Consider the following 140,397-nt stretch of genomic DNA (forward strand, 5'->3'; position numbering starts at 1 on the left):
GTTAGGAACGATTTTTCGCTAGTATTACAAATTCATTCTAGCATGTTGACGCTTCTATTAAAAAAAACAGGTATAAGCTGTGTTCAACACTGAATGACGTGACTCAAAATTCCACAAAGACTCAAAAAGCGTAGCGATCTTCTAATATTGTGGTTTTTCTAGTATCACACATTCGTTTTGCATCTGACGGCAGTGTGATAATGGGAACTGCGTCGCTGAAATATCGATAAGTTCTAGCAGACCACGTGAAATGAAATAAAGCCGTAATGGACATGATTGTTCCACTCTTCAAAATCATTCCTTATTCAGAGATGACATGATTTGTGTGAACTGCTGTTTCAGGTTGGCTGTTTTGGTCCAACGAGTCAGGAGCCGGCGAGATGCGTACTTCTCTGTAAAGTGCGACTTCATCTGTTTCTGAAATAGATGATACGTGAAATACGATTCCCAGAGTTAGAGCAGTAGTCTTTTGACACGAAGAAGATTTGCGTTGGCATCTCACTCATGTGGAGGTGTATTGAATAAGTTGTCGCTTTTGAAGAGGTCGTGTAGTGAACTCTCGGTGCGAACAACGAAGATTCACAGAAAGTGGTGTTTTGCATAGTTCATATTATTCGCTGCATGCTGCAATTCTGCAAAAATGTTGAAATGAAGCACATTTTTGAGAAGAAATGAGAGCTATACGCTAGTACTTCTCCTTCTTCAGGTAGTTGTCATTTGAGGAATTGAAAAGAACTGAATGCGAGCGACAAAAAGAGAGTGACCTTTGCGGCCATACCACAGTCCTTCCAAGATTTTTTTTAGAAAGTATCGTAGCTAATGTAGGTAATAAGTCACATATTCAAAGTCGTTCGTGGTTTGGTTAAACTAATAATGAGAACCAAGGATTTCCCAATGAAAAATCCTGCTATGTTGTTGTTTGCTCCTCGCACACCGTTTGTACTCGCCATCGACACATACGGAAAAACAGATCTACGTTGCGAACACATTTAATTCTTCACGTCACAGCGTGCCCGCAGAAGCATTTCTTCATCAGAAAAAATCACAATATCCACACTTGTTTTTTTCAATTCTTCGTTCAAACATTGCGCTCTATGCACACTCAGTAGACTTATCTGTTAATCAGCGGAAAATCACTCTTTATCTGGTGCAGCTGAAGTCCTTCATACAGCTCGTAATTTGCGTTGATCTCTTCGAACGCGAACGCAGTATTCACTTTGCTTGGAGGCAGCGTACCACGAAATTGGCGTGCTATGGAAATCTGGTGGAAAGCATAGAACTCTAGCATAAATCACGAATATGAGCGTTACCCCGCTTAGTTTGCCCTAATCATCCCAAAAAAATGGCGCGAGTACGACGTTCGTTCCTATGAGGTAAACTGGAACGTGCCACAATTGCACATGAACCGCATCCACGAGCAGCGGTCGAGTATCGGTGAGGTTTAATCAGCAGCCTATTCATGTAAAACAATGAATATGCTGCTAAGGGAACCGGAGCATGTGCAATGGTTCCAACGTACCTCATAGAAACCAGGGCGGTTTCCGCGCGTCTTTTAGAAAGACTAGGGGAAATTAACGGGTCACGTTTATATTCGTAACTTACCAAAGTCTATCTTCTTTACCGGGATTCATACTACCTCAACTTCGTGATACGGTGCCTTCATCAGCAATAACTTCGATGTGATGCACCTGCGCCATACGCTTCTGGGCTTATCATATTGTCATACTAGACGTATGTGAAAACAACATTTTAAAGTTCATTTTGAAACAAATCGTTGTGTAGAACGCCATTCTCCTCATCTATGGTAAGTACATATTATCACCTATTTCGCTGTTCTGGTTACACTGTTGCCTTCGCATGTAAGCCGCAATATCACCCGTTGCTGTATTAATACAAAAAAAAAACTGAAATACCCTCGATAGAGAACCTTTGTTTTCCAGAAGATAAAAAGGTAGCCGTAGATGAACACTGTGTCCCGACAGTACTCCTGCAGTTCTGCATCACCCTTTTTTCCTTTCTCCGAATCGTTGATTGTTATTGCCAATCTGTTGCTCACATATTATCTTCGATGAATCTGTCCTCAATCTGTCAATCTGTCCACCGATTTGTAATATTGCAGTATGAACACTCAGCACAACAACATCGTGTATAAAGATTTTGGCTAAATCGCATGATTAATCAGCAAAAAAAGAGAGCAGAAAGATTTAAACCTACTTTTCAGACCGCTTGCAACGAAAACGACCAGATTCGGACGAGTTGTCGGTACGAGAGCTACAACGGCAGAGAAAAGGTCAGGTACAGATTTGGAACTCCAACAATTCTTTTCAGTCCCCACAAAACAGGAATCTTCAGTAACAATTCTAGACAATTGTAAATTGCTGCCGTAGCAGTTACCTAAATACTCCAGCAAAACTCAAGGGCAACAACGTAGCAGGAGACCAACCATGAATGTTTTCCACTTTGTTCGATGATTTCTTTAAAGAGGAGGAGAACTTCAAGGAGTCGTTCATGACTAATATTTTAATAATGTTGCTCCAACAATGCATTACCCTTCGTAAGTGTTTAGCAATTCTTTTTTTTTTTTTGCGAGTTTTCACTCATGAGGGTAGAATCTATTGCGTTAACAAAGAACTTGTTCCCCCATTTGCGCTCACACATTTCAGATTTGATAGTTTTAACCCACAGCGACTAATCCTGCTTGTACGTGGAACAATTGTGAACAATTACTATCTTTTCTAGCATGACTCCATTTTCTCAGCGATGTATACGACTTGATGACAGCGATGATGAAATCGAACAGTTGCCCCAAATCACAATTGAAGAACACCATTTTGTATGTTTATACCAGCTATGGATGTACTCACAGTAGCTCCGAATTATTCAGCATTCATCATTGTTTGGTCATCAATTTGCAGTGGACACATTGCAAAATTCCAACTTTCATCAATTGTTGAAAAATGTCGACAAACTAGAAATGTGAGTGAAATTTATGTTGGTGTTCTCTGAGATGTTGCGAAATAGTTTGTCGTACACATCTATGCACGCAGGGTAATACTCATGCGGAAACATCCGAGTTTCTCTATTCAGTTACTGTGACGCACCGCATGAAAGCTTTTATGAGTCAACATCGGAATGTTCGATAGATGTGTCGATGGAGGAAGCTTTCCACTTTCCCCAAAAAATCAGCTCTAGACTGCCGGTTCGTTACAGATCGTTTTCATCACATGTGAAATACGCGGGTTAGGAAATATTGCGATACTGCTAAAAACTCTTCTTTTTCATCTTACTAATCCATAATATCATGAAGAATGGCACATTAATGACTACTTCTGAAACCTATGACAATACTTTAAGTAGAAATTCAGAAAAAATGCTTTTCTAACCTAGCAGCTAAAATCGTTCCAGCTTTTGAATAAGACTCTATTTATCATTATTACCATTATTGTCGTTATGATTATTATTATCCATTAATCTTACTGTAACCTAGGAACAAGAAGATCATTAGACAACGAACAGTTCAGATTCTCTCAGTCGAACGAGCTAAAAAGTTTCGTTACTCGCTCGCTCGCGATCGCTGGTCGTCTGATGATTCATACTTGTGAGTGAAGGTTATCAGACGATCATCAATCCTCTTATCCTCAGTGATAAGCCAAATCAAAATGGTCAGTTCGAAACAAAGCAACCACCTGGTGCGTCACGGGCGCTTTCCACTTTCCGTAGCGGTAGAATGGATTGGGACCTCATCACAGAAATGTAGAACGATAACTTGTTTTTAACGCTATAGGCGGGAATGCGGCTCGGTTTATTTCCGGTGCTCGTTTTTTTTTAGCCGCACCCTCATACCTGTAATAAGCACATGTACACATGTGCATATGCACATAATGCAGGGATAAAACAAACAAATCCATTCACGCCATCATAGTTCTTTATGTGTTATTACTTTGTGTAATGCTACTGTTGTAGACAGAAACGACCATAAATCAACAAATTTCTTCGGAAAATATAAAGAGCATGTGGTGTCGCATGGTTTCTCACTACCTGGAATGGGTAGCTGGAATACCGGAGCTGAGACTTATGGGTGTTCGGGAAAAAGTAGGACAAACAGTTTTCTATTCGCTTTCGCAATTTCTAACCATCTGAGATAATTTAGGTGAAGTTGATTACTCGTCAATTATGTAATATTATTTGTCTGACAGCATCATACTGGACGTACAAGCGTGATCATGATGGTATCATGTTTGCGAGTGGAATATGGTTCAATCCAAGAGAAAATTGCGACAATATGTAAGTTATGGCGTAAACGAAAGGAAATTGATTGTTGATAACAAGATCGGATCACTTTCTTTGCAAGTTGGATTTAATTTAAAGAGGTTATATCATTTGTGAAATAAAGGGCGGATATTTCCAAATGAATTTTTGTCCGTACGTTGATCATTTTTGAAGCGTGGTATAGTAGTGTCAAAACGACATGAAGCACGTACGCAGTTGCGTGCGCGGCTTTTCTCGAAGCGCTTCGGTGGATCGTAGCGGCGAAGGAGCATGGTAAAACCCTTGCTGGCACCACCCATCGCTGCAGAATGCTTCGGTCCACCTCGGTTCCAACTACTGCCTCCGCTGCGCCGTTTCGAGCGCGTACGCAAGTGCACCGTACTTCATGTCGTTTTGACCCGACTATAGCAACATCAATTAATTACAGTACTAATTGACGTTTCCAAGTTTCGTCCCACGGATAGCATTCTTTCCAGATCTTTTTTAGAGGAGAAGTTCGTGCAACTAGAGTTCTTTTGACTATGACATACTCGTCTTCAGAAAGAATAGAATCTCAAGTTTTTGGGTCCTTTTTACATAATGATGACTGCTATTTAGTATAAGAAACTACGTCACGTCTCTCGCTAACGTCATTCACACTCACGTCATCTCGACATTTCGAAGGTTAAAAGTGGCGAGAGAGGAGTATCTCCTTCTGAAATTGATCGTCCTCTTTGAACGTAAGGTTTATACTGTTCTTGTAGCGAAAATTATAGATTTCTCAGTCTCTGGCTCTCAGTGGATGTAGCTTTGAAATGTTTACTAAAAACACTTTATTATTCCACTGGCGAACTAAGTTGGCAAAGGTGCTTTATTTTAGCTCTTCACGTTCAGTTTCCCGCAGCCGATAGTTTAATAGTGGAAACTGCCTTGGCCAAGTATCGATCGGCACTAGTATCTTTGGTAAAATACAGCCATCCGGAGCTCGATCATGAAGCTGTAATGGACCGAATTCTGGCACTTTTTGGAGTTCTTCCATATATAGAGGTGAATAACGTGAGAAATCCGGTCATCCACTCATAACAATCACTTTCGCATCAGATGGTCACATGCGAAAATTTCAATTTCAGCTGGTCAGCGAGATGGACAACATGCAATTAGCACATATGATACTTTGCAATAATGGTAACATGCAAGGTCGGCTTACCAATGCGATTCATGTGCATTCGTCAAGGATTGATTGAAATATTGTCATTGTCATGTCATCTCGTATTCTCTCTTCTCACTTCAGTGACTCAACTGCACTGTCTTTTCTGACTTTGCTAGAAGTAATTACTTTGCAATAGCCTGTCGGTATTTGTACCCTCGAGTTGAGCTGAGCACTAAGTGTTTGTAATCTTTTATTCTTGGGCGACATCTTGGCGAATTCGCCTTCTTCGGAGCCTGAAATGAAATCAAAATAGGCTGAAGATCTTATTAACAAATAGAATTCCAAGTCGACTTTTGTATCACGTAGCTACAAGTGGAAGCGTAGATGGTACATTAGGATCGAAGGCTCTTGACATAGTAAGCGTAGCGCAGTAGAAGCAGCTCTCAACCTATACAAGGAGAAGCCTTGCCTCTAACAGATGACCTGGTCTTCGCCCCATCGGGAGCATCCTCAAGAGGCTCAGGCTAATGAAGCGGTTATTGGTGTCGTCGTCCCATGAGTCTCTGATTGGTACTCGGTCTGCAGGTATCCAGTGGATGGGGTGCTCCTCGTGTGCTCCAGACGTGGGCTCTGCTCCCCCTCTCGTGCTAGATAGCTCCACCCCTACAGGGAATATTATAGTATCGACCAACTTGCCACAGAGCGCATTATCCACATCACTTACACCTCCCCCCTACATTAAGGCCGTCCCGGACTTCCATATATTTACAAATAACCCGCTACAAATAGTGACCCGATAGACAGAAATATATACTTATATTTGCCTGTAATATACTTACATACTTACATAATTACATAAATAACACGCCGGCCGCGGCAGCAATTACTTGTTTTCGAAATAGCGAGGGAGGTCTGCTGCAGGCACAATGGCATTAAGGGAGCTGGCCCAACTGATCACACGGCCCCAGAAAGGGACGCTGCGAAGGGGGATGATTCTGGGTCGACGATGGACTAGACTTGATATCTGTCGGATCCCGACTATGAGAAAAAACAGAATGACCGTCGCCGGGCTCACGGCCATGAGGTACACTAGACTTGGAATCTGCCGGATCCCGGCTAAGATATACACTAGACTCAGAATCGGCCGGTTCCCGGCTGACAAGACAGGAAGAAGAAAAAAGTGACAAAGGACTGATCTTTGGCCGTATCCCCCGGCTAGGCGAAGTTGTCCTTAGTTCGGCCGGATCCCGGCGAGGCGAAGTTGTCTTGGTTCGGCCGGATCCCGGCTACAAGACGATGTCCGGGATCCGGCCGAACCAAGGACAACGGTGCGCCAGACTCTCTTGATGGGCGGCGATTAAAGAGAAATTCGCTATGAATTTGCGGAAAAATTTCGCCATGCCAATAAAGGCTTTAACCTCTTTGATCGTGGAAGGCTTGGGAAATAGCCTGGTTGCGGTCGACGGAGCTATAGGAATTGCCCGATATCTCATGATCTGCTCGGGAAGTCTTTTTCAAAGATGACAATGCCGTCTAGATAGGCCAGGCAGTTGGCTTCCAAGCCCGCGAGTATGCGAGACATAACTCGACAGAAGTAAGCGCCGGCATTTTTAAGGCCAAAGGGAAGGTAAACGAACTGATACACTCCACGGTGGGTTGCCCACCCACATTTCTCTTGAGTCTCAGGTAATAACAAAAACTGCATATAACCTGACGCTAAATTCAACGTCGTATAGTATTTATGACCCGCTATCTTAGCGAGTATATCCTCGATTCGGGGCAACGGATTAGATGGCGATCTTGCTAAAAGGACGGAAATCGAGACAGACTCGAAGGGAACCGTCCCTCTTCTTTACTAACACTGTACTATGGCTCCAAGGAGTATCACTCTCTACTATGCGACCTGCTCGAAGCAATTTGTTAATGTGCTCATCGAGCTCTTTCTGAAATTTTGCCGGAATCCGCGGCGGTCTAAAGCGCGAAGGAGGAGTTTCACTGGTTGTCTTAATAACTATCTCGGTCTCTTCGTATGACCCTAAGTCATACGCATCACGTGAAATACGATCACTGAATTCATCGAAAAGCGCAAGCAGCTGCTGACGCTCCTGCTCCAAGGCCTTCGCCTCGGACAAATCCAGCTTAAACGGCCAAGAACTATACTGAGTATCGGGCATACTGCCACATTACAGACGTTACCTGCTGCCGAATTTGTGCTAGGGAGGAAAAGGAGGGCTTTCGCAATAGCTACTTTTCCTCCCTAGCACAAATTCGGCAGCAGTGGCACACAGTGGCCTCTCGGTCAATCCGCACGGTGGAGGAAACCTGCTGGCCCTTATATAGGATCTCGGCCTCGTTCGAGGGGTTAGAGACCAGCAATCGCGTCGCACCTGCGCTAAAAATCACCGGAGAGACCATTAGCGAACGATCACTCAGGTGGCTCGACTGAGCGGCGATAACAAGCGGGGAATGGTCTGCAATTTCGGAGTAGCAGGGGACAAAAGTTTCCGCGCTAGGCGTCAAGACTGTAGTCTCGGCGACGCGCACGGGGATTTCTTCAGCGCCGTTTATAAGGTTGGCGGAGTCTGGTGCCGGAGTGTTGCATAAGATGCTGACTTGGTGATCGGCCATATAAAATGTACGGTTTCTATAGTTTATACTCCACGGTGGCAAGAGACTAAGAAAGTCGTTGTCCAAGATGATATTGTAGGCTTCTGCCTCACTAGGAACGCACACAGATTGCGTTAAAAAGACAGACTAGTACAGGGTGAGCGTACCAACCTCAAATCGGAGATCAGCGCGACCACTAAGCTTAACAGGCACACCTGTCATGCCTATTGCGCACGGTATGTCGCTGACCCCCATCGCAAACACCCCCAGTAAAGGCGCCGTATCCCTAGAAGTTATAGTAACAGCGGCGCCAGTATCTATTAATGCTAGGATGAGGACCCCATTGACTATAACTGGAATTTGTGCCACAAAGAACTGGTCTCTACTGGCAATAGCCAAGACTTCTACCGGGACAGAGGTGCGTTGTCGCAGCCATGCCGCGATTACCCTCAAGAAAATGCGGCTTACAATTACTACTAACCCATTGACCACAGGAATGGCTCCTAAAAGGACGATGGCAAGCGAAACACCCAGGCGAAATCCAGCGGGGACACGATCGTAGCACATAGTAACAAGATTAATGACGTTGAAAGTGCCAGGAACCGAAAAAGGCGAATTAACACAAACAGCATCGGTAGAAGTACACAAGGAAAGAACCAACGAACAAGCAAGTAATAAACGAACGTCTGGTAAATTATGAGGAGATCGTAGAGAAGACTGAGAAGGTTGACTAAAAGCAGAGCTTGCTAGCTCTTCATTCCGTTTCATGAGTGCTGAGATTCGCACCTCAGATTGCTCACAAGCGGATTGCGAATTCCGCAAAGATATAGAAAGCGCGTTAATTTGTTCGCGGGCCTGCGAAAGTTCTTGAGAAAGAGAGTCAGAATCGGGATATACAGCATTAACAAAGGAAGAAAAAAGTCGCTGGCAATCATAAAACGCCAAGGAACCACGAAGGCTAGACTGACGCCTACCTGAAGCTGGCAACTGAACTGATAGCGATGGACACTGTCGAGCGTGATGACCAAGTCCTCCACAGTTGAAACAGTTCGAGCGACTAGGGATAGGTCGACGGTCGGGAATACCATGCTGGCGGAAAACATCCTGATTCCTTGCTGGTGCTGACTGCTGAAAGAATCGTGGTCGGTTCGTGCGAGACAAACTTCTGCGCACATACCTACGTTCTCCAAAGTTCGTCCACGGCGGTTCAGCTGCCACCGCCTTTACCTCTATGGTGCGTGCGGCGCCAACTGGGTTGATCAAGCGGTCAGCTGTGGCCTCGGCTAACAGTTGCTCGACCATTTGGGTCTTCGCTACTGCTTGCTCGAACGTCAAAGGGTTGTCTAACTTGATGTAGTAGCGAATGTCAGGACCCAACTTAGACACAAATTCCTCAAGGACCCGTTCCTTCTGACTACTTTGGGTCCTGGTCGGTCGTAGCGGCTCGAACCAGGTTCAGCAGACGATTAGCAAACGTCGCTGATGACTCCCCAGTCTGATGTTGGCAAGCAGACAGCGCCTGCCTCGAAATGTAGCGATGTTGCGGGTCTTCAAATGCCTGCTTTAGATGCGCTACAATTGCGTTGTAGTAGCAGCGTTTCTGCTGACTCAACTCCTCTACCTTCTCACGCGCTACCCCATCCAAATAGCAGATAAGGAAATCTGTCTTTTGTTGGGACGTCGCAACCGCAGCCGCATCACGTCTTCCAGACGGCGAAGCCACAGCGAAAACTGTGTCGTCGCCTGAACCTGTAAACGGAGTCTGGGTGTCGGCTCATCTAGGCTATAAGTTGCAACAATAGGAATAGTATCAATCCTGCTCCCGACTGCCGAAACCGACCATCTATATCATGAAGCAAGGTAGGAGTACCTTCGTCCACTTTCCTTGTTAACGAAGTGATTGCTGACCTGGCGTCGTTCCATACTTCCGTAGTTGTCAAGGCAGCAGCATCCCGCTGTGTTTTCGCATCTCTCCCACGTGCGTTGTCGCCATCGTTTATTTCCTGCATGGTACGAACGAGCCGCCCAGTGGCGCTCGTCATAGAAATTGATCTGTGTATCGGGGCAAGAGCCCTAGACTCTAAACTTGAAATCGGGGCAACAGCCCTAGAATCTGAACTCGACATCGGGGCAACAGCCCTAGAATCAGAAGACAGAGTGCGCGAACGAGTTACAGGCGGACCTATCACTACCTAGAAAAGGATATAAAAGATACGCACCAGAAGGACAACGAATTTCAACGTTAACGCGACTCATCCTCACATAACAGGCTCCGCAAAACCAACACGAGGAATTCAACAAGAAGTAAAATGGCAGAAATAATTACGAATGAAGGACATTGCGGAGAGAATTCAAATGGAATAAGGGGAAATGTAGCGAAAAGATCTGGAAAAGGAAACCAATTGAAAAAGAGTGCCTATTATATGAGGAAGTCGCGAACTGTACCTACTACAATAACGCGAAAGATTAGGAAAAAAGGACAAGGAAGGAATACCGCGACAGACAATGAAAACAAAGGTACCACTGAAAGAACAAGCATAATGAAACGAATGCATGAATACGAATGCAAAAGAAATACGATCAGGGTTATATGTCATAGTCACAAATAAAAAAAAACTAAGTCGGATTGTGTAGGCTCCTTATATTGAAAGACCGTATGGGGACGGGGTTACGCGGGCTTGGCTCGAGGGTTTCGCAATACCCACGCACCAAATCCCGCAAAAGCGGGTCGAAACTCAAAGGGCCAATTCGAACTGGCCAAGGTTTCGCAACAACTTGGCCCAAGTCCAAATCGATCACGTGAGATTTCGCAACCCTACAATTCAAACCCAAACGCGAAGGAATTTCGAAATTCGAAAGTGCGCCAAAACCCAATATGAGAGAGGAGAAAAAACAAACAGCCCAACGCAAAACGAACAGAAGAGGAACCCCAGCCAAAGGGGAAGGGAAAAGAGTAGCGAGAAGGACGGAGCCTAGCAGAGTGGAAATGCAAACACTATCACGATTATTTCCAAAATGTGCAATACCGACAAGTAATATGAACAAAACAACTCACCACATCATATCCGCAACATTAGTCTGGATAATGGGCCATACCGGCCAATGTAACACTGATCTAATTATCGGGTCATCCATCCTACTACTAATATACATGACACCCGAGGCACGACCCCCTCGCGCGCCTCGGTCATGACCTCGTACCCAGGCTAAAACAACGGGTCCGGACCATTACGCACGCTCATCAACCGCTAACCTCAACCTCGGTGCATTGCAACTACAACTCAGGCGCCACTTACCTCGGTGCATCACAAGTCATTATCAGCTAACTACCGCATAACTGGATAAAACGCGCTAAACAGCCTAGTTGCCCTACCGCACTACTGGGGCCCCCTAAACCATATCATCAGCACAATACCACAATATTTCAACACGAACACTGCACCGGAACGGACTCAACATCAATATCAACATCAACATCAACATCAATATCAGCATCAATATCAACTGCACCGGAACATCACTTACCTCGCGCAGCAACTAAAACGCATTTTATACCCTAGCCTGGTTCTTTTTCCTTTTTCTTTTTTTTGACCTTTTTTAAACTTTTTTTTAGTACGTTTTCGCTTTTTCCTTTTTTTATTTTCTCATTTTTGCAAACAAATAGCATAATAACGGATACAAAACATACCACCATCACTCTCGTGCTCCGTTGACCGTCTGCATGTTGTGCTCTCCATGCGAACGACTGAACAAAAAAACGAAATAAACAAAACTACATAACCACACGGAGCACGAGGAAGACCAGCGGGGAGTACCGTTAGCCACTGCTCGACACCTGCGACTTCACCGTAGCGAAGGGTGAACCATTCACTGCTACCAGTAAGCGTCGCGCAGTGGAAGCAACTCTCAACCCATACAAGGAGAAGCCTTACCTCTAACAGATTACCTGGGCTTCGTCCCCATCCTCGAGGAAGCATCCTCGAGAGGCCCAGACTAGCGAAGCGGTCCTTGGTGTCGTCGTCCCATGAGTCCCTGATCGCTCTTCGGTCTGTAGGTGTCCAGTGGCTAGGGTGCTCCTCGTGTGCTCCAGGCGTGGGCTCTTATGAGCCCAGCCGCGAGACTGCTCCGCCTCTCGTGCTAGATAGCTCCGCCCCTAAAGGGAATATTACAGCATCGACTAACTTGCGACAGAGCGCATTATCCACATCACTTATAACATGGGTCGTCTCTATAGCCTTGCGAGCAGCAAGATAAGGTTTACAGATTGACTTTGTGATGTTAAGATCAATATCGTAATCGGCAAAGCGGTTACACTCCCTCAACATGAATGTCTCTCAAGCACAAAGCCTAGGAGAAAATGGTACCGCAAACTCACTAACAAGAATGTTATGATTCGCTGCTTTTCTGCTCATCCCGCACCTGTGAAGGTGTCGGTAAATTCGTACAACCTCCTTCGTTGGGAAAGGAAGAAACAAAGGACAAAAATTAACTGAGCAGCTCTTTTGAAGTTTTGTTTTTGTGTACCGTTGATTTCCTATAGGATTGGCGCTACCACTTGGCGGCGTTGGATCAAAGCTACTGTTCAAAAATCTGTAGCTAATGTAGAGCTCACCCTAGCAATTTTAGACAAACACCATATGCGATTGTTTATATGCCCGCATTTGCACTATACCTGCGTGTGATGTAGGTCCAGATTACAAACAAGAGTATGGATCCACGCCAACGGAAAGGAGATGAATCGCAAAGAGAAATGTCTTTTGACTACCCCCGCCCTATTTGAGCCTGTCATTTAATAGCGCTATCTACCTCAAGTAAATCAGGAAGGTGCTTTCATCTTAAAGCACACTCCACGCTTCTACCTCTAGCTATAGGATAAACATAATAAATCACTCCTGACTTCGCCCCTCATGCTCTGAAGAAAAATTCGCCGAGAAGGCAGCCTAGATAAAGGGTTATAACAACTTCGTGTCCAACTCAACTCGAGAGAACAACTACTGAATCTTCATCACGTTGAGGTCTGTTGAAAGTCAACATGGAATCTGTAAATTAATAGTAAGTAGTCTGCGTTTTTTTTATTGATTTCCTTGAGATGTGGCCAAAATTGGTATTGATATTTGTCAACAGCTAACGTTTCGGCGTTTTCGCCTTCGTCAGAGCCTGAAATAATCAAAGCCATTAGTGATTTATTCTTTAAAGCGCCTTATCTCCTACAGAAAACATCCAAACGGTAGGCAAACTCAAACAACAACACATTGGCTAGTGCTTACCTCATTAGCTAGACTGGGTACCGCAACAAATCACCATGTACCACAGACCCTTGTTGGGGAGACGACGCAACAATAATCTATGTAACGGCAATATAGCAGTGATTTGCGGTCTACTTTAGGTTTTTCGATCTTGGACATGAAAGCAATGGCAAGGGTGGGCGCCAGCCTTTGCGCCAGAAACTTCAAACTTTTAATTGTTGATATTGACGCACACTGGCAGATTCGACTGGCAATCCGTGATTACGGTAGAGTGGTTGAATGCAGGCTTTTTTAAGCTTTTCTCTCTATTTATTAGCCACTTTTTGCGCTGCCATTGAACACTCTCCATACTGGTTGTTAAAAAGATCGCAGGTTGGCAGCATTTCTAATGGTATGTTAAGCTATCAGTTTTTGTAAAAAAAGGAGCCCTAACTTTCACTACAGATTTACGACACCTCGTCTCCACGACATATAATATTATGCACTTTGTGGTTCAATAGAAAAAGGATTGTCGCAACGATGATGAAAGTATCTTCACACTATAGTCCCCCAAAGATTAGAGTATTGAAGAGAAATGCGGGTAAAAATCAAGCGAAATCTCGTAGGTTTCATGCGTTTAAGTGGAATATCAGGAAAAAAAGAATGCACTTGATCAATATCTGAGTATCACCGGAGGATAGTAACTACCCTCCTCCGGTGATAAACGTGCTGCGTCATCATTGAGTTTTTTATACTCTTCAGCCGTGTCCTGCGATAAACCGTAGTGAAGGATGAAATCTGACGTGATTTATCCGATCAAACACATTATTCGCCCACAAAAGTGCTAAGTTACCTGTTGGGGCCAATAGCTAAAGTAGAAGAGAACATCGTATCTTAGCATCAGCTGACTATACCTGTTGTGAAGTGACTAGCACAATCAAATATCAGCCTTAAATACGACACGAGTTCCCGCGTAATGCAGGGGCATTCCTCTTTGCGACTCATCTTTGAACCCTTAGAGTGAATCCAAAAAGCCTCCACAGCTTTGCGCCGCAATACTAGGTTCGCGCGCCGAAATCGTGATCTTATCTTCAAAATTTTCTCCGTTATGACGCCGCACCCTATGACTACCTAGTGCACCTGATTTCCTTTTGCGGTCGAGGTGTTATTTGATTCAAATACATAGTGGCTCTATAGATATGTCGATCGAAGAAGCTCTACAATTCCCTAAAAACATCTGCACAAGAATACCGGTTAGCAGGGCTATTTCGGATTGTTTTTTCTATGAGATTTCCTGCATGGCAGTATTTTTACTTCTAAAAGGAGCGGAACCAAAAATAGAATCGCAAGTCATTTTTTCTTACAATTAAACGTAAAGGTGGATTTCATGATGGGTTTAAATCTGCTGGGATCCCTTGAGGAAATCGTGTGCAATAGAAATGGTCTCGGATTGAACAACATGGTGTTATCTGCGCCTATAACACACTATGCAGTGTCTACACCAGAATCAACGCTTACAAAACATCGCCAAAATTTAGGACATTCTTACGTTATTTATTGCCAAATTGCAAGCACAGTAGAACACGAGCAAAATCAGACAGCGCTATTCACCTTAACTTATCAGAATATCCGCATTGGGACCCAGCAACTCGTTTATATTCTGTGCTTGTTGCCTTTTGTCTTTCCTCATGCGAAGCAGCATTGCGGTTATTCAATGCCCATAATATGCAAACAGCAAAAAAACTAAGACGCAAGCACTCACTTTCTATTCATATTTCCATGAAGAATGAAACTTTAAGTAACAGAAGACGCATAACATGAACAAAAATTAACTTCGTAGGCTCTGACAAACAACGATCGACAATTAGCGCTCACGAACATGAAAAGGATGTGGTGCCGTCTTCTTCCTCATTACTTCGAATGGATAGCTGGAGTACCTGACCTGAGATTCATGGATATTCAGGAGAAGGCGAGTTGGAGAAGAGGAAGTGAAAACATGATCATCGTTTTACTTCTTCTGCTTGAATTCTTTCAGGTCAAACTAGTTGCTCGACAGCTCTCTACCGTTGTTGCATTGATGGTTTCGTTTTGGACATTCAAGAGCGGTTACGACGGCATTGTGCCTGGTAGCGAAATTTGCTTCAGTCGACGAGAAAATAAGGACGAAATGTCGGTTGTTTTTTGTACAATGTGTTGATCTTGTCTGTTGTACAGCTCTTGAATGCTTCCAATCCTTCACTATAAAACATTACAAACCTGCGCTGAGATTGGGCGAACGTCATAGTAAACTCTCAGAGCACTCAAAAAAATTGGTCAGCGCCAAACACATCTTCCTTGCGTAGAAACACAAACTTATTTTTAATTTATCGAGAAGATGTCATACCGCAAAGAATATGTTCCAGCATGTTGGTCAGAATGGTTGCTTAGAATTAAACGGGATCCAGTGTCGTTGCCAACATCCTCAACTCGCATGTAATCTCAACGTTTCGAAAATTAGGTATGACCAGAGAGCAGTACCTACTTCTGAAACTGGTTATTCTGTTTGAACGTTAGTTGTGCACTCTTTTCACAAAGTGTATGAATGAGGTAACACAGAGTCTGTGTAGTATGAAGCGGTGTCATCACTGATTGCCGTATCTAAAAACTTCGGAAAGACATAAAAACGCCCAGTTTTCATCTAATGTCCTCTTTCTTTCAGCATTAGGCACTCGTTTTGGGCCTGTCGAAAGTGTGATAATGGAAACTGCTTGGCTGAAATATCGATCGGTTCTAGTTAATCTCGTGAAACGTAATAATCCGAAACTTGACTATGAAGGCGTAGTAGACAGAATTGTGGCACTCTCCGAAATCGTCCCGTACCTAGAGGTAATTAACATGAATTGTTTCAACTGTTATTTCATGAACGTTAATGTTTACACAGTTGCTCCCAAACGTGATCAGCCGCGCTGACGCGATGCGTCCTCAGCAAACATCGGCACTGGCGCTTCAGTGAGCCAAGAGCCGGCGCGTCGCGTCGCTTCAACATCGCTGTTAACTGTGATCGGCAAGTGTATCTATGTTTGATTCAGGTGATACGTGAGGTCAACTCTAGAGGTATAGAGGACGTAATCCCTCGGAACAAAGAAGAGTTGTACGGGCGTCTCATAACAGATATTCATATGACCTCTATGTGTAATGAATAAGCACTTGTTTTCAAAAACATAAAATCTGATCATGTAGTTATCTCTCATAGCGAACAATGGGATTTTACGGAGACTTCTGTTTTATGTAGTTAATTTTATTGATAGTACAGTCCGATCCTGCCCAAAATGTTAAAACAAGAAGTTTCATATTGCATCCATGGAACATCCTCGGCTTGTTTTCTATGTCTTACATTTACTTTGAACACAAGAGTAGTCTGAGAATACAATTGGAGCCGAGTGGACATGTTCCTTGCTGTTAAATATCATTTTTTCGAAAATAAATTTAGAATTTCGTTGTGGTACTCCTACTTTTCGTATATAGACGAGCGCTTTCCGACAGTACTTCTCTTTTCGTGTAGTCATCATATGAGAAGTTCGAGAAGAAAATCGAATTGTGAGTGACAGTGACATCTGCATGAATGTCTTATGGTAGTTTTTACAGAGTATTGCAGGCACCACAAGCAACGTAGTTACGTATTCACTCATAAAGTGGTTTGAATGAGCTCCTAATAGGAACCCAAGATTTTCTGACGAAAAATGTTATCACTGGCCTACTTCCACTGTTGTTCGTTTGTGCTCCGTACCGTGTGCGTCGTGCTTTGTGCTGTGCTACACATGCGCAAGAACTATATTTTTATCTCTTCTTAAGCAAATTTTTTTGTGGGAACTGCACTCTCTTTGTCTTCAATGAATACACAGGATTGTCACAAGTTTCCGAAGAGTTTGCTCCTGTTGTATAGTTGCCTTCTTTGCATGTTAGTTTCAATATCCCCTGCCGTTGAAATCAGCAAAAATCTCTTCTTCAACTCAAATGTTCCTAATAGAGAATCATTGTTTTTCACAAAGTATACAAGTACCCTCTGATGCCACGGATAGTACAGTCCATCCCTGCCCAATATGTCAAAACAAGAAGTTTCATATTGCATCCATGGAACATCCTTTTTTTGTTTTCTAGTTTTTGGCTTGTTTTCTATGTCTTACATTTACTTTGAAGACCCTCTGATGGTGTGCCAGCGAGGTTTTTAGAAGGAACCTTTTATTTCCTTGACGATTCGGCTTCTTCGCCGTCTTCAGAGGCCTAAATAGAGGATGACTGGAGCAATGCTATGTTTATCCCGTCAAGTGCCACACTACTCTGGGTCAGTGTTTCGATAATCGTTCAAAGTGGTGCAAACAGAAACCCATCTACATTGAAAATAGTCTTACTTGTTGTTCCACCGGATGTGGTGCGGCTGGTAGCACACACTTGTCACTCAGTGTAACAGCGAATGAGTATTGCTGCGTGTAGATCACCAGCGGTATAGATGATTTTATCTACACACAGAATATCAAGCAGTCATAGATCACAGAGCGGTACAAGTGGCAAAGACTCATTCGTTATCGACAAGCATTCATTCCTATTATTCATTGAAGGGTTTCTTTTAAGAATCCAAAACGCCTCCAACGTCTTCCTTGCCGATATTTCTGTTTCGTGAGCCAGTAAAACGCATTTCACATCATAATCGTTTCCTTTGTGAGCCTCTTGTCTATGCCTTCCTAGTGCTGTTATCAAACTTTTTCGTCGTTTTCCTGCTATATGTTCATTAATCCTCACTCCAACACTCTTACCGGTCTCCCCAATATAAGTTGCATTGCACATCAAGCACTCAATCTCATATGTTACCCCCATTTTTGCGCAGTTGCCTGTTTTTCCGTAAAGACAAATAACACATCCTTCACAGATGCAGTATCTATCATATAACGTGTTTCTAACAAGCTGGCTTTTGATGTTTGCATTTGGGATATTTACCAAGATCACGTCATCTTGTAATTGTGCTTGGATAGTGCTGCGTTGAACAGCTGCACTGACACTGTCAGAGATAAAAGGAACACAAAGAGAAATTTTGTTTTCATTGCTATATACAGTGCGGGTTCTTCGGCAATGCGGACGTACCGTATGGCCATTAGCGCATGCGACTTTCAAGGCTAGTCTTCTTAATTCGTGTCGTTGTTGGTTGCCAGTGCATACGTCACTACCGGTTTTGGACATATTACGAATCACTGCGCATTTCACTGCAGTCGGATGTGCAGATTTGGCATGCAATAATATGTTCTTGCAACTTTCTTTGCGACCATTTTACTCTAATAATGCCATTTAAAGCACTTATTTGGGCGTTGAGGTAAGGAAGCCATCCTTCTTTTCGGGTTTTTCGTGTGAGTCTTGAGTATTGTGATTATTGGTTGAGTATTCGGAAACATTCGTCCATTTCGGATTGTGTTGATGTTATGATGCAACGGTCGTCAATATATCTGCAATACATTATTGGTCTATGCGAAAGCACTGGTTCTTCGATTCTGCTCATGAAGAAGATCGCCAGTACTGGTGCTAATCGCTGACCCATTGCTAGTCCTCTCAGTTGTGCGATATAATTTCCTGACCACCTGAAGATATTACAATTCAGGTATTCCTTGATAAGTGTCATTATGCGAGTTTTACTAAGGCCATATAAATGTCAAAGTCAAACATCAAAGGATTCTATTACGCAGTTGCCCTCAACTCTCGCATTGCGTAATCGCTCAAGGAAATGGTGCGTGTTCGGCAAATGAGATGGTATTTTAGGCAAAATTTGACTCACAATTTTATTAAGGAACCACGAAATTCGATCCGTTGGCCCTCCCACACAACTTATTATTGGTCGAATTTTGAATGTTGCCGTTGATGTTGAGTTCATCTCAACGGATTTTAACTTATGCGTTTTGATGAGGCTATAGAACACAGGACAGGTCGGTTTGTGAAGCTTGAGGTGGCTTACAAATCGTTCGTCAAGACCAGCAAATTTACCTATAGACATCCACACATGATTCACGCGTTTGCACTGCACAAGGAATTCTTCCTCTGTTACGCGGCGATAGATCGTTTCATCTTGCAAGTGAAGATTTGTTATTTCCCGATCAAGAGCCTGTGACATGACTACGAATTCCCTACCTTTATCTGAAAGGCTTTTTCCCTCTACTAGCCATTTCGCGGATTTCTGTTAAACCCGTCCATTGCTCGCGCGTGAGATTGTTCAGGGTGAATCGTCTATGATGGTTATAAGCGAACAACACCCCAGACAGTAGAATCCTAAACATTGTGTTTGTTTCGCGAACTGGTCCGGGTTCTTTATAGAAGCTGTGCGAAAATGGTGTTGAAGGTAACGCTCTTCTGCTCATAAGTGCAGCTTGTTGATGGTTACTTTCATTATTCGTCCTTAAGCAAAAACAGGCGACTGCGCACAAGTGGAAGTAATATATGAGATTGAGTTCTTGATGTGCAATGCAACTTATATTGAGGAGACCGGTAGGAGTGTTGGAGTGAGGATTAATGAATATATGGCAGGAAAACGACGAAAAAGTTTGATAAGGCATAGACATGAAACCCACAACGGAAACGATTATGATGTGAAATGCGTTATACTGGCTAACGAAACAGAAATATTGGCAAGGAAGACGTTGGAGGCATTTTGGATTCTTAAAAGAAATCTTCAATGGATAATAGGAATGAATTCTTGTCGATAACGAATGAGTCTTTGCCACTTGTACCGCTCTGTGACCTATGACTGCCTGATATTCTGTGTGTAGATAAAATCATCTATATCGCTGGTGATCTACACGCAGCAATACTCATTCGCTGCTACACTGAGTGAAAAGTGTGTGCTACCAACCGCACCACATCCGGTGGAACAACACGTAAGACTATTTTCAATGTAGATGGGTTTCTTTTTTAACTACTTTGAACGATTATCGAAACACTGACCCAGAGTAGTGTGGCACTTGACGGGATAAACATAGCATTGCTCCAGTCATCCTCTATTTAGGCCTCTGAAGACGGCGAAGAAGCCGAATCGTCAGGGGAATGAAAGGTTCCTTCTAAAAACCTCGCTAAATTTTCTGAAAAACAATGATTCTCTATTGGGGACACTTAAGTTGCAGGATAGATTTTACTGATTTCAACGGCAGGAGATATTGGAACTTACATGCAAAGAAGGCAATTATACAACAGGAAGAAACTCTGCGGAAACTTGTGACAATTATGTATTTATTGAAGACGAGGAGAATGGAGTTTTCACAGAAAACTTGTTTAAAAAGAGATAAAATTATAGCGGTACGTCACAGTATCTAAATAGAGAAACTGGGATACTTGCAAATTGCATTATCCTGCATGTAACCCATTCTCCAGTATGTATAAAACAAATTTGTGGCCAGAGGAAACCAAAATAAAATCCACTCAAATTTCCAGTTTGTCAAAAATGTCGAAGCAAGTTCTTCGTTAACGCAATAGTAGATTCTACTCTTATGAGTGAAAACCCGCAAGAAAAAAAAAAGAAAACAAGAATTGCTAAACACCTATAGTTCATAATGCAGCGAATATTAGTGAATAACACGTTCAATTTTTCAAATCATAGAGTGGAGTAGCGGATTCAGAAAATTCTAAGATATTTTGAAACATTGAACATTTTATTATGTGTAAAAATTCTTACCACCAAATCTAATTATCCACAGTGCAATTACATGAAAAGTATTCTAATTGCATTCTCTACGATAATAGTCTGAAATAACGTTTCAAAAAAAGCCATGCGAAAAATCTTATCCATTCTATTACTTTTCAGATCATGTACTCGCACGAAAAAGATCAACGCGATATTACGGCACATACGTTCATGCTCACAACTCTACGACTTCCTTCCCCGGTGAAAACATATGAGAAGATCGTATCAGCGTATCGAAAACTGAGTGTTATCACTAGGTAAGTGGCATAATAATAGCAGATAATGTATTGTACAGGAGCGGTCGGTTAGAGGTTCTGCTGCCTGTACAATAGATTAGAGCTTCGAATCCGCCTCAGTGCTCACCAAGCCTTTAATCTCTCCTTTCATCTTTCTGGGGTCGATAAATTGGTACGAGACTTGTCTGGGAGGATAAAAGCACTGAGCTGACTCATCGGCTAGCCTCCGCAAGCCATTGTTTAAGCCATTCCGTAAACCCCAAACGATTCTGAATTGAAGCGAATGTGGTGGCGCATCCCAAGCAGATTGATTAAAGTCTGACACTTTATCCTTTATCATTTAATATATTGTACGGCTGTGCTAAGTCTCTATGCCTGTCAAGGCAAGAGGTGAAAAGAGCGCACAGTTTAGCCAGAGATTCTAGAGATTTCCCAGAAGGAAACGTCTGTTGAGTCCGTTTTGCTTCGCGCCAAGCTATGCACATTGTTCGCTGTTCCACCGCTTCTCTTCGCAACGGATGCAACCTTGAAGAAATGCTTGCAATCACTGATGTCAAGATTGCATTGATACGAGCACAACCTACCTCTTCTGATGCGCACAAAACGAAACATCCGAGCAGGGAACGCAGAATGGCCGTTGGTACGACAATAGGGCAAGGGGAGAGGGCAATCGGATGCAGATGAGAGAAATTCAAAACAATCCAAGATAGAGACCAGCCGCCTTTACTCGAGGACGATGATAACAGAAATGTTGAGAACGAAATTAAGATCACTCAAGACGATACAGACGTCGTGTACACACTAGACCTAGAGAAAACCTGTGAGCCAAGTAATTTTGACAAAGGAGTGAGCAAAAAAGGTGAAGAGGGCTCAGTGGTAACGTTTATGGCGTTGTCGTCTCGGTGACCAGTATTTCCATTTTTGTGTGGCCTTCCAAACTCTACTGATCTACATCGTATGCTGAGGAAAGAGAATCGCTGCGAAAAATGCATGGATTTGAACTAGATCCGACATGAATGCCGCATAACTTACTCACCTTGTTACCGCTGCAAGAACCGAAGCCTCTCACTCATTTATTTGAAGCAATTATTGTCAGCTATTACTAACTATATAAGCGGCTCGAAAGGAGCGACGAAGTTCGTAGCAGGATTCATGGCGTCTCGGAGGCAACGAAACTAGTGAAGGAGAGGGTTCGTAATCTGCAACAAGAGCGGTAGCAGCTTCAGTAATCGTAGAACTCTTGCCTTGGTCTCGTAGATTTCTGGGTGTCTTCGCTTCTTAGGCTACAATACTACAGCGACTTGCTCGCGATGACTGACTAGATGACAACCAGCGGGTGATGAGAAAGAACTCAACTTAGCGCTTTATCTGGTACTGCGCGTGACGGTAAAACAACTCGCATATCATTGGTTATCATTGGCAGATTTTTGGGAAAACCGCATTTCTGAACTTACAGTTTTCTACTTCCTTAAGCATTGTCGTAGCATGCTTTGTCTATTTGTTCAAATATTTAATCACGTTATATTATTTTACTGAAATGATTGCAATTCTCAACTCCTAAAGGTTTAATTAGTCAAACTTGAAGTAAAACTTAAATCGTTGTTCTGAACTGGAGGACCAGTGAAGCTGACCAACGAGCTATCTCAATGGCCAAGTAACAAGATAACGCTCGACTTTTACGCATTTGCAGTTTCCCCACGCAAACACAAAGCAGCTTGCAGTTTAAAGTTCAATTCAGATCATTACAAAATCAGAGCATATTGAGAGTTCGGGTTCAGTAATACGCCGCTGCTGATTTAGTGCAGCAAAATCGCCAATTCTCCGACAGAAGACTAAATAACGCGTCTCCGCGTTTTTTTTAACCTCATGTCAATTTGATCTCTGCTGTACAGTCTGGGCAATCGATTGCGTATAATTGGAACTCTTAAAACATACCACTGAAGCACTTTTTGAAGAAATAACCTGCGGCCACACATTAGCAAGGCTGAGTCTCAAGTAACTGCGCCCCAAGGATGCATGATTTTTGACGTGAATGTGTTGTTTGACAAGTAAAATAATAATTGCATATTCGTACTGTACATGCCACTGATGCCTTTATATCTCCCGCGGCTGTATTTTTAAGACTTTGAAGTTGAAAATTTGATTAAAAAAAACAACATGTTTCAGCTACAAGAACGACGGACAATAGTAGCTTCAAAAATTTTCCTTCTAAAATCTGCAAGAAAACTATTTGATATGGATGCTCATGTTTGTTGATTCTCTACCTCAACAAAATTTTTTTTGCAGCTAAAACTACAGCGTCAATGTTTTATATTGCTGCATTATATTATTGTGATTTTTAAAAGTTGGCGGATCGTTAGCAAGAGAGGTGTGTCTCTGGATACAGGTCACTTTAGAGAACGGCTTCGAGGAGTCGGAGAACGGCTTCCAGGAGTTGCTTCGGTTTCTTCCGTAAGATATCCAGCTGCGGTCAGTTTTGATTCTTGATTCTGCAATGATGAAATCTCCATGCAATTCTACAATGAGCTCTTTTTTTGCAGTCTACTGGAAATGTCTTCAAATATCAAGCAGATATGTTTTTCACTAAGGGAAGACCTATTGAATAGTGTTCACCTCAAAAAAAATCCAGTATTCTCCAAATTTTCATAGCAAATTCTGTCAACTTCTATGGAAAGCCATTATTATCTTCACACGCCGTCCATGCCGGACAATTCAGGTCACAAACCGAGCTATTGCTGTATTACCGCATTGATTACTGCGTTTGAAAAAATACAACACCTACAGACAAGAATGTTATACTTACAAAGCAGTATTCCTCAATATAGTCCTTTTCTTTTTGGGAAGCCTTGGAAAATCTTGAAGGTTTCTGAAATTGAAGATTATGATAAAGAAACTAGTAGTGCATGTATGCTATCAAACGTAGTATTTACGAAATTATTGATTGAGTGATTTGGCAATGGTCCTAGCTTTACAGACCCGTTTTAAATTTCTGTAAATTCTTCAAATATTTTCTTCTCAGTTTTTCAAACCCTTGAAAGAAAAAAACACCGCTGCCATTCCTTAACTACTGGGATTCACAAAAAAAAAAAATAACCGTATATGAATGTCTACTGAGCAACTTTCTCCTGATTTTCTCTTATCAATATCCTGAACAACTCTGCCAGAGCAGTTAGCCCTTTACGGATCACCAACGTGGCTTTCTAGGGTTGACGGTAGGTCTTGTAAATTCTAACTGTATTGTGTATTCATGCCCCTGGCCATTCTTAACAAGCATTCCTTCGCTTTCTTCCTTAGCATTAATGAGCTACTGAAAACATGTGCATTGATTTCTGGTAGGCAATCAGATTAATCCACCACTATCACTTCTTGTCAAAAAGATATATGTTAGTCAGTTCCAGAAAAGTTTCCACATATGACGGCTGACTGCTGAGAGATCTGCTGTGGCTGACAACAAAGGTGGACAGCTCGTCCAACACCATCAGCATCAGGTTTTCGTCAACAACGATCCCACCCTTTTTTGCCCCTTCGTCCCCGTCCGATCCGTCCGATCTCGCTCATCGTCGCCTTATGTCCCATTCTCTCATACGCCTTTCTATCATACGTATGTTGATGAAGTGATTAGGAAAGTTATCACTCAGGTTTGATAAAAAAAAAGAAGAGAAAACCTACATGGTTGTCTATGCTCGGACCGAGCTATCTTGCTTTCGTTTAGCTCGTCTTATGTCTATACATTTTACTACCAAATATTTTCCATATACTCTTTCGTGTATCTTCATCTATCCGCCCTTTCCTCTGACCACTTGTCTCTATCTCTGTTTATTTGTCTGTGAACTGTTCCGTTCACTTGCTAATCTGACCATCCTTTTCAAATCAAACACTTCTACCCCCATCTCCTCTGATTCGTCCTCTGCCGAGCTGTATCTTCTTTTTTCCGTGTCACACCCTAACCACTCTTCTACCAAGAATCATTCATAATTTACAGAAACCTCCTGTCATTTGCCTGTCAATCAGTTTCTTTCTTTTAATATTTACTTGTACGATTATTCCATCGTATTGATGAGGATGACTTACTTGACTTAATCGGCGGGCTGATGTCATCGCCTGACGCGCTTACCCGCATCTTCGCCGAGGTGTGCCGTCCTTGAACACAGCTCTGCCCAACCTTCTCGATCATCTGCGAAAGCTTGCACAGAATCAATCTATTCGTCGCTATTACATAATCCGCGAAACCTTACGTCTCCCCTGAACTGCCTATCCACACCGAGTGTCATCAGCTCCTCTTTCACCACCTTAATCCAGATTTTCCATTTTCGGCCAGGTGGCTTTTTCCAGCTCGAACTCGACAAACTCCTGGATAATGCGCTCCAGTACCTTGTACATAACACGCAGCAAAGAGATTCCTCGATAATTCCTTGGGTCCGTGACGGATATGACGGATCCCCTTAATTCGGAGCCACGAAGACCGGCTATGTGTTGTGTGAGCCGGTTAAACTTCAGAAGGCATCTCTCAAGGGCTCTCTGGGTAGTAAGTAGCTTCCTAGACGTGGCAGCGGTGTCTGCCCACGTCTCCGCTGCGTAACAGAGCGCTGGAAGGACTGTCGAGTCGAACAGATGGGCACGAAGATCTTGGTCCGTCAGTTGGTCCATTTCCTGACGGCTGCGAATTCTGCCCATAGTGCTCTCATTTTTCTATTCAGTTGTTCCTTCAAATCGTTTTCCGTGTTCATAGAACGTCCGAGGTATACGTATGACGAAGTTTCTATGATTTGGGAGCCTTCAAGTTGTACTCCTCCGTCCTCGCAGTAGGCATTCTTCATAAACTGTGTCTTCTTTCTGTTTATTCGTAGTCCTATTCTCTTTCCTGTTTCGTTCAATTCGTTGAGCATCGTTTCTGCTTCACTGGTACTGCTTGAGAAGAGAACGACGTCGTCCGCGAAACGAAGGTTTGAAAGAAATCTTCCATCAACACGTATGCATCTTTTTTCCCAGGATAGTGATTCCATTATCCATTGCAATGCAGCCGTGAACAGCTTCGGCGATATAGTATCGCCTTGTCGTACCCCCTTTCCAATAGGTATGATGAGAGGGCGGTGGAAAAGCTGTATCCTAGTCGTGCATCCATCGTAGCGGTTGGCTGATGTCCTCACATACGACGCGTCCACACCTTGATCGACCAGCGCTGACAGTACTGCATTCGTTTCTACGCTGTCAAAGGCTTTCTCATAGGTTAGAACAGGGTTAGAACAAATGGCAGGCGGTATTCCCGGCAAACCTCTATGACCCTCGAAACGGTCTGGATGTGATCCAAGCAGCTGAACCCCTGACGGAATCCAGCTTGTTCTTGAGGCTGGGCTTCATCCAGCATCCTATATATGCGCGTGAGGATGATCTTGGTGAACACTTTGTATAACACGCTCAGCAAGCATATCGGACGGTAGTTCCGAAGGTCCTCTCGGTCACCTTTCTTATGGATAAGAACGGTTCGCGAGGTCTTCCACTGGTCTGGGATCCTTTCTTTCTCAAGGTAGGATGTCATGTGCGCTGCTAAGATTAAATGGAGCTAGTGGCCACTAGCCCGAAGAAAGTCTGCTGATATAAAATCAGGTCCGGGGGCTGTGCCAGGTTTCATGCTCTTGATAGCGACTCGTACTTCCGAAGGGAGAATCCGTGGTGGAGCTTCGCCAGTGGGGATGATTGGGCTTGACACAGGGGTTGATGAACGGAAAAGGTTCGAGTAGAACCTCTCCGTAATGATTTCCATCTCACGACGAGAAGACGTGCGAGTCCCATATTCGCTCAGCAAGGCTGCTAGCGGAATGTTATATTCGCGGAGATCCCTGCGGCACTTCTTTAGACTCGTTCTTCTTCGTGCTGCTTCCAGAATCTTCTTCTTCCTGTACTTCAAAAGATCCTTCTGCAACGCTTTTCTGCAGCTAGTGTTTGCTACTAACCGTGCAATGTGCGATGCATTCGGATCAAGCCTCAAAGCCCTTCTTCTTTCCAACAATTTCTTGGTGGTCTTCGAAATTCGATCCAAGTTTGTCGTGCGCGGCTTCGAGACACGTTCAGCACAGGCTCGTAATCCTCTGAGTAGCATCTCGTAGTCCACGTTTGGGTCCTCCTCCATGTGCCAGTCACCTTGGGACAAGCAGTCCTCGAGTAGGCAATCGCCGTAGACGACTTCTTTTCTCCTTTGTCGCCGATAGCAGATGTTCTTTTCCATCGTGTGGCTAAGTCGTATTTTCGCACGAAAGAGACGGTGATCAGAACCGCTACAAAAGGATGGTACTACTGAGACATCAAGTAGACACCACCTCCGGTTGGTGAGTATGTGGTCGATCTCCGCACGAGTCGCGCCATTGGGCGATTCCCATGTCCACCGACGATGATCTTTTTTCATGAAAAGAGAGTTCCCATGAAAGAGGCGAGCGGGGGACAACAGACCGGCGAGACGATTGCCATTTTCATTCCGGCCCCATAGTCCAAATCTTCCAATCATGTTTTCCTCTTCTGTGGCCTTTCCTAGTTTTGCGTTGAAGTCTCCGACAACGAATTTGTAGAAGAACTTCTCGTTGCGAACTACTTTCCTCCAGCTCCTCGTAAAACGCGTCCAATTCGGATTCATCAGCTGCTGATTTTGGTGAGTAGCAGTTGATGATACTGATGGATTTTTGGCGCAGAGGGCGGAGGCGAAGAATGGCCAGACGAGGTGACAGGATCTCGTGAGAATCGACAAGATGGACGACAGATGGGTGCACAACAAAACCAACACCGCCTACATTTCGTGACGGAACCTCCTCTCCACGAATGACGAGTGTAACGTCATTCATCTGTCGTACGTCGCTCCTTCTGCACTTGGTCTCCTGCAGAGCAATCACGTGAAATTTGATACGCTCTGCAGCTCCGAGAAGGGCATGCAGGTCAGCGTCTGTGGAAACTGATCTCGCGTTGTAAGCACACAGTCTGAGACAGTCTCCATGGCGAGTCGTGCGTGTGTCGCCTTGGTCCAGAATCAATGACGTCCTGAGCAACCTGAGATTTGATCGCCTCTCACCGATCGCCGTACCTCCGACGTCTGAGACGGCAGGGCCCAGTGTGCAGGGCACTGAGGCAGTGAATATGCTGGAGTGGCAAAGAGACTTTTCCCCAAACTAAGCAGCCATGCCACGGCGAGCTTAGCTTTCACCACAGGTCGTCGCCCAACCTATATGGATCAGGGAACCACCTTGCGACATTTTGCCAAGACGGTGGTGAATCTTAGCAGTGGTTTACTCTTAGCTAGGCTTCCGATTCCGAGAAGTCGGAATGTCGGATGTGTCGAACTCCTTCTCAGCTTGGGAGACCCTGCCGGAAGACGAACCTCCGCTGTGCATCGCAGTTCGATGCCCAGTGTCACCTCCACGCCACTATGAGGCGGTAAACCGTTGTGGAGGAGGTTTATTATAGCTATTTACTATTATTTTTACAGAAGAAATAGCAGAAGTTAAGAGTTATTCCTTCAAGAATTTATTTCAACTAGATTTTCGTTGAATATTCCTCTATACTATGATTTTATTTCCTTCGTTTTATGTCTGCTGCTTTTATTTATTGATTTTTTGGGGGACCATATCACTTTCCACTGCTCTGAGCCATCCACTTCATGTTGTCCTCTCGTTTTATCTTCATTATTCTCTTATTCTATTTCTCCAAATCCATTTCTTAAATTTTACCAGCTACCCATCTAGATGGTTTGGCCACGTCATTAACGTTCAAAAATGCATGTAATTCTGTTTTCCATCTCATTAGCGATTCTGGAAAAATTTCATTTGTGGCATGCTAGCACTTCTCGATGATGATGTTGCTAGAATGAAATTCTGCTGCTTCGGTTGGCGTGACAACAAATTCCAACGAAATAGTCACCTTACTTTTTTTTTAATTCGATGAATAAGCTTATTTTCATTGCCATTCCGTGCACAATCAGCTGTTTTGGCGTTTATATTCCTTCTACCGCTATATTGTGATATGTTGACACAGTACACCTTAGCCTGCTTTGTTTGTGGCACGGTAACCCGATATGGAGATTAGTAACGCATCACTCGAACTATTCTGTATAAACATACCTCACTGACATAGACACCAAGCCATAATCTAGCCGTAGCTGGTAGCTGCGAGTCTCATGAGGGAATTCCTGAAGATATGAATAGTCTTGCTCTAATGAACAAATTAAAATAATTTTACAACAATAAGCAGAATAATGGTAGTATCCTTGCACCTTGGTCGGCGGAGCTCAATTCATCGAGCAGAAAAATCTTGAGCTCTGGAATCTCAAAAAAATCTCTCATTCACCAATCGTTCAAAAATGGACTTAAACTGGAATGTCTCGTATTTGTCACAAGGCAACAACTTTTTTCGCTTATACAGTTGATTCTCATCTATGTGTTGAATTATTTCTAGCTTTTTTCTTGCTACCGGACGATAGAATTTCTCACATTGCTGCTATATCCAGAAAATAGCGGAGAAAATATCCCTAACACCCATCTTCTGAATATTTAGCGAAATTTTCCTCAGTTTTTTTCTGAGTCCATCGATAGTGGCATGTATCAGCAGTTGCATAACTGTAGGCAGCAGTTTCGAGAAGGAAGTTTAAGACCAACTAACTCTAACAAGACCTTAGGATGATAAGAAAGAGAATCTTTATTGGTTCAGAAGAATCTATAACGAACCAAGTAAATTTTAGTGAGTAAATGAATAATGGGGTAGACTCGCTATAATTTCTAACCATATTTTTTTGGTGTGGCTTTTTGTAGGGACCTTTGAAAACCTGCTTCTCATGAACTTTCCACCTATCTATCCATATAACGTTCAGGTGCCAGCGCATAGAATTTTCCCTTCGACCAAATCAAGTGCGTGAAATTTACCCAGCGAACACCACTGCATTTACACCCTCATTTCTTTTATGCTTGGTCTGCACTAATCAGCCATTTTCGAACAGTAATACGAAAAAAATATAGTTATCAGATCACCGCAGCTTTATAGTATCCTCAAATCTGACGTGTGTAGTTCTCGAAGAACAATCATGACCAGACAGTCCGATGCTAACTGCAGCGACGTTGACCTCAACGAGCCGTGATGTTCCTTGATGGCTTCGCGCCGTACCGTAGAACTTGTCCGATTCATGGTGTGTGACTTTTCGAGTGCTCGATCAGCTCCTCTTTTCGCTCCTTTCGTAGCATACCGTTTTCTTGTTTTCACTGCGGAGATCAGGTTGCGAATGCTAGCAGAACCAGGCGCAGTCAGGGTGCGACCGATTATGTAAGGTCTACACTTGCAAATTCTGTTGAGGACACTACAGAGGAGCAAGAACAAATGGATCACAATTTCGCCACAATTAGTGAATTGCACCTGCCATAAAATTGCAATTCTTATGCGTGATTGTATATCGTGGTGAAATTTTAACTAACCTCCAATATGGACTCTCAATGTAGAGAACCTAGGACCTTGGAAAGACGCCAGGAGTCCTTGCTGGAGAACAGCTAACCTTAATAGTGAACGACTTCTTCCCACAGAAGTAGTGGAGCAATCACGAATCAAGCAAGACCATCGGCTAGGATCAGTCACTCGAGAGGTTGTGGGAGTTAGAGAGTTGGAGAAAACATGCTTCCATTTCAAGAGAATTGATGATAAATTGCCTTTCCCAGAGGGCTGCACGCTTGTCCACGCGTTTTAAACTTCGAGTGTTAAGTCAGTGTTCCCGCGCTTCCCGGTATCAACTCTTGTATCAATTTATGAACCCGGGAGAGATGCAGAGTTTGGCGTGTCCTACGGCGGGTTCGAACATTCGGCTGTGCAGGGCTTGTGAGTCCTCTTTTACTGCGCTACACTCTCCTTTTCAAAAAAAAAAATTAAAGTGAACGCTTTGAAAACAAACCAAAAATAACAGCACTAAGGACATATGCTGAGTGCATCGATGTGTTCACCTGATCTCTGTTTATATTAAGAAAATCAGAAATAATCTTTTCACAACGTTTCACGTACTAATCTGTTAGTTTGTTTTTTTTTCATGCCTAGTACGATTTTTGAAATCTTTGAAACTCAGCAATTGTAAAGTGCACTGGTTAGGTTGTTTTGGATCGGTCAGCCACGTAATCCAATGCCACCGTCAGCTATTATTTTGTAGCAACGTGAGAAGAAATCTCTAAACTTGAAATTCTTCAACTTCCTGTATTATTACTCTGTAATTCATTGCCTACTCTTCTGATTGTTTTGGAAAATTTTGCTTCGCTTGTTGGTCGATAAAAAACTACACTTTTTCCTTTCTTTTTTCTCTTTGTTGGTTGTTTTCTTCTCTTTTCAAGTTGCACACCAGCTCTTCCATGAGATTTGGTGGGTTGGGTAGCATAAAGGCTGTTAAGAACATCTTCCTGAAAAACAAGATAGAGAACAAGATGAAGCAATGAACAAATAATTGAAAGGAGTTGATAAAACAAAGGCGCATGTTAAGCGCACTAAACTATTTTACGTCGAAATTTTGAGAAAATTTTTTCGAAATCACATCCTGGTCTAGCGCTGAAAATTTCGACTTCCACACTAGACTTCTATAACCAAGTCAATCAATCCATTGTACAACACGATCGGAAATTCATTACGCTATTTGAAAATAGAATAAGCCTTTTGTTCATCAGGATTTCATGCCTCTACTACAATCAATGAATATTAGCAACAGTATACACTTCCGAGGATTTTTCAAAGTTACTTTTGCAGATGAAGTCTCTCAGATATAATTGCCTTATTCATATTCTATTCTTGACAGTGGCAGAGTTTTCACAGAAGGTGTTTTCCATCTTCCATCATTTTGTGGGGTATTCCTTCAATTTCTTCACAAACAGTGACTTTCAATTGCTGGCTGTTTCGAAGTTTCTTACGGCGTATCGTAGATTTCAAAGTATTCATAAAGTAGTAGTATAAAGTATTTCTTTTATGCATTGCCACAATGAAACGTTTGGAGAAGTTACCGATTGGGTGAACGTGTTGCGTTTGCGTAATTGTCGTTAATATGGTTGAAGAAATAAGATGAAATATGAAATATAAACTAAGGAAATTAAGCAATGTAATAAAAAATGCAGCAATGACGTGTAAAATAATTATATATACGATTTATGAATGAACATTAATTTTGCTCACTGCTCTATCTCGAACCTCACCGCAACTTTATCCCAAAGAATACATAGAAATAGTGTGGAAAAACGAGAAATTGATACCGAAAAATTACTACACTTTGAAATCACGTTTTAGCCATCTTATGCTGTACATGGAAGCCGTTGTGGCCGCGATCATGAGGATTTTCGGATGCTCACCTACCTCAACCGGAAATCAAAGTGGATAGGACTGGTTCGTACGTTAAAAGTAACTAGTTACGACTTCTATGACCAAAACAAACCTCTTTATAGAGAGTAGTCGCTTAGAATAACCATGTAACGCAACGAACGTGCTTTCTCTCTCAGTAGCCCTCTTCTACTATTCCGTTTACAAAAGTTTTAAAAGTCCGTGCGTTTAGTCTCCGAATAGGAACACTGCTTAAGGGAAATAATGTCGAAGATTTGTCGTACGCCGTTTTTCAGCTTTGTCTCTGCATAGAATCAATTTTTAATTAGTTTTCTCACATGTATTCAGTGTGGAGTGGAAGTGCTTCATTTTTTCTGATGCTGAGTTCTCTGCGCTTCCGCCTGCAACTATGCTATCTCGCTGGGTAAATTTATGCTGGAAATCCATTTAATGAACGCAGTAGCTGCGAAATTTCGCACCTTCTTCCGTATTTTTATTCCGCGCACAGGACGCCCAACATTTCGTACGTCAGCACCGAAGTTTCTTCTACTTATCATGTGCCTTGATTCTAAGTTTTGTTAGTTTGGTAACTAAGTTCCTGGCGTTTTTTAATTTTATTATTCCGCTTGTCATTAAATAATTGTGACATAATGTTTTATGCCGTTCGAAAGAGTATTTTCTATTCTATCGGGATCTATGTTTCAGTTTTTGCTCAAGCTAATTTATACTAATTTTCAGATCATTAAAATGGAAGGTCAGGTGGAGAAAAATGAGCGTTTTCGACGTCTCCTTCTTTTTGCTTTTAATCAAGGTTCTAACGCCACAAGAGCTGCTCGCGACATTTGTGCTGTGTATGGAGATGGTGCCACAGCTGACAGAATCGCTCGTGACTGGTGTGCCAAGTTCAAAAATGGAACATTTGACCTCAGGGACGCACCTTCTGGCCGTCCAGCTGAGTTGGATGAAGAACGACTAAAACAACTTTTACACGAAAATTCGCGTCAGACGACGACGGAACTGACTGAGAAAATGCTCTCACACTGCCATGGAGAAACATCTTCACTCGCTGGGAAAGGTTCAAAGGTATGGAGCATGGGTTCTGCATGCTTCAGTGTCGACAACAAAAATCAACGAGCCACAATCTTCGCTGGTTTGCTTGCTCGTCACCGCGCAACTCATGGATACAAGCAACGAATTCTTTATCGAATAGTTACTGGTGAGCAGCTCTTGTGACGTTAGAACCTCGATTAAAAGCAAATAGAAGGAGGTGTCGAAAATGCTCATTTTTCTCAACTTGATATTCCATTTTAATGATCTGTAAATTAATATAAATTAGCTTGGGCAAAAACCAAAACATAGATTCCGATAGAACAAAACATCTTCTTTCGAATGGCATAAAACATTATGCCACAAATATTTATGGGCATGCATACGGAATATTAAAATATTAAAATTTAGAAAACAGCGGGAACTTAGTTGCCAACACACACAAAATTCCTTCGATGCGGCTATGAATTTTCAGTAGCGTGCCATTCGTACTGAGAGGCAGTGCGGAGTATATTTCTTTTCAGGAGTCCTAAAACGTCTAGATAGCATAAGTTTACAACTTACAGTTTACGCTTCGCTCAATTTTCGCTGTGCTTTGTATTTCTCTGCAAACAGTATTATAGTTTTTTTCTACACCATATGATTTTTACTTCCTCAACTTTTTTTTCACTTTGCAATTTTCCGTGTGAATGGTTTTTCAATTGAAGACGGATAAAAATGAGTGGATGTCGATATAATCGACAGTGGAATTTAATCAGGAATTTTTTTGGGAAAACATTTTTGGTGTTATTCCGCTGTTTAATTTAAAGGAAGCGATGCAGTATACCATTCACATTCGTCTTAGGGCCCACTTGAAACTCTGTTCTTGTTTTTCTGCAACGATCATGGGCCAGTGTAGCGTAGCGGTTAGAGGTTCCGCTTCCTTCGATCGGAGGTTCGAATCCGCCCTAGTGCTCACCAAGCCCTTCATCCCTCCGCGGTCGATAAATTGGTACCAGACTTGTCTGGGAGGAGAAAAACACTGACTTCACCCATCGACTAGCCACTGCAAGTCATTGTATAGGCCAGTTACAGTTCGTAAACCTCAAACGATTCTGAATTTAAGTGAACGTGGGGGCGCATCCCAAGCGGACTGAGTGACGCTAGGAAACTTTATCCTTTATCCTTTCTACCCTTCCAGAGAAGACGACAAATCCTTTGTAGAAAATTTAGGTCCAGCATTATCTTCCCGGGCTTTGTTCTAATTCTATTTTTCTGTTCCCTAGGCATTCATCTTATTGATGGTACTTTTTTCAAAAGAAAAAAAGAAAGGCAAAAAGGTATTGTCAAATCTAAAGATTATTCTTACTTCTTGAAAGACCAATTGTTAAGGCAGCTCCATGCATTAAAAAGCGCCCGACTACTTTCGACATGCAAATCACTTTTGAAACTCACCCTTTTTGCCGCTTGAAATTTCTGAGAAAAAAAATGACAGGTGTGGCTCCGTCCTTGGAAGATCCTGGCACTTTTCTGTTGCATTCCTCTTTACATTCAAACAGTATGTCGTGCAGACATTTTATTTGTGGGCCGGACTGGGTTTCATTCTATTCTGCTTTTTCTGCTAATCTAAGCTGCTCTTGAGTAAATGAGAGCGAAACATGAGAAGTTATCAGCGAATGTGGAAAAACTTGCCGGAGAGATGTTCAAGTTTGTAGGCGGAGCTAAATGGATACAGAGTTCTACATGTAGAGTACTTTTAAGCATCTTTCTTTCTAGCTTCTTGTAAAATTCTCAAATCCTCCTTCTTTTGCAAATCGGACACCGAGAAGTAAAAAAAAAAACAAAACTCGTACTCATTTTTCAAGTGCCACTTTGATTACCACTAGAGAATGAAGCTACGAGACGATGAGAGCTAGAATTCAGCGTCGCACGGGTAAAGAAGGGACGTGGCATAGACCTCATCGCCGGATGTACTTCGCTCTTCTTTCGTGTTTCGTTTCGTCCATCCTCTTTTTTTGCCAAATTTTCTAACTAGAATAAAAATTCCCCTGACGTATCCTTAAGTAAATTAACACCAATTTTGATATTTCTCTAAACGACTTGCGTGAATCGGGCCAGCACCAATTTTTCAGCTTAGACGCAACATATTGCGACTTACAGTAGGCAGGCCATCTGCACTCGGTAAATTTCGATCTTAATCTGATGAAAATGTGTGATGAACAAGCACGTTTTATGGTTGCGAATCGATTGGATTAAGTTATTCCGGAATTTTATCCCACTATGAAAAGTTCAGTATGGTAACGAATCTAATGTATGCATAAATTTGCTTGTGTCGGGTGTTGTGTGCGCCTAGAAGCGATACTGTGTCCTACAGTAGATGAGATAATTAGATGTCATGGCAAATTTAACACTGCTTGCTAACGATCTCCGGCCTGGCCACGTAACGTGGCCTTGGATGCCGACGCGAGTTTCCGCCGCTGTTTGTTCGACACATCTCTCAGTTCATGGCTAACATACATATTTATACGACCATATCTGCAAAATATGGGATTTTAAGACAGCTACGGTATTCCTCTTTCTTATATAACAGCGATTCGTTCCGGTTACGATCGAAGTGCGGCTTTATCTTTGGTCCAGCCTTTCAGCAGGAAAAGCCAGTTCATGTACAACACTTTGTGTGCTGAATCATCTCATATAAGAGCTGGAAAGGTCAGGATGGGTTCAGTTTCCGGTCCTCAGCGGAAAAAGTGGAACGTTCGTGTGTTTTCCGAACACTTACTCACAGCACTAGTGCAGTATACATAAAACTTTGTGGATGAATTCCGTGCGCAAGGTGTCTTCTTTGGTCGCTTTGTTCTTTCTCCATAGGTTGCTACCGTGATCTGTGGATTGCTTCATGGAATATGATCTTTAGGTGTTGACAATTCTCTTGTTGGGCACAGAGAGTAGAGTTTTCTCCTCCGAAGGAGAAGAAAACTAGGAACTGATTGTGAATTGTGACAGTTGTACGTTGTTCAAACTATTTCTACATTTGTCCCAAGCGAACTATGGCATCCATAAGATTTCAAAATCTGAAAAATTTCTAATCTGAAGATATTCTTTGTTTCAGATGTCGTTTTGCCAAATTTCGTCCAGGAAGCTGCATTGAATTAGAAATCTTACAGCACTCTAGGAGGATTCTCTGCGAAAACTTCTCACATTTCTACACGAAGCAATTCTGCAACAATTAGCAAAACAACACGCCACGCACTTCAATTTCTTATCAGATGTCAGTGGATTTTACATGATTTTTTCCTGGCGGCGATCCCGCCTCGACGGTGAGTCAGCTGCTGGCCGTCGCGGCGGTGGCGGCGATCGCCCAGTCGGGGTCATTAACGTCCATCTCTTTCTTTCTGACGTTTAGCCACGTTTTCTGCCGGTGAAAATTATGGAAGGATTGCCGTTCTAGTTTTCGGTAGTTCCTTGCCGCTTACTTTTTCTATCCATATAGGTTTTATTTCAATCCAAGTTAAAACAATTTCGTTGGAATTTTCAACCGATTTTCCTCAATACAAATCCTGTCAAGCTATTTTTCCGACATAAATCCAACCTAATTCTGTGACATGTTCCGAGTCGCTGCTATTTTTCACTTGCCTTTTTTAGACATTTTTTCTGTGTGTACGATGGATTTTTCATCCGTTTGTTTCACTCTCTCCGTTCCTTAGACCGGAAATCTTTTGGTGCCTGGCAAAAACCTCCAGATCAATCATAAGTTAGTACTGGGTAATTTCTTGCTTTTAAAATAGCTGACTAGATTGCTTGATTAACTGAGAACGAGAAGACGTAGACGAACATCCTTTCTTTCCTTTTCCAGTCTCTACTTCGTTCTTTTAATGGGATGTTTTTAACTTTTAGTTTTTCTACAGTTAACGCTTGAACTTTTGTTAAAAGGTGGCTGTTGATAGACAAGATTTGCATTAGAGCACATGAGTTTTCTGGGATTTGTATCCAAAGAGCCTAGGAAATTCAATCTCAGGAAAATTGTACGTAGCCAAGCGAAGAATTGAACACTACCTGATCCCCTGTATTAGGTAAACTTTTCGCAACATTCTTTTTTGTTTTTGTTTTTCGACCCCAAGAAGAAATTTTACTTTTTGTCAATGTCAGTAGTCATAAAATTGCTTATTTGTATGCGAGGGCAACAACTCCCAGATAATGGAATTAGCAGACTTTGAAATCCTGAGAAGGATATTTTTATTTGCCTGCGTTTGTAGCTTAACCGATCCCTTAGCGTTCCATCTGCGGCCGATTTTTTTGAATTTTCCACAGACTCGACTTCTCTGATACGTTTTTTTGGAGACAGCGTTTTTTGAAGCTGAAGTTTCAGTCCTCAAGGTCCTGAAGTGCATGGTTCTAACTACTACAAACTTCTCAACTCTGAATAACTAAAAATCCTCCACTATCACCAGCACTTTTCTATTAGTTTGTACAATTTTCTCTCACTTCTCTTTCTGTTCGACGAAACGCTAATAGCGCGAACTATCACTCACTGAAAATTAGGTGATTTAACCGACACAGTATCGAAAACGTTCCTTCGTCTACAGATTACAACGAACTATCATTACAACAACGCAGAACTCGACGGACAACAAGCGTGTAACCCGAAACTCGTCTCGGGCGAGATTTTGCTGCGCTCACGCTCGCAAAACAGCCTTCGTACAAGAGCATGGTACCATTGCGACGTCCTCTAAAAAAAGTGACTAAAAAGACCGAAAAGTGAACTCTACTAGACGATCCATGGAATAGTTGCCAAGTGAACCTATGAGAACTGGTTCTATTACGGACAGTTTCTACCTATACGCAATTTTCCCATCGATGTTCCACAGCTGGTAGAAATTATTCCTCATCGTCCAAATGTCCTTATTGTTGGGCGACATTATAAGAAAAAAGGCATGCGAGCGGAAGCAAATTGAATCTTCCTCCCGACTGAGAGAAGCTTATGAAAACAACGATCGCTGCTTTTGTTATGCCAATAAAATCCGCTTCGTTCGGATATTCTTCAGTTTTCCAGAAACCTCAGCCACTTGTTCTATTTTTTTTGTTCAGACCCACTAAGTTGTTTTCACCAAATTTGAAGATGATATTTATCCACAATTACTTGTGGAATATTTTCTTTTTATTAGGAAAACCTTGTAAAGAACTCAAACGAGAAATAAGATGGAACAGGAAAAAAGTTTTGGTAATTGGAAAATTTCATTTACTCAAACTTCATCTCTTCTGTGAGTGTCGCTTGCTGTTGCTCGAAGCAGCCGCTGGCTCAAAATTAACTTCTAGGGTGTGTTATACTCAAAGGATAAAGTCTTGAAGGATAATGGGTGAGTGTAGAGCAGTCGATTAGAGGTTTCGCTGCGACTGCACGATAGATCGGAGGTTCGAAACCGCTCTAGTGCCAACCAAGCCTTTTATGCCCTCTGGGTCGATAAATTGACACCATATTTGTCTGGGAGGATAAAAAAAAACACTGACTTGACACATCGGCTAGCCTCCGCAAGTTATCGTACACACCAGTTCGACGTTCGTAAACCTCAAACGATTCTGAATTGAAGTGAAAGTGGTGGCACATCCCAAGCGGATCGATTAATGCCAGACAATTTATCCACATTTTATTATGCTTATCCGTCTTATATTTGACCAATGTTTTTCTTATTGTTGACGTTTAACGGTGAAATCTTTTTTTTTTTGTTGCGAAATTTCGTTAATCTTAACAAAGATCCTCAAAAAAAAATTGTACGTTTCTGCGTTTTTCAGCATGCAAGGAACTATTTGGTGTTATTTCTTTTTGGAACTGTGAAAGGGTTTTTGGCCGTTGTTTTTTTTTGTTTTCAGCCGTTGTTTTTTGCTCTTTTTTCCTTGCAATCACATATTCGTATGGTCATTTAGCCATCCAGACGATTCTCAAAGTAATATCATGTTGTCCATTGTCTCCACTTCTTTTCTGCTTGCCTCTCTGGAATTTCCCCAAGATCCCTAGAAAATTTCAAGAGAGGAGGTTCAAAGAAAAGTTAATTATTTCCAAGAACGTTTTGGTTCAAATGATCCTAGCGTATTCTTTTGTCCGTGAATCTCCTCTGGGAAGGTGCTGTAGTCCCAGAATGTTCCTCGGGTATCCATTGAACCTTTTTGCATCATGCGTGGCCTTTAATGAGGTAATGCGCTACATAGTAGAGTAACCTGGTTTCGTCACGCTTTATGATCACCGATAGGTTCCATGCACTCGACTGATCAGCACTATCGAACCTGCTCACATTTATCGATCGACCAGCAACAACAGAGTCATGAGATGACAGTTCCGTTAACGGAAAAAACTTTAAAAACTCGCCTTTAACCTGTGCTTCGCCTTCTGTGCTCTTTCTCCGAACCACAGCAGTCATTTTGATGTGCTGGGTGTAAAAAATGGATTCAATTCATCATACAAGTGTGTGCCACAGTTTGCTTGTAACCCTGTAGTTTCGAACGAATCATCAACGTTTTGATTAGAAATTTTTATATACACAGTTTTTATCCTTATTTCATTTATTTATTATACTTATATATATTTATTGCTATTTATTATAATATTTTATTGCATTCTTATATACACAATCTCTCATTCTACACCTAATCCAAACGCAATTCTCATTGAAAGAGCAGGCGACTTCTAAGTTCTATTTCTTTTTGAACTTCGATTTTCGTCGTCAGTCAAAGTTCAGTCTCACTGCACATCCCTAGTAACAGTTTGTTTTTCTTGCCAATCTCTATCTATTTCTCATTTTCACTTTTCACTTTTCTTTGAATTATTTGTGTGGTTAGATAGACGTTTTCTACGTTTTCTGTTTTTTTACTCTATCAACTACTATTTATTTACTTTTCTCGTCTCGTCACCACTGCAAATGACAGCTACGGTGACTGTATTGGATTGCTTTATTTCTTTAAAACCCCTTCAATACGTAATTTCGTCCACGCGAATGAACAGGTCCTTTTAGTCCTTGCGATTTTTCGATGTCATCGTTTGATTTCTCCTGGTACTGAATTTCTCTACACGAGTAGTTGAAATTCATTTGCCAACGTGGAATAGATGTAAGAGATTTCAAATATGAAGTTACGCTTATTTTTGCGTTTCTGTGATTTTCGCGTTGAGGTTTCATGGAACTTTGGGACGTTTACTGAATATTCTCTGCGTATAGTTTATTTATACAACTATTTATTCGTTTTTTTTTAAAGTTTTCAAGTTAAAGTTTTTAAGTTCGGGTTTTGAAATTTTTTACTATTGAAGAATTTCTGTAGATAATGGTATCTGATCTCATAAGTGCAGTTGTCAGTCCTACTGAAGCAGACTGACTCGTCAATTTTCCAGAATTCCAGTTAAAACACTGGAGATATCGTTTCGTTATTGTAACTGGGAAGAAACGCAAGTTTTTGCCGCGACGGGTTTTTAGGCGGCGCCTTTCATTAGGCGCGACGCGAGCGACGCCCATCTGCGGTGGATTGAGCCTGAAGGCTTCACAGCACGTATCCGAACACACACTCACAAACACAACAGTGTCGTTAAGCGCTCAATGAACGTTCAATTGCGCTTTTAATGCATGTGGTTGCAGATGCTAAGCTCTAGGAGAGAACATGGCATTTTGCCAAATCGCAGATGAACCACCGGATTCGATCTCTTCATGATCCTTAGTGGCTCTCCATGGTTTTCGCGAACTGTGCAGCTGTTCTCTCTCCTGCAACACTCGGGATGATCTATTGTTCTCTCTCGCATCGTTATTCCTTGAGCATGCAGCGAATCTACGAGTTTCCACTTTTCGCTATCTAGACTACCCTAAAACATTTTCGGAGTTCGTCTTCAAAATCGTTTAACAGTTTGATAGGATTTTATGGGTTTCTCCTCTCGCTCCTCCCTCTGATCTCTTTAAAAAACTAAATTGGGAATTTTCGAATCAGCGCACTTTATGCATTCATCACTTATGAATACGTCAAACGTTTTTTTAAAGCTATGTATACTTCGAGTCTCCATTCATAACTTTTCGAAGAAATTAGAATTGAACTTTTTCTGTCATGCTTCGAATTATTTTCATCGAAAACGAAATGGTAGAGTTATAAATTGCCGATTTGTATCCTTTTTTCCTATTCCTAATACATATTCTTGAAATATCAAAATGTGAAGGACGCCGTATTATGCGCTTCCATGCCGCAAGTTCGTTTTAACAAGCTCACTATGAGATTAACGTCTGCAGAAATACCGATCTTACCCCGCAGCTCTATGTAGCTCCTTCCTGTTTAGTGTTCTGCATAGAAGTAGTTTTCGGTCAGTCTTGTTCTGAACAACTAGGCGAAGCTATCTTTTCGGTCAGTTTTTTTTTGCGCTCTTCGCCATTATTATCGGGTTTTTTTTATGAACACACCATTTTTTTGTGTTGCCGGCAAACTCACAATTTGTTTCGGTGACGGAAAATCAAGTTGCAAATTAGGACCTGCACGACGCTTCATGCACCGTATCCGTCTTTTCAGACATCACCTTCACAATTATTCTACAGTCAAAGTTCCAAACATCAGAAAGAACAAATTATTCTTTTTCTTGATGTGCTCATTTGGGCACGTCTGAGAAGAACAATTATAACATTTTTCTTCTTATTTCCATCGAGAATTCTTGTCAGTTCTCAAGATGCTGACCGACACATCTGTTCGCGAGAGGGACAGCAACGTGTCCGCAGTGGATTAATCCTCTCTCTGTGATTAACACCCTTTCTTAGCTTCTTGACACGACCGTTGCTGCCGAGTGGATCGTACTAGTAAAGAGAGACATGTTAACCAAACCTACACTTCTCATACACTTCTCTGCGAAGATGACCATCAATTGACGCAAAGGTACAGAAAACTGATGGAAAGCTCTCTTAACATGAACTGAAATGAAACTTGTGTGTCGTGTCTACCGGTGCATCTTCGAAATCACCAGTATTTTTTGCAAAATTCATCTCGCAATGTAAATTAAGAATGCAGTCGATATCAACTCATTCTTATTACCGTTTTGTCAAGTGCTTCTATCAAATACTGAAACTCCGCAAGTACGTCTATACATAATTGAGACTTCCACGTTGATCACTTTGTTTGTCTCCTTCCTGTTGGGTTTGGAACTCATGCTAATTATCTTTTTCAACGGTTTTTTCTACACGTTGGTATCTCCTATATGTTTTCGAGGTTGTTGGTTGTGTGGTCGCATAACCACTTTAAATACATAAATCACACGACTCAGTTGAAAAATAAAACTTCGATCTTCCTTGAACTTTGGCAGCTTGTCGATAAGGTGTATCAAGCAGAACATACCTCATCGATAAGCTAATGATGCGCTTACAACAGAGCGAGTCGGATACCAAGGTATGCAGGACTTGTGCTCTATTGGTCCTTGGTTTTGAACGTGATCCCTTACGAAAACTTTCCCTGCAGAAGGAATGTCAGAGGATACCTTAAAAATGTTTTGGTTTTCCAGACTCTGCGAAGGCGACGATACCGAAATGTTAGCCGTAGCAAAGAATGTCAAACGCTTAGCTCCCCCCCCCAAAAAAAAAAAAAAAAAAAAATCCGGCCTGCTCTAGCGCACTGGGTAAGTGAGTCGCTGTTGCTACAGCATCGATGGGAGGTTAAGTGCCCACTGAGCCTTTCATTTCTGCGTGGTCGATAAATTAATACCTGATTTGTTTCGGAGGATAAAACTAAGACTTGACATGGGCCCTCCTAGTCCTTTTGCAGGCCAGTTACACGTTTGTAAGCCTCAAACGATTCTGAATTGAAGTGAAGGTGGCGCACCCCAAGCGGATTGATTAACGCCAGACGCTTTATCCTCATTCTCATGAAATTCGTCATGAAATTCACTAATGAGTAGATTTTTTTGGTTTTTGGTCATCTATTGTACCTGCATAGAACTGAAAAAATTGCAGCTTCATGCTCTTCAGAAAAACTCACTAAGGACTCCACGGACACTTAAGAGCTTAATTCAAGAACACTGAGTGTCTCTATGCATTTATTTTGAAGCGCCGAAATCTCCTTCTCAAAATTCAAGTTCAATCAGGAACGAAGAATTCCGCACGAAACCTGCTCCATTCAACATATGTATAGCCTTGAGTGTTTTAGATGCTCTGAATTCATGTCATCTCGTCCGGATCCCAAAGCTGTTTTTGCTCCTTGACTCTTCCATAATTTATCTTAGTGATCTTTATTTTAATAGTGGTCAATTCTTAATAATTTTCCATTTGTCATATAGTCTTATTTGTCCAGAAAACCTGTCCGAGAGCATGTTTTGTTTGGTTACATATTTTGAAATTTTGCAAAGAAAAAAAACAAAATAAACTATGACTCCAAGTGCTATAGAATGAAAAACATATAAGTAGCTATGAACAATATTTGATCGACTACATCGAGAAAACTCGTCCGAGTAGTCTTCTTTGCAAAAACTCGTCTGCGACTAATTTCCTTAGTAATCTCCAGTGAATTTAAGCTCGGATAATGTACACGCGAAGCACTCTCATGGCACCTCGCAAACTTTCCTTTGGATCACATTCCACCACAAAGTGTTCTTAGTAGGTGATGTTCCTTGAGAATAAGTTGTCCTATTTTTGTTCTTTTGTACTGCATTGGAATACGCTCCGACAGAACACACTTCTTTGCCCGTGATGGTGAACGAGTTTTCTCCTCATTTAAGACTAAATGCTTTATTTCACTCCTCCAAACTGACTTATTTTATCCGTTTTGAAAACATGTTACACCAACAACTGTGAGCGTTTATTAGTTAAAAATCTGTTACCTATTTGTTCACTGCTACATCTTGATGAAAGAAAGAAGGAAAAATTAAGAAGAAATTACAGTAATCTATACCTATATTTTCTTATATTTATGTCTAATTTGTGCTTGGTCTCATCTATACAATTTAGTAAAAGCTGTAATTAATTATCCCAGAGTTTTTCTGCATGTTTCAAGATGTTCGCAGCATACGGTGCCAGATGACGATACTTCGAATCCATATTTGGTCTAAATATATGTTAAAGTGTCCAGTAACTCTGAAACAGACTGTGCAGCGGATACTGTAGTTCGCACTGATCACACTCATCAAAAAGGAAGCCTATTGTTGATGAAATGTGCGAACGTGTGTCACATCCGCTGTGACACACACTCGCACTTTATTACGCTTCTTCACACTCTCTCTAATCTCTCTAAATATGACACTATTTTAGGACCACGCAATTTTCTAGTTTTTCATTGCTCAAGATTATTCGATGAACCATTAATATTCGCTAAAATATGCCAAGTTCATAATGCGGCTAAGAGATGATTTACGTAATTACACACTTTTTTCTCCGGAACGATTAGACCCATGTGGTGCGAATGGTGGCAGCGAATGGCACACGAGGAACATATGTGACTCCGTCACTTATCGATTTATTGATTGATCTACGGTGAATCGCTCTCTGTACTGCTTCCTCCTCTCTCTTCCACGTTTCTGTCGTTCTTGCCGTAGCTTTCTCATCATTTGAGCTTTTTTCCTGGAAATGTGTTTTGATCTTGGCGTCGTTCATTTCTCTCAATCGAAATTTTAGAGGATGGAAGACGAATTGTTATCGTTTTCTGGCGAGGTGCCAGAAGAGTTCAACGTCACAGATCTCGAGCTTTCCGATGCAGTGTTCAGTCAGGGCAGCGTATTAAACGTGACAGTGGTTGACGATTTGGTTACGACATTTGGTGAGTACAATAACGTTATGAAGGTAATTGTTGATTTTACAGATCAATAATTGATTATCTCCATTGCGTTGTTTTTGGTTTTTAGTCGAACTACCGATTCAGTTTACTCTCATTATCACAATTTTGCATTCACTGCGGGTCATTTCTACTTTAAGTCCGCTAATTGGTTTTTTGATTTTTGTTGATTGATTTTTTTTTGAATTTATTGATTTTTGTTCGTTTATTGATCGGTTTCAGTTGTTTGGTATATTGTTATGTGAACCCTTTTGCCAAAGTTCGTCTTCAATTTTTTAATGAAGGTCAAGCGATAGCAAAGGTTACTATTTTCGAAAAATCCTCACAATAATCTCTGAATTTCCAGAAGATTTTCAAAAATCTTTGTTTTCTAAATCCTCTGTTTGTATAGATTTCCTACGCATACTTACTTACTTTCCTACGCATATTAATTTTATTTACATAACTTTTGTGCAAAAATGGTTTATTTTTGGCCACATTTCTATCGTTGTCAGCGCTACCGTAAGATCTTTTTATATTTCCAGCAACACTTATTCCATACTCTCCGAATTACTATCGCATAGCTGCACTCTCCGCGAAATGTGCACTATCTCTTCTGGTTCTCGTACTGTCAGCGACTATCAAAAGAGATTTCTTGAAAGTATTCACACTATTCCTACTATTGCCGATGGTTCTAGAATGTGGATTTGATGTATATTCGGAGATAAAAACCAGTGTTACTTATTACGGATCCAGGTGATTTCATGCTTTCATGCTTCGAGGGAATAGCGCTTTTTTCTCTTCCTTCATTTGTTTATCTTTCCCCTAGAGCGAAATTACTTTTATGATGAATACGTATGCAGTTTGATATTTTTCGTTCCTGGTTTTTTCGTTCCCCTGTGGCTCTGTTCTGGTACCGGAAAAGGGGCATATATGAAAAGCGGAAAGAAAAGAAAACCCCTGTTTTAAATTCCCACCACAATTCTTGATTATTCAGGGAACTTCTACTGAAATACCATCGTGGTAATTATTACGATGTACCGACAAGTTCGCTGCAACAGTAAGTTTTAGTGATTTTCATTACTTCGTTGATGTTCTTCTTCATCGTTTAATTTTAGTGAATCTCTGAGAATTTACCAGGAGATCTTATCCAGATACACGACATACAATATCTACAGGTAGGTTCAAGCTCCAGCGAACACAATTTTTCGAGGATACTTCCCACGAGGACTTTTTATTTTCGCAGCGTTAGGAGACTCTGTTGATGGAGGTCTAAAAATTAGTGGAACATCGTTGCAATATGTGATTTCGCGCCGACACTAACAAAGACACTTCTAGCGCAAAATTCGGTTCTGAGGATAACTTTTTTTCCTGATTCGAGAAGACTCTGTGTAGAACGGACGCCAATCAATATATTGATTTTTCCAGCGCAACGATTTTTTTGGCACTTGTCTGCTACATTCTTTCGGATATTCTATTCTGGTCTACTTTATTCTCTTCCGTCGTAGCTTTTTACTATGCCCATAAGGCTATCGTGCGACCTGAAGAAATCAACTACATTCCTTATGTGTAAGTCTCTTACATTTTATTGGAAAATGGGGGGAGGGAACGTAAATAGCTTGCGCAAATTTATATTTCAAAAAAATCTTGTGAAATACAGCTGCATTTTACAGCGGCTTTCTGTTTTGTGGTTCTAATTAAGACTATGGTTTTGGGGCCCTTAGCATTTTTCCACCCTTACTTTGTGAAAAAAATGGAATGAAGGTTCCAAGCATTAAAAATACACCTAAAAAATCCAGCTTCCGTAGAAATGCACTGAAAATTATCTTTTTGTTCATTTATTCAATCATTTGAATCACGTTATATTTTCGCGTGTTCAGTAAAATTCTAGTTTAATTTGACTTTTAGATGGTCATTCTTGAAAGTACAACTTTTTCCAATACTCTTCACGTTGATCGACACACTTCTCGCCTTATTCGAGGTAATTTGATTTCTTTCGTCCTTTTTTGCCTCATTCAAGAACTCAGCAGCCCTTGAAATACATAAAAAAGAGAAGAAACGAGAACTCTTTCTACTTTTGTAAACTTTTATTGTTATTTATTTCTCCAAAATCATATATATTGTACAGGTGCCGATATATGTCCAACTAGGAGCCACAGCTATTATTCGACTAGCTGCCTGTCTTGCATTTATCACTCTGAGCATTCAGATTTTTGCGGTAAGTCATCTTTTCTGTATAGAGCGTACTATTCTTTCCTGTTACCATTCATTTGGCCATTTTCATTGCAGTCCTTCATTGTGTTCTGTAGAAGAAGAGATGATTATACCAAGTCTTCACCATATGATCAAGTAGGTTTTCGATTTTTGTCTTTTGCCATTTTTTTTTCCTTGCATTCATATATTCGTTGGTCATTTTGCATTGCGGAGAGAAAATTCTGCCATGGGGTAGCACAGAGATTTTATTCACGCTTTTCATTTATCTATCTCTAGTTACTTCTTTATTCATTCACTTTTCGCTCTTTCATCTACTTATTCGTTCATTTACACATTCACGCGATTGCTCAATAGTTTATTTGATTGCAGTATTACTTAGATACTTAGATGGCCTGTCTTCGCTGGATGTGCGGGCCCCAGCATCTCTTCCACTCGTTTCGTTTACTCGTCATTGTCATCCAAGATGTCCTCAAGTTTCGTGAGTGACGTTGACGAGGTCCTTGAGCCGTATCCAGCTAAACTCTCAGCTGACCCATCCGTGTAGCGAACACGTCTCGTTGGCGGTCTCTCTCGAGGGTGTTTAGCATCTCTTGGGATCCACTCTAGCGTTGTTTTAGTCCATCTATCGTCGATTCTTCTCATGATGTGACCGGCCCATCTATGTTTTGCTTTCGATACATATTCTGCTGGGTCGCGAAGACGGGACATTCCTATTAATTCGGATCTGCGAAGACCGGCTAGGTGTTGTGTGCGCCGGTTAAACTTCAGAAGGCATCTCTCAAGGGCTCTGTGGGTAGTAAGTAGCTTTCTAGACGTGGCAGCGGTGTCTGCTCACGTTTCCGCTGCGTAACAAAGCGTTGGAAGAACTGTCCAATCGAAAAGATGGGCGCGAAGGTCTTGGTCCGTCAGTCGGTCCATAGCTACCCTGACGGCTGCGAATGCTGCCCATGCTGCTCTCATTCTTCTATTCAGATCTTCGCTCAAGTCGTTTTCCATATTCATAGAACGTCCGAGGTATTCGTATGACGAAGTTTCTACGATTTGGGAGCCTTCAAGTTGTACTCCTCCGTCCTCGCAGTAGGTGTTCTTCATGAACTGTGTTTTCTTTCTGTTTATTCGCAGTCCTATTCTCTTCCCTGTTTCGTTTAATTCGTTGAGCATCGTTTCTGCTTCACTGGTACTGCTTGAGAAGAGAACGACGTCGTCCGCGAAACGAAGGTTTGAAAGAAATCTTCCATCAACACGTATGCCCCTTTCATCCCAGGATAGTGATTTCCATTGCAATGCGGCCGTAAACAGCTTCGGCGATATAATATCGCCTTGTCGTACCCCCTTTCCAATGGGTATGGTGAAGGAGCGGTTGAAAAGCTGTATCTTCGTGGTGCATAGATGGTAGCAATTGGCTAATGTCCTCAAAGACGAAGCGTCCACACTTTGATCGACATCAACAGAATTGCATTCGTTTCTACACTGTCGAAGGCTTTCTCATAGTCGACGAAGGTTAGAACAAGGGGCAGGCGGTATTCCCGGCAAACCTCTATGACCCTCGACACGGTCTGGATGTGGTCCAAGCAGCTGAACCTTTGGCGGAATCCAGCTTGTTCTTGAGGCTGGGCTTCATCCAGCGTCCTATATATGCGCGTGAGGATGATCTTGGTGAACACTTTGTATAACACGCTCAGCAAGCATATCGGACGGTAGTTCCGAAGGTCCTCTCGGTCACCTTTCTTATGGATAAGAACGGTTCGCGAGGTCCTCCATTGGTCTGGGATCCTTTCTTTCTCAAGGTAGGATGTCATGTGCGCTGCTAAGATTAAATGGAGCTAGTGGCCACTAGCCCGAAGAAAGTCTGCTGATATAAAATCAGGTCCGGGGGCTGTGCCAGGTTTCATGCTCTTGATAGCGACTCGTACTTCCGAAGGGAGAATCCGTGGTTGAGCTTCGCCAGTGGGGATGATTGGGCTTGACACAGGGGTTGATGAACGGAAAAGGTTCGAGTAGAACCTCTCCGTAATGATTTCCATCTCACGACGAGAAGACGTGCGAGTCCCATATTCGCTCAGCAAGGCTGCTAGCGGAATGTTATATTCGCGAAGATCCCTGCGGCACTTCTTTAGACTCGTTCTTCTTCGTGCTGCTTCCAAAATCTTCTTCTTCCTGTACTTCAAAAGATCCTTCTGCAACGCTTTTCTGCAGCTAGTGTTTGCTACTAACCGTGCAATGTGCGATGCATTCGGATCAAGCCTCAAAGCCCTTCTTCTTTCCAACAATTTCTTGGTGGTCTTCGAAATTCGATCCAAGTTTGTCGTGCGCGGCTTCGAGGCACGTTCAGCACAGGCTCGTAATCCTCTGAGCAGCATCTCGTACTCCACGTTTGGGTCCTCCTCCATGTGCCAGTCACCTTGGGACAAGCAGTCCTGGAGTAGGCAATCGCCGTAGACGACTTCTTTTCTCCTTTGTCGCCGATAGCAGATGTTCTTTTCCATCGTGTGGCTAAGTCGTATTTTCGCAGGAAGGAGACGGTGATCAGAACCACTACAAAAGGATGGTACTATTGAGACATCAAGTAGACACCACCTCCGGTTGGTGAGTATGTGGTCGATCTCCGCACGAGTCGCGCCATTGGGCGTTTCCGATGTCCACCGACGATGATCTTTTTTCATGAAAAGAGAGTTGCTATGAAAGAGGCGAGCGACGGACAACAGCCCGGCGAGACGATTGCCATTTGCATTCCGGTCCCCTTGTCCAAATCTTCCAATCCTGTATTCCTCTTCTGTGGCCTTTCCTAGTTTTGTGTTGATTCCAGTATTCTAGCCAACAAATAAACCTTGTGAAATACCAATCAAATCAAATTAGTGTCATCAAAACACCAATAAATCTCCCCCTCCACTGGTTAACTTAAATTTTCTCTTTTCCTTCCGTTGTTTCTCTAACAAAGTTCACCGGTCAGGGACAATTTTATCCCCGATCACGTAGCCATCGCTTTCAGCAACATAGCAGCATTTGCTGCAAAGCCAACTTCTATTTTTGCAGAGCGTATTAAGAGAACAGCGAATTATGTGTGGTTCTATTCCAGAGGATTGCATCCGTGGCATAGGCGCAGTGCTCATCAGCACTGTAAAAGCAACAAAACCTTATTCATTATTTCACTCGAAAAATATCCAATAGTATTGGACATTTTCCTGAGCCCACTCTTTTTCCTTTGTTTTCTGTAGTTCCAACTCGTCTAATTCTCGCTGTAAAGACGTTGAAGTAGTATGTGTGAAAATAAGTGCTATTGAATGTACTTAATAAGGCCTCCACTTTTTGTGATAATATAAACATGAACTAAACATTGAAAAGAATGAAAATGAATGAAAAGAAATGGCAATTTAAACAATGGACAAAAAATTGCTTTCATTTTTTACATAAGCGTTTTAATTAAGAATGCACGCGATGTGCTGCTAAGCTGCACATCAGTACTGTAAATAAACAAAATAAATAACTAAATAAGCTCATCCATCCACTATTTTAAGGTTCGCGACGGTAAATGGAGGCTCTTCTCACTTATCCTCTTTCAACTCGTCCTCCATGTGATTACATCAATGCCCTATCTAAGTAAGTCTATGTTAGTTAGCAGATGTTAAAAAAAATTAGCAGGCAGTGAATAACTGGAAGGAAGATGTTGGTCTTATTTTATATGTTCCAGTTTGGGCCGTGATCTCCTTCGGTCAGGATATCTTGATCGCATTTGACTTTCCCCCCGAATCCGTACGAGAACTACCGCTTCATTTAGCGGCGGACGCATTCGTCGCACATCTTTCAGCATTCCTCATTCGACCAATTCTACTTCTACTTGCTGTCTTGGCACTAATAGCGCCATATCGCAAGAGGTTCCTTCGTTTCTTCTGTCCTTGCTGTCGCCGGGACTAAGCTGACAACGTTTCTCACCCAAACAAGTTCCACACTGCTTCTGCTCCTATCTAGGTCGGGATCAGAAACGGAAAAATACTTCAATTCAAATGAATTCAATTGGATAGTTAGGAAACCGTTATTTGATTTCGTTATACTGCGGTAGTGCCAACGTAATGCCTCTGCATGGCTCGAAAACTATTCGTTTCCCGATCATATAGCCATTATATAGCTATGGAAGACACTTCAACGTCCCCAAAGTCGAAAATTTCATGATTTTGTAATATGTATTCAAGATTTCGAGCTCACTCCGTTTTCCCGCGTATTTCGCTGTCTTCACTTGCACGTTTTCATCACTTTTTGAGTGCATTTTAGATGAACTTTGCAGTTTTGAAGGGATTTTTTTTCGTAATTTCGTATTTTGTGATATGAATATGGTGCCAAACACGCTCATAATAGTCCCTGTGGAATTGATGTATGTATTAACTTTTCTCCCAATTATTTTTAAGATCTATCCCTATTTCATCTATTTTTACTTCTGTTTGACCACTTGTGAGAGATTTTTTCCAGATTTTCTAAGACGACAGAGTTTAATAACTCAAGTATTTTTGAAAACCTTGTTTATTATTGCTTGGAAGTTCCATGGAAAGCAAGACTTCGGCCCTTTGCCAAAAGACCCAGTCATTTCGTATGTGAGCAAAGTCCCATTTACGCTTTTCTTTTCTTTCTTTTTGTTTGTTGCTGTTGTTGATAGAATAAAAATTTGTGTTCTATTCATCACCCATCGCATTGTCAACTGTGATAATCTGACTTATGTTGTTGCACTAATTAGCGTCTTGTTCAGCGTCATATACACCTAGCTTAAAACGAAACTGATAGATGCGACTTTAACTGCACTTTTTATGCTTAGGTCTAATTCGAAGTGGAATTCCAGAGTTGAATCCAATGCGCTACCTCAGCGTCATCGCTAAGATTGTGAGACAGTGTGGCGAAAACCGGCAAATAGGAAGTACGACAATTGTTCCTCAACATAATATTGAGTAAGTAGTGAACAGATGAGTTGAAGAGGCGTAAAAACTGCTGAGACGATGTCGGATGAATGAACGATGATGAAAAAAGTGCTGATCTCGATAATTATTACTGTGGACATGTTCTCGTGCGTCATGGAGCGAAACGTTCGCTCAGTTGTATTAGCTCCTGTCTGCAACATTTGAGCTCACACCTATATTATCTTTACGTGTTCGTCGCAGCCGATGGTTTTTGTGAAAGCAAAACCGTTTTTGCAGGCTCATAAATCTCGGGTGCTTCTGGATTTAAGTCGAATGCGTTTTGTTGATTTGATAAGCCCTCTATCATTTATTCTTACCCTTTATAAAGTTGCTCTTCTTTTTCCTCTTTTTTCCTTCTTATTCGTCTCTTATCACAAATACCTTTCACAAATTTCTTATCTCAAAGCTATAGAACTCTTTATATAGATATTTTTGCACGTTTCCCTCGCTCTCGCATAGAAGAAGACTGATCCTGGCAACTCCACGCATCCCACAAAACCAGCTATTCGTACGAACTCGTTAAGTCTCAATGAGCTCTGTTTCCTATGAATCTATGCCATTAACAATGACCATTAGTTTTCTCATACACAGTTATATTGAAGCAGTAGTGATTTAAGAGTAATTGGATTTCTAATAAAAAAAAATTCTAGGAAACAAATGCTTTGTTATTAACGTACTTCAGATGTTTTCCTGCGAATTTAGCTAAATAATGTGATTTGCCTCGTTCTCCCTGCGTGTTGCTGAAATGTTTTGTCGAGTGTTTCAAAGAAACCTGACAACTTGTCGTTGAGAAACAAACTCATTGAGTGGTTATCGTTCCCGAGAAAACGATTCATAGACATTTAGCCCCGTCCGTACTTGGAAAACTTCATGTTGCAGTTCTTTTTTCCTTTTCTGAGACTTGAGGGCTTTAAATTAGATTCTTCTTCCAGAATTGTGGGAGAAAACCTTTTGTTTTCCTAACAATTTCCCCTTCATTGGAAAAGTCCCTATAAATCACTTCATCTACTAAAAGTTTCTTTCAGGTTAGTATGAAATCTGCCCTCGCCTTCAAGATTCGCGATTCTACTGGGAATTTGTCCCCATTATTTCGAGGCCAGAATTATAAAAAATACGGGTATGGAGCCGATGAATTCAAAGATTGAAACTCGCAACAGCCTGGACATTGGAAGCGAAAAAAAAACTTTTGATTCTGAAGGTAATTCAAACCCCTTCTTTCCTCCTATCAAATTAATACTAGTAAGTCCCATTAATGCGAATCTAGCGAAGATCTATCCTATACTGGTTTATTACCCGCTCTTTCGCATTCCTTAGTCCCTGTAGCAAATCTAATCTCGCGATTTCTCGAGTGAGTTTCCGAATTCTCGAATAAGCCTGCATTTGCGATTGAGAGGTCTTTTTTTATTGACAAATACAGCGCTTAAGCGAATTTATGACATAGTTGTGGCACTGTGTGTTATCGCCGTAATTACATTATTACTAAACTGGAGTTCTCGTCGAACGGCCGGTATCACAGAAATTTGTTCTTATCGCTTGTTGGTTGCATTTGGTTTTTGAATCGAGGCACCAATTCGTAGATCAACCGCTGAACTGATTGGTGGTGCTGGTGATTCAAAATCCTTGGACCTTGGTGTTTGTGTGTGTGTTTTGTTTCCTTATAGCAAAGAAAGAAGAGAGAACTACACAACATTACAGTATATCTGATTGTGTTCAGTCGAAAGTTACAACACAACATTATTCAACAAACACCTCTTCGATATGATAGCTGGATAATGCCAGAATTCATTTCAATTGAAGTAGAAATAAAACGACATGCATAATTAAAGTGATAATAGTAATAAAATGAAATCAAGAAATCCTCGACTTTTTTCTAAGGAGTAGTTTCTATCCCTTTCACTTCCAATACCCAAGGATAATGCTGATTTTCTTGGTATTATATTTCATGACTCTAGCACGACGTTGCAGTTTCTTCTTATAAATATCTCCTATTTCCTCGTCAGCTCACTACGTACTCGGCTGTGTTGCTGACACCTGAGGTAGCAGCATGAGGAAGTCGTCCATGGAAACGGGTAGATTTCAGAACGTTGCAATTCTACGAGCTCGGACTCAATTTGAACTCCGCGAGCCCATTGATCGTGCACTAGGGCTGCTTCCACTTACTTCTGTTTTTTTTATTGAGAATTTCCAAGTTCTGCTCACATTTAAAATAGGTCCGCGATCTCCTTTGGCACAGATTAAGTGCTGCAACCCGTGTTATGTTAATATTCATACTAGTAAGTACCTCTCCAGTTCACATTTTTGTCATATCTGATGTGTTGGAATAAAATAATCTCAGGCTAACCGATTTTAGATCAGCATCGTCACATCCCAATATTCTGAACTAGCACGGTCATGAACCTTCGAAGAAAATAGCGGTGTACAGAAACTTCCTGCTTTAAAGGCAGCACACCACGAATCTGGGGTGGTACGGATTTCAGGTGGAGTATCCGTATATGGGGTCGTAGATTATGGAGACCGGAGTGGTTCCGCTCATTTCTCACTGCATTACTGCAAACAGCCGCCTCCAGAATGCTGCTTTTTACGACGCCTTCTATTGCAGCGCGCCACCATAATGCACGCGCAGCCCCCCTTACTGCCTATCAGGACAGGCCGAATTGAATTTTTGACGAATCACAGGGCGGAGGCGGCGCAAGGGGTGGAGCGTTGCAATAGATGGCGTCGTTCAAAACAGCATTCTGGAGACGGCTGTTTGCAGTGGTGCAGGGAGAAATGAGCGGAACCACCCCGGTCTCCATAATTTACGACCCCGTATACGGATACTCCACCTGAAATCCGCACCATCTCAGATTCGTGGTATGCTGTCTTTAAATTCGTCGGTACAATTTAGATGTTGCACGAGAGGAATTGCATTTCTAGTTTCCGTCCCCTTTCGCCAAAATTTGGAAATGTTGTCTGGGAATCCGTAGGAATTTTTCCGTTTCCAACTGCTTCACATCTTTATTTCAGCTACTATATTACTATTTCTCTCAACCTTTCTCAGATGTTAGAATGATACACTCTCGCCAGTGCACAGTCTCTCGTTTCCCTTCTACGGTCTTCGTTCTCTGCCATGCTAGCACTCTCCCGCCAGTTTCAGGTGAAATAAGAACGTTTCCATACCTGTGGGCAGTATTTACAAATTTTCGAGTTGTTCCCCGGTTATTCTCAACAATTTTTTTTCCACCACAGCACATTTAATTACGTCCTCCTAAGGGGTCATCCACTTCATACGCTTGCACTTCTTCGCTGAGTCAGTGCTACTTTCATCAAATCCATGCGTACAAACATCCTGAGGGGAGTGATATCACGGGTAGGCGTGGCCTGCCAACTCTATCTGAAGTTGATTAAAAAACGACTGCAGGTGGCGTTCAGCCTTGACTATTGACTCTTTTTTCTTGCAGCTTTTCTTCTTCTTAACGTATGCAGGACTGGTTTACTGGCCAGAATTGGTCGGACTCTAGTCTGATTGATCGTGTATTATTCGGTTTGCGATGCGTGCATTACTCTCGCTCTAGTCCGCAATTGCGTACTTGCAGAGCTTGATGGTTGCTTTGTCTACATTTGTAACTAGACATGATGATTAGAGATTCAAATACGGTCATTTTATTATTTATTTGTTCTTTCATGTCTTTATACGAACAGTACACTAGTTATTACTGCATTATTAAAATATTTATGTTTATAATTTTGCTATTTATATTTCTTTCTTTTTCATACCAATGCAACGATAAAATACCCTATAAAACTTAGTGAAATTACTCTTCCTATCCCTAGGAGAATTTGTCCAAAACCACGAGGTTGGTTTTTGATTGTTATTAGTCTGACAGAGACTGAGACTAATGAGTTCTCTCGGACAGAATTTAGCAGGAGAACGGAGTGCTGTATTCATTTCATCCGCCGAAGGCTTTAAAAGTACATATACAGTAGTCCGCCTCTGTTGTTGACATTTACTACAATTTAAACTACTGACTACTTTCTAAAAAGATGTTACTAATGGAGCTGCGGTTTCGTACCTAAATGTCTCTATTTCGTAGTTCAGAAAAAAATATTGAAATTCCAGATATTATATATATATATATATATATATATATATATATATACTATATATAATGTTCACGTGCACACGTACATAAATCCTGAATAATCGACGTTTGCAGTGATGAATAGCTGGTACTTTTTTAGACACTTCAAAGTGCAGCCGGTTCTTTTGTGAAATAAATAATGGATTTTGTTTTTGGTTTCCTATCCTCCAAAGACCGAAAGGACCACCTTTCGCGCTGTTCACCATGTTTTTTCACAATGTTCACACATATACGAGCAGTTATTTAGATTAGAAATGTGTTTTTTCCGAATATATGTTGATTTTATTACATCACCGCAATAATCACCTAGCAATCATTTATGTAATCGTGATCGTCATTTTATGAATGATTTAATCAATGAGGTGTATCTAATCGTTGAAGTACGTTGAATTATTGGTTTTTGTCTCCCTAATGTCTGTAGACATTATTTTTGTATCAACAAAAAAAGTAGATGAGAAACGTCCATACGCTTCTTAATCCACGTATGTTTTATCGCTCGGGTTTCCAAGTCCCTCAAATTAAGATGAGGCGCAGGAAAATCCATGGTTTTTTCTTGTCTCAAGACTGCTCTCCAACCTTCAATCAAGGCCTATTCCGCTGAGGATCCCGCTGTGTAGATGACATCAACTTTAGCTCTTAATAACTACGAGTTCTCTATTACGCCCACTGATGTTGATTAAGTTCTCCGATATCATGGCTTTTGATCCCTCATAAGGAGTCCGTTCAACTCCCGATTGGACTGGTTACTTATTGCCCATTTGAACGTCACTTTGGGGCAGAAGTCAACGCCTTATTGTTTCAGGTCAATATTAAATAAGAGAAATCCTGAAAGCAGCGTTCTTGCTGGAAGGCTAATCCTGAAACTGTAATTGGCGAACCAGAGATTCAATAATAAATCTCTAGAACTAAAAAAACCTGTAAGATGGCGAATAATGCAGGTGTAATCAACCAGTAAACTAATTTCTTTGGCAATTTTTTCCAGAAGATCTCATCCTCCACTCTAGGAGCCGCTAGCTTGGTTACTCGCACCTTTATATTTTATGTTTTGAGAGGTTCCCATAAGGTTCATTATTCTCGAGGGCGACACATATTTTTCTGAACGAACACAACTGTATTTAAAAGCGTATCAGATCCACTGCAGGGTATTATTGGGTGAGCTTCGACTCACGAGGCATTGATTTTTTGACCCAAGATCAACAGCGATTTGAGAGAATAAGATCGCGTTTTTCCATGGATCTGAGGTGAACTACTCAACAATAGATCCTTCTTTGCAATGCGGTTTTACCGCCGGGGGAACGACTTCATATGAAAAATGATGCAGGACCTGATTGAACTGTGGCAATCTTTGAATAACTGCAATTTTAAAGAGTGAAATTCAGACTAAAAAGTCATCATGAACGTTTTTGAAATCACATAAATCCAACACATAAAACTTTTCCATAATTTTTCCTTAAAGTTACCGTAAGCATAAAGCATACCGTAGCATAGCATTATTTCCATGTAATTTTATTATAATAACACTTGGCGCAGGAGTAATTGGCATTTTTTCCTCGTAGAACTCCATTGAGCTCCGCGATATGTGAAATAAAGTGTAAGAACAAGCCTAAATCTTTCTTCTTCTTCATTGTCACTGTGGATTACAAATCGTTCGGCCGTGTATCTCGTACTGGTAAATATCATTTCAGATGTCCGATGCGGAGCAAATTACGGCTGTGGCCGAGTTCCCCATGTGCACTGAGTTGTTCTGTGGTAGGTGTACTCGTGTATAACCAGCGTAGCACTCGTGTATTCTTAGTAACTCTGAGAACTGATCATGTGGTTTAGTTAGAGCTCTCATTTCCTTTAAGGAAACAACCAAAAACAATCTCTACGTCATTAATTCTCTGAGAAAATGAGGGTAACGAAATAGTCGAACAATGCGTAGTTCTTATAAAAAATCTTGTTGTTTGGCTCGTTAGTCGACGGACAATGCGCATCACCGAAGAAACTATTGATATGGTTTCTTTCTTGGAATACGTTGGAGGAAAGTTAATACCCTACCCCAAACAGATTTGGAATTAGAGATGATGAGATAAGGGAGTAATGTGGTTTCTCCTATAAGTTGGAAAAAATTAAATTTTTCAACATATATTTATTTTCAGTTAAGAGCGGGTTAACATCTGTTCTAGTTAATGATGATTGGCGAAAGGTGCGATTGAAGGCAAATCAAAGGTAGCGATAGCTCAGTGGTTAACTGCTTTGACACTCTCGTTCTTCTTGCTTCAGTTCCTCTGTACTGTCGCTTCCTTGCATTTCAGCGCGAAATGGGAAGGATCACCTAATAGATTCTCAGTGCACAGCCGCATCTGTGGAGACTTCTGATTGAAGCACATCTTCACGATGTACCGAGACGTTGTATACCGTCCCGGTTCCAATGTCAGCGACATTAGTTCAACACATAATCCACCGGAATACCACCGCTGCAGCGTTGATTTTAAATTAGGGCTCCATTAACCACACTATGTTGTCAGCATTACTTTCAGCCCCATAGTCGCGCCTCACCTGGGTAGCTAACTCCAGTGCCTTCCAGCTATACTTTAACATGACTATTTTCCCATCTCTGGACCAGATACTGAAGACTGACAGCGTTCTCTGCTCAGCAAGTGTTGTAAACCTCATTATCAATGAACTCCTGCCTCTCAGATGGGCAAATTCTCGGTGTCAAATCTATAGAATGAAAATAGTTCTCAGGAAAAAACTAAGACTGCCAGAAAAAGAGATTTCGTTGCGGTAACACTTACATCTACAGTAATCAAGACATGCAAACAAATGTTCAGCCAATGCCAGATGAGCTGACTAAGCGGAGCTGGTAATCATTCAGTCATTTATCACTTTATAATGCTACACGAGGTGACAAACAAATCATTGCTAAAGCACTCGACGATTGTATTAGCATCGTTGAGGAGTTGTATCGGAGACTATAGTCGGACACATTGTTACTAAAAGCTCGGAAGAAACGTTAATAGGGTGTGGTCGCGCTTAGGTGTGGAAGTTGTGTAGGTTACTGTCCATAGCTAGTTACTGTACAGCAGTTACTGTACGTAGCTCCTTGGTATCCTCATGTGCAGCGGAAGATACCGAAGAGCTATGTACAGTAACTGCTGAAGTGTCTTTCAACAGAGGTCTTTTTTGACCAGAAATGAAAAGATAGACAGTTAGTATTTCTAATCCGTTATAAATTATGAACCCTACTCCAGATACGAGTTTAACGGAACGGTTAATTAAAGTGCGATCGGAAGATCGCGGTGATTCTATAGTGTTAAAATAAACCGTGTATGCGCAAAAACTCTGAAAAAAAAAGAAAAATCGTTCGACTTGGAAGTTAGAAGTATACGTTTCAGTAGAATTTGTGAATTGAATTAACAGATGCTAAAATTTTTAAATAATTCTCTTCTTCAGCCGATTATTTCACTCCGCTTCAAATTTTGCTCTTGATTCTGATGTTTGGACGGTTCATTTTGGCTGTGATCATACTTCTTCTCGGGCTTAGGGTAAATCTTCTTTTTTTAATTTTTAAACAACATACATAATATGTTATAAGACGTATTAGCCTTTTTCCTTTTCAAAGTTATTTTATGGGTCCTTTTTTCTTCTGACTAACACCAACATGTATGTAGGACAATTATTTTTGCGATTTCAGATGGAAAAGGATTTCATGAGGTCAATTACGGTCGCAATCTTCATACCAATGATGTTTTGCGAATTTTTCAATATCTATTGTGAAGTAGTCGCCTATATAAATCTATTTTCGTTGAGTGAAGAGCAATACAATTTCATTTACATGTAAGTTTACGTATGTAATAGACAATGGAAGTTATAGAAGTTTTTTCTTTTCAAATCTCATCAAGGAGGGGAAAATCCCCCCAAATTGACACGTACATAGTACGAGGTGAAAGTTCGCAACAAAGCGAGTGATTTACACTGGAGCTGGACGCGAATGTTATGTCCCTCCAAAGTTAAGGGCCTCCAAAGGTAACTCGACGACTTTTGCAACACGTTGCTGAGCGCTGCCGTGCTGAAAGATCACTTCGCCATATCTTTTGGCATGTTGGTTGCATTTTACCTTCAATGCTAGACACAGTTGCGTCAATAGTTGTTGGTAACGTTCCCCAGTGATGGATTCGTTAGGCTGGAGTAGTCCAGAGTAGATCACTCCGAACTGATCCCACCAGACGCACGCGACAGCTTCTTGCCATCAATATTCGGTTTGGGCGTTGAAGTTGATGGATGGGCTTACCCAGCGATTTTCTGCACTGCGGGTTGACGTAGTAGGTCTATTTTACGTCCCTCGTCATGATTCAATGCAAAAAAAAACCTACCGATTTTGTCTTGGAGCAGTTGTTCACACGTGAAAAAACGGAGTTTGACATCTCTTGGCTTGAGTTCACCCAGCAACCAAGTTTCCTTGTTTTTGCAAACTATCTATAGCCTTGAAACGAATTGAAACTTCTTTCCGAGTCACTTCCGAGGCTTCAACAAGCTTCTCTTGAGTTTTGCATGAATCTTGGACGAATAACTCCAGTGCCGAATCAAAGTCAGCAAAGTTTGAAGACGTCCACTCAGCGTCTTCACACTTTACGGACCTTCCTTCGCGTTCTTTTTTTTCGGCTGCCAAAATCGCCACTTTTAAAACGTCGGAACCAGTACTCAAGGATTTCTATTCAAAAAAGAAGCGCTTTCCGCGAATATGTGTTTCGCTGGCACAAAGGTTGATATGAATGGAGCACAAAAAAGTATGCTTTTTACACTTCAGCGAAATGGCATTTAGTGATTTTTAGATAGAAATGATGATACCTTAACATGAATATAGTTGCAAGATGGTCCGGAAGGATTTAATGCTAGTTACACCATCCTCTGTAAATCCCACAAAACTTATCTGTACCCATAATGTTAGTAATAAAGTACACGGTATTATTCAATCCGCTTGAGTTTCACTCGACCTGAATTCAGGAGCTTTGAAGGTTCGCGAAGGTTTCGCCACCCATGCAATGAATTTCGGAATCAGTCGATCTGTGAAGTCAGAGTCTTCGCCCTCCCAGCCGATTTAGCATCGATTTATCGACATCGGAGGGATGAAATTCTTGTCTTGCTACAGCGTGGTTTCGGGCCATCGACTGAGCGTTCGCAGCTGAACCTCTTTCCAGCCGCGCCGCACGCAACTCTCGGTTTGTATGACCAGAGCAAAATTTGATAAATCCACTAATAGTAGGAACTCATTGTTTCGCAGCGATATCTATTTTCTTTCTCAAATGCATTTCTTGTCTTAAAGGAATCACTCCACGAATCTGAGGTGGTACGGATTTTAGGTGGAGTGTTCGTATACGGGATAGTAGATTATAGAGAGGGGGTGATTCCGTCCATTTCTTGCTAATTGCGGTAAAAAACGACTCGAAAGATACGGCTTCGCGCGTTCTGGCGCACTATTTTGTACAGGGAGTTCGACTGGAGCGCGCCAGCCTTGTGCGGCGCTGCATTTTCCGGGCCCTTTTTTACTGCAATTAGAAAGAAATGAACGGAATCACCCCTCTCCAAAATATACTATCCCGTATACGAATACTCCACCTGCAATCCGTGCCACCTCAGATTCGTGGGGTGATGCCTTTAACGGAAAACAGCCAAATGAACAGTAATCAGTTAAAGTTAGTTACAGCTATTTTTTGGAATGGACTCACAGTTTCCTCTATGTTATTTATGATTATGTGCATTATAATATTGTAATCCAGTTGATTCTGTTGTTGTATTGCTGTCGACTGGCATATCTGAAAGAAGAGCGGATCAACGCGTTTCCTTTAAAGTGAGCTCATCGTATCCGACTTAATTTTTTGTATAGAAGAAGTAATACAGCAAAAATTTTCATAAGATAAGTTCCCGAAAAGTAGAGAATTGACCAGCTAACTAATGTTTTTGCAGCACCATTTGTTTCGCCGTGCAAATTATTCCATTCTTCTTGAGCGTACTTTACTACGTTTCCGATGGTACCACCGATACCACTCTACGTATCTTATCGATCGCTTCACGGATTGTGATGATAACCTGCTTTATTGTGATCTCTGTGCAAATCTTTACCGTAAGTGATGCATTTCTGTTCGATCGAAATACACCCCAGATCCAAGCACTGTCTGATCATTCCATATTCGCATAATTTTGGCTCAGTCGGGGACATAGGACCCGCAGGACATGCTCCAAGCAGTCAAAGTCATTTCTTTGTGTCACTTTATATTTTTAATATCTATATACCCCTGGAGTGGAATGTGGCGAGCGATTTTATGCAAAAAAACCGTTCAAACCGCGGATCTGAGCCTTTTGTACCTTTTTGCGTCCATTACAAATTCACCTCTTCCCGCCGAGCCATTGAAATCTTTCACCCGTGAACAGCAACTAATGTTGCATTTCATTCAGCATGTGTGTTACTTGTACGTTGATTCACAGCTAGCATTTAATATATCTCCAATTCGTACAAACTTTCTCACATTTTCAAATAAATCCTAGAAATAGTTAGGTAGAGGACCGCTCTCCCTACATCACATTTTTCTGCTTTTTTTTCTAAGGAAAAAGAAGACTTTAACGCACCTTATCTCCGAGTTTTCCAAGCTATTTGTTTCAGTCATTCTTGTTGCTTTGCCGAGTTCTACCGTACACCCATTCAAATTCAACGGATATGCAATTACGTGATGCTCGGAGTCGTCTAGCTTGGACACTTGTCTACCTTATTCTTCCTTACATCGCACTAATTCCTTTCCTTGGTGAGCGCACCAAACGATCGGTCAATGTTTATTTAATCGAGAAAATAAAATCTACGTCTGTTGTTTCTTCCGGAAATCAGTGTTCTGACGAGTTGCAAATGTTCTAGTTGATGCTTTCGCCTGGCTTGTTGCGTTTTCTGGACAGCCTGGTATTCGAACGATGCAAGTGCAAGCCGTATGTGAAATGATCGAGTTTATTTTTCATTTCCATCGCCCATTGTGGATGACGGTAATCACTGTCGCTTTTTTACCACCATACAGGTATGACTATGAGCTTCTACCTAAGTGTTCTTGAATAATTGTTCGAAATACAAATATAGGCATGGTGATTATGTTTGCTCGCGTCACTGCGACGCGTTTGCCGCAACGCACGCAGCCTCTCCGTTACGCATACGTTTCCGCCGCCCTATACCCTGCTACAGTCAAACGCGCATCGCGGCTATCCGCGCAAATATAGCTACTATATTCAAACAATGCCAGCAGAAAAGTGCTCGTCTAACGAGATTTTTAAAATGAACGTTGAATTGTTTGCATCTGTGGAACCCTCTCGATTTATTTAAGTGAATTTTTGTATGTTTACTTATTCTACTTTTTCATTAGTCTTCTTCTCTTTCAGACGAGCCATGTTACTAACCGTGATCTGTTGCGGCTGCTGCCCGAAGATCCACGTCGATCCGTTACCAAGAAAATCAACTGACATGAGCCTCATGTACAGATACGCCGATATTTGAGGTATACGCGGTCCGAAACTTTCTTCGCATAACCCAACCGGTGTATTCTTATCGACATACACATTCATGTGTTCACAATTAAAGGTAGCACAAAATGTAGGTGTTGATATTTTTATTTTAGCACTAATCTTTGGCTACCCATTCCTGAGAACTTGGAAGTTTCTCTATGCAGAATTTTGTGTGTTGGTCCAGCAGAAAACAGGTTCATCATAGCAGCAGAAAACAAGATCATATGTTTAGTTGCGTTGTTTAACGTCCTTTGAACTAGGCACATTTCTAACAACATCGATAAACAAGACAAATGATGTTGGTTATATATATATATATATATATATATATATATATATATATGTATATATATATATATATATACTCATTCATATGTATTTATATTCATATTTATATTGAACGGATTGAACAAGAATAAATCTATAGAAGGTCGAAAAAACGGGTTCGGATTAAAAAATTGTCTATATTTAGCTCTTCTGATGATAATACGAGCCGAAACATAGAACCAATAAAAATGTAGTTTAGAAAGGTAAAAAATTATTACTGTACATTTACATGTACTTTTTACAATGAATGTGTGTGAATGCTTGATCTCAGCCGTTCTGTGACTTACTTCAATTTTTTCGCAAAGCCACTTCGACTCCATTTGACCACTCACTCGTGCTTCCATATTAAATATAAACGAAATTTTCTTCTCCAACATCTGATTGAAGCTAACTAATCTCGTTAGTAGTAGTTTTGGAAAAAAAGACGTTTCGATATTCGGGGAACTTTAATGACGTGCTCGACAAAGGTTCCCTGAAACGCATAGCTAGTCAACCAGTAGTATTCGAGTAAATAAAACAACTTACTAAGCGATCACGTTGTTCCTGAATAAAACTCAAAGCCATCTTCTTCCTATCCACCTGCTCCGATAAATGCTTTTGGCAGTTTTCCAAACTCAGGTAGAATAGCCTACAATTTCCAGAAATCGATAGTCATATTGTCACATCCGTGTCTTTAAAGAAGAATCAGCAGTAAGGCAGAAGAAAAATAATTGGTTTGGGACAAAAGTGATACGATGCAGTATTTTATACGGTGAGACATCCAGCATTAGTCTGAGAGATTCCTTATCTTATTATTTTGATATCTAAGGCAAAGCTGTGTAATCCAATTCGAGTTTGGAGGAAGAATTCTGCAAACTGGCTCATTTTAGTGATTCGCAGAAAGAGGATACATTCTATTTTTCTTCCTTTTTGAGGGTGAAAGTGTTAGCGTTCAGTTGAACCATTTGCTTCATTTTCAAAAGAGGTTACATAAGCGACATCTCGAAGAAGACGGCGAAATTCAACCTAATCTCACTGGATAATCACCAAATGTCCTTGTGCTGCTACATACATATGATGTCAAATTTGAAGAGATCCCAAAATTTGCAACTACTTCCATGTAAGGCGCAAATGACTCCAAATACCTTTGGCCTACCTTATGGATGCAACCGTGCTACAATCCAGTGATCTCCGACACCACATAAGATCAAATAAACAGGACCTTTTATTGCATTGTAGAAAACAGAGACAGGCGATGGGACCCATATTCTCTGTTCATATTTAAAATTCCGTGGAAATAGTTCGAATGTTCTTTTGTCTTGAAAGCTCGACATATTCTGTCTGTGTTTTGTTATAGTGTGCGTGCGAGGTTTTTAGATGGAACCTTTATTTGCCTGACGTTTAGGCTTTTTCGCCGTCTTCAGAGACCGGCCTAAATAGAGGATGACTACGCAGGGTAGTGTGGCACTTGACGGGATAAACGTAGCATTGCTCCAGTCATCCTCTATTTAGGCCTCTGAAGACGGCGAAAAAGCCGAAACGTCAGGCAAATAAAGGTTCCATATAAAAACCTCTGTGGAAATATGTTGTGTATAGCATTTCAGCAGCTAAACCTGCGGAAAAGAAAGAGAAAAGCGTTAAACGCAAAAAAAGAACTTAACTTCAAAGAAAGCGTATAAGAAAAAATTCGACGGCTCAAAGGTGAGGAGAGGTAAAAAAGTGGAATTAAAAGTAAGCCGAATACGAATTTTCAGCGTCTAAGTTTATTTTCAGAGTACTCAATCCATGTGGATTTACGTTCTCAATAAATTTCTTAAAATTATTCTCTTTCTATTTTTTATTGACCATGAGGTGTCACTGGCAAAAAAAAAACAAATAAATAATACACTTTGTAACAAATGTATTGAAATATAATACAGAACACACAGTAAATAAATTAAATAAATGATTAGTAAGCAACAAATAACAACTCATTTAACCAATCGGTCATAAAGTTTATATTTCCAGTAGATATGAGAATAGCGACTGACTTCCTCGTACTCCTTTCTGTAAACGCAACAACAAACTTCTTTCGTATTGACACTTTCACCATAAATATATTTCTCAAGCATTCACGTCGAAACAGCTGTCACCAGATTCACTGACATTATGCTGGAAACAAGCATGTATGTAGGTGAATAATGCTATGGGAACCATAGTCGTCTGAAAATGGTTAACTCATACACAAAAAAACCAAATGTACCATGAGTACATGACGTATTTATTGCTGAACTAACTTTAAAGCAACACTGAACGGATGTTTCAGTGACGTCGTCCCAGTTAAAGTTCTCTTGTACACTGTCTGATACATTACCTTAATGAAGCAATACAACAATCAAGGGGAGGTAATATCTCTTTTCAGTTATTATTCAGGAGAAACTTCGTAGGTTAAATCAGGCCCAAAAAGAACTTTTGTACCTTTCTTTTCTCCTTTTTAGAGGATTTTTCAGGCAGTCATTAAAGGCAGCATTCCACGTATTTGGCGTGGTGAGCGAATCCACAGGAAAACCTAGAGATCGGTTTTAGATTGCGGGATCCAGAGTGGTTCCGCTTATCTCTCCCCAATTCTCGTAAAAAATGGCATGAGAATCGCTTTATTTCCTGCGAAGTACGTGAGAACGCGCCTCCGGTCTTCTCAGCAAATTATTCAATAGTTTCACTTGCATAGGCAGTCGAGGAGAACTCATTGGCTTTCGCACCTCGATACGGCGCGTAACAGTTCGTATTTTAAAAAATACGGCGTGGAAGACGCCATTTTTACGACGATTAGAGAGGGATGAGCGGAACCACCCTGGGTTCCGCAATCTACAGCAACCTCTATATCTTTTAAGCGGATTGCCTTATTACGTTAGATTCGTGGTATACTGCATTTAAGTTTTCTTCACGCATCGATCAGAGTCTAAATGCCAAAAATTGAGCAAGTTCTCGTAATCGGTTCTCGTAATCTGCTGGCAGATCTTTATTTACTAACGTTTTTTATTCTCGATCGCTTTATAAAATAATTACGCGTATCCCCTACTTCGCTTTCTAAAGTGTTATTGTATCCTATTTTTTCCTTTCCGGGATGTGTTTGTTACTCTGTTTTCTTTAATTTGTTTAATAGTTGATTGAGCAAATGAGTTTACTTTACAAGTTCTGTAAAAACAGTGCCCAGTGAAAATCGAGTAATATTTAAACGCGTTTGAAACCAACGTATTGTAAAAAAAACTTAGATATGTTCAAATATTAAATACGATCACGTGGACATTGCCGCCAAGGCCTCCGTCTTACCAGCGCTGACCTCGTCATCAGCTTCCCGGAAAATTTTGGAATGTTGCATTGATAAATAACAGCCACGGCAAAATAATATCCGTTACATTCGATGTTTCCTTATAATGTCCTGAAAACCAAAGCAGTGAATAAAAGATTGAACAGAATTATTCTAAAAACCATAGCAGCCGGACTTATGTGAACCACCGCATCGGTGAACCAAAAACAAGGAAAGCTAGTAGAAACTTGACAACAATGGCTATCTAAGTAAATTTTCTTCGATGAGATAGACAACCAAAGCTTATTAGCTGTATTCAACTGTGTAGTACGCCGACGATGTTGTTATATTCGCGGAAAGCAGTACGAAACTTCAACATGTTGTCAACGTTGTATCGAAGCTGGCTGCAGCCTGTGAACTACGTCTACGCTCTGATAAATGCAAGCAGATGTGGATCTCCTCGAGACCTCGAACGGGAATCAAGGTGAACGGACAGCCGATAGAACTCGTCAATGAGTTTTGCTACCTGGGCTGTACGCTGAGGAAAAACAGCAGCTACGAGAGAGATGTTCAGCAAAGATGCGCTAAGGTCACTTCTGCATTTAACTCCTTAACGAAATGCCTGTGGTCGGTCCCCGTCACCAACGAAGTCAAGCTGCGAGTCTACCTATCCGCAACACCCATCATGATGTACGGATCATGATGGGTGTTGCGGATAGGTAGACTCGCAGCTTGACTGCTTATCGCCCCATCATGATGTACGGATGGGAGACTTGGGCAGCACCATCAACGGTTATAGAGAGGCTTGATTGCACGGAACGAAAGCTGCTTAGATGGCTACTTGGCTACTTTTGGCGTAGGGTATGCCACAATGAAGATCTCTACGCAGAAGTTGATGTGGTATACCGGCGGATGACACGTGGAAGTCATCAACATCTTCCACTGCCATCGAAAGCTAAGGCTAAAGCAAATCGTCTTTGTTTCTTTGGTCATATATTAAGGAGACCGGCTGATCGCCTTGTTCAACGAGTTCTGAGGAGTTTGTCGAGTTCGAGCTGGAAGAAGCCACATGGCCGAAACGGAAGTTCTGGACTGACGTTGTGAAAGAGGACCTGAGGACACTCGGCGTGTATAGGCAGTTCAGGCGACACGCAAGGTTTCGCAGAATATGGAATAGCGACGAATCGATTGATTCTGTGCAAGCTTTCGCAGAAGATCGAAAAGGTTGGGCAGAGCTGCGGCACACCTCAGCGAAGATACGGGTAATCGCTTCAGGCGATGACATCAGCCCGCCGATTAAGTCAAGTAAATCAAGTAATAGGAATTAAGGTATGGTGGCCAAATTTAGAAACGGAGAAATTAAATATGTCTGCTTTATTCTACTGTTTAATGGTCTCCTGCAGAGCAATCACGTGAAATTTGATATGCTCTGCAGCTCCGAGAAGGGCATGCAGGTCAGCGTCTGTGGACACTGTTCTCGCGTTGTAGGTACACACTCTGAGAATCATGGCGAGTCGTGCGTGTGGCGCCTTAGTCCAGAATCAATGACGTCCTGAGCAACATGAGATCACCGGTACCGTCATAGCGTCACACCGTCCAACGTCTGAGAGAGCAGGGCCAAGTGTGCAGGGTACTGAGGCACTGTATATGCTGGAGTGGCAAAAAGACTTTTCTCCAAACTAAGCAGCCATGCCACGGCGAGCTTAGCTTTCACCACAGGTCGTTATGGATCAGGGAGCCACCTTGCTCACCCATTTTGCAAAGACGGTGATGAATCTTAGCAGTGGTTTACTCTTAGCTAGGCTTCCGATTCCGAGAAGTCGGAATGTCGGATGTGTCGAACTAATTCTCAGCTTGGGAAACCCTGCCGGAGGACGAACCTCCGATGTGCATCGCAGTTCGACGCCCAGTGTCACCTCCACGCCGCTATGAGGCGGTAAACCGTTGTGGAGGAGGACACGTAGAATTCGAAAAAAAACAATAAAAACAAAAAATGCAAAAAAATAGTTAGATAGTTTAAAGTTAAAGTTTGAAGTTTCTGGCGTTAATCAATCCGCTTGGGATGCGCCCCCACGTTCACTTCAATGCAGAATCGTTTGAGGTTTACGAACGTGTGTCTGGCCTATACAATGACTGGCGGTGGCTAGCCGATGTGTCAAGTCAGTACTTTTATCCTCCCAGACAAGTCTGGTACCAATTTATTGACCCCGGAGGGATCAAAGGCTTACTGAGCACTAGGGCGGATTCGAACCTCCGATCGATCGCGCAGGAAGCGGAACCTCTAACCGCTACACCACACCCGCCCATATGGGATGGTATTTGTATAAAAATCTAAAGTGTTTTTAAAAAACCTACTATAGTTATATGTCTCAGTGAACATAGGTTTGGGATACTAATAATTTAATCTGATGGGAAAGACTTCTTTACCTTTTCTGTTCAACTTTTCTGTCGATGATATAATATGAAGAACAGTCGACGAAGTAGTAATATTCGCTTTTAGCAGCACGAACATATAACACGTTGTTAACCATTTGTCAAAATTAGCTGCAGCGCACGGACTGCGACTCCGTCCTGATGGATGCAAGAGGATGTGGGTCTCCTCGAGATCCTCAGCGGGAACCAGGGTGCACGGACACTATTCAACTCGTTGTTCAATGCTGTAATGAGAGGAGACTTGGGCAGCGCCGTCAACAGTGATGGAAAAGCTTGAGAAAAGTTGAGAGAAAGTTGTTCACACGACTGTTAAGCATTTGGCCTGTGGTGTGCCATACTTTTCCTGCTTTCTGGAGTAGTCACAAAATCCGTCTTTGCTTCTTTGGTCACGTTATGAGGGGACCGTCTGACCAACTTGTCCAAATTGTCCTGAAGATGTTTCGCATCTTAATTGGAAAAGGCCTCTGGTCGTAGAAGAAAGTTCTGGAGGTGGTGAAGAAGGATTTCAGAACACTTAGCGGTCACAAGTAGTTCAGTCGAGACGTGAAATTCCGCTGCTTATTGAATAGGGACGGATGGGTAGATTCTGTGCGAACTCTAGCTAAAGATCGAACAAGATTGACTCGGATTTGTTCACGGACGACACATACCGGGGAAGATGTGGATAGCTGCGTTTGGCCGTTCACCCTACCGTCGATTAAGTCAAGTCATTACGAATAATGTGAGTAATCAAAAATGAGTGTGAAAAAAATCCGTGCGATTCAGTGGTCCTAACGATGCGATAAAATCTACTTCTACTCCGTAGTCTCCTCACATACTTGGTCCAACTAATGTAACACAAAGCACCAAACATCCGCATAATCGCAGGCACGGATTGACATCGTACTATTCCCACCAATAAGCTGTATCGTTGGGGGACGAGATTGCGCAGAGCCGTTTTACAAACCGCCTGCTGAAATACGGGGAGGAACGAAGCGTGAGCAGAACCACAACTCCTACCCCAATCTGTCCGGTGAGAGATCCCAACATCGTCATTTTCGGAATACGCTGCTTTAAATTTGTTCGAACGAGTTCCAAGACTTGGAATAAAGCAATATAAAAACTTTGTTTCAGTCACTTGGAAAGCTTGTCATGATCGCTTTATCGCATGTAGCAGGAGAATGGAGATTAGGAATCTTCCTGCATGCTGCTTCATGCATCCTGATCCTGGCTATACTTTCTTTCCTCCCTGAAAATATACTATGGTTGAAGAAGGCTGTAAGTTATATGCTTACAATTATTACGTTATATTGGTTGTTAAACTCAGGCATTTACTAGATTGAACTGCGTTCTAAGATGTAGCTTCACAGACACATTCGGCACCGAAAGGCCGCGTGCCTGTGAACTCATTGGGTCTTCTGCAACCCATTACCGTTCTGAGAAGCATAATCACATTTTGTTCGGGAAGCATACAGGGTTAGTCCCCATAAACAGGTCCTGCGTTCTACTTTTAAATTCACTGCTGTTTGGCCTGCTTCATATTCTCCACCCACAGTATTTGATCAAGACTCGGAGCCCAAAAAAAGATTGATAGAATCAATGGCGTAGAAACTGGTGAACAGAGTATTTTACTTCAATATGAGTCTGATATTTGCAGGCGATACAATCTTATATTAACACTACAAAGATAGAGGAGTCTCTCAGCATTCACGTCGTCCAATTAGCCTACTCCGCGGATTGCGCGACCACAGCGTCACCTGTGTTCATCGCACAAGCACTGCCACTTCTTCGTGGACGTGCAGTTTAGTGACTAACGTCTTCAAAAGACTGTAAATTGCAAAGCACCGGCATGTACTATTTTCTAAGACACGGTTAATGCATTTCGGTGTGCACTCTCCTTTGAAGGCATCACTCCACGAATCTGAGGTGGTACGGATTTCAGCTGGGGTATTCTTATAAGGGATAGTAGATTATGGAGAGGAGGGTGATTCCGTCCATTCCTTCCTAATTGCCGTAAAAAACGGCCCGGAAGATACGGCTTCAGGCGTGCTGGCGCACTATTTTCTACAGGGAGTTCGACTAGAGCGCGCCAGCCTTGTGCGGCGCCGCACCTTCCGGCCGTCTTTTACGGCAATTAGAAAGAAATGAACGGAATCATCCTCCTCTTCATAATCTACTATCTCTTATAAGAATACTCCACCTGAGATATGCATCACCTCAGATTCGTGGGGTGTTGCCTTTAAGTGATATCCACTCGTAGCTTGCATACACAGAGCTATGTTCGCCTGCCTGTGGTGTGACACTCACAACTGCGACTAAGCTACCCTTTGACTACACTATACCTTGCTTAAAAGCAGCGTATAGGTTAGAGAGACTTCTATTGTTTACTGTTTTGAAGCCAGCGTATCACGAAATTCACGTTGTGTAGAAACCTGATGGAAAACATATAGTTCGAAATGTAGATAACGAATATGAGCCTGTACTCTCCCAATTTCCCCTAGTCGCTTCGAAAAAAAACGTGGGAAAGGCGTTTGTTCCCACGATGTACGTTAGGACACGAAACACGCATAGTAACTGTTCTCTCGGCAGCCTATTCATTGCTTACATGAATAGCCCGCTGAAGAGACCTCACTGATTCTCAGTGCTCGCTCGGTTGTGAATGCGGCGTGGCGCGCCCCAGCTTATCTCCTAGGAAATGACGTTCGTTCCTAGGATCATTAGATGCGATCATCATGCCCTTCAATCCATACGCGGTGAAGAAAGCTAACCAGCCATGGTCACTACAAGCTTTGCAGACGGAAATGTCACTGAGCACATGGGCTGAGTTTGACCGATGAAGTATCTGTTCCACTTCGTCTTCGGGATGCTGCGGTACGGCTCCCACGGACGTTTCGTCCTTCTCCTCTTCAAAACAAGTTATTACTGAATTCGAACACCATGCAGTTGTTTTTCACCATTCCAATCCTTATGAGAATTGGCATGCATAATTTGTGAAGCTATGTTTCAGAAGTAACTTCCACTGGAATTAACGCAAACCAGAATCAGAGAGCTGTTTGAACAAACACATTCCTCTGACAAATATAATACGTTGCGAACAAAACTTCTTTGATGCCTTCTATCCTTCCTTTTCCACACCCCTTTTCCTTCATCCTTATGTTTTACCTTTCTGAATTAACTGCCTAGCTATCCCTCTCCTCTTCGACCTGCCACGCCTAGTTTGCTTACTCATCTTCGTTCTTAAGAAAGGATACTAATATCCTGCAGTTGTTTTATTTTTCTTTTCAACATTTTTCCACTCTTCTATCTACGTCCTTAAACATTCCTTTCTTTGACTTCTGCAGCTGGTTGCTACCGACTGCGGCCTGACCACATCAAGGATGTTAGTCTTTTAAGGATCACAGAAGCTGATGAACCCTCTTGCATAATTCCTCGCAACAGATTCTCTCGGAGTCCCTAACGAGCTTTTCTCGCTTTACTTTAGATTACGTTCATCGTTCAAACTCCGGAAGATTGACTGATACGGAGCGCTCTGGGTCTGGAGGCACAGATTTCGCGAAAATTATCCGTCACCTTTTATTAGTTGAGGACAAGCTGTTTCTTCATCACGAGAAAAACTGCGTCAATTGGCATTGCAAAGGAATTCAATGCGAAAATTTTGTCCTGACCCGATAATATGGTTCCCTTTCTTTATATTCCACAGTCGGTGTATGTGAACAAATAAATACAGACATGAGAAGTGGAAATAAACGTTAGTCGAACTGTAGTCTGTAAAATTATAGAAGTGGAAATCATCCAGACTGTTGCGAAACAGAAAGCAGTCACTTTGAATCTTTTAATGGACAGAAAACTGCGAATTAATTTCATCGCTTTATGCAGCATGTATGTTCCCCAGAACTCAGGTCGAAACCAAGTAGAGGTAAAATTCGACGTCTTCTTTGGAATGTTTTTTCTCTTGCTTAGGTGGTTCTTCGGCAACCTTTTTGAGTATGCTATTGATTTAAATGGTGAAGGTATGTCGAAGAATGTCTTTGTTGGACAATATTTATCAGCACACTTGCATCTGGTATTCGAGTGGTACGTAGAAAATACCGAAAAATTTCGGTCCCAACTGTGCACTACTCAATCGCACATATATCTATAATAGCACAAATATGACAATCCTCTGAAGAAGTTTAAAGTGTTTTGCAATCGCCGATAGCAATATTCAACGGCTTGGACGGCGTATGATCTTCATAATAGCAGTTACTACATGCATTTTTGTTACATCAGTTGCTTATTCTACTGCATCTTATTCTACTGCTCTATCTGGGGCAAAAGGTTAATTAGTGCTTTAAAGGGCCCAGTAAGAATCATAGCTTGTAAAAATCAGATTTTCAAGGTTAAAACGGTCTACTTGATATTTTATCTCATTGCATACAACGCTATCACACTAACTTCGGAACCAAATTTCTTGTGCGCCTCCGAACTAATGCCAACCGAAGTTCGCGGCAGATCTACCGCTGTTCTTGGAATCGTGTCTCGACTCGGAGCTATTATTGCTTCATTGATGGTTAGTTTCCACTCTCTTATTCACTAAATTCTACACTCTTCTCAGGGAAAAAGAAGCACTTGTTAACATGTCCGGCCTAAACATTTAGCTCGTTTTCAAAACAATTCACGAGCCTGCACTTGTATGGGTGGCTCATTATTGTTTCAAAATTACTAGAGGTAATTTTTCCTTGTAATTCAGCGGCAGTGTATCATGATTGACGTGGTCCGAACACTACAGCGAAAGCTTAAGAGTTCGGGTTAGATTATGGAAAAAAGCGTGGCGCTGCTCAATTCCCCTTAAGATAAAGGATCTGGCTTTAATCAATTGGCCTGGGATGCGCCACCACGTTCACTTCAGTTCAGAATCGTTTGATGTTTAAGAACGTGTAAATGGCCTGTACAGTAACTTGGGAGGGCTAGCCGATGTATCAAGTCGCCTAGTTGTGGGTGGAGCGGGTGTAGTGCAGTCAGTTAGAGGTTCCGTTGCCTGCACGATCGACAGGAGGTTCGAATCCGCCCCAGTGCTCATCAAGCCTTTCATCCCTCCGGGGTCGATAAATTGGTACCAGACTTATCTGGGAGGATAAAAACCGACTTGATACATCGGCTAGCCCTCGCAAGTCACTGTATAGGCCAGTTACACGTTCGTAAACCTCAAACGATTCTGAATTGACGCGAACGTGGCAGCGCATCCCAAGCGGATTGATTAACCCCAGATACTTTATCGTAATTCCCCTTACTCCCGTTATAATCAGCGGCACTGCTTTATTGTCGATAGTCAAATTGAAGCAAGAGCCAAGATTGCTAACAAACTTTATTACGGCCAACGTTTCGGCATGCCTTCGTCAAAGCCTAAAAGATATTAGCTGACCTCCGCACTGCTTTAGTTCCTATGAGATGCACCTTTGTACACACAGCGTCGGCGTCGCCGCGGCGCGTGCACAAAGGTGGTGCGTTGCAACCGCAATCTTAGGAAGAATATACTTCACGCCGTTCTTTTACGAGGATTAGGGAAGAATGGGATGAGCCACACTGATTTTCGCAATCTACAATCCAAACTCCAGCCTTTCGCTGTGGTTTCTGCACTAGGTCAAAATCATGATGTGCTCTCTTTGAAGCCGGACAGTGAAGCGCGTTGAAAAGCGAAGCCGCGGTGTGTATAACCTACCCGTTTGGATAAAACAGCTCTCTGAAAAGTTGAAATCTAGTCGTTTTTAATGAACAAGGGATTTTATACTTATGACAATTAGACCGCAGAAATGAACGCAATTTTCCTCCAGTAAAAGATATCTAACGAAATTACAGGAAACAAAAAATATCGACCTGGAGCATAGGGCTGTGCAGTATGTGAGTTTAATCGCATTCATTTTACAATATGTGAGCTAACGTTTTAAAGATTTGATATTTGAATTTCCCTTAGTTTTGTACAAATCTGAAGCTATCAGTGTTCTGCCAAACAGTGCAGTACCATCCTCTGCGATGAATTCGCTTTCAGGGAACAGCCAGTTGTAGACGGAGCCTTGTCCGCACAAACTATAAAAAGTGAAAGTACGCAAGACAGCGAAAAAGTAAAAAATCCAAAAGAAAGCGATGACTGACTCAACAAGCGAGACTCTGAAAGCGGACGAAAGAAATAATCATTATGTTTAAAACGTTTCAGTAATTAAAGGTGAAAACAATTAAGTAGTAGTGAAAAGTAGTCATTCAGAAATCATTTTGATTTAACAGTGATTTACAATGTTTTTTGCTGTTATGATAAATGAGCAACTGTCGTTGTTTGGCAGCTTAACTAGCCTTTAAATATGTCTTTAAATTGAAAATGTGTACAAATTCGTTCTGATTTGAACGAAAAGAATTTAGAACTTGAAAAGTGAATAGGGGAGCATGACCAATTCTGTTGTTTACTGTTACCTAGTACAGCTTCATTAAGTTGTTGTTTCTAGTACTTCTTCCACTGTGAGCAAAGATAGCAGATGTGTACTTGATAGCTACTAACGTTCATCTACTAGTTTGCTCACTGCATTGTAGGTTACTGAAATGTGTGTGAAGCTGACAATGTTGGTTAGAACATGACCTTATGACATGTGCTGGCATTGAGTTTGGCAGGGATTTAGGTAACTCGTACTCCCGCCATTTTCCTACATCCAGAAGTTGTTTGCTTGCAGCTACCCCTTCAATCTCGCTCTTAGAAGTACTTTTTTCTTAGGTTTCTTTTTCGTCTATCTTTTCAAAAACATGTGAACTTGAATTGTGCAGACATCTGGAAGATGCTTGCTGAGTGGCTATCTATGACATGCTTTTATGGACAAACATGTTTCTTGCGGTCTATAATGATTCGCGAATGAACCATCCAAAACAAGTTGAATGAAAAAGATCGTGGACGTTACCACAAATATAAAGCAAAACTTATTTAAAGTGGCCATCAGATAGTATCTGAAAAATATAAATAAATGGTGTTGTGATTTCAATTTTAAACACCAGACAAGTCGTGCGCTCTGTGAAGGTTCACAAAAATTAATCATGAGAATTTGGATACATGAGAACAGGCAGCAGAGATGAAGGCTCTCAGAGATTTTCGAGCTTTTCCCTGGTTCTTTGCAACGATATCCTTTTCTGATAGTTTTCCGTGAGCAAACCCAACATAACATGAGCAAGTATTGGTAATTCCTATGCTCTTATGCTAGCATACTTACTTTAGAAGCATTCTTTCGTTTCATACTACCACCATTTTTAAATGTAGAGATCTGTTCCGTTGTCGAACTTGCAAGTAGTAGAAGGAAGATTCCTTCCTTTGCTTTGATAGGAGATAGAAGCCTTCTACCTTCAAGGAGAGTTCGCGACGAATTCTCGTAATCACAGGCTCTCACGCATGTGATGGAGCCGCGGATACATAAGAGCTAGCAGCGAGCCAGCCTGCGCCCGCGCAGCCGTTTAAGTAGATTTAGATGGGCCAGAGTTAGGTCCGAACGACTTGAAGTCACCTGACGTGGTGCAAATTCCGCATGTGCTCGAAGTGGCTCTGTAGGATCTTTTCTCATCTCTGCAGTCCTACAGGAGGTGGCAAGGCTCCAGCATGACCGCAACCAAACATTACAGCAGCATTCAGATGTATTTGACCCGACTGTATCTCTTAATGACTAAGCAGCCATCGCCAGCGATGGCAGAACATAAACGAGCCAAAAATATTAGTGTCATGCTTGAGCGTAATTCGGGTGAGTTGAGGTCGCTACTTCTCCACTTTACTGAGCAATTTTTCTCCTGGTCGAATTCCACTGCAGTTGAAACTCGCGATTCCTCGTGTACGTCAAGGCAGATATATCAACCCAAAGAACAGTATTTCCTATTCAGTAATGCACTCCAATTCTCCTATATCGAGGAACTGTGACTCAAACGGAATGTTGGAGGTCCTAGAGGGATACTACGAAAAAAAAGCTACGGCAGAAGATGGGAATGGAAAAGAAAAACTGTTTTTCCCCAACAATATCCTGTTTCAATCCATCTGATCACATTTCGATGTAAAGACAAAGTGCATTTTCGTTGAGATATAAACAAAACAAAAACACGTCGCTACTCAACAAACAAAACTCGTCAAGCCATTTACTCGTCTTCCCAATAGAAACCTTCATCAATCTTTTCTCTTTATCAACTAAGCAACAACTGCTCTATTTTTCTTCATCAGGTTGTTCAGCATTACCAGCATCATTTTTCTCGTCCTCTTTAGATCCCTTATCTGGTTTTTTCTCTGCAGACCCTTTGGAACCTTCAGCAGATCCTTTGGAACCTTCTGGAGTCTTCTCAGCCGATCTCTGCCTTTCATCGCTTCTCACTTCCGATTCTTTGCTACCAGTTCCGGTATCTTCCTTCTTAGCTTCAGCACTCTCTTTTGAGCCACTCTTTGAGGGGACACTCTCTTTGCTTTCTTTACTTCCTCTCTCAGATTTGCTTCCTTCTTTGACTGATGGTGGTTGGGGCTTTTCTCTGGAAGATTTGTAATGCAGCATTTAATATCATATTTGCATTCTAAGGTAACCAAGAGAATATTAACTCTTTCAACATTTGTTCGACTTGGTCCAAACTCACTCCCTTTGTCTCCTGAAAGAAAAGAATCAGTAAATCAGCGAATTACATACACAGAATCCAGAAACTGATGAAATCAATCTGATTCTCCCAGGAATGGAAGGATTTACTTTCAAGAATATGCCAGCCACTGTGAAACAGAGCATGTTCGAGGCCAAAACAACAACCATTATTGCCGGCTCATTAACTCCTTTCAAGAGACTGACCTAAAACACTGGGTGTTCAAAGTGTCGAAGATTGCATGGAATACGCAGCTTTTCTATTGATTTGTTTGAGCTGTGGCCAAGATCGGTATTGATATTTATTAACAGCTAACGTTTCGGCGTTTTCGCCTTCTTCAGTGCCTGGAAAATTCAAAGCCATTACTGATTTATTCTCTCAAGCGCCTTATCACCTACATAAAGCATCGAAACGGTAGGCAAACTCAAACGGCAACACATTGGCTAGTGCTTACCTCATTAGCTAGACTTGGTAACGCAACAGACCACCACGTTCCGCAACTACGAGTCACAAGGGTTTTTTTTTCATAGGGACCTGACGACCCGCCCCATAGATCAAAACCCGCACAGATTTTGATATGGGGCCAGTTCGTTTTTGATCGCAATGCACTCATCCTTCCTCTTCATTTTTGGACTTTTGGCGGTGATCCAAAATGCCTCTAATGTTCTGCGTGCTATGATCTCGGACTCAAACGATAGTATAGTAACCTCTATCTCTATTCCGGAGTTCTGATGGCTTATTCTACGGCGGGCTCCGGGTGGGGTGGAGAGTTTAGATTTCGCAAGTCTATCTAGATGCTCCTTGACCCGAACACACAGTGGGCGTCCCGTTTCCTCTGTATAATCGTCACCGCACATCCTGCATGTGATACAATACACTACTCCTGATACCATGCGATCACCCTCTCTGCCATACGGGCAAATCACGCAGCTGGGAGTTGTGCAGAGTCGGTCATACGCACCAGCTGACACTTGAGGTTTGCTGGTGGTATTTCCACAACCCTCACGTCGTTCTGAAGATCTGCTTTTCGCAGACAGCTCCGTACCGCTCTGCTCATATCATCAAATATGTAAGGTAAACAGAACGGGATCTTTTCTGGGACGTCCACTACGTAGGATCTTCAAGAAGGTTGTCGTGCTTGTCAACACAGTCTTGAGCAACTCAGTCTTCAGCTGGGTACCCATTGGATATTGCCACTTTATGGCCCAGATTTTCAGACCATGTTTTTTCCCGGCTGCTCGATGAGACTCTTGCCGCCGTCCTGTACATGTTACCTATAACAGATTTTTTCATGTTGCTGGGATGCGTTGAAAGATAGTGGATTAAGATGTTTTTACTACTGAGTTTTCGATACCACTTAGTCTTTCATATCCCAATACTTCCATATCGACCAACTCTGCACAACTCCCAGCTGCGTTATTTGCCCGTATGGCAGAGAGGGAGATCGGTATCAGGAGTAGTGTATTGTATCACATGCAGGATGTGCGGTGACGATTTTACAGAGGAAACGGGACGCCCACTGTGTGTTCGGGTCAAGGAGCATCTAGATAGACTTGCGAAATCTAAACTCTCCACCCCACCCGGAGCCCGCCGTAGAATAAGCCATCAAAACTCCGAAATAGAGGTAGAGGTTACTATACTATCGTTCGAGTCCGAGATCATAACACGCAGAACACTAGAGGCATTTTGGATCACCGCCAAAAGTCCAAAAATGAACAGGAAGGATGAGTGCATTGCGATCACAAACCAACTACCCCCATATCAAAATCTGTGCGGGTTTTGATTTACGGGGCGGGCCGTCAGGTCCCTATAAAAAAAACCCTTGTGACTCGTAGTTGCGGAACGTGGTGGTCTGTTGCGTTACCAAGTCTAGCTAATGAGGTAAGCACTAGTCAATGTGTTGCCGTTTGAGTTTGCCTACCGTTTCGATGCTTTATGTAGGTGATAAGGCGCTTGAGAGAATAAATCAGTAATGGCTTTGAATTTTCCAGGCACTGAAGAAGGCGAAAACGCCGAAACGTTAGCTGTTAATAAATATCAATACCCATCTTGGCCACAGCTCAAGCAAATCAATAAAAAAAAAGCTACGTATTCAACATGCCAAGATTCAAGGACAGTCGAATATAGGCAATTCTAGGATCGCATGGACTTCTAAAAGCTTTTACTAACCGATCGAGCTGCAAAAATATTCGCTACACGTGAAATCACGTTTAGCAGTGCAGTGCTTGTTGCGCGAACTTCCGTTGGAATCAACTCTGCAGCACCCATATAATTAGGCTCCCAAGAAACAGCAACAGCGTTATAGGCGGTTAGGTATGTGACGAAGTAGAGTAGTGTACCCTTGAACAATCACTTATGATACTACTGATAACCATAAAGTCACAAAATACAACTCAAGTTACCTTAACACCTATAATAAGTTCTATAAGAAGCGCAATGGATGCTAATGTGCATGTGCCCATAGCACCTAGGTACAGCTTTCGACGTCCAAGCCATTTAAATCTGGCATCAGCAAAACCAATAATCTAAAGAGCGAAAATGCAGAACAGAAGTACATAATCACTGTGCTGCAGAACTCATATCTGGCACAACGATCCAAAAATGGAAATTTTTCATAGATCTTCACAAGTCTAAAACCTAGTATTTCAATTAATTTTATGGTATGAAATTTAAAAACGACTTCAGACCTTTCCACGATAATTGAACTCGTTACTCAATGATGCACTACTGATACGTGTGACACTTAGCAATATCTATTAAAATTTCATTTAAAAAACCTATTCGGCACTAACGCATAGCTTTAGTAAAATTTCAGTAGAACAAAAATCCCAACAATGACATCAAAAATGTTGGAATGCAATGCTGTAATTTAATTCCTATGCTTTCATTGGACTGGGAACAAAATTTTCCAACTCTCATCTAGGTACAGTCGGGTCAAGACGACATGAAGCTCGGTGGAGTTGCGTAAGCGACGACACTCGAAGCGGTGTGGAGGAGTGCAGCGATTAGGATCGAAGAAGGATTCTTGGTATCGTCACGCATCGCTGCAATTCGTGATGGTCCCACCTCGATCCTAACCGCGCCGAGCGCCGCCGTTGACGCTGCTGCACCAGCTTCGAGTCGTTTTGATCCGACTATATCCTCAGAAATACATTAACACTTTCGTTTGTAACAAAAATCACTAAACTATCAAATCTTGTGAATAGCGTACCACGCGCAGAATCGACGCCAGCGCCGAGTTCACATATTGTCCTATCCAGAGATTCTTCGTCATATCTTCACCATTCAAGTCGATGCTATATGTGGTTAATCCCGCGCAGAACCACCTAGAAATACAAAATTAAGGTGCATGCAGCTAAACAAAGATGTAGCACTGCCCTCAGAGTTTCAACAAACTACGAACCGCAGTTTCCCTGCTTTTTACGATGTGTAGAAAGGCAAAAAATTACGGAAATGCATGACTGTGGACTTTGATCACAGCGTTCTTGTTGGATATTGTACACAGTCCCTAACGAGATTTTGGAATGCATCTGAAGAATCAAAAAGACTCACATCGTCGCGAGTGTGAGGAAATTTATACGTAGTTGCTTGTGTCTAAGAGCGCGTATAAACGACACTCTGGCAGTCTGCTGTTTTGGTGATTTTCCTTTCGAAGGAGCTTCTTAAATGATTAGAAGCAGTTGAGCATTTTTATAGCAGAACAATCGGGAGTACAAAGATATTTGGCAGCGTAAATGTGATTATTTTATGGGTAGTTAAGTAGCTGTTGTAGTAGTTGTTTGTTACTCCCAATACTCTTCATTGAATCTTGTAGAACAAATTTTTAAAGCTAACATGCCACTGCTAAAACTTTACACGGATATATTGTAAACTATGGATAGTCTTGGAAATATAGGTCACCTTAGAAAACAAAACAAACACGCTAAATATTGCAGAAAAACTCCCAGCCAAATTGCCCAAGCAAACCTAAATCTGAACGAAAATGTCAACCATAGACTTCAAAACCATAAACCACTTTGCCTAAGCAATTCAATTTGTCGTCCCTTTTTGTCTTTTTTAAACCTCTTTTTTAAAATTGAGAACTAGAACATCCTTGGGATGGGAATGAGAAAATGAAAGGGAGTGCGGCGCAGTGGTAGAAGCGAATCTTTCCACAACTTTTCCACATTTTTTGTCCTACTTCTTACCCCTTAACTCAAACCCTACTACAGACATTTTTGGAACGAAAACAACTATGACTAAAAGGAGTCGCTTTCGTTAAGACAGGCTAAAGCGTCATAATACAGCAGAATGTGCGTGACTGGACACCCGCAGAACTCATGCATGGTTGGAAAAGTAATCGTTAAATTTATTCACAGTTCCCGGCGAACGATTGTATGTACCGTACCGTATAATGGGACACACATGCCGCATTTCTCTGCTAGACAAATACTCTCTTTTTTCTCTGCCTTGGACAGCTCAGGCTGCCCGCAGAGTTCAGAGCCACACGGGCGCTGGCTTTGGCGGATCTGTAGTTTTGTTGGTTATTGGGCGCACTGTTGTGAATAGTCAATAACCACCGAAACCGCAGAGCCGCCAAACCGCGCTCCCGAGTGGCTCTAAACTCTGCGGGCAGCCTTGGAGCACATGCTGACTCGATTGAGCATACTCGGTGCCAGTTATAAATGTTCGTGGACATACCTTCTTCATATTCAAGACCATTGATACTACTCAACTTTTTTCGTGCCTCTCGCTCTCGCTCGTAGTACTCCTGTAAAATCGCACTGGAGTGGAAAATTGCAGTCAATCCATTTGCAAATGTGAGCTTACCAAACAGCAACACTAATACTAACCATATAAATAAATATTCGCTTAGACACTAGGATCCACTTTATTCACTGATCATGCGGGTCGTAACCGTCATCCAAGAAATCTTGGCAGCGATGACAATCATACCCGTGAATTTATGCCCATTTCTCGAAAGTTTAGAACCACAATTTTTGAGGATTTCGTTTCCTCATATGTATGCATAATCAGCGCACTTTCAGCTTAGCGCTTCTGTTTTCAAACAAACGGCACCTGCCAAATCAATTTATAGCAAACATGAGACATCTAGAGGAGATGCACGATGGAATGGAAATGTTGCTGGGTTTGTTCATGTCGGTTGGACGAGAGCAGAGGCCATTGTCGGTGAAGGCGAAACTAAAGATATACAACACTCGACATAACCTCGATTTAACGGCAACGATCATAATTTTGTGCGCTTGAATTACTTCAGAACATGAAGGAGGTTTCTGCTTGTTTACACTTATTGTGCGAGATGCAAAAGAAAAACAAAAACAGGATCAAACCCTTCTTTTCAGCCAAAGCGGACTTTCAGGAAGCAAGAACACAATCGTCAACGGCACCAGAGCAGCCAGGGCATGCAAATAAGATGCCAATCGCCATGTGCCGGCTATATGCGCTACTACAATCATGAGTAGACGTCCATTTGTCTTAATAACAAAATTCGATGGACAAAAGAAACAAGCCATATGACAAAGTAAACTACTTTTAAGCTCCTACCCAGCTTGTGAAAGCTCTTAATTTGAAGCGATGTTTAGATGACACTATTTCAGCACAAAACGCCCATCCGACCGACATTGTTCCTGAAAACAGTGCGAGACATCAGAATCGCTTCTTTTAAGGGCATGTATGTTTCAACGAGGCAACAGTAATTAGTCTATATCTCTTTTCGAACCAACAATGCACTCAAGTAAGCGATAGCACGAGCAAACGCGCTTTTAGAAATTCACTACGACAGTGACTGTTGATCCAGTCACAATTTTTGAAGTAATAATATCTTCTTAGCACTTATAAAACTTCAATACGTGAATTTTATCTTAACATCAGAGTTGATTACTCACCAGCTATAGTAATACCGAGAATAAATCGTCCAAAATAAAAATAGGCGATACCATTCAAAAAGGCTGAATATGAGCTTCTTTGATCTCTCCATGCAACATCTGCTCATTCGCTTTAGTGTTACAAACCCGACAAAACAAGCGTTGGTATTCCAACTATTAATGCGAGCATCAGTATGCGACGTCTTCCAAATCTATCTGCCAAAAAGCCCATAAACATGTTACCAATTAAGGCTCCGTAGAACTGCACCTCTGAGCTTGATGTTCTGGAAAGAAAAAAATAGCACAATTCTGCGTTTGTGAAGCATAGTACAACTGCCAATACTGGGAATAAAAGGATAATAACAATTAAAAGCCGTATTAGTGTTCTTTCATCCGTATTAGAGAGGACAACCAAGTACAAAAAACTTACGATGCGGTGAATTTAAGACATTTTTGCTTATATTCCATCATAGGTGACCAAAAGTATGCTTCATGACTTTTCTTACATTCCTCCTGTAATCGTCGAGCCACTAACTAATTAAACTCCTAGGGGATTGAAGGAGAGGGTCCGAACAACACCCAAAGTTGATAACGAAGCCAAAGAGAGGACATGGACTAAAGTGAGAGAACATCGGTTCAAAATAAATAAGAGCACTGAATGCAAATTGTCCAAATTGGATTCATTCCGTGACTTTTTCTCAGTAAGGGTTCTATTAGGGTGTTCGGAAAGTATCTGCCGAAAATTCGCAGTAGCGCAGATTTTTTGAGATGTTCTGGAAGTTCCCGTTTTAAATAACATGATATATAATAACGAGCTTAGTCCGTGTGTGTGTGTGTGTGTGTGTGTGTGTGTGTGTGTGTGTGTGTGTGTGTGTGTGTGTGTGTGTGTGTGTGTGTGTGTGTGTGTGTGTGTGTGTGTGTGTATGTGTGTGTATGCGTGTGTATGTGTGTATGTGTGTGTGTCACGAAATTCGGAAAAGGGGGTGCGACGAGTCCACCCGGCGTCGGATTGGTGCGCTATGGTCATATAGCTATAAATTGGATTGCGACGGGTCCTGCGGTGTCCGATTGGTGCGCCGGCGCCAGATACCTGTAGAAGGGGTGCGACGGGTCCACCGGCGCCAGATACCCATAGAAGGGGTGCGACGGGTCCACCGGCGCCAGATAGCCATAATATGGTGTGCGACGGGTCCACCGGCGCCAGATACCCATAGAAGGGGTGCGACGGGTCCACCGGCGCCAGATACTTGTAGAAGGGGTGCGACGGGTCCACCGGCGCCAGATAGCCATAATATGGTGTGCGACGGGTCCACCGGCGCCAGATACCCATAGAAGGGGTGCGACGGGTCCACCGGCGCCAAATAGCCATAATATGGGGTGCGACGGGTCCACCGGCGCCAGATGCCTGTAGAAGGGGTGCGGCGGATCCAGTCCACAGGGGTTACACTGGCGCGCCGGCGCCATATACCTATAGAAGTGGATGCGATGGGTCCACCGGCGCCAGATACCTATAGAAGCGGGTGCGATAGGTCCCGCGGCGTTGGATTGGTGCCGCGGCGCCAGACAGCCATAGAAGAGGTTGCGACGGGTCCACCGGCGTCGGATTGGTGTTCCGGCACCAGATAGCTATAATATGGGGTGTGACGGGTCCACCGACTGCTGTGCCGGCGCCGGAAAGCTATAAAATGGTGTAAGACGGATCCACCGGCGTCGAAATGGTGCGTGATAACTTCGTGTGCAAGACGATAAAAGATAGATAGTCGCAGCCGTTTCAAAGCCGTGGCCACGGGCGCTTTGCTTTACACCCTATATGACTCCTCCGTGTGTTCATTTCCTTCTCCGTTCGCCTCAAGTTGGTAGCATGCCGCTCTCAGAAAGTGGAAACACGCATACAAACGGGTGCTTAAATAGTAGCAGGATGTTTATTTGATCTGAAGTGGAACGTTATCTTTATCAGTAAGAAGATGTGCTTCATATCATTTTATGCCGAAACATCATTCTTTGATAACTGTTTATAGAAAGCAGGAGAAAAACCCATATTTCGCGTGATACTTTTGAATTTTGTCTATAATATATTGATAAGGAGTATTTGAAGCTGAAGTTCGAATGTACTCCAAACGTAGAACTGACGCGTTTAGAAAGAAGACTATAAAATATTTCGTTTATAGTTATAATATAAAAAAGGAAGAAAGATTGTTGGAGTCCAATTTCATAGAACTAATAACACTAATATTGATTTTCGTTGATTAGTGAAGGCGAGCGAAGCAAACAACACAGAAAGTCTGAAGTACGCACCAATTGGACGCTCGCCCACCGGCGTCGGATTGGTCCACCAGCGCCAGATACCTATAGAAGGGGGTGCGACGGGTCCACCGGCGCAGTTGGTCTGGCGTCAGACCTATAAAAGGTGTCCGTGTTGTTTATAGAAGGGGGTGCGACGGGTCCACCGGCGCCAGATTGGTGCGCTGGCGTTAGATACCTGTAGAAGGAGGTGGGACGGGTCCACCGGCGTTACACTAGCGCGCCGGCGCCAGATACCTATAGAAGGGGGTGCGACGGGTCCACCGGCGCCAGATTGGTGCGCTGGCGTCAGATAACTATAAAAGGGGGTGCGACGGGTCCACCGGTGTTGCACTAGCGCGCCGGCGCCAGATACCTATAGAAAGGGGTGGGACGGGTACACCGGCGCCAGATACCTATAGAAGAGCCTGCGACGGGTCCAACGGCGCCAGATTGCTATAATATGGGGTGCCACGGATCCACCGGCGTCGGTGGACCCGGTCATTGGAGCGCAATAAATTAGTGTGCATGACGCAAAAGGTAAATGGTTGCAGCCGTTTCATAGCCGTAACCACTTGGCGCTTTGCTCTTCACCTTTATGACTACTCCGTGTGCCTATTTTCTTCTTCTTTCGCCTCAGGTTTGTAGCATGCCGTTCTCAGAAACTGGCTGCTTAAATAATAGCAAAATGTTTATGTGATTTGACGTGGAACGTTATCTTTATCAGTAGGATGATGTCTTTCACGTTATTTTATGTTAAAACATCATTCTGTGATAACTATTGGGGGAAAACAGGAGGAACACCCATAAATCGAGTAATGCTTTCAAATTGTATCTATATTATTCTGGCATCGAAGAAGTGTTTGTAGCTGATGATCGAATATTCTCCAAATGTAGAATTGACGCGTTTGGAAGGAAAACTCCGTAACCTTTCGCCTTAATTTATAATATAAAGAAGAGAAGGAAAGCGTTGTTAAAAAAACACAAATATAATTTTACATAAAACACCACTACCATTAACTTTCATTGATCAGTGAAGGGGAGCGAAGCTAAAACCACCAAAAGTCTGAAGTCCGGCTTTAGCCGGACATTCAGACTGGTATTATATAAGGACACTGCCGCTTGTATAAACATAACATATCTGGCTCCATCTTTCTTACCTATTTCATCTTATAATGGCCGAACATTCCACCCATCTTTGACACGTACTCCTTTACGAGTTCGAATCTGGCCACCCTGCTGCTGAAGCCCATCGAAACTTATGCCAAATATTCGGCGCTGAAGCCCCTTCTGAGCGGTCTGTGCGCGCCCGGTTCCAGGGCTTCAAAGCCGGAAACAAGAAACTCGAAGATGAACCTCGTTCTGGTCGACCGACTGCAATATCGTTTTACGAACTGAAGAATCTGGCGGAACAGCATCCATATGAAGATGTGCGGTACTTTGCTGCCAGACTTGCCTGTTCCCAGTCCACCGTGAGCAATGAACTGTGATCTCTCGGTGAAAAGCTCGGTCAGTGGCTCTCACTTGCATTGAGCGACGGCAACCGCCAAAGACGCCTGGACATCTGCACTCAGCTGCTCTCCAGAAGCCGCAGATTCGACTAGCTGGACACCAATGTCACTGGAGATGAAAAATGGGTCCTCTACGTCAACCACACTCACAAACGTGCGTGGTGCGCCGGCGATGAAATTCCGGATCCTTTCGTGAAAGGTGAAGTCCATGAGAAGAAGGTAATGTTGAGGGTCTGGTGGGGAGTTCATGGAATCTACCGTTTCGAACTGCTGCCGGACAACACAACAGTTACTGCCGAGGTCTACTGCGCTCAATTGCAAAGACTGGCCGACAAGATCCGCAAGAAGCACCCGAAGATCGACAACGTTTGCCTGCTGCAACGCAACGCACGCCCTCAATCTCCAAGAAAACTTGCCAGAAATTTCTGAAGCTCGGATGGGAAGTTATGCCGCACCCACCGCACAGCCCGGACCTGACTACCACCTCTTCCGATCGCTTCAGCATCACCTGGAAGAGAAGCGCTACGATGACCGTGACCATCTCGAAAATGACCTTCGGGCTTTCTTCGTCTCCAAGTCGCCGGAGTTCTACACCAAAGGAATCCGTGATCTTGTGATATGTTGGCAGAAGGTTATGGATGTTGATGGAGATTATTTCGTCGAATAATAAAATGTTGTTCAAAATTTGTGTTGTTTTGAAATTTTGCCCTATTTCGGCAGATACGTTCCGAACACACTGATATAATGCTCTATTCTGCAATTAACTCGTCAGAAAGCTGTAAATACTAACCCGCTCTGCTTTCGTAACGTTTTTCGGGCACTCATCCGGACAAGAAGGACACGGTTCGTAGCATTTGTCCTTGAGTTTCACGCAGTGATCATCTGAGACAATGCTATTCGTGAAGATTTCGCGAATAGCTCAAAGAAAAAACAACATACCGAAGCACACCACAGGCGGGGCATAGTTAAGGAATATAAGGAACATCTGTTGACAACTATACATTTGCAGCAGTTGGTAGGTGGCAAGGATAACTATGTCGACACGGTAAGTACCTGGAATATGTTTAGTCGGGTAAAAACACGATGGAGCTAGCGGCTGGAATCGAGGTGGGACCATTGCGAACTGCAGCGATGAGAGGTGCTAGCATTGGTCCCCACTCGACCCTAACCGCAACGCTACCCTGCACCATGGTTTTGAGTCTTTTATAGACTCAAAAATTCAGTCATTAAGAAGTGGAAATTCGAATGAGCTCCAAAATTTACCTGTTACGCAAACGGTAAAGGACCAACTTTCTTACAGTCCGGTAGGAAGTTTGCGATCACTAAGCTATGCTTCGTCATACTTCGGATCATTGATCTAGAGCACAAGTTGCAGGACGGAGATCCTTGACTTCCGCAGTACTCAGGCAGGAAGAGAGCCACCGAGATCGTTACAATAACCATCTGCGAGCGGTGAGAACCATTCCGCGTTGTATGTAACCGCTTGTGGGCACTACATCGTAAACGAAAGCTCGTGATCGGGCTTTGTCTATAGCGTTCGTGATAATGATACTGGTAGTCAAATTAATCCTATAGCAAAAGAAGGGATCATTCGCTGAACAACTCATCATTTATGGGCTGTCCTTGTGGGGACTTGCACAGGGATACATCAACTCTTGAGACCTTGCTTCTTCCTTTTTGTCATTCAACTTCGGTTAAATTGCAAATTTCTCATAAACTCTCCAACCGAAGAGAATAAAAGGAGTAGAAAACGGAACTAAATCAATCTACCTAACACAACAGTCTGCCTCGTCCACAATTTAAGTTTCATTTTCTTTAGTCCCACATCACCTTAAACGCTTCTAAGCGGGTTGGATATAGAAAGAAAGGAGTATGCAGAGTCCATTTATAAAGAGTTCCTTGGACAATCCGCCCTTCCTGTGAAGTACTGCAAGGCGTACAATGTCAATGTTAGTTTACTTATCAGCTCTTCTTTCTTACGTTTGAAGAGTATAACCTCTGAAAACAAATTCACACATAACAAACAAGGGCCACACCTGGTGGAAGCATATTTCTCCACAACCACGAGGACTTTTCGCCCACCAGACAGGAAAACTGAGTAACTAACTAAACCTAATCATAACTGACATTTATATACTAGCGCCAATATCACGGAGCTGATTGTACGTGTAATTTGATAAGCAACACAGCAAATACTGTCTATACTATACATTCGGCGGACGCCACTTCATTCATGTGGTGTTCTCTCCGCTCACCTTCAGTGATCAATAACAATTTGATTTTCTAGAAGTGGTCTTCTTCTCTTCAAACAATTTTGATTTCGCCGATACCAACTACACTCAGATTAGAATTATTCATAGCATTAGTTGTTCTAGTCCAAAGGCTAACATAGAATGATGAGCTAAATTGGTTGAATGATCAAATTAGAATTCCTGAACACCATCATCAGATTGAGAAAGGTAAGGATCCTACGTCATAACACATAAATTGCTAGCCACTATTTAAGCAGCTATCTAGTCTAGTCTACCAATCACATGCAGTTTCCGCAGAAAGAATCTTGCAAATATGATGAGTGCAACGCACGGAGAAGGCGACATCGGAAGGAAGCGGCACGCATGCGTTTGTTACGGCCGTGAAAGGTTTCAAAACGTCTCATTTACTCTCTTGTATACCTATGGATTCCAATTTCTTGTGCGGTCGCAGGAACCATGGAATAGTCCCAATAGCTTCTGGCGTACCAGTCGACGCTGTTGGACTAATTTCACCCCATTTTAGCAATTTCTGGCGCCATAGTTCCTTTACTTTTGCCGCTGCGCAATTGTCTTACTCTCTATTGAACTTGCTTCGCTGCACACACACATATACAGATACACACGCACATGTACACATGCATGCATACAATTACATACATAAGTCAAGACGACATGAACCACGGCGCAGCTGCTTAAAGGCATCACTCCACGAATCTGGAGGGGTACGGATTTCAGGTGGAGTATTCGTATACGGGATAGTAGATTATGAAGAGGGGTGTGGTTCCGTCCATTTCTTCCTAATTGCCATAAAAAAACGGTCCGAAGATGCGGCCCCGCACAGGGCTGGCGCGCTCCAATCGAACACCTTGTAGAAAATAGTGCGCCAGAACGCTCGAAGCTGTATCTCCCGGGCCGTTTTCTACGGCAATTAGGAAGAAATGGACGGAACCACACCCCTCTCCATAATCTACTATCCCGTATACGAATACTCCACCTGAAATCCGCACCACCTCAGATTCTGGTATGCTGCCTTTAAGCGGCTGCCTTGAAAGTGGGATTCTCGGAACGGATACTGGAAAGGAACATCGACCATTTACCACACAGTGAAGGCAATTGTACAAAATCGGAGGCCGATAGATGCAAAGCCTAGTTAATTTTCTAAGGTAAACGCAGTGCAGACCGCTCGACAAATTTTGATCTGCAGTGCAAGATACCCGCACAATCGCCCTATATGAGGTCTTCGGTAACGTTTCAAGCCAGATCAGATTTAAACCAGTGTTTTTTCTTTTGCGTAGACCCTTGCAGGGTATTTACACCAATTAATTGTGTGGAAGGACCCACAGGTTCGCGTAAAGCATCATCCATTATCCGGTTTTGGACGCTAATAGCTCGGAACCTTTTCTGATCCAACTCAACCTTTTAACAGATATTTCGGTCTCACTCATATTTCAATATTTTGACTGAAAGGTCAAATTTAAGAGGTCGACTTTATTTGACTGGACGTTAAGGTATGTTAATAATGAGGACACAAATCCTCGTCTTTCATTGCTCATTGAGTAGACAAGAACAGTTGCCGAGAAGGCAACTGAAGCAACCGACGTAACATAGAACTATGTAATTCGTATTATCACTTCCAATATTATATACACACGCAATATTCTACATAAAAACACATTTAACAGGGGATCGTAGCAGTATAGTATGAATATATCGCATTGACATTATATACTGAAGTTTGAGCTTCGTAAGAGTGTTTTCTCCACCCTTTGTTTCGGTTCCTTCTTTTCATTCGCATTTCGAAATCATACAGTGGAGTTGTTCTGAGAAGATTCTCTGAAGTCTTCACGCCTCAAACCACTGCTGGAATGAAAGCTATAAGAAAATTAATTATGACGGTGATTAATGATGTTTTCTTGAACTTTGCTCACTTTTTGGGCTTTGCACTACCACCAATGCCTTCCAAGTTAATGTTTTTCGTTCCCTAAAAAAAAAAAACATTTAGAGTAATGGAAGAAAGAAATAGAAACGATTTGACAATTATCTTACCTTTAACCACTTAATAGTCACCACGAAACTTGTTACATTTGAAATAATGAGTAGTATCAGTATTGCAGGTTCGTAAATCATTCTAAAATAGATCTGGAACATCTTGTAAAATCCCAGAAAGAAAAAACACCAACACGTTTCCTTAGAAAATTACCACTTGAGAAGCGAACACGTTCGCTAGCCGAGAGATGATGTTTAGCATCGCTGTTGTTTGGCCTCTCACATCTGTAGGCATCAACTCGGCCGCTCCGAGAAAGTTCGGCTCCCACGAGACGGAGATAGAGTTGTACGCAGTGAGATAAGTTATGAAGTAGAGCGTAGACCCCTTACAATAATTTGGTACAAAGAAGTGTTCACAGCAGTTGACAGGTTCTATTAATAAAGTAGACATACCTTCTCACCGAAAAGCAACTGCACTGTCAGAGCTAATGAGGCCGGTATACAAGAGCCCATTGAAATTATGTATACTTTACGTCTTCCCAGCCAAGGAATGAACGCGTTAGCAAATCCGACCATCTAAATTATGTCGAGAGATGTCACAAAATGTACTAAAATAAGGTTCACGAAACCTTAAAACAAAAACACGAAACCTTTTAAACTTATGCTATGTAGACAAAAAAGCTAAGTATACCACTCTAATTATAGAAGCTAGCGCGGCCGACATGTATTGCCCCAACCAGAAGTTACTTGTTATGTCCTCACCGTTCAAATCAATCATATACATACTAAGTCCGCCACAAAACCACCTCCAACCATTTAACTTGTCATATAAATTCTGCATCGAAGAAACAATGGCACTCACATGACACAAAGCACTAGGAAACTGACTCGAAGCTCAGCATCATTGAAAACATTGCAAAACAACATTTGTTGTTGTGCAGTTTCCTCCTTCTTTAGTTCTTCTTTACCTATAAAGGTGTAGAAATCATCGGCGATTGTGAAGCAAATGTGAATAATACAGAGGAAAATCAAGAAGAAGAGGATAAAGAAAAAGTTACACTACAAGAACACGGTTAATGAAGCATGCATATGATTGATTGATAAGTGTCGAAAGTAAAATAAAAGAGGAGAAAGCGGCGAACCTTCCTTGTATTTCAGACCTTTGATCCATGTCAACTTTCTTCTTGCCTTCTCTTCTCTTTCATGGTATCCCTGATACAGAATAATTAAACCTTATACTTACTTTAGGTTAGCTCAGGACTCTGTTCAGTCCACACCGAAAAAAATTCTTAGAGTGAAATACAACAGGAGATTAACCTTGCTGCACTAACACTCGCACCGCAAGCATTACTTCTTCGTTGTGCCTCACCTTTCTTCTCAGCCACAGCGGACTTTCCGGTAGGACAAAAATGACAGCTAGTGCTAGAAGTGACGCACACGCATGATAATATGTTGCTAACCTCCATGTGCCAGCTAGCCAACCTCCATGCGTCAAAGCAGTCATAAGTAAGCGTCCGTTAGTTTGAAGAGATGCACATCTGAATGATGAGAACTGAGGAGAAAAATAAGAAGAAAATCACGAGAAAAAAGAGTGATAATTAGTTGAGTTGAGTTGAAATACCGCATAGAAACGCAAAAAAATACCACCCCAGCTTGTGAAAGTTCTTAATTTGAAGCGATGTTTGACGGATATCATTTCAACAAAATACGCCCAACCAACGGTCATAGATGCTAGAATACATTAAGACTCTGAACTTATGTCTTATGTTACTTAAAGGATATGTCAGTAACCGCCAAATGGCAGATTTTTTTTTCCTCTTAAAACTGAAGAAAACTACAGAGTCCTCGGTAACAAAGGTAAGAGATCTCACCTGCGACGCTGATGCCGATGAGGAACCGAAATAGGTAAAAAATAGGCAAATTTACAAATGTTGCTAAAACGGAAATTTCTCGGCAAATTTCCACTTATTATCCTGGGTTGTTGTCTCTTACCTCATAGTGCTAAGTCTGGTATACCTATCGTTAGTGCGATAAAAAGTATTGTGCGCCTTCCAAACATATCTGCAAGAAAACCTACAAAGCAATTTCCGAACAAAACGCCGATATATTGAGCTGTCGTGAACGAAAATCTGAAATGTCATGTTTTAATTTCTTGGTCAGTCTGAACTTCTGCTAAAATAGAACGTATAAGAAACAAACGCCCTGTAGAAGTCCTTGCAGTACTGCTCGTACTCCATAGCTGCTGAATAGAAGTGTGGTTCATAGTTGTTTCTACATGAGTCCTAGAATTCTTCATGGATTTTGGAGCAATGCTATATTGAACATGGATTTAGTAGTACAATAAAGCAAGACCAAAAGCTAAAAAGTACTAATGTTTGAATCATATATTAGCACATACTTACTCGTTCCAATAGGGTTGAATTTAGGCAAACGTCTGGACATTGAGGACAACCTGCGTAACACTTTGCCTTCACCTCGAAGCAATAATCATCTGAATTACTTTCTTTAAGTTAATACAACAAAGAAATTATTCAGTAATAACATATGTAACAACTGTCAAAATAATACAATAATATATGTAACAAATATCAGAATTTTTGTTCTTTTAACTCGACAGATAGCATAGGTCGGCTCTATTCGGTTCATATTAGTCTTGCAAAAAAAAAACCAGCAGAATGAGCGGTAAATTGTTCTAAACTTTATAAATCTTAATCAGCTTTACAAATCTATGCGAACACAGCTCGCGAATCCAAGCGACACGCGGTCTCACTTATTTTTGGTGATAATAAGGAATCGGCTGAAAAGTGTAGTAATGTCAAAACGACATGAAGCACGTACGCAATTGCGTACTTCTCTCGAGGGTGCCATCTAAATCTACTCAAACGGCTGCGCGGGCGGTCGCGTCGCGGCGCGATGGCCCGCTGCCACTGCTGCCAAATCGGGGGCCCTTCACAAGCGTGAGGGCCTTTAGTGTTTAAACCTTTAAAAGGCACTCGTAGCTATTCGACCTGAGGTAAATAGGTGAAAATGATAGCTTCCACCTTCGATGCACCTGTTTCATTGCCTATTCTAGGTTTAAATTTCAGCTAACTAGCTAACTAAGGTAAGTTATTTCTAGATATATATGTTCTATGTTGTGACTTCTCTCATTTAAGTAGTCTTCATTTCTTGACATGTGCTAGCATGGAGTTGTTTTTGGCAGGAACGTTAATGATTCGTGGCTTCTACAACTCACGGCTGGCACAATCCTCTCTGTTAACGCATTCTTTATGTAGTTGAAAATTGGGTTTCTTTTAGGAATTGTTGCCAAATGACTGCCACACGTTTCCACTGATGATATCTCTCCCCTTTAGAAATTGCATTCCTCCTTACTCTCCTTCTTCGTTGCTGAAATCATTCTATTTCTCCTTTAAACTGCGCTGAATTAATTTTCAAATAATCGCTTTTAATTACTGAATTGCCGAAGATAGGACTTTGAATTGCACGACTCCGAAATAAAGAGACTTTCAATAGCGATAACCATGCATTTAACAAGTTGACACTCTTATAATACACAAAATAAAGTATAAGGCAAAGCAGATGGAGTGGAAAGAAATATGGACGTGGATGGAAGTTGACGAAGCGTTGTAATACACAAAAATCACTATGAGTTTCGCGAAATGATTACTTCGAACGGTTCCAAATCACTATCCCAGCAAAGCAGTATTTTCTCCGAAAACCGTACCTTCGACTAGTCAATAATTGAAAGCGACTACTTGAAAAGCAATACTGGGCAATTCAGAGAAGAAATGGAATGATTTCCACAACGAAGAAGGAGAGTAAGGTGGAATGCAATCTCTAAAGGGGAGAGATAAACATCAGTGGAAATGTGTGGCAATCATTTGGCAACAATTCCTAAAAGAAACCCAATTTTCAACTACATAAAGAATGCGTTAACAGAGAGGATTGTGCCAGCCGTGAGTTGTAGAAGCCACCAATCATTAACGTTCCTGCCAGAAACAACTCCCTGCTACCACACGTCAAGAAATAAAGACTACTTAAATGAGAGAGAACTCACAACATAGAACATATATAGAAATAACTTACCTTAGTTAGCAGACACTTAAACCTAGAATAGGCAATGAAACAGGTGCATCGAAGGTGGAAGTTATCATTTTCACCTATTTACCTCAGGTCGAATAGCTACGAGTGCCTTTTAACACTAAAGACCCTCACGCTTGTGAAGGGCCCCCGATTTGGCAGAAGTGGCAGCGGGCCAGCTCGCCGGGGCGCGGCGAAACCTTTGCTGGCACCACCCATCGCTGCAGTCGGGGGAGGAAGAGGCCCTAATGTCCCCCCCCGGAGAAAAAACCTTAATTTCACCCCCCCTCCCCCTACCCCTAATAACCACAACAGAACCCCTACCCCTCCTCTTTTTTTTTTCTATAACCTCCCCCCCCCCTCGCTGCGTCGTACCGCTCTTACGACGGTTTTTTGTCGCCGCACCTACAGCTCTTATGATGCGCTTTTAAAATCGAATGGAAAGGAAAGAACATGATATTAGATGTTGTTCAAGGTCTACATAAAGTATGCTTGAGTTAATATAAAAGAAGGAAAGAATGAAATGGATTTGTATAAGTGATATGCCATTTAGAAATGCGAGTGAAAATGAAATTATCCTGTCTCGACTTGTTAGGTGGGAAACACTCATTCATCTCTGGGAATGCAAGAGATGTTTCAAAAATGCCCACTGATCGGTGTTATGTATCATTTTTACTTTTTTCTTCGTTTCTAAGGATTTCTTTTTGCTCATCTAGCTGGGTAAAATTGACGTCCAACGATCAACGAGGCGCGAATAATGCCTCACGACATACACTGTACCTAAAGGTATATCTCGAAGATACAAGGTCTCTGTTCGCCACTAATACACCTAACCTCTCATATCGATTTTATAAGAGAATAGATAGAAATGAAGCGATAAAACGCTGTTGAAAGAAGTTTGAAGAACCTACAATTTCAAATTTCTATTATATAAAACTGTATAAAACGTACAAGCATGTATTGAAATATTTGACATGTGCTGTATATAAACATTATATCTATGTAAAATTTTGAAAAGGTAAAATGTGAAGAGTTTAAAGAATGTATAAAAGTAATAAGGCATAAATTTATGTTATTATAGCCGCGCAGTTAATCTGAAGACGTAATTTTTACGTAAATGTACCGCAACTACACTCTTGATTCATGTCGTTTTGTCCCGACTATATGCGACATGAGTTGAGAATATTAAAGGAGTAGGTCCAAATATAAACGTTAACCGTAAACCACCATATAAACGTTAACCACGAAGTCATGATCTAGTATGAAGCTGCTGTTATCGTTAAAATTACTTATCTTCCATCCTATCTTACTGCTGTTCCTCCTCCCAGTTTCAGATTTATCTTTGGTTTTTTGTTCGAAGATGCTCACTTCCGCCACGATTAAGCGTAAGTTGGAAAAAGCGTGGTGGTTCCTTCGACAGTTCAAATTGAAATTACATATTTCTTACCAGAAAGTCGGATTAGGGCGGATGAAACTTTGGATGCTCTTTTCTAGACACGCAGTAGTTTTCTTCTAATTACTGAATCAAACCCATACAAGAAGTTACTGTGAAGTTACTTCCACAGGTGTGTATATCACGAATTGTTCAAAGCTGGCCACTTAAGGAAGTAATTGTCCGCAATTTCTATTTATCTCCTTTTGCAGCTAACCTACGCATTTCACGGGCGGAACATAATTGAGCGAAATAGGGAAAAGTTGTTGACTGCTATAGAATTGACAAAGTTGATAGCCGTGCAGGACAAGAAAATCAGCCCTCCAAGTACCTAAACAATTTCAGTAAACAGTGCCACAAATAAGTATCAATTTTACAGTGAACAGTGAAAACCTCACCTGTTCCAAAGAGCATGGTTTTCTGGCTGTCACATGTTACACAAGGTTTGGAACAACAACAGATCTACAATCTCAACTGAGATCACAGCATGTACAAAGCAAGCTAAGGATTTCAAAAGCTATGACTGATCGATACATCTTTTCAAGCTGAGCTCTTGTAAGGAAAACCGATAAGTTTGAAAATAGAAAAGACATAAGGGTTTCCATAGACGACTATTGTAGAAATTCGCAATGAGACAATGGACTGATGCGTGCTGCAATCTATCCGATTTGATTATGAATAAGGTTTACCTTTTGCGTTCTGGAACGGAGAGATTCCTGTTCGGTTCTTGGGCGCTGCAGCTTCGCAGGTCTTTTTGTATTCAATTCTTACAAAAGGTTAGGTCCTGTCAAAGAACTGGTTAGAAGTTTCGCTTGACCGAGCTGCTACTTGTTCCCATCTCTCCACACACATTCCAGCGTATTTAGAAATTTGGCCGCACTATTGGCCAGATTTGATATGTCGCAGTCGAGTAAAAACATCCGAAGCCTGATACTGTTGCGTACGCGCCTCTTGCCGAGGTGACACCGTTGCTTGTTCAAATCCGAGAGCAGAAACGAAAGCGGGTCCCATCGCGTTACTTCTAGCGCCCACGTAACTCACCATCTCGCCTTTATGCGACTACGGTTAAAGAAGCAACAGCATTTACATCTAAATTTTATTTTCTTCTGAGAATAGGGAAAATGGTGATAAGTCACAGTAATAGCCTGAAATAGGTTAGATCGGCTTTGTTAAGTAACGGTAAGAACAGATACATTATGATCATGATGGAGAAGACTGTTACCCAAGAAGGAAACAAGTTCCTAGCGAGTCTCTCATCTTGATAGCTCTCTTTAGTACATATTACATATTTCGCTGCACTGTAAACACCAATGTCCACAGTTAATTGAACGGTGAATGATAAAAGCAATAGTAAGAACTGTAAAGTATTTCCCTTGATCATTTTGACAATTTTGGCCTGACACTCCAAAAATCGAACTGGACTCGTATGGTAATTGTTCGTGACCAGATTGATTTTTGAATACGTGTTGGTCGCATTGATGGAACCTTAGGACTGAAAACTGGAAAAAATGGATTGTACATTCTGCTGCAACAATAGATTCAGATAAAAAGTGAGCCTAACAACAAAAAAGGAAAAGTCAAGAAGGGAGATAAAATCACCGAAGTACGACAAGCATTCTTGAACAGTGGGTGGTCTGAACGGATATTGAGGCGGTAGTGACAAGGTCAGAGCTTCACGTAAGGCATAATCGTATTGATCCTCTAGGTCAAGCGTAATTTAGCGAATATTTACTTTATCCTGGATTTGTACGCGTCCATAGAAGAGCCTTTTATCTGCGGAACTCTGCATCACTACCGTCTACTGTTGTTTTCTTAACAACGACTTGGCTACCTTCGGTCGATGAAGTATCCAGTGTCCCTTCCTGTAATCAAAGAGTCCTATCATAAGACTTGCTAAACTCCTTGGGTATGTCTAGAACGGATGTGCAGCAAAACAGAAAATTCATCGTAGGAGATACAAGTGAATGTATGTAGGATTCTCGTCCGGGTTTGATTAGTACGCTCCTTTCGCTTCCTTTTTTTTATATGTGTAGTACATATATCTCGTACATTCCTTCAAGTAAGTGGAGACTAAGCAGAATGCAAGAGTTACATCCAATTCATATGAACCTGAAGCCTAACGCGGTTGCGTAAGCTCTTGGTTGCTCTCGAGGAGTGACACCCGCTAGTTTCGAACCGCGGAGATGTATGAGGGTCCCCGTTCGACACCTCGAGCACTGCCGTTTCCGCAATTGCAGAAAGCTCTAGGCCTCTCGATCGGACTGTAGTTATGAACATGTGTGGGTCTGAAATAGCAAGAAATAGATCCAGAGGAGAAGGTAAGTCCTTCATCGAGCAATATCCAAATGGTAGATACGCCAGAATCTCAGCATTCGATTGAGAACGCTAGTCAGAGAAAAGCATTCTTCAAAAGATGAGAACTGCATCATCACTCGTTGTTTTTATTTGGATGGACACGATTTGCTATGCAACAGAACAGTAAAATGTTGCAACGGTACTTCTATAGAACTTCTGAATATTCAGGATTGTGAACGAGACCTGAATGAAAGTTAAAAACAGGGGAACTGGAATAAATGATACCGTAATTCAAACGAATAGATTGGAAGGAAAAATAAAACAAAACAAAAGAAATAACAATTGCAGATAGCAGTGGTAGATGTCAACGATGGAACCATCAGTCCTGTTCATCGTATTCGAGACGTGGTTTCGTTAACGGTTACAGCATTATTCCAGTGATGATCTCAAATGCGATTTCATGGTACTGTAAGGGAACTGCAAGATAATAGCCTTTTTATAAGTATTCTAATTAACTCAACTTCCCCTCGGACAGAAAAAACAACAGCTGTTTTGCACATTTGCACATTTCTCAACTGTTTATTCAGCGATAAATTTATTACTGAAACACCTGTTTTTCAAGATTCGATAGCCTCTTTGTTCAAAACCTCTAGGCAATTAACATAAAGCTTTCCCTAGGTCGTTGCCTAGTCATTGCTGACATATGTTTTTGTTTCTTCTCGTTGTTTTCTATTGTGTTTGTCACTTTGATAACACGGTCTTAATAGCTTGAAGAATGTCTGGAAGAGAAGATAGCATGAATTATATCACCATGTTTTCGAAATCATGTTCCCACTATATTGTACGTAATTGTGTCAAACCACTTATTTCATTCTTCGTAACAAGTTAAAAGTTCAGTCGGTTCTCATATTTTCAGCATTATTCGTGCCATCAAACTTTCTTATCATTTGGTCCAAAATACTCCCTTCATGGTGTAGAAAAACATCATTGAGGCTGATTCAATCTAAAATTTCTTCTAAAATTTCGTCAGTGATCTCCTTCCACTTGCTCTTGCAATGACTAAAAAAGAAACAAACAAAATCACTCTCTTTGATCTCTCTAGATCGTTCATGATAATGCTCATTTCGCTTCTTTCATCAATTTCGTTTGTGTCTGAATGTTGCGCAACTTTACACATGAAAGAAAACTGAAGTGTATTAAATCCAGCCGGACCGTCATTCTGTACCGCAGAACATTTTGCAAGTGCAATTGCGTTGATGGTGTAGTCGAGGTGCTTGCCACAGAGGCAGACCTGACTACCCCACTCGGACCGCAGATCTAACGATGGTCCCAGCTCGATCGCAGCCGATGGGGTCATCGCGTCGCGTCAAGCAGAGCAACTTAGGCTGCCTGCAGGGTTCACAGCCCTGCGCGGTGCACCGGGCATGAGGTAGTTTTGACCCGAGTATAGATTCGGTACGAAAATTGATACATATGTATTATACATTAGTAGAAATGTGGTGCCGTAATAGTCGTAAACGGCATATCTTTGTCCCATGTTTCGATAGAGGAAACAGCCCTCCTACAGTGTGCACGATAGCTATGGACAAAATATGAACCTCCAGTCCTCAAGCATGTGTAACCCAAAATCCAGAATCCGGTGGCGCCTGAAATATTTAATAGTGCTTGACGGTAGGTTTCCTCCAGGCTACGACAGTATTTTACGAGCGAACCTACGAAACAAGCCTTTTGTCTTAGAATTAGAACATTATCAATGTTACTAGACTTTTTTCTAGCTTTCATATCAAAGTAAAAAAAGGGAATTTTTCACATATAAAGATTCATTGTCTCTGTTGCGATAATGTCATTCCAGCTCACTTTTTTCACTATCACTAAAGACGTGATCGAAATTTTCAGTATGGATAGAAAATAAATAATGATCGCTTAAAATAAAAGAGAAGTCCATTTTTGTTCCCGAAGTTGTATCTGCGTTTAAACTACTTTAAAACATATTTTATGCATTTAAACAGGATTACGCAAGTATCCTGACAAATGTGCCTATTAAGTTGAAAGCGTATTCACGCTATACTCATACGGTCATATTTTAAGACGTGTAAAAAATACATTGTTTCAAGTAAAGTGAAAAACTACGCTTCCTGTAGTTTCCGTCCTTGTTCTTTAGCAAATTCAGTGCGGTGCAAGATCTTAGGTCCACCCCTGCTTTTTCCTCATAGAAACGGATCACCATAGAAAAGGAATACCACCACCACCGTATTTCTCACCTGTGAAAACCTCTATACAAATACTCTTGGCAGGATACCTGATCAGCACAGTGTGCCACGAACTTTTATTGAAGAACAGGTCGGTGCAAAATCTTAGGTCTACAGGAGAATTTCCCATGACAATGGCTTTCCCACGCAGATTTTCATGGCTTTCTCATGTAAACTATGGTATAAATAGGCCGATAGGTAGTCTCATGGACTGGGCCTCGTTTTCCGGATACGGACCTGTTACGATGGAGTTCGTCTCGTGTAAGATGAACAGCGAAGAATATCAGAAAGTGCTTGGAGATCATTAAACTGCCCTATTTCACATTATTTCTTAGGTGCAACCTAGTTTTTCAAGAGGATAACGCGTCCGCACACGTGTCAAAGTCAACTACAGATTGGCTTAATGCGAAAGGAATCAAATTTCTGGAGTGGCTAAGTTGCTCTCCAGATCTTAACCCGGCAGTGAACTTGTTGGGTTTTCTTGTATGTACACAAGGTGTATAGGACCTCCTATTCCTCGGTTTCTGAGCTGAAGACCACCACACTCGATGCATGCAGTAATGTAGAGCAAGCTTTTATTGATAGCTTTATCAGTGTGGCGAATAAAATGTAAGATGTTGTTACAACAAAGACGATGTAACAAAGTACTGAACTTGTTTTCTAGACCCTATTTTTGTAAAAAAAATCACGGTTTTCATTCAGTGAACCTAAGATTTTGCACCGGCCTATTTTTCAATAAGGGTTCGTGACATCTTGTGCTGATCAGGTGTCCTGACGAGAGTATTTGGATGTAGGTTTTCGCATGTGAGAAATACGTTGGTGGTATTGTCTGGCTATGGTAACCAGTTTCTAGGCTGCTATTAGGAAAATCAGGGGTGGAGCTAAGATTTTGCGCTGCACTATACTGTGCAAATTTATTTGTTAACCACCTGTATTATATCTATTTCAATTTCTATTTCCCATGTATTTTGGACAAAAATTTCTTTCAATAGCATGAAAGAAATAAACTATCTGCCCCAATTAATAGTTGCTCGACGTTTCCGTGAAAGGTCTCGCTATCTGGATGAATTTGTCAAATAGGTAACTAGTCTATTTTCCAGATGACTTCATATAAATCGCTTGAATTACAATTTCCGCTGATGTGCGGCACAATTCAATCGCAGCGCAGGCATAATTGAGAGAATCAGTTGGCAATGTGTCACTACCGATAATCATTTTCTTTCGACGAAGTACTGTGTTTCAGTCCTTTCATCACCGAAACTCTTTGCTTTGGCATCTCTGCCTTCATAAAATGATCCAACTCTTTATTCCTTCAACAGACGTCCATGACTATTTTCTCCAAAGGATCTAGTCATTTTGACTATATGTTAGCTGGTGCCAGATTTCGAGGGAGGGCCCATCATCTTCTCTAGCAGGAGAGCGATACGATTTTCTATCACAAATGTGTCACTTCAGAACTGCTTTTCTCATTTCTTAAAAAAAACGCGAACACTAATTCTGATTTGGTTTTGATACAGCGTTTTTCCTCTTCTTTTTTAGGACATCCCTTTAGTGTATATGAGAAAATAAATAAGAGTGACTGATTGACTTGTTTTTAGCTATTGTCTGTTTTCTTAACTACAATGCTTATATGCTGTTTTACTCGAGAGCAATAAGGCATACAAAAACAAAACCGCTTTTTTCTCTGAAACAGCAAATAATCATAAGTTTCAGCATTTACCGTGGGTTATTTTCGCACATTTGGCATCCCTTTTAATAATGTCAACAGAAAAGAAGAATAGATTTACAGGTATAATCAAGAAGTTTCCTTTTCAAAAGTGTTCAATGGCTTTCACCTCGGAAGCAACCAAAATATTTCACAGTTGGTGTGTTGATTTTTGATGGGCTCTAACGAAACGTTAGCCCATGAACTGAATTAACAGTTTTGTGTATAGCTCATCAGAAGTCAGCATCCTGGAAGTATTTCTAAGGTAGCGGGATGAGGGTTTAACGTTTGTCTGCTAAATTTCCAAAGTGAGCAAAATTTAGGAAGATTCCGTTCCGACATACTAATTCTGATCACATACCAGCTTTGCCATGCATACACTACGCAACAACTTTTCCCTATCCTTCTCAACTACGTGCCACCTGTCGGATGTTTCGGTTCGTAGCTTATCACAGTATCCTTGCAAATTGGAAAAATCTTTGAGCGCAGTCTATCCAAGTAGTTTTTGAATGTTTCAGATGGTCACTGTACAACTATTCGAGGAAAATGCTATGAAGGCTGTGCAACATGTCCAGATGTCTGTTCTAACATCACCATCGCCGCTCATGTAAGTAAGAGAAACTAACTCTGAATATCTCGACTCTAAAAGTTAAAAGGAAGTCGATGCCAAAAAAAAAGTTCCAAACTAATGCACATTTCACAGTCGCTTCTCCAATCATTTCATTAGCGAAGAGAACACCTAGACACTCCAGTCATTTTTTTTTGTTGACAAATTGATTATGTGATTGGAACAAGGCGATTCACACTTGACGATAGTGAGAGCCGATCAATTTGAATCGGCTGTAATTTTGGCATACATACTGAAATGAAAAGGCAACATTTAAAACAGTTTTCTCATATTCATAAATACGATTTTTAAAAATCAATTTAATTAGTACTCATTTCAAGGAAGAGTGTGTGAAGGATAACAACCCATATTTCAAATCTGCAGCGATGGAATATCAAATATACTGTAGACCGTTTTTCAAGTCGTGAGTCGCCCATTTTTACTTTGGCACAGTATGTGATCATTATTTCCTGACCGCAAAAAAGGATAAAGGATAAAGTCACTGGCGTGTCAATCCACTTGGGATGCGCCAACGCGTTTTACTGGAATTCGTAATCGTTGAGATTTTGGAACGCGTGTTGGCCTATACACTGACTTGCGGGCCCCAGACGATGATCAAGTCGGTGTTATTATCCTCCCAGACAAGTCTGGTACCAATATATCGACCCCAGAGGGATGAAGGGCTTGGTTTGCACTAGGGCGGTTTCGAACCTTCGACCATGTGGCTACAACGAACCTCTAACCGACTGCGCCACACCCGCTCCGACCACAAATAAGTAATTTTTAACTGCAGAAGTAAAATAAGTTCAAACTAACGTACACCCTCTCTTATTAGATATCTTACCAGCTTATGTCTGAATGAATCCAATCGTATGTTGGTATCCCTGTTCAGAATACTGGAGAAACACCAAAAGCAGCGTTTCTTTTGAAATTCTGAAAAAAAAATTCATGTTATAAAAGAAATTTTACTCCTAGAAAATAAATTTGTTGAGTTGCATGATGAATGGTTGAGCTGATACATAGTAAGGCTAATCTCTTTCCTTTTTTTTTAGAATCTCAGCCGCATCAGTACAATACACAGGTGTACTCGTTGGTAACTTTATTGTTGGATATGCAGCGGACAGATTTGGAAGGCGTTTTGTTTTACTGGTGACGTTGTTGCTGGGAATCCCAGAATTATTCCTTGGCGGTAAACTTCTCAGGAATTTTAGTGCCAGATTTCGTATCCAGTCCAACGTATCATTTTAGGAATCATCAACAACCTCCCAGTGTACTATATTCTTCGATTTGCAGTGGGAATGAGTGTGGCAGGTACCGAACTCTTTTTTGAAATCGTCTGAACCTCATATAAGAACAAAAAAGTTTATAGGTACTATGTCCGTTGGGTGGACATACTGCTCGGAAATGATCTCACCCAAGCATAGATTTAAATTGAGGACCGTCACCAGCTATGTAAGTTGTGAAAAAGGAAGGGAAATGATGGACAATAAAAAAAAACCTCAGGGACCCTAATTTGAAAAAAGGAAGAAGGTGCTACAACATAAAAGATGACAGGAGAAGAATATGCAGCAAAATCGGAGATATTTTCCAACACCTCTGAAAACATTAAATTAACGGGTGACGCCATAGATCTTTAGTCCCTGGTGAACCAGCACGTCGGTTGCATTGAACTTGTTCTGCGTTACTTGCTTTTCTCGCACACTCCTCTACTTGCACATTTTCTCATAACTTTCGTGGAAACGGTTAGTTTCTTGCGGCTTCGTCTTTTTGACACGACCCAACAATCAAAGAGTAGAATGTTCACATATTTGAACCTCATAGAACATTTCCTTTCTGCATTTCAGTCCCTTGGAAGAGTTTTCATGGTTGGACTAGCACATGCGGCTGGAGAATGGCGGTTGGCTAGCTTCCTATATGGTGGAGTATGCATTTTCACACTTCTTCTACTTCTTTTTCTACCTGAGAGCATTATATGGTTGAAGAGAAAGGTAAGATTCTCTCTAAGAAGGGTTACATAACTCCACCTAGAAAAATGATCTAGATACAAGCATCAATATACAATCGCACTTCAAAACTGATTACATGGAGGGGTTTGTTTGAAGGCAGCATACTACGAAATTGATAATGCTGCGATCTCCCACAAAAAGTATGGGGTTCGGAGTGGAGATCAGGAGTATGGACGTGACCAAAATCTTCCTGAAAAACGGCTTTGGAAAGGGACTTCATGAGCGGATTTGCCTACGAGGCATCTTCTAGGCCACCTTTGCGTACGCGCCGGTTTTCCCAGCAGCTTGTCTATTGCTTTTACTTGAGTAGATTGCTGAGGAAACGTAATTGATTATGGTCCTTTCGTTCGCAGCCGCAGCGAACGTACAAAGGTTTCGCACTACGAGATGCTTCGTAGGAAAAATCGCACAGGAAGGCCGTTTCCCATGCTGTTTTTCAGGACAGTTCAGGAGAATTGAGCGTGAGCACCGCTGTAATTGTAAGCTATACCTCTGATCCCATCTTTTTGTGAAGAGATCCCAAGGCCGTCAATTTCGTGGTATGTTCCATTCAAATTTTTGTGGAGAGGAAGCAAAACTATTTTCTTGAGTTAAAGAGAATAAGCACTGAATACCACTCAGATTGGACTCTAATGTAAATTCAGTCACTAACATATCTCACGTTCCTCAAAGTGTACATTAAAATCACCGTCCTGGACTAAAATACGCACGCCCATAAGTGAAGGACAAGAAATGCTATGCCCTAAAAGGAGAAATATTTATGGGAGTGTTCTCATTTCTTTTATTTTTCGAAAAAAATTGTTTTATCGAACTAATATCTTCTAACATACCATCATAATTCTTTTATTATAGGGATACACTGAGCGAGCTAAGAATGCACAAAAGAAACTCGATTTGATCAATGGTGCAAAATCAGGTGAATTTTGAATATCTATGCCAGGAGGCGAAACTCCTCACCATGAAAATCAGTGTCACAGAGGATACGGAGATCGGACCGAGAATAGCAAAAAACGTCCCGTTGTTGGATGTTATTCGGGATGCTAAATTACGAGTTGGGTTCTTCGTTTTATGTGTCATGTGAGTTCTTTCCAAGTTTTGTTAGAGGATTCAGATCTTTGAATAAGGAAAGGATCAGCCGCCAATAATTAACTATAATTTTAATAATAATATAAAATTCGTCACACAGCTGCATTAAGATTACAGCAGACAATGACCATAAAATGAAGCCTATCTTGTTTATTCGAAAATTGCTGAAAAATTGTCTGTATCTCGGACTGAACATCCTTAGATACGCATTCTTCCAAAAACTATGCCCCTCCGTTCCACTAATGACAGGGACACTTGTGCTATTATCTTCCATACTAACACCAGCAAGTCTGACTCGATTTTAAGAAACGAGCAAGAACACTGATACTGTCAATAACCCTAAAATACCATAATTTAAAATCTTTTGCACAGTAAAACATTCTGTCCAAAACTAGGCAAATCCGGAAACTCTAGATGAAAAGTCCTGGTCTCTTCTGAACCACAGATGTTTAAATTTGTTTAGGTGGTTCTTCGGTGCTTTCTGTGAGTACTCGATCGATCTCAATGGAGACGATATGTCGAAAAATCTATGGACTGGTCAATATCTATCTGGAGCACTTGCGTCCATTATTCGTCTGGTACGTGGGTAACGGAGGAATTATGTGGCATTTGTTTTCATTGCAACAACACATATCCACACTGGCATTGAGAACTAAAAGATACGGAAAAATGGGCATTCCTTGAAAAACAAATTATTCAGAGTTTTGGTATCGCTGATGGATATTTTCCTTGGCTTGGTCGTCGCAAAGTGTTTATAATCGGGATGTCCGTGTGCACAGCTGCTTCAGGAATCCTTGTATTACTACTCTATTTAGGACATAAGGTAATTTTCTGCACATTTATGTAAGTTCACAGGCATTTCTAGATAGAACCTAACCTTTAAGGGAACGACATTGTACTTAGTTGTTTATCTAACTGCATATAATTCTATTGCTCTGATCTGGGAGCCAAACTTTGTTTGTGCCGCCGAGTTGATGCCTACAGATGTGAGAGCAACAACAACTGCGTTTCTTGGCATTATTTCGAGAGTATCAATTATCATAGCTTCAACGATGGTGAGTGAGAGGAAAATGATAATGTGACAGTCCAATGTAATTTGACCGAGAACTATTTGCTGGCGCTTTTGTTTGTTAGAGGCATTACAGTACACTAATATTGAGTGTGTTTATGGAGTGATGGGATTGTAGTGAAAGCACGAGTACTCTCCGGGAAATTCTTTCGTATAGCTAATCAAAATTATATGAGACATTATGTCAAGTCACTGAATCGTCTTATTTCTACGGCGTAGACATAAGTGACTTGACTTAATCGGCGGGTCTTCGCCGAGGTGTGTCATCTTTGAACATAGCTGTGCTCTACCTTCTACATCTTCTGCGACAGTTTGCACAGAATCAGTCAATTCGTCGTTATTAAATATCCTACAGAACCTACAACGCCAGGTGTCCTCAGGTCCTCTTTCTCCAAAACTTCCGTTTTCGACCAGGTGTCCGAGAAACTCTTCAGAACTCGCTGTACAAGGCGATTTGCTGTTCCCTTTAATATATGACCGAAGAAGCAAAGGTTTTCTGTGACTGCTTCAAAAAGCTGGACAAGATGTCTTCCGCGCATCATCCGTTGGTGCACCATATCTACTTCCGACTAAACTTGCTTCTTCGTTATGGCACACCATCGACCAAGATTGGCTAAGCAGCCGTCTACCTACCTTCCTTTCTGTGCGATCAAGCCTCTGTATCACCTATCACCTGGCCTCTATATTTAGACGACGCTCCCAAGTCTCCGCACATCGTGATTAGACGAATTGCGTATCGGTGGACTCGCAGCTGGACTTCGTTGGTGATGTGACCAAAGGCATTTCGTCAATTCGTCAACGAGTTAAGGTCCGAGGCTTTAGCGCATCTTTGCTGAATATTTTTCTCGTAGTTGGCGTTGTTCTTCAGCATAGAGCCAGGTAACAGAACTGATCGACGAGTTCGACTGTCCGTTGCCCGTCCATCCTTATTCCCATTCCTGGTCTCGAAGAGACTCATATTTGCTTGCACTTAACAGAGCATAAACGTAGTCCATAGGCAGTAGCCAGCTTCGATACAAGATTGACAACATGATGAATTTTCGCACTGCTTTCAGCGAACGTAACAACATTGTCGTCGTACTAGAGTAGAGATCAATCAAGGGACGCCCTGATGGTGCTAAAACGGTGTCGATAGAACACTGTTAGACTGTTCTTCGCATGATGTCATCGATAGCGAAGTTGAAGAGGAAGGGTCCTGCCACTGCCAGTTGTCCCACACTCCAGTTTTCACTTTGAATGGTAGAGTTCACAGGATGATATTCAAGCCGCAGCAGTTGCACCTCTATTTATGCCATGAACGAAGCATACGAATTTTTACGGCATTCCGTCAACGTTGAGAAGAAGGCTTCTATGAGAAGAAAGCGAAAGCGGCTTCAAAGTCCAGAAAAACTTGTTCCGTTGGCTTCTAACGCTGCAGATTTTGATCATTCTCTTAATGATGAGGGGCGAGTGTAGTGTAGCGGCTAGAGGTTCCGCTTCCTGCACGATCGATCAGAAGTTCGAATCCGCCCTAGTGCTCACCAAACCCTTCATCCTTTCGCGGTCGATAAATTGGTACTGTACTTGTCTGGGAGGTTAAAAACACTGACTTGACACATCGAGTAGCCACCGCAAGTCTTTGCATAGGTCAGTTACACGTTCGCAAACTTCAAACTATTCTGAATTGACGCGAACGTGGGGGCGCGATGTTTGTAAAGTCGGTCAAGGATAATCCGCTCCAAAACCTTGTACATAACACGCAGCAAAGAGATTCCTCGATAGTTATTTCTTCTGTCCATACTGAGAGAACGATTTTCGTCATCTCACGAATCCCAGACCGAAAAAGATATTTCAGCAATTCTGCATTAATTCCGCCGTCTCCGCCAGATTTTTCATCTTCAATTTTTGCAAAACGACTCGGGCGGTGGTTCCTCGTTAAGCACATGTACCGGTCTATGAACCTGCTTGAGTTTAGGAGCTGAGGGCGCTTGCCGGTTCAGCACGTTCGATGAGGCAACCCTACTTATTTGACATTTCCTCGAGAACCTTTCTAGAGTCTGTGGATTTGCGTATCGCTCTTTCCTTAGTCTTCCTATCCTCTTTCCTAGTTTCTGCAGAAAGAATGAGATTGTCCACGAAAAGATTTTCTCAAATTTCTTCTTCTAATTGTTTGTCTTGGATGGTTTACGGAAATGATAATGAATTGTCGCTTTGAGTAAGAATGGTGAAACATTTAGTCCATATGTTACTCTCATGGAATGTTACTCTCTTGCAAGGACCAAGTAATCCCTCCGAATCGGTAGGGTTACCTCACCGACAGCCAATCCATTGGCAGTGTTGATAACTGGAAAACATATTCTCGCCTTGTTGTACTGCTTGAGTAAAGCTTAGGCTTTCTGAGCTTGTCCTCCCACACCTTTTCAACCTCCTTTGCTTTCGACGTCCACTCCTTATCGAGGTATTGTTGCCGTTAAAGGAATCACCCCACGAATCTGAGGTGGTACGAATTCCAGGTGGAGTATTCATATACGGGATAGTAGATTATAGAGAGAGAAGCGATCCCGTCCATTTCTTCCCAATTGCCGTAAAAAACGGCCCGGAAGATGCGACGCGTTCCACTCGAACTCGTTGTAGCAAAAATAGCACGCCGGAAAGCCCGAAGACGTATCTTTTGGGCCGCTTCTTACGGAAATTAAGAAGAGGTGGACGGAATCACCCCCGCACCCTCTTCATAATCTATTATCTCGTATACGAACACCACCTGAAATCCGTACCACCTCAGATTCCTGAGGTGATGCCTATAACGATGCAACTTTCTTCTCGTACGCATTTCCTGACTGAAATCGCTAGTGCTGAGGGCGCGGCACATGCGGAGTTATGTGTGGATTTTGTTCCGCAGAGGTAGAGGTAATTTTCTACCGCGAAATCAACCGGGAGCGCCCCCTGTGGCATTCTTAATGCACTTTGTGAAGGAATCTGCATAGCAAAGCTTCTTCATGGTCCGTTCTCCGACATGAATAGACGTTGGCGGAATTTCCTTCTGTACTCTTCGCCTTTCAGCGTTGTTCTAGTCCCATCTTCGCATTTGCGCCGATTGCGACAATGACCACGTACTGGCTGGATGTTTTAGACATCGACGCATTGAGTTAATCATAGGCGTCCTTACTCATGTCCTTAGCGATTTCCGCAGATGCGCGGGCACTTACGATCCAGAGTTAACGTCCTTTGCCAAAGATTTCATGCTCCCTTCAGGCAGTTGACATTTGAGGTTATGGACTTTGACGATGTGCTGGACGACAGCACCTTCTTGCAACGTATGGAGAGTTTTTGCCTAATAACAGTGCAGATTATATAGCTCGTACGTTCCCAATCTGTACACTCGAATGCCAGATTGCATTAAGTAAAGGCAGGGCTACAAGGAGCAGGTAACAATTAGATTGCATACGCAGCCCAGGTCGTTCAGCAGACCGGACTTACTCACTGATCACTTAGAATTATCATGGAAAAGTTCTGCAATTTGTTACATTCACATAAAATGCTGGGCAGAATGCAATTGTATCCAGCAATTTTTATTATTTTCTTTTTTTTTTTTTGAACAAAACAAACTGAACAATTCAGATTGTCTTCAAAACAATTCACGAACCTGTGATAATGTGGATGGTGCTGGGAGCGAACCTAATTAACCTTTCCATTACTTCCAAACTGCTTCAGGTAGTGAGCTATGTATATGCGTAGATAGTAAAACAATTATTTCAACGGGAACGATCACTTGTAAAATGTTTCTGAGTGGTACTATTCACATATCCAGTAAGTTGAAATCATAGAAGTCAAAATCATTAACATATATTTAAAACCAGCCTGAACGTCCGGCTAAAGCCGGACTTCAGGCTTTTTTGGTGTTCGCGTCGCTCGCCTTCATCGATCAATATGAAATAACAGTAGCGAGTAGTAGTAACAGTATTTTTTGTAAAATTAGAATTGTTTTTTTTTCTATCAACGCTTTCTCCAATTTTTTGCCCGAAAATTTAAGCATAGATGAAAGATTTTATGGGTTTCCCTAAACGCTCACTTCCATATTTGAACAAAAATCAAACTTGATTTTACATCCATGTTTCTCTCACATCTCCACAATTTGGAAACATTATTCAAAGTATGAGTTTCTTCCGTTCTCAACTATTAAAGAATGATGTGCTAACATGAAATGTCGTATCACTATCGTAGTGATAAAAATAACGTTCTACGTCAGATCGCGTAAATCGTTGGCTACTATGTATTTAAGCAGCCGTTCGCATGTGTTTCCTCCTTTTGAGAAAAGGATGTTAGCAGCGTTAGGGAGACAAGCTGGGAAGTAGATATGTAAAGACATATACATTCTACTGCGTTCGGGCTCCCGCGCACCAATCCAGCGCAATGGTGCGCCGGTGCCAGAAAGTTATAGAGTGGGGAGACACCGTTTCCATTCCATAACTTTCTGGCACCGGCGCACCATTCCGACCCCATGGGACCCGTCACACCCCATTTTACAGCCATCTGGCTCCGGGGCACGAATTCGTCGCCCTGGTATCCGTCTCCCTTTCTTTTTGGAATTTCTTTACTGAGACACACATACAGAGGCGCACGCACGTGACAGAATAAACCCGTTATTATATAGCATGGTAGTTTGCAAATTTGGAAGTAAACATTCACATAAAAGTTTATTTACCCTCACTAACATATGAGGGAAACTAATTTTCCTTACCAAAGCCAGCATATATGATTATATAGGGTTGGACAATGGTGAAAAGGTAGAATGCTCCCCTATCAGGTGCATGGCGATGGTTTACCACGGCGATGACCTCACCGGTGCAGAGTTTCACATCATTATGGACTATTTTCTTGACACACAGACAAACACACACACGGACTAACCGCGTTATTATACAGCAAATGGTGAATACCTACCATTGGTAGTTTCCTCCACAATTTTAGGACATGTTTGTCTTCAAAGATGGACTCATTGGTTGGATTATTTTATTAGATCGGAAGAAAACAAAAAAGAAACAACAACAAGCAAGAAATATTTCTACAGTTTCTTATCTACATAATTCTTTCATGACCCTACTATTTATTCCTCAGATTCTCGTGTCGAATATTTCAGGAAACAAAGAACTGTAACTTGGAGAACATAGGATTGAACGATGAGTAAGTTGTTTTCCTTTTGTAGTGGTTTTCTAGGTTTTTTTTCTCATCGTTTTATTTTGGACTGTTTTTGAACTAGTAGATGAAAAACTGCTGGGAAACACTCGTCGGTGACTACATAGAGTAGTAGAATGACAACGTCTGCAAAAAATCTTACAGATAACTTTTCAGTGCCCATGTAAAGCCACTTCTACAGAACGATATCGAAAAAAGAAAGGAGAGCAAATAGAAAGAGATGTGGCTAGAAACTCAAGCGAAATGATTAGTAAATCAGGCAACCAATTACTGTATGAGAAATGATATCGCATAAGAAGATAGTCAAGAGGATTAGTTTTATTCAGTTCTACATGCATAAATCTTGGATCTGCTTACTCTTACTTGTTTTCTGAAATACAGAAAATTGTTTGATTAAAAAAATCAAGGAAGACTAAAAAATTGAACCATAGCGAGGGATATTACCTGGTAAGGTGTCGGACTAAATGAATCTCTTATATGCAGCTGAAACAAAATACTGTAAGGTGATTCCACCTATATATAAATTCTTCTGCGGAAGAAGTATCAGCAACTGCCAGCGTTCAAAAATTTGTTCCATTCCTTTCTGGATATGAAAATTCAAACGACCCGATCGATAACTTCATGAAGCTCACAAAATGTTCCCACTGTTATAGTCAGAAACCTGTATTAAAACTGTCATGTTCGTTTTTTTTTCGATCGTACATTATTTTAGTTTACGTGATTGAAAACTATTATCTGTGTTTCCGCACTTGGAAAGACAGTGGGAGCAGGAGGAGAAGAAAGCGAAGTCGAGGAGAGCAGTAAAAGAGAATGTGGGTTGACGACAAAGATCTACAAGATTTACAAAAGAGTTTCTTGAAAAGTGACAATGGGTTAACATTAGAAGAATGAGCGGGTATTCTCCAACCTTCTTATAAAAATTTCAAAGATTCAGTAGTTAGAAACTAGAAATTAGATTTTTTTTTTGAAAATTTGACCGTGTTCTTTTAGTGGGAAGTTTCTGCGCAGAAAGACAACTCGAGAGAGAAGTTCGGAGTCGCTCCATTATCCATACTAGTCAATGTTGGCAATTTTATTTAACTTTGGAATATTTTGATGTCGTCAACACTTCCAACATTTTCATGTACAATCGTGCTATATAATAACGCCCTTGGTCCGTGTGTGTGTGTGTGTGTGTGTGTGTGTGTGTGTGTGTGTGTGTGTGTGTGTGTGTGTGTGTGTGTGTGTGTGTGTGTGTGTATGTGTGTGTGTGTATGTGCGTGTGTGTGTGTGTATGTGTGTATGTGTGTACGTGTGTATGTGTAAAATACTCCACAATGATGCAAAACTTTGCACCGGTGCGGAGACGAACCATTGCTCTGCACCTGATAGGCAAACACTCTACTTTTCATCAATTGTCCACAGTTATGAAGCTATCCATGTTGGTTTTGATAAGGCAACTTAGTTTCTCTCATATGTTAGTGAGGGTAAATTAGCTTTAACTATCATGCTGTATAATAGCGGGCTTATTCTGTCACGTGTGTGCGTCTGTGTATGCGTGTGACTCAGTCAAAAAATTCCAAAAAGAGACAGAGACGGATACCATGGTGTCGGTTTGCTGCGCTGGAGCCCCAACGCGGTAAAATTGTAAAATGTTGTAAAAATGGAGTTGGGTGAGACGGGTCCTACGGCGTCGAATTCGTGCCGCACAGCCAGATAGCTGTAAAATGGGGTGGAACGGGTCCACGGGGTCGGAATGGTGCGCCGGTGCCAGAAAATTATAGAGTGGGGAAAGACGGTTTCCACTGCGTCGGATTGGTGAGCGGGAGCCCCAAGGCTGTTGAATGGGTTTCCATCAATGGCGCATATCTATTTCCAAGCATGTCTCCTGCTGTTAACATCCTTTCTTTAAAAAGAAGAAAGGCACATGCGAACGGCTGCTTAAATACAATACATAGCGGCCAACAGTTTACGCGATTTCATGTAGAACTTTATTTTTATCACTACGATGGATATTCACTTCATTTCATGTTAGCACATCATTCTTTGCTAATAGTTGAAAACGGAGGGAACTCATACTTCGAATGTTTCCAAATTGTGGAGGTTTGAGAGAAAAATAAATGTAAAATCAAGTTTCTCCAAATATAGAACTGATGCGTCTGAGGAAAAACCATAAAATCTTCCATCTATGCTTAAATTTTAGGCCAAAAAAATTGAAGAAAGTGGTGATAGGAAGAAAACAACTCCAATTTTACAACAAAAAATTGTCGCTACTATTATTTCTTATTGATCGGTGAACGCGAGCGGAACGAACACCAAAAAAAGCCTGAAGTCCGGCTTTAGCCGGACGTTACGGTACTCTACAACAGCCATATTTTTTTCAATAGCTCTATAACAGCCATATGTTACAACTGAACTCCCCACTTGCAGAATTAAAATCCGGTCAAAAACTTACGCCATAGTTGGTGTTTGCTATAGTGTAAATTCCGGATTGTAATTTGGATTATGAACCATACTGTAAACCGTTCTCGTGTCAGACTCCTTGGCCCTCTTGTTGCCACGAAGGTTTGGTCAACACCCTGCGTTTTTTAATGCACCTTTCAACTGATTAAATTCAGAACAGTTGAAGTGTTCACGATCAAATACACAGCTTATCTACGACCGGTTGGGAAAGGCACATTTGAAAAAGACGTTTAGACGGGAGAAAAACGAAAACGACTGTTTCTTAACTGATCGTTAACCGTAACAGTTCTGCTATACACGGACAATGAATATTTCTTAACAAAATCAACGTTCTTTTCGTTTAGCCAACAAAGTACTGGAGATCCATCTTGAGAGAGAAGCATCCATTGTTCCAGCAATAAAAATGGAATCTTCTACATTTGCAGTCTTGTAGTTTTTTTCGATGAAGGAGAAAGAGGGGCGAGTGTATTTTACAAGAGGTTCCATTGTGGCTGCACAATCGATCGATGGTTCGGAGTCTCCTCAAGGCTAACCAATCCCTTCATCCCTCATCCGATAAATTAGTGCCAGACTTGTCTGGGAGGATAAAAAATCTGACTTGATAAATCACCTGGCCTTCGCAAGTCATTGTCATTTTGCACGAGCGTTCATAAACCTTAATCGATTCTAAATTAAAGTCACACGCGTAGGCCCATCCCATAAGGATTGATCAACGCCGTGCACTTTATCTGCTTTATCGTTTTGGTGTAATAACGTCCGTAAGGTCGTTACTCTTCTTTTTTCGTTGCTCTTTGTTGTCTCTGTTCTGACATTGACATTGGCGCCATTATTACGTGTCAACGAAAGTATTAAAACAAAAAAGCGTGAATTCCTTCACCTTCACATCTTCGAGATTGTGTACATGTCACATCCTAACTACACTAAGTCATCCACTTGTTTATCCATAGCACCTCAAAAATTTTAGTAGTACTTGTGCTATAAAAATCCTTGTTCGTCACTACAAAGTCACCTTTCCCTCAAAGGCATCTCCCACGAATCTGACGTGGTGTGGATGTCTGATGGACAAACTCTATACGGGATCGTAGATTGCGGGATCGAGGGTGGTTTCGCCCATCTCTGATCGTCGTGCTACACTGGAAGAGACTTTTTTAAAGGCATTACCGCACAAATCTGGGTTGGCACGGGTTTCACGTGCGTCATGCCTATACGGGGTCGTAGATTGTGGGGAAGAGGGTGATTCCGTCCATCTCTTCCTAATCGGAGTAAAAGAACGGCCCGGAAGATGGAGGCTTCGAGCGTTCCGGTGCGCTGTTGTCTACGAAGAGTTGCACTGGAGCGCGCCAGCCTTGTGCTTACGGCGATTAGGAAGAAATGGACGGAATCTCTCTCCTCCCTCAATCTACGACCCCGTATAGGCATAACCCACCTGAACCCCATACCACCCTAGATTCGTGGGATGATGCCTTTAAGACGATTTCAGTTGCAACGCGCAACCCCTTTACACGCGCCGCATCCATCTGCGCAGCGGTAGAAAGCCAGTGAGTTCTCCTCGACTGCCCATTCAAGTGAAACCTATGAATAGGTTGTTGAGGCGATCAGAGCGTATACATAGAAGAGCTTTCTAACGTTCCTTGTAGGCTAAAGCGGTTCCCATGCCGTTTTTTTTAGGATGATTAGGGAGAGATGGGCAGAACCATCCCGATCCAATCAGCAATCAACAACTCCATCTCTAGCTTTTGCCGTGGATTCCCTCACCACGTCAAATTCGTGGTATGCTGATTAATTTGGAAACCCTGGCCAGAGGCACGTATTCATAAGATCTAAACCATGGCCAGTCTTCAATTGCTATTGTTTTGACCTCTACGTCACCAACCAAGTATTCAGCCTCTAGTGTACCTATTTTTACGTTTTATAAGAACAAGAAAATATGAACTTACTGATGCATTTCTTGCTCAATTGTATTCATAGCGTTTAACTAACAAGTTTAAGTTTAACTCTCACGCGTCTTCTCGTAATGTTCAATATTTTCGATGTATACATTTTTGATCTCTCGAGACATTGATCGTTACATTCACTACGAGATTGTCTTAAGATCGCTTCCAGCTTATCAAACGTGAGCTCTGAGAACATTTGATATCATGTATTTGATGTTCCACTGTCAATCACATAAAACTACTTGCACTTATAAGATCTCGAATTGAATAATTGGAATGTCGAGCTATAAGATAAAAAAAGCCTTACGGATAAAAAGAGGGTCCTAAACGCTTCATGGAATGTCTACAGCCTTCATTATTGCCTGCATTACTTTCCAGAAGTGTGTACCTGAAACGTAATTGTAACTGAAACGGCATCAAAATCTCCAAAATGAAAAAAAGGGTCGTCTCTGACGAATTCATCAGTAACGTGACCAAACTATCTTCGGTAGAAAGATACTGCCAAGATTTCTAGAGCACCGCGACAAAACAAAACTTTCTATAGAAGAATAATGTTTTAACAACTAAACGTTAATCAATAGTGATAATGTCTTTGGACGATCTGTAATACATCCCTTGAACGTGATCCCTTCCTTTTCGTAACCTTGACTCCTTGACCTTCGGATTGTGTAGGTCTCCATGTCTATCTCTTCAAGGCAAATATGCCTCTACGAAATTTCATGCATTTGTAAATTGACATTTCTGATCAGTAGAGGAATATCAGCAGTTTACGTATAGGTGAACCATTTCTAAGAAGGTATAGGTATTTTACAGGATTTCAATCTTTTCTTCGGAACTGCCTCTCTATGATTTCTTTTTCTGACTATTATCTATCTAAATTGTTTCATTTAAAAGTAAGATCATGAGAATATTATACTGCCTAATTTACGTTACAAACGGACATTTTCAATACATACTGCAAGGTATTCTTACAGAGTTGATCGATAACTCTTTGAATAATGCCCACTGAGAAGAAAAGCAGACTGGCAGGTACAATTAAAAGTGTTTTCTCTGAAAAATATAAATAACAGTTTCTGCGCTAAATAAACACGGATTTTAAGATTTTCAAAGTGTTTCCGGACCATTTCTAGAAGAGTAATGGAAGACTGGCTTGCAATATTTGCAGTAAGAAACTGATTTAGGGAAATTTCGTACCGATATACTAATTCTCATCATGTACCAGCTTTGCCATGCATACACTACGCAGCAACTTTTCCCTATCCTTCTCAACTACGTGCCGCCCGTCGGATGCTTCGGTAAATAGTTTAAATATCCTTATATTCTCCAAATACACGTTGAAGTTAGATTTAACAAAAACTTCCCGAGTTTCAGATGATCACTGTACAAATAGTCGAGGGAAATGCTATAAAGACTGTGTAACATGCCCAGATGTCTGTCCTAATACTACAACCGCAGTTCATGTAAGTAAAAGAAATTAATTGATAGATGGCGTTAGATCCTGAGCAATCTCTGCTTAAAAAACTTCATTATCGTGCATTTTTACGACCACTCTTTAGGACCTTCTACCAGCGAGTAGAGTTCTCTTATCAATTTTATTTTTGTGAAAAGAAATGACTACATTACAAAAACACCTATGGATCCATGTGCTCGAAGATAAAAGAATAACTGTGATACGGCTTTATTTATTTAGTTTACTGCTCCGTTTCCTTGTTTACTTCTAAATGCACGCTACTATGGGCATAAAAGGAGACCATGCTCGACACATGGTGCCTGAACGCTTTTTGCGAAAAATAGCATTTCACTCGAATGAGATTACTAGAATACATAGTGTTACTTGAGGAAACCGCAGCTCACAAAAAAGTTATTTACAGTCATCTACCGAAAATCAACAACAAATTTTTTCAAATGTTGCCGAAAAGATGGCATATCAGTCAGGCATGTACTTAGAGCTTAGGTGTATTTACGTCATCTCCAACTGACAAAACATACTATTATGATTATGATTATGCACAGGGCATCTTTGAACCACTTCCTCTCTTGCAGGCCTCGTCAAATAAATGTAAAAAAAATGAATAAGAAGGTAATTCAGCACACTCATTGCTAGCACTTCCATCCTTCTAATCATTTCAAAAAACGTTTTACTAATCGTTTTCTTCGTTTTAGAAATTACGTAGCATCCTTGGGTGAAACATTTGTGAATATCCACATTGCTCCTATGTACTGCTACTCACACTGCTTTTACTGATTACATGTCCACAAAATATTTTCATTCATTCTCCTACTTTTAAAATTTTAAGACAACAAGCTAAGCTTTTGTTTATGATAAAAGGATAAATAGTAATAACATCCTTGTTCTGATTGGTACACAATTCTGGCAACCATTAAATTCCAAACCACGAAGGCAGGCAGCTGAATCAGAATACTTTTCGAACATATATGAAGGAAATGTCTCTTTAGCAAACTGAGTAATGAAAATGAAAAAGTCACATACGTACAGTCGCAGATTTATAGGGGAAAACTAGTAAAATAAGAAACGCTAGATCATCCCGGTACGCTTTTGCGAAACAAAAAAAAATAAATTTGCCATTATCGCTTTGTCGAAAGGATTGCAGCCAAGGCTCTCATGCTAACCTGAACCAGTGTGAAAAGAAATGAGTGTCATAGGCTGAATAGGATTGAACGCTTGAAGAAAAAAACTGATGCTTTTTATTCTTTTGCCTAACCTGTTACGATATCTTCATGCTTACTCTCATAGCAATAAACGACGAAAATGAGCATATTAAAGCTCATATGGACAGGAGAATATGCCGATGAAATTTGGCCTTCAAACAAGCAATTCCGCTGACAATTTATGGAATAGATGAATTGTAGAAGAATGACGAAATCGAAGAACAAATTTTTCCTGGTTACAAATACGAGACCGAAAAATACTAATCATTACGCACTTTAAGGAGCAATGTGTGAAGGAAAACAAGCCATATTTTAAGTCTGCTGCGATGGAATATCAAATATACTGTAGACCTTTCTTCAAATCGTAAGTCTTCCGCATTCACATTTTGGCGTAATGTATTTTTTGTTTAAGTTCTATTTTGCTGTAGTTTCATTCGTGAAAATGTACGTAATCGCACGGAAGGGGTCTTTGCTGTTCAACTCGGCTGATTCGCTGAGTTATGTGTACAGAACGTACAGAACGCAGTTGTGTAAGCGCTGCGCTCGAAGCGGCGCTGTGCAGAAAGCGGTTGGGATCGAATTGGGACCAAAGTGCAGCGACGAATGGCATCGGTGAAGGTCCCGTAAATTTTCGGTACTTGAAAGTTTTACACCCCCCCCCAATTTTAGAAAAAAAAAAAAAATAAAAAAAAAAAAAAAAAAAAAAAAAAAAAAAAAAAAAAAAAATTTAACTAGCTGGGTAAAATTGGCACCGCAACGTTTAACGAGCACAGCCGCTTAATGCCTCGCAGACATACACTGTACCTAAAGGTATATCTCGAAGATAGAAAGAAGAAAAGAAGTTTGAAGAGCCATACAAAGGTCTGTTATATAAAACTGTATAAGACGTACAAGCAAGTATTGAAATATGTCAAATATTGGTATATTTCAATACTTGCTATACATATCTATATCTATGTAAAATTTTGAAAAGGTAAAATGTAGAAAGGAGTTAAAGAATGTATACAAAGTAATAAGCGCATAATGTTGCTGTTATTATAACTGCCGCAGTTGAAAGTTGAACACGAATTCGTTGAATGGCATCGTGACAAACACATACTTATGCACTGCTAGTTTATATAGAAAACTTAGGGCATGAAATGTGTTAAATTATGAGATGTTTGAAAATATATGCGTGTTATTCTTTTCCCTGCAGCATCTTTTTGAAATAATTTTTACTTATTCTTCTCTTTTATTCCCAATAATATGCGCTTAGTTTACTTTTTCCGTACATCAGAATTCGCCTCGGCAATTCGTTCTTCCCCCCCCCCTAAAAAAATCCCCCCCCCCCCCCCCTCGGCGGGGCGGCGCCCGGGGGGGGGGGGTTTAAAAAAAAAAAGGGGGGGGGGGGGGTGGGGGGGGCCGGAGGAAAAAGAAAAAGGGGAGGGGCAAACGGAAAGGGGGGGGGGGGGGGGGAGGGGGAGGGAGGGGGGGAGCCGGTTTTCACGGGTACCTCTTGTCCCGCACCCGTTGGGATCGAATTGGGACCAAAGTGCAGCGACGAATGGCATCGGTGAAGGTCCCGTAAATTTTAACTGCTACAATTCACCGCAACGTTTCGAGCACAGCCGCTTACGCAACTGCACCGTGCTTCATGTCATTTTAACCCTACTATACGTACATTATAACGTATTTTTATGTGGATCAACATGTAAGACAAATAGGCATATTTTAAAAAAACGCCCGGAAATCAAAAAGAAGGTCCCATGAATCTGAGTTTTTCTAGGATCTCAGCCACATCAGTACAATACGCAGGCGTACTCATCGGTAACTTCATCGTTGGATGCGCAGCGGACAGACTTGGAAGGCGCTTTGTTCTCCTTGTTGCGTTGTTGCTAGGAGTTCCAGAATTATTCCTTTGTGGTAAGTTTTCCAACTATATAAATTTGTATTCATCCCGAAATATCACCTCAGGTATCATCAATAACCTCATCGTTTATTATGTTCTTCGATTTGCAATAGGGCTTAGTGTGGCAGGTAACCGAAACTACTTTAAGATCGATCGATTCCTGATGTAAACAAAAATTCCCAGGTACAATGTCCGTTGGTTGGACGTATTGTTCGGAAATGATCTCAGCCAGACACAGATTCAAACTGAGGACCATCACTAGTTACGTAAGTCGAAAAATCGACAGAAATTTGAAGCGATCAATTTTCAAGCAATGTGTTTCAAAAATCAATGGCGATAACATTACATAAAGGACAAAGAAATGCGGAGCTAGGAGGAGAAAATTGCAGAAATTTTTGACAGGTCCAAAATCTGAGACCTCTACCTTGGATCGCTGTTATAGGTCTAGAAATGTGTGACTACAGAGCGTCTGCTGCGTTGAACATGTCCATCGTTTTCTAGTTGTCTCACACACTCCTGTACTTACTTGCTCTTGTTCGTCACATTTCTTGAAAGATTAACCTAACCAAAGAAGGACAAATGAGGGGAATTATCATCTGATGCACATGTGAACATCAAGAAATACCTAATAGTCAGAGTAGGGTTAAAACTACATGAAGCACAATGCAGTTGCGTTGGCAACTGGGCTCAAAGCGGTACGGTGAGCGTAGCGGTTAGAATCAACGGAGGACCCCCACTGATACCATTCTTCGCTGCAGGTGCGACGGTTCCACGTCGATTCCAACCGCCATCTCCACCTCCGCTTCGAGCGCAACGGCCTACGCGATTACACCACTCTGTGTCGTTTCAATCTTACTATATGTTTCAGTCACTTGGACGAGTTTTCATGGTCGCACTAGCTCACGCGGCTGGAGAATGGCGCCTAGCTATCTTTTTACATGGTGGAGTGTGTGTACTCACTTTCCTTCTTCTTCTTTTCCTACCTGAGAGCATTATATGGCTGAAGAGAAAGGTAAGACTTTCTCAAGAACTTTGCTTAAATTTTACGTTGTAAAATTGCACTTTGAAAGATGCTGTCTCGGGAAGAGGTTACTGTACATGTTTTAATCTGCGTTACAGCTATACCCAGCTAAACAATGTCTAAATGGTCCTAGAATTCAAAGGAATTTCTCCCGCGTGGTTGATATACATGCATTAAATTTGCCGTGTTTCGTAAATTTAATTATCTAAATTAATTTAGAAGGAAATGAATGTACTAGTTAATTGGAAATTAGCTTAATGTTTTCAAATTCTTTGAATTTAAGTCCTTTAAGCCATAGTATTATCCTGTAACATGCTATTTGTCCTGTTTTAGGGATACACCGAGCGAGTTGAGAATGCACAAAGGAAAATTGATTGGATCAATGGCATGAAGTCAGGTAAATTATGAACTTTTTCATATTCCTCCACATTTCTCACGAAATTCGAAGCTACAGAAGAAGTGGAGGTCATGCAAAGCGCTGCAGCAACAAAAAGTGTCTCACTGTTAGACGTACTTCGAGATGTTAAACTACGAGTCGGTTTCCTCGTTTTATGTGTGATGTGAGTTTCTCCCTGGTCTCAATATTGTCGAACCGTCCAAGAACCCGTATCCAGGGGGTGCGTATCGTTAGGTACCCACAGCTTTCGCGACAACTTATCCTTAGGGGGAATGACTGGCAACGGCGATCGTTAAACGCATCACCCCACGAATCTGAGGTGGTACGGATTTCAGGCGGTGTATTCTTATACAGGATAGTAGATTATGGAGAGGGGGTTATTCCGTCCATTTCTGCTTAATTGCCGTAAAAAAAGGTCCGGAAGATGCGACGCGTGCACAAGGGTGGCGCACTCCAATCGAGTTCGTTGTAGAAGATATCGCGCCAGATCGCTGGGAGTCGTATCGTCCGAGCTGTTTTTTTTTATGGCGATTAAGGAGAAATGGACGGAATCACCCCCCCCCCCCCCCCCCACCCCTCCATAATCTACGATCCCGTATACGAACACTCCACCTGAAATCCGTACCACTTCAGATTCGTGGGGTGATGCCTTTAATTGCGCTGCGTTCGCTTTATGCCCCGTCCATCACGTAGTTCACCAACGTCCCTCATCGTCTAATAAGGTTTGAGATATGCCTCGCAGGGGCACGCTATCTCTGCTACTGCTTCTCTACGGAGTACCGATCGTTTACGCGTAGAGATATATCAAACTATTGCACATGAAATCCCGCAAATGGAAAATAAAAGTGTCTTTCATTTGTGTAAAACAAGCAGATCGAAAATTCTAAGTCAAATCAAAATCAAGACTCAAGAAGAAACAAGAAAAAAGTGAATCTGTCGATTAATATCAACATATTTTGTAAGCTTTTATTTTGTTTGATTTCAGAGGCTGTCGAAACGGAAAATTCGAATAGTTGTTTCTTGATGAATTCAAGCTTGCCGACACAGATCCAGTTCAAAATCTAAACAAAGCGTGAGGAGGTGAAGATGCTTTTGAATGCGCCATAGTGCACCGTTGGTTAAAGGAGTTTCGTGTTTGACTAAAGGATTCGCATTTTGACAAATGCATCACATAGATTCCGTCAAATATGTTCTTTAAAAAAGGAGAGAAAGTTTCGAAAGAAAAAAGAAGAGAAAGATGAGATATAAATGGTTGTATGAAAAAAAAAAAACTTAGACCAAGTTAACAGTGCCAGATTTCATTGTTTCGGAGCCGCAAGGCAATACGGTGATGTTCTGACTAAACATATCACAAAATCTCCGACTACTACAGCTGTTAGGCAATAACCATTACAAAGTTCTGAATTTTGGAACGTTGTATGCTTTATGCTTTTTGACATTGCTTTGTTCTTGGAGAAATTTTCTGCGTTTCCGCTTTATTTTCAGCATTTTCGTTCTTTTACATTTTCACTTTCTACGTTGATACGTTGTTACCTTTTTGTTCTTTTAACGCTCCTAGGAAGCAACTCTATCGCATAATTACGATGCAAACACAGCGCACGACCTCACTGACATGGTAATGAGTGGGCGTGGTTTAATGATCACAGGTAGCCTAAGATATGCCGGCTCTGTGTTATCGACACCCTCTTCTGTAGGCACTTATTCTGTTGCACGTAACCGGCTGTGGGTACCTAACGACTCCCACCCCCTCTTCTGGCTGTCTATTGTACCCACCTCCGATGTCGCACCTTCGCTGCCCTTCTGGCCTCCTCGGAGCACAAGTGCTTCCTAGCTACAGATGTGTCACGTTAGCTGAATTGAACACGTTCGACGATAGCTGTAGGTATCATCGCAAGAGATAACGAAGCTGATATATCTAACTGCTATATTGTAAGGTTTAAACACAAAAAGGCACAAGCATTGACAAAATTTAAGTCTCAATCAGAATAAATTAAGCCGTCTAGATTAATTCCTTTAGGTGGTTCTTTGGTGCTTTCTGTGAGTATTCGATCGATCTCAATGGAGAGGATATGTCAAAAAATATTTGGATTGGTCAGTATCTGTCAGGAGCACTCGCATCCATTATTCGATTGGTAGGTGGTCAAAGGTAGCTTATTTTCATCGACATATCAACGTATAAAGTAGCACTGGAACTTATTCAAAATGCACAAAGAGGAATTCATTTAGAGCTTTGGAATTGCCGACGGATATTTACCTTGGCTCGGTCGTCGCAAAGTATTCATAATCGGAATGTCGGTGTGCACAGTTGCTTCTGCGGGGCTCGTTGCACTAATTTACATGGGTTACAAGGTCATTCTTGTGAAGTTCCTTTATTGCCGCAAACAGCTTTTCTAGCTGAAACCTAATTTTTAAGGGAACGACATTGTACTTATTAGTTTACCTGGCTGCATACAATTCCATCGCTTTGATTTGGGAGCCAAACTTTGTCTGTTCATCCGAGCTAATGCCTACAGATGTGCGAGCTACTACAACAGCTTTCCTCGGGATTCTTTCACGAGTAGCAACTATCATAGCTTCACTCATGGTAAGAGATAATGACGAGGGAGTGATAATCCAACATTATTAAGGAATTATTCACACAAACGACTTGTCGATTCTTTTGCAGCATATCCTTACAAATCTTGACATCTTCATTAGGGTGGCGACATCAGAAAGCTACTTTGAGTAACTAAACACTTCCACTATATCAAGGAAATAAACCGAATTACTCAGATTGTCTTCAAAACAATTCACGAACCTGTAATAATGTGGACGGTGCTGGGAGCAAACCTTATAAACTTTTCCATTGCTGCCAAATTCCTACAGGTAATAAATGAACTAGTTGTTGAAAAGATTGCTGGAGATGACGAAATCTTTTCGAGCGGTGTTATTCACACACCTATAATTAGCTGAGACCTACATGTATATTCGACGATATCCATCATAAACCAGTCTCCCTCAAAGAAATCAATAGAAAGTGAAGTTACTAACTAAAAATAGTCTACCTAGTCAGCAGTAATTCGTTTTAATTTGTGAATTGGGACAATAACTCTAAACAGACAAGAGTTACAACTTTTCTTACTAGGTTTTCCATTTATTATGTCCTTCTAGCTCATCTTCACGTGCAAATATTTCAGGAAACCAAAAACTGCAACTTGGAAAGCATAGGAATGAAGCAAGAGTGAGTGCGTTTACAATACTTTTAAAGGCATCACCCCACGAATCTGGGGTGGTGCGGGTTTCAGGTGGGTTATGCCTATATGGGGTCGTAGATTATGGGGAGGAAGGTGATGCGGTTTTTGCACTTTCATTTTTCTAATTGCCGTAAAAAACGGCCCGGAAGATAAGGCTTCGAGCGTCCCTGTGCGCTATTTTCTACAATGAGTTCGATTGGAGCGCGACAGCCCTGTGCACCCGCCGCATCTTCCGGGTCGTTTTTTTTGCGGCAATTAGGAAGAAATGGACGGAATCACCCTCCTCCCCATAATCTACGAATCCTATATAGGCATAACCCACCTGAAACCCGCACCACCTCAGATTTGTGGGGTGATGCGCTTAAATAAGTACACATCACCTGAGAAGACCGTCGACGCGGTACAGCGTGTTCTCGTTAATCTGATTCTGAATATGAATAATCTGTTTTTTTTATTTTAGATTACTTGAGAGTCTCATCAACTATTCGACAAATTGGTTCAACCCCAATACATATGGAGAAAATCCTACAAAAATGACTTTTCAGTGCCCAAGGATCGTCGGGAAGCAAAGTTTCTCTCAGTGAAAAAAATCGAGAAAAGAATATAGAGCAGGAAGAAGGAGATTCGCTAGAAAATCCGGCAACTCGAAAGTGAAACGGAAGAAACCAGTAATCGGCAAGCTGCGTGGGATAAATTGATTGTTATACAACGATATCACCCATAGTTAGAAAGTTAGTCACAGGATTAATTTCGTCCAATTACACATGTATACAAATTTTGAACTAGCTCGGATCACTTAATCCACTAAAGCCTCCCAACTTTTCAAGTTCAATTACAAAAGAGAAACAAAAAATGAAGATTGCTTCTAGGAAGAAGAAAGAAGAGATGAGACTGGTGTCCTGTTTGTAAATCATAAGTGAATCATAGTCGCTAATAGTTATCCTGCGGCGCTAATAGTCTTTCCTAAATTGGCAGAGGACCCCCGCTTACTGCAATCAGACTGCAGATATGAGTGAAAACTTCACCCTTCATTTGCTTTCTTCTAAGTGACCCAAGACACCCGTATGAAATCAGAGGACCATCGCTTTGAGTGCGGGCGCTTACGCAACAGCACACAGCTTTATAGTCGGGTCAAAACGATATGAATCACGAGGTTGTGGTGCTTTTGCGTACGCGCTCGGGACTCGGGATGCAGCAGTTGGAACCGAGTTGGGACCTTCGCAAACTGCAGCGATGGGTGGTGTCAGCGAGGGTTTCACCACGCTCCACCGAAGCGGCTCGAGCAAAGCCGCGTACGCAATTGCGTACGTGCTTCATGTGGTTTTGATCCTACTATAGGTTGTCTTGGCACGGCTATAATTACGAGACCCGAAAAAAGGATGTGTATCGATTTCTCTTTGAGTTCATTTGTAGAGTCTTGACTACTGAACAGATGCAAAGACAAAGTGCTACAATTGAATCAATGGCCTGCTTCATTTAAATCTGAGCTGATTTCATTAACAATCATCTGATCCTTCTAATTTTCGTACAATTTTTTACCAGTGAAGAAAAACGGAAAACAACGATGCGTACTATTAGAATAATACATACCAGACAGAAGTACTACAAAACAGAAAAAAAAGAAAAGGAAACGCGAGAAGGAAGAATCATACGTGTAATAAGTACACCATAAGTGAATAATCAATTTTAAAAGTTAGGAATTAAATCGAGGATTTAATCCCACAAGCAGTTGAATAAATATTAAAGAAGTCCCATTCTTTTCTTGTGAAGTAAGTGATCAGGAACTTAGTCTCAGCGATGGAGAAGTGAGAGGTAAAAGAACCAAAAGGTATGAAAGAACTGATCTAAATATATCACTTGAATACATTTATATAAATATATACCGTGAACAAAAACTTCCATGCACTATTGTTGTTTACTCAGCATACTTTAGGTCAAAGCCTATTAGATTACCGCTACAGCCTAGTAAAATCGACCGTAAAATGGTCACAAGTTGAACGGTGGCTCATCCGAGGGCAGGAAGGTTCACTTCATTAAGGCAAACGCAACATTCAAAATGCATTCAGCAACAAGCTTTGTAGATATTTAGTTTTTAAAAATTACGTCCAGCTGTCTTTCTTCAGTACGAGAGGTCACTGCAGGGTTCAATACTGTTGTTTATTCATACTCAGTACTAGACGCGCTGTCAGATTCCCATGAATTCGAAGTTGCAGTTGAATCAGAGGATGAAGAGGATGACCGATAAACATATGAAGTTCTCACTCGAAGACGAGACTCCAAATAGGGGACTGGAAATGATTTTTAAGAAATTGAGTACACTTTGTGTCGAAACACATATGCACAAAATCCAAACTCTACAATGTTGAAACTACACCTTGCTTTCTCATCGGTCTCGTCGCACCGGTACCACCAAGCTTCTTGATGCCTTCAACGAGCTCACGCTTGCGCGCTTCAATATCAACAGCTAAAGAAGTGAGTCTGTTTCAATGTCAACCACAACCCACACTTAAAGACTTGTACGTTACCTCTCTTCTTACCCAACTGATTCTGTTTACGGTCAGTAATGCTCTTTGATCTCGTTGTTATCCTCTTGTTTCCTGCAACTTGAATGTGATCGGCCCTTGTGGTGAGGTCCAAGTGATCACCTATTTTGACCTACGGCTGCCGAAGCTTTGCAAAGGAACAGTGCGAAATGCGCCCTATGTTAACGTTCATTTTCAGGTCACACTTTTGCTTTTGTTCTTTCTTTAACGCAGGCACCGAGCGAACATGTCACTTTCAGACAAAGGTTTCATCTTCACTTTTTACGTTGCGTCGCTCGGAGCCGAAAGTACAGTATTGCACAAACTGTGTGAATTCAGAACATTGCTTATGCAGTGCCGCGAATCTACTAACCTGTGAACCGGAGTGTGCACGTTGAACGGAACATTCGAAAGGAGGATTCATTCGCAGCAGAGATTTTTAATTTAGGATTGAATCTAATGCTAGTTTGGCATCGAGTGTAAGTCTGTCTATACCTTTCGAACAAGATGAACTTGACTCACTGAATAGCACATGTGTTCAATGATGTTCCATTCAGTGCAAGTGCGGCTTTTGCAAATGCTTCTAGGGTCATCCTGATCTTCACGGAAACGAGCGGTTTCCTACTGTTTTTTTTCACAAAACAGCACATCAACGTCGTTGGACGGTCCTGGGATGCACATGGAAATGTTTGAAAATCTAGCTAGGTCTTTTAAACGTCGGCTGGTGTAGTGGATTGCAACCAACTCTTCTAGGAATCTTAATATCAATTCTTTTAATAGTTTTCTTTTGTCAGGCACTTCAGAGACTCTTTTCAATAGATATCCGCTTCTAGAAACGTTGACACATCCTAGTAACAGTACTTGGATGAATTATAACGAACAGCAGTTTTGTTCGTTCTTGTGCTCGAAGAAACGACCTCGAAGCTTAGCTCGTGCACATTTAGGAGAATGTACCGGTTTTTATCCGTAAACACGAAGAAAGTTGTTTAAAAAAGTTTAGAACATGATAAAAGAGCGACAGGAGAAAACAAAAATAACGCAAGCAATAAAAGAACTGAGAAAAAGCTGAACTTTAGATTTTTGTTACATCACATTCTATTATACGTACCAGATTTAAACAAAAGAAAATTGGAAAGAAAAAATATATGAGTCGCAACCCCATACAACTTGTAGTGCTCTCTTCGCTCGCCAGTTCAATAATCAATAAAAATTCAAAACAAGAGCACTTTCCGTGGATTTCTGCTATAAAATTAGGAAGTTTTTTTCTTCCAAGTGATGCCTCCTTAACTCTTTTTTCTCAGAAACATGCGCAACGATTTAAGATTTCATCGATGTCTCCTTGTATAGTCGAGTTAAAACGAAGCACAGTGCAGTTGCTTAAGCGGCTGCGCTTCACCGCACAGGTTTGAGCGCACCCGCTTACGCAACTGCACATCGTTTTAACTCGACTGTACAAGGAGACATCGATGAAATCTTCCATCGTTGCGCATGTTTCTGAAAAAAAAGAGTTAAAGAGGCATCACTTGGACTTGTTAGGGAGAATAAAAACATTGGCTTAATGTGTCGGCTAGCCCAAGCAAGTCATTGTATAGGCCATTTACACGTAAACCGCAAACTTATTCTAAATTGAAGTCGAACCCGTAGGCGCATTCCCATAGAGATTGATCAATTCTTTGCATTTTATCCTTTATTTTATTCCTCCGATACTCCAGGAGTTGGAAAGCATATTCCAAAGTATTAGACAAAGCTTTCACCATTCTAGTTTGCAATTAAGATAGAATGATTTATAAATGTGAATGTCTACCTTACCTATGTCAATAACGGATGTGAACGCCATCATCATAGTTATACGGATAAGACTGTACGTTATACGTCATATCACGTAAACTGCTATTTAAGCAGCTGTACGCATGTATCCAGTTTTTGAAGAAGGGATCAGGCAAATATGTTGAGGGTAGCTAGAGTTGGATAGACATATGAATCTTAGGATCTTAGGATGCATGCAGTTGTATCGGCCACACAGCGGCTCGTTTACTACACAACAAATGTTTATTATATATTGTATATATGTTTATTATATATATATATTATTATTTTATCTTAGTCGTAGAATAGAACGAAGTGAACATTCTTTGGTGCTTCAGAATATGTTTTCAAATTGGTGAGGTATTAAATGAATACAGATGTAAAATCAAGTTGAATATACAGTATTCACTTTTCTAACAAAATGGCTAAAAGAAGACGTCGATGAAATTTTCATCAAAGCGGTTTTCCTTTAATAAAAAAAAGCAAAAAAAAATCATCGTGAAAAGAAAAGGACAATTTTAATTTTGTGGAAGAAATTTACGAAAAGTGCTCTCCTTTAAATTCTTTTTGATAGCCGAAGGCGAGCGAAGAGAGCACCAAAAGAAGTCTGAACCACCAAAAGAAGAGTATGGCGTAAGCCAAACATTAATATCATGATGGATAATAACGATCTCAGTCCGTGTGTGTGTGTGTGTGTTTGTTTGTTTTTTGTCTGTGTGTCACGAAATTCGAAAAAAGGGGTGCGAAGGGTCCCACGGCGTCAGATTGGTGCACCGACGAAAGATCATGCTATATAATGACGCGCTTAGTTCGTGTGTGTGTGTGTCTCCTCTCCTCTCCTCTCTCTCTCCTCTCCTCTCTCTCTCTCTCTCTCTCTCTCTCTCTCCTCTCTCTCTCCTCCCCTCTCTCTTTCTCTCTCTCCCCTCTCTCTCCCCTCTCTCTCTCCTCTCTCTCTCCTCTCCTCTCTCTTTCTCTCTCTCTCCTCTCTCTCTCCTCTCCTCTCCTCTCTCTTTCTCTTTCTCTCTCTCTCTCACCATTGTCCAAAGTTGTTCAAACATGTATGTTGGCTTTGATAAGGCAAGTTAGTTTCTCTCATATGTTATTGAGAGTAAATAAACTTTTATGTGAATGCATACTCCCAAAATTGCAAACTATCATGCTGTACAATAACGGGCTTATTCTGCACCGTGTTTGCGTCTGTGTATGCGTGTGTCTCAGTCAAGAAATTCCTCAGAAGGAGACAAATACTATGGCGTCGGTTTGGTGCGCTGGAACCTCAACGCGGTAAAATTGGATGAGACGTGTACTACGACGTCGAATTCCTGCCCCGGAGCCAGATAGCTGTAAAATGGGGTGGGGCGGGTCCCACGAGGACAGAAATGGTGCGCCGGTGCCAGAAAGCTAGAGGGGGAGAGACGGGTTCCATCTATTTCCCTGCATGTCTCCCTAACACTTTTGTCATAATTTTTCAAAAGGAGGTAACACACATGCAAACGACTGCTTAAATGTAATAACCAACAGTTTACGCGATCTGACGTAAAGCGTTATTTTTATCACTACAATAGTGACATTCACGTCATTCCATGATAGCACACCATTCTTGCTAATAGCTGAGAACGGAGCAGACTCATACTTCGAATAATGTTTCAAATTGTGGAGGTTTGAGGGAAACAGAGACGTGAAATCAAGCTGGATTGCTCTCCAAATATAGAACTAAGAGTTTAAAGAAAAACCACAAAATCATTCATCTATTCTTAAGTATTCGGGTAAAAAAAATGAAGCTGATAATGATAAAGCTTTGGTAAAAAAAAAGCAATTCTAATTTCCCAAAAATGTCACTACTGCTATTTCTTATTGGTCGGTTAAAACGAGCGGAGCAAACACCAAAATAAGCCTGAAGTCCGGCTGTAGCCGGACTTTCAGGCTGTAGCTATATAATGGAGTGCGACGGGTCCACCGGCGTCGAATTGGTGCGCCGGGGCCAGAGAGCTATAACAGGGGGTGCGACGTGTCTTCTGTGGTCGTTACGCTACGCGCACTGTTTTTCATCTCTATTACTCCTTCGTGCGCCTGTTTCCTTTCATGTTTGCTTCAGATTGGTAACATGCCTTCCTCAGAAAGTGGAAACACGAATGAAACCGGCTGCTTAAATAGTAGCCAACAGTTTACATGATCTGACGAGGAACGTTATCTTTATCAGTAAGATCATGTCGTTCACATCATTTTATGTTAAACATCATTTTTGGATAGCTGTTGGGGAAAACAGGAAGAAAAAATATACTTCGAGTAATGCTTTGAAATTGTGTCTATATTATATTGCAATCGAAGGAGTGTTTGAAGCTTAAGTTTGAACATTCTTAAAATGTAGAGTTGACGTGTTTAGAAAGAAAACTATGAATTCTTTCGCTCTTATTTATAGTAAAGAAGAAGGAAGAAAATGTTGTTAGAAAAACAGAAAAACAGAAGAACATTCTGATTGGTAAAAGATAATGTCAGTGGCGTATCAATCCACTTGGGATGTGCCAACGCGTTGTACTGCAAATAGTTGCGGTTTTGGAACGCGTGTTGGTCTATACAATGACTTGCGGGGCCAGCCGTTGATCAAGTCAGTGTTTTTATCCCCTCAGACGAATTTGGTACCAACTTATCGACCCCGGAGGGGTGAAAGGCTTGGTTGGCACTAGAGCGCTTTTGAACCATCGACCGCCACCATGGACCTCTAGCCAACTGTGCCACACACGTAATAAATAAATCAATATATAGCATGAAATCATGGAGTTTCGAAGCGTGATAGACCATGTGCAAATGTGAGGTGTCATTTGACTATACAAAACGAAGCAAAGAAGTCTGACTCATCGGGTAATTCAACTCTCAGAAGTTTGAAGATTTAAAAACTTCTCTGGACTGCACACCTGAGTTCCTCGCTTTGGAACACTTTTCAGTTTTCAACGTGCCTTCACGAGCCTCTTCAGAAGCTGCTGAAATAATATTAGCTTAAACGTTATTCCTTCAGGAATAAAGATGTACAGAAAATTGAATGGATATTAGAAACTCGGCGGTCATAAATGGAAAGGTTGAACTATGAAACCTACGACAACTCAGTTGCCGTTCCGTGAGTGTTGCAACACACTTTGCCACTTTCCGGAAAGTGTCTGGTGTGGCATTAGTAAGTTCGACGTGAACTTCCTCATCATCGGAACGCACCTTGAAATAATCCCATTTTCAAGAGTTCAAACTTATTTCTACTTTGACATAATATGACAAATGTAAAACTGTAGGATATCAATAAAATGAAAACAATTCACTAACAGTGTGACAAAGCCGTATGAGAATATCAATGTCATAAAAATGGCCTCTTTATTTGAAGGTGAATTTGCTCTTCTCATATTAATGGATTTCACGTGGGGCCGCAAAAAAAGCTTGCTTAAGGTAATTTTCTCCTACGTGTTACAGGCACAACACGATCGATTAATTTTGCAGCTAATTTTGGCGAAACGCTAACCTCTACTTTGTCATCACAGGCGATAATGCCTAAAACAATAATTTTCCCTTCATCTGAGAGCTTCTCTACATCATTTGCAAGTTGCTGCTGTTTTTCGAGTGTCATCATTTCTTCATCCTCTGAATCGAGATGTCTCTGATTTGGATTTGATTCCTCTTCCCCTTCATGCGTGTCAAATATAACTTGTTCTTCGATCTTTCCTCCAAACATTTTCACTAGCCCAGGTGCCTAAAAATACAAGTATGTATATCGTTGTCACTCTCGCCGCCGAACCAGCTATGAAGTGGTGTGACTACCAGAAGTGAAATTTGCAAATAGTAAGGAATCAAAAGGAAAAAGGAAAAACTGCAAATATCGCAATGCGGGGAACCAGTGTGCGGAAAAACTTTGAGCTGACTGCTAGTTTCAACCCATCCGCGCCTTTGAACTTTGAAATTTGGAAATTTCTATCACCCTAGCTGATTTTTACTGTATTAAATTCTCAAGTTTTTCAATATAGTGGAAGTAATGATCATTTGCATCTATTTGCATGATCGCTCGAGAATTGGGTGTCGTACTTCCGATAAAGTCTTAGAGTAGTACGGTGCAGTTGCAAAAAAAAGTATGAGCGGTAGGGGAATTAAATGAATGGTATGTGTAATATTTAATGGTGATTTCGAGAAGCCAAAGCTTCCAAACGTAAGACCTCTAACAGTCTCATTATGTAAATCCACTGTACACCTTATAGTTTGATAATTTCTAATCACAAAGGTTGCCTCTAGTATACATAGAATCATCAAAATATTAACTATCTCAGAGAAGAAACTCTCACCACTGTTCTTAGCGCCAATACCAAGCAGTCAGTGGAATCCATCAAACAGCCCTCCATCAGAATATCGATTGGAATAGAAGCGTAAGGTTTTAGTTTCATTGCCAAAGCATTCATTTCTTCTATCAAATTGCGCGGTATTTCCGAAAGGACATTGCCTTGTTGCCCTCTACTGCAGCGAACCACATTCATTTCTTCCAATCGTTGCACGTGAAGACTGAGCTGATTTCCATAAAATTCACATTTCTTCCTGTTGTTGATCAGCTACAACACAAAAATAACTTTAGGGATATTTTCCATAACCAAGACGTTTGTGTCCTTACAACAGCTAGCATGGCGGAATATTTCAACTCCATCTCATCCATGTCCTCTGCGCCTTCAGGGACTAATGGCAGTTCAGGATCAAGAGGCATATAAATCCACTAAAATTTCATAATGAATTCGACATAAAGAAAAACAGAAGGAAATATCACAGAAAGTATAGGAGAACGTGCAGGAATGTTGAAGTAAATCTCTCCCCACCAGTTGTTCGAACGCATCCAATAGTGAGAGGGAATTATTCGCAAGTGAGTCATCCAAAGGATTCATACAAATCTACAAGTGACTTATTTGGAGTGAAAAATTGCGAAAAGATTCTCAAATACGCGGCAAACAACGCTAACCGCTCTGATCTCTGCTGCAAATTCATCTGCATCTTCATACTGCCTGTAGTCTAGTTTTTTCTTCACCGTAGCAAGATCAACTAGCCAGTTGATGGGCTAGAGGCAATATAGATTGTAAGATATTTTGGCTATTATCTAGTTTGCATACCTCATACTTTGCACTCATCAGCTGCTCTAAAACGTAATGACAAAAATGCATCGAGGGAAGAAGTGGTCCGGTGAATTTGGGTGGTAACTGTGAGTAGTCAACAGCTTGTTCAAGTTGTTTTCGTTTGAGGCGATTCGAGCTGCGGCGAGGTAACTTAACGAAAACTATTTAAAGCCACCTTGATATCTCTGAAATTCTATATTAGATACCAAGCCAATGTTAATGGAAGTAGTAAAGTTATTATTTGGAGACCCTCGTTTGCGTGATTGACGTAAGACTGTCGAGGAAGTCTGGAACTATTCAAACTGAATATCGACGAAAATGACAGGGCATGAAAAGGCCGTTCAGTTCCGAAAGATACTTATTGACTACTATCTTATTGACAGCTTCTAAATTTCTACTGCAGAGAATCCATAAGTGAAAATGGACAACAACGGCATTTCAGCTACAATGATCCACACTCAAAGGATAAAACGAGGTATTGAGTTTGAGTTCTTCTGCCTTAACCAAGATCCACTGCTTAGTTGAGTGAATTACCTAAGATGACAATAAATCTGGGACTTAAGGAGGTCTAGCTGAGGCAGAAGCTAGCGTATCTGATTTGTTTAGAGAACGCTTTATGCTTATGAAAACAGGCACTCCGTATAAAAGAAACCCGACCTGAGAACTTATCTAACTAATATACTATCTTGTCTAAGTCACGATGTATATCTTGACTTACTTTGACTTAATAGGAGGGCGGGTGTTACGGTCTAACGCAGCTATCCGCATCTTTTCCGGGGTGTGTTATCCTTGGACATATAAGAGAATCATCCTGTTCGATCTTCATCTAGAGTTCGCATAGAATCTACCCATCCGTCGCTATTCCACAAGCAGCGGAATTTCACGTCTCTGAACTGCCTGTCAACGCCAAGCATCCTCAGATCTTCCTCCATTTCCGTCCAGAACTTTCTTTTACGACCAGGAGGCCTTTTCTAATTAGGATCCAGAAGCATCCTCAGGACCACTTGGACAAGCCAATCAGACGGTCTCTTCATAACGTGACCAAAGAAGTGAATACGGTTTTCCATGACTACTTCAGAAGGCCGGGCAAGTTGTTGACGTTTTCCACGTGTCATCCGCCGGTACACCATGTCCACTTCGAGTAAGGTTCTTCGTTATGACATACCAACGGCCAAAAGTAGCCTAGCAGTCGTCCAAACAGCTTTCTCTCCATGCAATGAAGCTTTTCTATCATCGTCGCCGGCGCTGCCCAAGTCTCCGATCCGTACATCATGATAGGGAGAATAGCAGATAGGTGGATTCGCAGCTTGACTTCGTTGACGATGGGAGTCGACCACAGGCGCTTGGTCAATAAGTTTAATGCCAAGTGCGAGTTCTAATGCTTTAGCGCATCTTTGCTGAATATCTCTTTCGTAGCTGCCATCGTTTATCAGTATACAACCTAAGTAACAGAACTCATCTATGAGTTCGACAGGTTGTCCATCCACACTGATTCCCCTTGAGGATATTGAGCAGATCTAATCAGCTCGCATTTATTAGGGCGGAGTCGCAGTCCGTAGGCTGCAGCTAATTCCGATACAAGGTTAACAACATACTGCAACTTCGAGCTGCTAGAAGCTAATATTACTACATCGTTGGCGCACTCGAGATCCAGCAAGGGACGTGCACAAGGTATTACAATGGGACACTGTTCAACTGTTCTTCGTATTATGTCATCTACAGCAAAGTTGAACAGAAAAGGCCCATTGTCTCACTCCAGTTTCCAATTCGAACTGCTGCGGTCCGAACACCAGCTGGTGTAGTACATCCAGTGTTCGGACCGCAGCAGTTGTTCTTCTATTCATATCGTTTATTAAGCGTACGATTTTTTTCGAACTCCATCGGCGCGAAGCGCATTGAGAAGATGAGCTCTGTGAGGAGAGTCGAAAGCGGCTTCGAAGTCCAAAAATCGGCTCGCTCCAAAACCTTGTACATTACTCGAAGCAATGATATTCCTCGGTAATTACTGGGTTCTGTAACAGCTTCTCGTGGAGAGGAATTATAATAGCGTGTCTCCACGAGTCAGGAATCCTTTCGTCAATAAATATTGAACGGATGATCTTCGTCATCTCACGAATCCCAGAAGGAAGAAGAGATTTCAGCATTTCTAGGTTAATTCCACTGTCTCCACCGAATTTTCCATTCTTCACTTTCTGAATAAAGACTAGAACCTCCGACTTCGTCGGTGGCTCTTCGCTGACCGTGGTGTACGTTTGTCTTTGGGCGTGCACGAGTTCAGAGACTGGCGGCGCTGGTCGGTTCAGCAAAGCGTTAAAATGCTCCCTCCAGATGGGAAAGGTTGCCTCCCCGACAGCGACTCCGTTGGCTGTGTTCAGGACAGGCGAACACCTCTTCTTCTTGTCGCTATACTGCCTTAGCAGAGTATAGGCTTTTCTCGGGTTCTTTTCCTTCCACGTCTTCTCAAACTCCTTCGCTCTTGACGTCCTTCGTTCTCGTTTCGTTCTCGTGATCACGTTTCAGCTAACGGCGCAACCTCCTTCTCGGACGCTTCTCCTGGCTGAAGTCACCAGTAGTAGTAATAAATACAGAATTGTAATACATACAGAATGCAAGGACAAACTTCTTCCTTGGTGCTAACAGAGGGAGTGTTTTCTTTGCAGCGTTCTGAATGCATTTAGTGAAAGGGTCCGCGTCGTCCACTCTTTTTCTGGCCCGTAATTCAATATTGATCGACACTCGTTGGCGGAAATTCTTTCTGCATTCCTCGTTTTTCAGCCCTGCTAAGTCGAGCTTCGGCTGATGTTGAGCTCCCCGATAGCTTTTCTGGAACCGTACCATAAAGCTGAGCAAAGATTTGTTCTTCGTCAGAACGTAATTGAGCTGAATCTTAAGAGTCGGCATCTTTTGGCGCTCGCTGCTCTTGTGGCGTTAATGGGGTTGTCTCTTGCCACGTAAGCTGATGGTGTCGATGATTCCTCTTAAATGTGGATGCAATCATGAGATTCGTCTGCTCGCAAAGGTCTATCAGACGATTTCCGTTGTTCGATGTCTGATGATGTCGATATGTTGGGATAGAATTATTTTTCAAGCACATCGGATTGTTGTTCAGGTCCCATCTTTGCATTCGCATCAATTCTGACA

At 41.6% G+C, this 140,397-nt stretch overlaps 21 protein-coding genes across 41 annotated transcripts in view; 9 read left to right on the top strand and 12 right to left on the bottom strand.

Annotated features, from left to right (window-relative positions):
• Nucleotides 1-2,540: 2,540 nt before the first annotated feature.
• Nucleotides 2,541-5,492, top strand: RB195_001518 (uncharacterized protein; the record flags this gene model as incomplete). Its single annotated transcript, XM_064198333.1, has 9 exons — nt 2,541-2,554; nt 2,740-2,833; nt 2,885-2,976; nt 3,088-3,199; nt 3,964-4,092; nt 4,151-4,284; nt 4,867-4,988; nt 5,129-5,295; nt 5,379-5,492. The coding sequence occupies 9 exons, from the start codon at nt 2,541-2,543 to the stop codon at nt 5,490-5,492; spliced, it is 978 nt and encodes a 325-aa protein (XP_064054214.1).
• A 38-nt stretch (nt 5,493-5,530) lies between these two features.
• On the bottom strand, nt 5,531-12,330 carry RB195_001519 (uncharacterized protein; the record flags this gene model as incomplete). 2 transcript variants are annotated; one of them, XM_064198334.1, is made up of 8 exons in its annotated part: nt 5,531-5,691; nt 8,980-9,133; nt 9,233-9,382; nt 9,456-9,754; nt 9,846-10,197; nt 11,694-11,750; nt 11,938-12,037; nt 12,188-12,330. In XM_064198334.1, 8 exons carry the CDS (start codon nt 12,328-12,330, stop codon nt 5,531-5,533), a joined length of 1,416 nt encoding a protein of 471 aa, XP_064054215.1. The 2 variants fall into 2 exon arrangements, with proteins under 2 accessions (XP_064054215.1, XP_064054217.1); XM_064198335.1 differs by lacking the exon at nt 5,531-5,691 and having other exon boundaries at nt 8,153-9,382.
• RB195_001520 (uncharacterized protein) lies at nt 7,186-7,572 on the bottom strand (the record flags this gene model as incomplete). Its single annotated transcript, XM_064198336.1, has 1 exon — nt 7,186-7,572. One exon carries the CDS (start codon nt 7,570-7,572, stop codon nt 7,186-7,188), a length of 387 nt encoding a protein of 128 aa, XP_064054216.1.
• A 2,779-nt stretch (nt 12,331-15,109) lies between the features above and the next one.
• RB195_001521 (uncharacterized protein) lies at nt 15,110-23,762 on the top strand (the record flags this gene model as incomplete). Of its 4 annotated transcripts, XM_064198340.1 has the most annotated exons (11): nt 15,110-15,199; nt 15,266-15,399; nt 15,633-15,635; nt 15,675-15,727; nt 15,929-16,095; nt 16,151-16,218; nt 20,249-20,293; nt 20,358-20,535; nt 21,041-21,177; nt 23,553-23,625; nt 23,697-23,762. In XM_064198340.1, the coding sequence occupies 11 exons, from the start codon at nt 15,110-15,112 to the stop codon at nt 23,760-23,762; spliced, it is 1,014 nt and encodes a 337-aa protein (XP_064054218.1). The 4 variants fall into 4 exon arrangements, with proteins under 4 accessions (XP_064054218.1, XP_064054219.1, XP_064054220.1 ...); XM_064198339.1 differs by lacking the exons at nt 16,151-16,218; nt 20,249-20,293; nt 20,358-20,535 and adding an exon at nt 20,013-20,120; XM_064198338.1 differs by lacking the exons at nt 16,151-16,218; nt 20,249-20,293; nt 20,358-20,535.
• A 1,684-nt stretch (nt 23,763-25,446) lies between these two features.
• Nucleotides 25,447-26,692, bottom strand: RB195_001522 (uncharacterized protein; the record flags this gene model as incomplete). 4 transcript variants are annotated; one of them, XM_064198343.1, is made up of 2 exons in its annotated part: nt 25,791-26,476; nt 26,617-26,692. In XM_064198343.1, the coding sequence occupies 2 exons, from the start codon at nt 26,690-26,692 to the stop codon at nt 25,791-25,793; spliced, it is 762 nt and encodes a 253-aa protein (XP_064054224.1). The 4 variants fall into 4 exon arrangements, with proteins under 4 accessions (XP_064054222.1, XP_064054223.1, XP_064054224.1 ...); XM_064198342.1 differs by lacking the exon at nt 26,617-26,692 and having other exon boundaries at nt 25,447-25,830; XM_064198341.1 differs by lacking the exon at nt 26,617-26,692 and having other exon boundaries at nt 25,447-25,803.
• Nucleotides 26,693-26,716: 24 nt separating this feature from the next.
• Nucleotides 26,717-27,781, bottom strand: RB195_001523 (uncharacterized protein; the record flags this gene model as incomplete). 2 transcript variants are annotated; one of them, XM_064198345.1, is made up of 1 exon in its annotated part: nt 26,717-27,781. In XM_064198345.1, one exon carries the CDS (start codon nt 27,779-27,781, stop codon nt 26,717-26,719), a length of 1,065 nt encoding a protein of 354 aa, XP_064054226.1. The 2 variants fall into 2 exon arrangements, with proteins under 2 accessions (XP_064054226.1, XP_064054227.1); XM_064198346.1 differs by having other exon boundaries at nt 26,717-27,379.
• RB195_001524 (uncharacterized protein) lies at nt 27,621-27,986 on the bottom strand (the record flags this gene model as incomplete). The annotated part of the gene is made up of 1 exon (XM_064198347.1): nt 27,621-27,986. The coding sequence occupies one exon, from the start codon at nt 27,984-27,986 to the stop codon at nt 27,621-27,623; it is 366 nt and encodes a 121-aa protein (XP_064054228.1).
• Nucleotides 27,987-28,461: 475 nt separating this feature from the next.
• Nucleotides 28,462-51,345, top strand: RB195_001525 (uncharacterized protein; the record flags this gene model as incomplete). 3 transcript variants are annotated; one of them, XM_064198348.1, is made up of 12 exons in its annotated part: nt 28,462-28,572; nt 32,428-32,523; nt 45,084-45,225; nt 45,765-45,975; nt 46,217-46,279; nt 46,338-46,397; nt 46,648-46,788; nt 47,128-47,200; nt 47,348-47,437; nt 47,509-47,568; nt 50,949-51,030; nt 51,122-51,345. In XM_064198348.1, 12 exons carry the CDS (start codon nt 28,462-28,464, stop codon nt 51,343-51,345), a joined length of 1,353 nt encoding a protein of 450 aa, XP_064054229.1. The 3 variants fall into 3 exon arrangements, with proteins under 3 accessions (XP_064054229.1, XP_064054231.1, XP_064054232.1); XM_064198350.1 differs by lacking the exons at nt 28,462-28,572; nt 32,428-32,523; nt 50,949-51,030; nt 51,122-51,345 and adding exons at nt 45,463-45,469; nt 45,525-45,541; nt 47,803-47,820 and having other exon boundaries at nt 45,087-45,225; XM_064198349.1 differs by lacking the exons at nt 28,462-28,572; nt 32,428-32,523; nt 50,949-51,030; nt 51,122-51,345 and adding an exon at nt 47,803-47,820 and having other exon boundaries at nt 45,087-45,225.
• Nucleotides 33,205-33,690, top strand: RB195_001526 (uncharacterized protein; the record flags this gene model as incomplete). The annotated part of the gene is made up of 1 exon (XM_064198351.1): nt 33,205-33,690. One exon carries the CDS (start codon nt 33,205-33,207, stop codon nt 33,688-33,690), a length of 486 nt encoding a protein of 161 aa, XP_064054230.1.
• On the bottom strand, nt 47,875-48,594 carry RB195_001527 (uncharacterized protein; the record flags this gene model as incomplete). The annotated part of the gene is made up of 2 exons (XM_064198352.1): nt 47,875-48,220; nt 48,269-48,594. The coding sequence occupies 2 exons, from the start codon at nt 48,592-48,594 to the stop codon at nt 47,875-47,877; spliced, it is 672 nt and encodes a 223-aa protein (XP_064054233.1).
• RB195_001528 (uncharacterized protein) lies at nt 48,846-49,232 on the bottom strand (the record flags this gene model as incomplete). Its single annotated transcript, XM_064198353.1, has 1 exon — nt 48,846-49,232. The coding sequence occupies one exon, from the start codon at nt 49,230-49,232 to the stop codon at nt 48,846-48,848; it is 387 nt and encodes a 128-aa protein (XP_064054234.1).
• RB195_001529 (uncharacterized protein) lies at nt 49,257-49,919 on the bottom strand (the record flags this gene model as incomplete). The annotated part of the gene is made up of 1 exon (XM_064198354.1): nt 49,257-49,919. One exon carries the CDS (start codon nt 49,917-49,919, stop codon nt 49,257-49,259), a length of 663 nt encoding a protein of 220 aa, XP_064054235.1.
• A 2,147-nt stretch (nt 51,346-53,492) lies between the features above and the next one.
• On the top strand, nt 53,493-68,310 carry RB195_001530 (uncharacterized protein; the record flags this gene model as incomplete). 3 transcript variants are annotated; one of them, XM_064198356.1, is made up of 10 exons in its annotated part: nt 53,493-53,571; nt 59,933-60,024; nt 60,174-60,316; nt 62,184-62,327; nt 62,444-62,600; nt 63,138-63,276; nt 63,384-63,451; nt 63,992-64,008; nt 64,129-64,189; nt 67,936-68,310. In XM_064198356.1, 10 exons carry the CDS (start codon nt 53,493-53,495, stop codon nt 68,308-68,310), a joined length of 1,275 nt encoding a protein of 424 aa, XP_064054236.1. The 3 variants fall into 3 exon arrangements, with proteins under 3 accessions (XP_064054236.1, XP_064054237.1, XP_064054238.1); XM_064198357.1 differs by lacking the exon at nt 53,493-53,571 and adding an exon at nt 58,180-58,243; XM_064198355.1 differs by lacking the exons at nt 62,184-62,327; nt 64,129-64,189; nt 67,936-68,310 and adding exons at nt 54,339-54,409; nt 58,180-58,243 and having other exon boundaries at nt 63,384-63,537; nt 63,893-64,007.
• Nucleotides 66,425-67,679, bottom strand: RB195_001531 (uncharacterized protein; the record flags this gene model as incomplete). The annotated part of the gene is made up of 3 exons (XM_064198358.1): nt 66,425-66,523; nt 66,598-66,674; nt 67,631-67,679. The coding sequence occupies 3 exons, from the start codon at nt 67,677-67,679 to the stop codon at nt 66,425-66,427; spliced, it is 225 nt and encodes a 74-aa protein (XP_064054239.1).
• A 50-nt stretch (nt 68,311-68,360) lies between the features above and the next one.
• On the top strand, nt 68,361-68,711 carry RB195_001532 (uncharacterized protein; the record flags this gene model as incomplete). 2 transcript variants are annotated; one of them, XM_064198359.1, is made up of 1 exon in its annotated part: nt 68,361-68,711. In XM_064198359.1, one exon carries the CDS (start codon nt 68,361-68,363, stop codon nt 68,709-68,711), a length of 351 nt encoding a protein of 116 aa, XP_064054240.1. The 2 variants fall into 2 exon arrangements, with proteins under 2 accessions (XP_064054240.1, XP_064054241.1); XM_064198360.1 differs by having other exon boundaries at nt 68,364-68,711.
• Nucleotides 68,712-68,885: 174 nt separating this feature from the next.
• Nucleotides 68,886-72,856, top strand: RB195_001533 (uncharacterized protein; the record flags this gene model as incomplete). Its single annotated transcript, XM_064198361.1, has 5 exons — nt 68,886-68,936; nt 69,011-69,061; nt 71,154-71,297; nt 71,390-71,495; nt 72,732-72,856. 5 exons carry the CDS (start codon nt 68,886-68,888, stop codon nt 72,854-72,856), a joined length of 477 nt encoding a protein of 158 aa, XP_064054242.1.
• A 5,355-nt stretch (nt 72,857-78,211) lies between these two features.
• RB195_001534 (uncharacterized protein) lies at nt 78,212-90,330 on the bottom strand (the record flags this gene model as incomplete). 2 transcript variants are annotated; one of them, XM_013449372.2, is made up of 16 exons in its annotated part: nt 78,212-78,527; nt 78,595-78,641; nt 78,737-78,832; nt 80,796-80,966; nt 81,029-81,151; nt 81,838-81,952; nt 82,179-82,287; nt 83,307-83,376; nt 83,957-84,100; nt 84,171-84,253; nt 84,512-84,574; nt 84,638-84,774; nt 84,921-85,003; nt 89,072-89,163; nt 89,221-89,334; nt 90,318-90,330. In XM_013449372.2, 16 exons carry the CDS (start codon nt 90,328-90,330, stop codon nt 78,212-78,214), a joined length of 1,776 nt encoding a protein of 591 aa, XP_013304826.2. The 2 variants fall into 2 exon arrangements, with proteins under 2 accessions (XP_013304826.2, XP_064054243.1); XM_064198362.1 differs by lacking the exon at nt 90,318-90,330 and adding an exon at nt 89,580-89,724.
• A 2,005-nt stretch (nt 90,331-92,335) lies between these two features.
• Nucleotides 92,336-101,683, bottom strand: RB195_001535 (uncharacterized protein; the record flags this gene model as incomplete). 5 transcript variants are annotated; one of them, XM_064198366.1, is made up of 21 exons in its annotated part: nt 92,336-92,393; nt 92,462-92,514; nt 92,580-92,672; nt 92,734-92,904; nt 92,973-92,990; nt 93,053-93,095; nt 93,382-93,487; nt 93,662-93,731; nt 93,889-94,057; nt 94,391-94,453; nt 94,512-94,580; nt 94,613-94,648; nt 94,719-94,801; nt 94,922-95,010; nt 98,249-98,362; nt 98,430-98,493; nt 98,721-98,781; nt 99,449-99,530; nt 99,631-99,732; nt 99,827-99,893; nt 101,552-101,683. In XM_064198366.1, the coding sequence occupies 21 exons, from the start codon at nt 101,681-101,683 to the stop codon at nt 92,336-92,338; spliced, it is 1,743 nt and encodes a 580-aa protein (XP_064054245.1). The 5 variants fall into 5 exon arrangements, with proteins under 5 accessions (XP_064054245.1, XP_064054244.1, XP_064054246.1 ...); XM_064198365.1 differs by lacking the exon at nt 94,613-94,648; XM_064198363.1 differs by lacking the exons at nt 94,613-94,648; nt 94,719-94,801; nt 94,922-95,010; ... (5 more) ...; nt 99,827-99,893; nt 101,552-101,683 and adding an exon at nt 93,211-93,325 and having other exon boundaries at nt 92,973-93,095; nt 94,512-94,516.
• Nucleotides 101,684-104,333: 2,650 nt separating this feature from the next.
• On the top strand, nt 104,334-114,434 carry RB195_001536 (uncharacterized protein; the record flags this gene model as incomplete). 3 transcript variants are annotated; one of them, XM_064198370.1, is made up of 17 exons in its annotated part: nt 104,334-104,364; nt 104,604-104,717; nt 104,799-104,887; nt 105,229-105,311; nt 105,940-106,076; nt 106,136-106,198; nt 106,257-106,339; nt 106,732-106,875; nt 107,746-107,809; nt 107,871-107,970; nt 108,443-108,557; nt 108,680-108,802; nt 108,864-109,034; nt 112,646-112,738; nt 113,996-114,076; nt 114,165-114,208; nt 114,377-114,434. In XM_064198370.1, the coding sequence occupies 17 exons, from the start codon at nt 104,334-104,336 to the stop codon at nt 114,432-114,434; spliced, it is 1,593 nt and encodes a 530-aa protein (XP_064054249.1). The 3 variants fall into 3 exon arrangements, with proteins under 3 accessions (XP_064054249.1, XP_064054250.1, XP_064054251.1); XM_064198368.1 differs by lacking the exon at nt 113,996-114,076; XM_064198369.1 differs by lacking the exons at nt 108,864-109,034; nt 113,996-114,076.
• A 5,160-nt stretch (nt 114,435-119,594) lies between these two features.
• RB195_001537 (uncharacterized protein) lies at nt 119,595-128,459 on the top strand (the record flags this gene model as incomplete). The annotated part of the gene is made up of 16 exons (XM_064198371.1): nt 119,595-119,625; nt 119,778-119,891; nt 119,968-120,056; nt 121,548-121,630; nt 123,032-123,168; nt 123,220-123,282; nt 123,338-123,420; nt 124,023-124,166; nt 124,509-124,572; nt 124,630-124,735; nt 126,590-126,704; nt 126,799-126,921; nt 126,986-127,156; nt 127,345-127,437; nt 127,749-127,792; nt 128,351-128,459. The coding sequence occupies 16 exons, from the start codon at nt 119,595-119,597 to the stop codon at nt 128,457-128,459; spliced, it is 1,569 nt and encodes a 522-aa protein (XP_064054252.1).
• Nucleotides 128,460-129,962: 1,503 nt separating this feature from the next.
• RB195_001538 (uncharacterized protein) overlaps nt 129,963-140,397 on the bottom strand; it is a gene marked incomplete at both ends in the record, with an annotated part of 13,278 nt that continues 2,843 nt past the window's right edge. The window contains 12 exons of the mRNA XM_064198372.1: nt 129,963-130,093; nt 130,180-130,269; nt 130,331-130,402; nt 135,046-135,111; nt 135,226-135,337; nt 135,636-135,863; nt 136,447-136,707; nt 136,767-136,865; nt 136,966-137,037; nt 137,106-137,201; nt 137,254-137,406; nt 137,463-137,543. Of these exons, the coding sequence (XP_064054253.1) occupies nt 129,963-130,093; nt 130,180-130,269; nt 130,331-130,402; nt 135,046-135,111; nt 135,226-135,337; nt 135,636-135,863; nt 136,447-136,707; nt 136,767-136,865; nt 136,966-137,037; nt 137,106-137,201; nt 137,254-137,406; nt 137,463-137,543 (1,461 nt within the window). The remainder of the gene's footprint in view (nt 130,094-130,179; nt 130,270-130,330; nt 130,403-135,045; nt 135,112-135,225; nt 135,338-135,635; nt 135,864-136,446; nt 136,708-136,766; nt 136,866-136,965; nt 137,038-137,105; nt 137,202-137,253; nt 137,407-137,462; nt 137,544-140,397) is intronic.

This window comes from Necator americanus, chromosome IV (assembly GCF_031761385.1).
Source record: "Necator americanus strain Aroian chromosome IV, whole genome shotgun sequence".
NCBI classification, from domain to species: Eukaryota; Metazoa; Nematoda; class Chromadorea; order Rhabditida; family Ancylostomatidae; genus Necator; species Necator americanus.